Source organism: Salvelinus namaycush, chromosome 18 (assembly GCF_016432855.1).
Source record: "Salvelinus namaycush isolate Seneca chromosome 18, SaNama_1.0, whole genome shotgun sequence".
NCBI classification, from domain to species: domain Eukaryota; kingdom Metazoa; phylum Chordata; class Actinopteri; order Salmoniformes; family Salmonidae; genus Salvelinus; species Salvelinus namaycush.
The window spans coordinates 10,926,760-11,070,938 of record NC_052324.1 but is presented as its reverse complement, the minus strand read 5'-3'; the positions used below and the strand labels follow the sequence as shown (position 1 = coordinate 11,070,938).

Sequence of the window (144,179 nt, the reverse complement as noted above, 5' to 3'; positions counted from 1 at the left end):
ACAGCAACCCCGGGAGAGATGCAGAGAGCACGTCCCCCAGGGAGAAAAGCTGCCTCGGGCTTCAGAAAGCCTATTTACAACAAGCTGTGCTTGTTCCTTTCATCAAAATAGAGCGCTGAGCTTTTCTTCTGCCTTGTTTTCTTCCTTTGCACTTTTGACGGAAGGTTGTTATTGTAAAGCACCAAGTCTGACTCCGTTGTGCTCAAGGTTGCGGTGAGAGCCTAGCATTCCCTTGTCTGAGGAGAGGAATTGAGGAAAGGAGAGGAGGAAGATTGGAGAGAGAGAGAGCGAGAGGATAACACCTTTTCTCTCGCTCCCCCTGTTTAATGGACCGTGGAGTGTTTTTCAAAGAAGGAGAGAAACCTGCTATGTCACTGAATTTCCCCAACCTGTGATCCTCAGCTGTACTCCATCAGGTTCAATTAGAGAGGATCGCTGGTCTCTGGCGGCCCCGTCTGTCATAATCTATCGGGTACGCCGCATTCCAAATATTGAAGGTGAGGACAGAAAATCAATAGACTGAATTGGGGCTGCCAGGCCCAGAGGGAGGTCTCCTTAGCCCTGCTCACCTGTCCAGCCTAAACTCTCTTCTCCTCCAAGGCTCTCTCTCTTCTGCTCTGTTCTTTTGTGGCTATCAAATTGAAAATGGAATTTCAGCAGTTGTTTGTTCTTCCACAGCCGCACCCCTCCAACTTCCCCTTACAACCTCCCCACCCCCCCACAGACAAATATCCACTGAGTGTACAAAACATTAGGATATTCACTCTTTCCATGAAATAGACTGGCCTGGTGAATACAGGTGAAAGCTATGACAGCTTATTGACTTCAATGAGTGTTGATGAAGGGGATGAGACAGGTTAAAGAATGATTTTTAAGCCTTGAGACAACTGAGACATGGATTGTGTATGTGTGCCATTCAGAGGATGAATGGGCAAGATAAAATATTTAAGTGCCTTTTGATCTGAGTTTTTCACTCTTAAAAGATTTGCGTGTGTATCAACAATCAAACCAAATTGTATTTGTCCCATGTACTGAATACAGCAGGTGTAGACCTTACCGTGAAATGCTTACTTACAAGCCCTTAACCAACCAATGCATTTCAAGAAATAGAGTTAAGAAAATACTTACGAGATAAACTAAAGTAAAATTTTTTAATAAAATCAGTAACAAGAAAATTACATAACAATAACGAGGCTATATACAGGGTGTACCGGTACCGAGTCAATGTGCGGGGGTACAGGTTAGTCGAGGTCATTTTGTAAAGTGACTATGCATAGATAATAAACAGTGAGTAGCAGCAGTGAAAAAACAAAGAGGGGGGGTGGCCATTTTATTAATTGTTCAACAGTTTTATGGCTTGAGGGTAGAAGCTGTTAAGGGGCCTTTTGGTCCTAGACTTGGCTCTCTGGTACCGCTTGCCGTGCAGTAGCAGAGAGAACAGTCTATGACTTGGGTGACTGGAGTCTTTGACAATTTTTTGGGCCTTCATCTGACACCCCCTAGTATATAAGTCCTTGATGTCAGGAAGCTTGGCACCAGTGATGTACTGGGCCGTATGTACTACCCTCTGTAGCGCCTTACATACAGATGCCGAGTAGTTGCCATACCAACCAGTGATGCAACCGGTTAGGATGCTCTCGATGGTGCACCAGTTTTGAGGATCTGGGGACCCATGCCAAATATTTTCAATCTCCTGAGGGGAAAAAGGTGTTGTCGTGCCCTCTTCACAACTGTCTTGGTGTGTTTGGACCATGATAGTTCATTGGGGATGTGGACACCAAGGAACTTGAAACTCTCGACCCGCTCTACTTCAGCCCTGTTGATGTTAATGGGGGCCTATTAGGCCCTCCTTTTCCTGTAGTCCACGATCAGCTGCTTTGTCTTGCTCACATTGAGGGAGAGGTTGTTGTCCTGGAACCACACTGCCAGGTCTCTGACCTCCTCCCTATAGGCTGTCTCGTTGTTGGTGATCAGGCCTACCACTGTTGTGTCGTCAGCAAACTAAATGATGGCGTTGGAGTCGTGCTTGGCCACGCAGTCGTGGGTGAACAGGGAGTACAGGAGGGGCCTAAGCACGCTCCCCTGAGGGGCCCCTGTGTTGAGGATCAGCGTGGCAGATGTGTTGTTGCCTACCCTTACCAACTGGGGGCGGCCTGTCAGGAAGTCCAGGATCCATTTGCAGAGGGAGGTGTTTAGTCCCAGGATCCTTAGCATAGTGATGAGCTTTGAGGGTACTATGGTGTTGAACGCTGAGCTGTAGTCAGTGAACAGCATTCTAACATAGGTGTTCCTTTTGTCCAGGTGGGGAAGGGCAGTGTGGAATGTGATTGAGATTGCGTCACCTGTGGATCTGTTGGGGCGGTATGCAAATTTAAGTGGGTCTAGGGTTTCCGGCATGATGGTGTTGATGTGAGCCATGACCAGCCTTTCAAAGCACTCATGGATACCGACATGACTGCTACGGGGCGGTAATCATTTAGACAAGTTACCTTCACTTTCTTGGGCACAGGGACAATGGTGGTCTGTTTGAAACATGTAGATATTACAGACTCAGTCAGGGAGAGGTTGAAAATGTCAGTGATGACTTTTGCCAGTTGGTCCGCGCATGCTTTGAGTACACGTCCTGGTAATCTGTCTGGCCCCACGGATTTGTGAATGTTGACCTGCTTAAAGGTCTTGCTCACATAGGATACGGAGAGCATGATCACACAATCATCCGGAACAGCTGTTGCTCTCCTGTGTGCTTCAGTGTTTTTTGCCTTGAGGCGAGCATAAAAGGAATTTAGCTCGTCTGGAATGCTCGGGTCCACCACCCAAAGGAAATCCAGCCAACTTCACACAACTGTGGGAAACATTGGCGTCAACGTGTGCCAGCATCCCTGTGGAACTCTTTCGACACCTTATAGAGTCCATGCCCTGACGAATTGAGGCTGTTCTGGGGGCAAAAGGGGGGGGGGTGCACTCAATATTAGGAAGGTGTAATTTTTTTGCCTAGAGGGTTTCTCCTCTTCTATGTGTCCACCATTCTTAGGTTGTCACATTATTCACTGCGATTTCTTTTTCTTTTACAGATATGACAATATTGATGACTATGGCGTGAAAATAACCTCAGAGGTGAAACCTGAGTTGATACATGTTTCTGTACCAACAATATTAGTAAATAAATGCTCTGGCTAAAGAGTAATGCAATAATAATAGCAGTAAGTAACTTTTCAAACAAAGTTAAAAGGAAAGCTCACACAATCTTAATGAAATGTCCAAAGACTAGTGTAAAGATCTACAGATGTAGGTGCTTATTTTGATAACCCTGTTGTTGCGAGAAATTTCCTGCACTGGAGGAAATGCAAACATATCATTTATTTGAGGTTTTAAAAAGGCTTCTAAAGTTTGTAATTTCCATTAACAAATTTCAGACTTGATTTGCCTTAACAAAAGAATATATCAACCCCTTCAAAAATATAATTATAATCCACACAGTATTTCACATTTCCTGTTGCTGCAGGATTCTTTTCCTGCCGTGAGAAACTGGTCAAATTCAGATCCCACATCTGTACTAAAGTGTCAACACAAGACTCCCAGGTGAAAGGGCAGATAGGAACTATGGGAGGAATCAAGGTCACATCAAGGTCAAGGTGACTCCTTAACAAACCGTTCCGTCTGTGAAGTATTATCATGGCCATTACTTGCTCACGTCAACGGCCACGTTTTTTTACTCCATCGCCATAGTAATTGATTCATTGTTTGTTGGGCCAATCATTCCTGGACGATTACCCCTTGATGATGTGATATCAGTGGGTGTGTGTCAGCAACAGTGTGTGTTTGTTTGCATGTGCTTTGCCTTACCAGGCCACCCCAAGGACACTGTCCAATCCCTCCACCACAGTAGACAAAGCAGCAGTGTTGCAGGGGATATCGATCATCCTCTTCCCATCAAGTGTATGGGGGAGCTCCATGTAGAAGAACGGTCATTTTGTGGATATGGTTTTGAAAGCCCGCATTGTCAACTCTAAAAATGGAAATAAGCGTTTCTTATCTCCAAGTAGACGCTCCCCGTTTCTGTTCAAATTCTTTCCGTTTGGTGCCAATTAACATGGCTCGAGTGTTCCCGACTTTCCCCTCTCCTCTCTTCATGTCTTCAAGTATGCAGAACAAACAATGAAAGAAATATCCCCCGAAGGAGGTGGTCCACCTCAAAATCCATAAAGTCCTCCATCAAAATCAGCTCCCCCGCTTTACGAGGACATTCATCTGCTGGCGTGGCACACTGCTCTGCTCTTCAAAGCACCTTGACAATGCCATTGTCCTTTCCTCAGCTGCTAGGGTTTCTTGTGTGCTTTGTTATGGGAAATGAGAATCTCAATAGTTTATCAAACAGACAGAGAGAGAGTGTGTGTGTGTGTGTTTGTGTGTATGTAAAAGACAGAGAGAGGAGAGTGAGAGGGGAACAAACATGGAGATGAAAAGAGAGGGGAAAGAGAGAAAGAGAGAAGAAAGAGTATTGCCTCTGAGCAACAGCCCTGCCAAAAGAAGCCCCCCAAGGAAAAACAAAATATCCCTCTAAAATAAAAGTCTTAACATCGCCTTCCAAAAATCCCTGCTACCTCCATCTATTACTCTCAAGTGTTAGATACATGTCTGGAGAGAGATGGAGGAGTCGTCCTTGTGGTTGTGCTTTCTACACACACACACACACACACACACACACACACACACACACACACACACACACACACACACACACACACACACACACACCTCCTGCACAAACACACACACACACACACACACACACACACACACACACACACACACACACACACACACACACACACACACACACACACACACACACACCTCCTGCACAATCACACACACACCTCCTGCACAATCACACACGCACCTCCTACACACACACACACACACACACACACACACTAACACACACACACCTCCTGCACAATCACACACACACACACACACCTCCTGCACAATCACACACACACACCTCCTGCACAATCACACACACACCTCTTGCACAATCACACACACACACACACCTCCTGCACAATCCCACATACAACACCTCCTGCCCAATCACACACTCCTTTGACACACACACCTCCATAGCCGACCAGGTCAGTCGAGTGAATGCTTGGCCGTCCAGGTTTCACTACCATGCTGATTTAATTGGCTGTCTGTAGACGGGGAGAGTGATGTCAGTCCAGCCAGAAAGACAGACAGAGGAGCAGGAGGGAAATAACAAAGGCCACCACAATCAGATGAATCACAGTTGCACCACTGAGGAGCCAAATTCTTAAAACAAGCGTCATTGATCGTGATAAAAGGCTCCTACGCCAAAGCCCCCCCCCTCCCCACCCACTGTCATCATCTTCATATTTATCATTGGCGGTGCTCATTTGCCTCGACCAAAGTGCGCCGTTGAGATAATTTACGGCACATTGGAAGGCCCTGCCCTCTCCTTTAACGGCCCCAGCACCGCCGCAGGGTGGATGGAGAGTGCTGCCGGGAACCTGAGCAGAGCCGACCCGGTGGCACTGCTCCCTTCCTTTAGTAAATAAATTAAGTGGGTAAATGAGGGCAGCGAGCAGCAGGAGCAGAAACCCCACTCCTGTTAATGATGCCCTTGGCTGCAGCCGAGGTACTCTGGCATACTAACAGGTGGGACCTGGGTTACTAATGGCTTCAGGTGGGCTTGTCAAGCCAAAGCAGTCCCCTCCCCATGTAGGCAACGGTGGCCAGGTGAGATGCCTGCATGGGATCGTGCAAGGCAAGAGAGCCAATCAGAAATAGGATTGGGGGAGGGCCAATCGACCACTAGTATCACTTAAAGCCCAGGAAGCACCGCCACTCAAGTCGTTTCTTTTAACGTCCTTTTTTTAAAGACGCAATTCATAATCACAGGCGAGAGACGATGCACCGCACATCAAACGAGACGAGCGACTTTGGCTTCTACACAGCCGCCTAATAAAAAAGCAAACAAGCAATAAATAAAAGAGAATTTTATAGAGGGCCGTCTGTCGAGGTGCACAGGGCGTTGCGGAGGTGTCAGGGGAACAGGGGGTGGGGGATGGGGCGACGGGGATGGGGAGAGAAGGCACGGGAGAGCTGGGGGGGAGACATCAGAGAGCACGTTGCCGTGACATTGCCTATTATAAATACAATGTGTCGCTATTTAAATGTGATGGCAGAAGCAGGTCGGCTGCGAGCAGAGCTGGTATGACAGCTCGTAATGAGATCCTTTGATGTGGCAGATGAGGGGGAACTGAGAGAGGGAGAGCGGGAGATTAAGAGAGAGGGCCCTCTGGAGGAAAGAGAGGTGAGAGGAGGCCAGCATGTCCCTCCAACAGGCACAGAGGAGAGGAGAGGAGAGAGGCTAGGAAGCAGCTCCTTAGTGGCCAAGCCAAAGCCAGGATCAAACAGATTGAAGCACTGAGAGAGAACTGCGTCAGACTAAAGGAGAAAGGTGTCCTACATGAGGCCACAGTACAATATGCTCCAGAGACTGGAATCCAAGTCAACATTAAAGCCTGAACGACCATTTAGACACACACACACACACTTATACACACATATACAGTACACGACACACGCACAAGTGCTGGCTATTTGTCTAAAGCAGGTGGCTCCTACTGACTGGGTCCCGCCCTTCTGCCACAAACAGACCTCTTCACCTGCTTCTTCAAGCCTGCAGAGCTGCATTTGGACACACACACACACACACACACACGCCTACCCTCTCTCAATTAACACACACAAATCAAGCTAAGCTGGAGTGTCCTCTGGCTTCATCCACCCTACTCTTGCCTATAAGCAGACACACACACACACACACACACACACACACACACACACACACACACACACACACACACACACACACACACACACACACACACACACACACACACACACACACACACACACACACACACACACACAGGCTCCACAAGAAAAAATGCACCATGGGTAGATCTAAAAACCAAACCCGAGGCGTTGCGTGATGTCTTTTCCTCTGAACACAGCGCAACGTGGAAGGGAGGGATGATTTGACAGAAATAGATCATGTGACAATGTGTGTATGCTGAGGCCCCGTGACATCTCCAGGTGAGGGCGAGCTATTGAAGCTTTGACGTAAGCGCAACAGAAGTCATGTTCTCTCTGATTGGAAACCAACTGGTTTCATTACCCGGGTGTCCTCACCTCATGATTCTATGGATGGGAGAACAGAGGGCAGGTGTGGCCTTGTGATTTTGGGAAGCATTAACACACACTGTGTTGTCTTGATCTGGGTCAAGCTGAGCTGATCATGCAAATGTCCTTTGTGTTGTTTTTCTCAACTTCTGGCCAAAGTTCTAGAGGCTATTGAAAAGCTGATTGGATTTGTACTGAATGTTACCAATAACTTAAATAAGAATGTACAGTATAAACTACTGCGTCATTTCAAGGAGTGCAATTGACTGAGAAGAAAATGGGAAAAGGTTGATTGGAGTGTAATGGTATACCGTCGTTTATGGGGGTTATGACACTGGATCAGATGCAATATAATTCTCACCCATTGGCAAAATCATATTGCCCACATACATATCAAATCAAATTTTATTTGTCACATACACATGGTTAGCAGATGTTATTGTGAGTGTAGCGAAATGCTTGTGCTTCTAGTTCCGAGAGTGCAGTACTGTCCAACAGTAATCTAACAATTCCACAACAACTACCTAATACACACAAATCTAAGTAAAGACATGGAATAAGAATATATACATATACATATCTGGATGAGCGATGACCGAGCGGCATAGGCAAGATGGTATAAAATACAGTATATACATATGAGATGAGTAATGCAAGATATGTAAACATTATTAAAGTGGCATTATTAAAGTGACTATTGATCCATTTATTAAAGTGGCCAATGATTTCAAGTCTGTATGTAGGCAGCGGCCTCTCTGTGTTTAGGGATGGCTGTTTAACAGTCTGATGGCCATGAGATGGACGCTGTTTTTCAGTCTCTGTCCCAGCGTTGATGCAGCTGTACTGACCTCGCCTTCATACAGAACCTACAAACCATAAGCTTTGAGATACGTAGTTGGGGAAAGTCATCCGGAACGTCAACGCCTCATCAAGAATACAAATGGACTGTCATAACACTGTCCCCCTTTCTTCTGTGGTATGGAACAACATTGTAATATTTACTGTCAACGTAGGGTGATCAAGATCAGTTCCAACTGGAGATCCATAAACCTATACGAACCTGGGTCCCATATTTACAAAGATTTGGGTTTGAAGTGCTGATCTAGGATCAGGTCCCCCTTATATATGTAATCTTATTCATTATGATCTACAAGGCAAAACTGATCCTAGATGAGCACTCTACCGCTTTATGAATACAAGCCCTGAACTCAGAGTCCCAGCAACCGCCATATCACCTGGCTGGCGGGTGAGACCTCGTGTGGCACGCCTCATTTCCTCTGTGTCTTCATGCCTGTTGGCAGTCAAATGACACGAGCACACGATCAGCCTCTACACCGGAGACTGCAAGTCATTCACGTGGAGCTGCACATATTGGAAATGACCTCTGCGAGATTAAGTTTGGCATTTGCATAAGAGAGACCTTTAGCATGAGATACTAGCAGCATTTCAATGTAATTTCAATAAAGTGGAAGAGGTAGCCTCCCGAAGAATTGGTTAGTCAGCTGATGGCCAAACCACAAAGCCCAGAGACTACATAACATCTAGAGCCTGGGTTAAGGCTAGCCAAACCGAAACGAGTGTGCTCGCATTGAAAAATGAGAAAAAAGCAGCAATAGTACCAGTTGTCCATTTTGAGACACCGTAGACAGTATAGACTTCCTCAAAATAGCCAGAATAAATCTAAGATAACTGAAGAAATCTGTCATACATTTTGACATTTTTGCCGAGGAGATCTTAGTCGCGCAATTGTACATCTAATTAAGATGTTTTTGTGCGGTATTTTTCACCGAAAAATGTGCATGAAATGAGTCGTCTCTCGTTGAATAACAACAAAGACTCTATTGAAGAATCCCTACCGTTGACCAATCACCGACGAAGGGGCGTAAACTTCGGCTCCAAACTTCGGCTTGCCTTCAGACATTTTTTGTGTGTGCCTGAACGCCCCAAAAAAACCTCACCAAAGTTCAAAACGTCACAAAATCTTGTCATAATACAGTGCCTTTGGAAAGTATTCAGACCCCTTGACTTTTTCCATATTTTGCTACGTTACAGCCTTATTCTAAAACAAATCCTAAGCAATCTACACCCAATACCCCATAATGACAAAGCGAAAACAGGTTTTCCGATATTTTTGCAAAAAAAACATACCTTATTTACATAAGTATTCAGACCCTTTGCTATGAGACTGGAAATGTATCTCAGGTGCATCCTGCTTCCATTGATCATCCTTGAGATGTTCCGACAACTTGATTGGAGTCCACCTGTGGTAAATTCAATTGATTGGACATGATTTAGAAAGGCACACACCTGTCTATACAAGGTCCCACAGTTGACAGTGCATGTCAGAGCAAAAACCAAGCCATGAGGTCGAAGGAATTGTCCGTAGAGCTCCGAGACAGGATTGTGTCGAGGCACAGATCTGTAGAATGGTACCAAAACATTAACGCAGCATTTAAGGTCCCCAAGAACATAGTGGCCTCCATCATTCTTAAATGGAACAAGTTTGGAACCACCAAGACTTCCTAGAGCTGGCCGCCCGGCCAAACTGAGCAATCGGAGGAGAAGGGCTGTCACGCCCTGACCATAGAGAGCCCTCGGGGTTCTCTATGGTGTTTTAGGTCAGGGCGTGACTAGGGGGTGTTTTAGTCTTTAATTTCTATGTTGGTGTGAGTATGGTTCCCAATTGGAGGCAGCTGATGATCGTTGCCTCTAATTGTGGTCCTTTTCCCACCTGCGTTGTGGGATATTGTTTTGTTTAGTGCCTATGTGCGCTACATACTGCACGTTCGTTAATTCTTTGTTGTTTTGAAGTTTCACTGTAATAAATGTGTGGAACTCTACTCACGCTGCGCCTTGGTCCACTCATTCTTATGACGAACGTGAAAGAATATCCCACCACTACAGGACCAAGCAGCGTGCCATGGAAGAAAAGGAGAGCTGGACATGGAAGGAAAAAATGGGTGGATGCGAGACCCTTCCTTGGCGGGAGTCGCCAAGGAGTATAGGAGGACAGCAACGAAGAGAGGGCCAGTCGGGGAGTCGATGGAGCAGTGTGAGGAGGGAGATCGGAGAGAGATGTTGGTTAGGTGTATTCTGCAGCGCATTCGCCCTGAAGAGCGCCTTCTCAGCCTGGTACGTCCTGTGCCAGCTCCCCGCACTCGCCTTGAAGAGCGTGTCATCAGTCCAGTGAAACCTGTGCCGGCTCCACGCACCAGGCCTCCAATGCGCCTTCCCAGCCCGGTACGTCCTGTTCCGGCTCCCCGCACTCGCTCTGAAGAGTGTGTCACCAGCCCTGAGTCCTCTGCGCCGGTGCCCAGTCCAGGCATGGGGTCCAGTCCCGCTCCATGGCCGGTGCCCAGTCCAGGCATGGCGTCCAGTCCCGATCCATGGCCGGAGCCTTCCTCTGCGCCGGTGCTCAGAGCCCTCGGGGTTTCTCTATGGTGTTTTAGGTCAGGGTGTGACGAGGGGGTGTTCTAGTCTTTAATTTGTGAGTATGATTCCCAATTTGGAGGATATTGTTCCACTCATTCTCACGACGAACGTGAAAAAGGCCTGGGTCAGGGAGGTGACCAAGAACCCGATGGTCACTCTGAGAATATGGGAGAACCTTCCAGAAGGAAAACCATCTCGGCAGCACTCCACCAATCAGGCCGTTATGGTAGATTGGCCAGACGGAAGCCACTCCTCAGTAAAAGGCATATGATAGCCAGCTTGGAGGTTGCCAAAAGGCACCTAAAGACTCTCAGACCTTGAGAAACAAGATTCTCTGGTCTCATGAAACCAAGATAGGCCGTCATTGTAAATAATATTTTGTTCTTAACTGACTTGCCTAGTTAAATCAAGTAAAATTGAACTCTTTGGCTTGAATGCCAAGCATCATGTCTGGAGGAAACCTGGCACCATCCCTACGGTGAAGCATGGTGGTGGCAGCATCATGCTGTGGGGATGTTTTTCAGTGGTAGGGACTGGGAGACTAGTCAGGATAGAGGGAAAGATGAACAGAGCAAAGTAAAGCGAGATCATGAAATCCTGCTCCAAAGCACTCAGGACCTCAGACTGAGGTGAAGTTTCACCTTCCAACAGGACAAAGACCCTAAGTACGCAGCCAAGACAACGTAGGAGTGGCTTTGGGACAAGTCTCTGAATGTCCTTGAGTGGCCTAGCCAGAGCCTGGACTTGAACCCGATCTAAGCTGAAAATAGCTGTCCAGCAACACTCCCCATCCAACCTGACAGAGCTAGAGAGGATCTGCAGAGAAGAATGTGAGAAACTCCCCAAATACAGGTGTGCCAAGCTTGTAGCGTCATACCCAAGAAGACTTGAGGCTATAATCGCTGCAAAATGTGCTTCAGCACAATACTGAGTAAAGGGTCTGAATACGTATGTAAATGTAATATTTCAGCTTTAGATTTGAATAAATTAGCAAAAATTTCTAAAAACCTGGTATTGCTTTGTCATGATGGGGTATTGTGTGTAGATTGCTAAGAATTTTTTAAAATATATTTTTTAGAATAAGGCTGTAACGTAGCAAAATTTGGAAAAGTCAAGGGGTCTGAAATACTTTCACAATGCACTGTATATGCACAAACTCTGCTGAACTGTTTCAGCTGGGAAGCATGCAGACGCCTTTAGAAGTACAACGTTAGTGGTTCACATGTCTCCACTGAGGGGGATTGAAGTCAACCGACTAGTTTTAAATCCCACAGCACACATCAAATAGAATGCATGGATCAAAATACGGTTCTAGGTAGAAATAAACAGCAGAGGCATTGAAAGTGTCTTGTAAAAACGTCAAAGTCAGCAGTGTACTGTTTGCTTTGCAAAAAATCTATATGGGAGCTTCGTCAGCGATGAGCGATCAAGGAGCAGACAGAACCCAACAGTGAATAACTTAACCGCTGGCCCATCAATGTTCAACATCGCTAACATTGTTTATGAAATAATTTATCGTTTTTATTTTGATATTTTCCTTCTTTGTTCACGTGCTTTGTTCTCAGCATGTGTTGTCTCTGTGTTTTATCACAGGGAAGTAAGCACCACGGTAACCTGCAGTAGGGGCCAACAAGGACACGGCAGGGGGGCTCCAACTGTGCTGTTCCATTTACCCACAGGCCACTTCTTCTGAAACGCGGCTTTTCAAGCAGGCGCTCCGCTTCCCCATCTCCACTGACAGCAGGGGAGAGAGTCCTTCCCCCTTGCCCCTTCCCACCCCAACACCTCCCTCACTCCCTACAGGAGATCAAAAGATAGGGCCATCACCCCCCCCCATGCAGAAGCCACACAGTGTAGAATGTGATACCCTACATCTGTCTGTAGGGTCAGAATCCAAAGATTTCCTGCTTGCTTTGAAAGAAACTCAAATCAAGAAGGCTCGTCAAAGGTAGCATGACTTTCACCCATATCTTTGAGGGATTCTGCAATTCTTTTATTCAACCTTTATTTAACTAGGAAAGTCAGTTTTGAACAAATTCTTATTTACAATGACAGCCAACCAAAATGCCTCCTGCTGGGACTGGATTTTGTCATTTAAAAAAATAAAATACAGGACAAAACACACTACACTACATAGAGAGACCTAAGACAACGACATAGCATGGTAGCAACATAACATGATAACAACATGGTAGAAACACAACATGGCAGCAGCACAACATGGTAGCAGCACAAAACATGGTACAAACAGTATTGGGCACAGACAATAGCATAAAGGGCAAGAAGGTAGAGACAAAAATACATCGCACAAAGCAGCCACAACTGTTAGTAAGAGTGTCCATGATTGAGTCTTTGAATGAAGAGATGGAGTTTTTTGCAGCTCGTCCCAGTCACTTGCTGCAGCGAACTGAAAAGAGGAGCGACACAGGGATCTGTGTACTTTGGGGACCTTGAACAGAATGTGTCTGGCAGAATGGGTGTTTGTATGTGGAGTTTGAGGGCTGCAATAGATATCTTAGATAGGGGGGAGTGAGGCCTAAGAGGGTTTTATAAATAAGCATCAAGCAGTGGGTCTTGCGACGGGTATACAGAGATGACCAATTTACAGAGTATAGAGTGCAGTGATGTGTCCTATAAGGAGCATTGGTGGCAAATCTGATGGTCGAATGGTAAAGAACATCTAGCCGCTCGAGAGCACCCTTACCGGCCGATCTATAAATGACATCCCCGTAATCTAGCATGGGTAGGATGGCCATCTGAATCAGGGTATGTTTGGCAGCTGGGGTGAAAGAGGAGCAATTATGATAGAGGAAACCAAGTCTAGATTTAACTTTAGCCTGCAGCTCTGATATGTGCAGAGAGAAGGACAGTGTACCATCTAGCCATACTCCCAAGTACTAGTATGAGGTGACTACCTCAAGCTCGAAACCCTCAGAGGTAGTAATCAAACCAGTGGGGAGAGGGGCATTCTTCTTACCAAACCACATGACATTTGTTTTGGAGGTGTTCAGAGCAAGGTTAAGGGCAGAGAAAGCTTGTTGGACATTAAGAAAGCTTTGTTGTAGAGCGATTAACATAACATCTGGAGAGGGGCCAGTTAAGTATAAGACTGTATCATCTGCATATAATTGGATGAGAGAGCTTCCTACTGCCTGAGCTATGTTGCTGTTGTAAATTGAGAAGAGTGTGGGGCATAGGATCGAGCCTTGGGGTACTCCCTTGGTGACAGACAGTGGCTGAGCAAGCGTCTATGACAAATCAGGACAGGTCGTTTCACTGAGCAGCCATTACGAATACAGGCTGTAAAACAGTGATCACTAAGATCCTTATAGAAAACACCAGACTGATACCTATCAGGATTGTTTGTGAGAATAACATCAAGGTGAGTAGCCTTTTCTGGGTGTTTGGAGTCATATCTTGTGGGATTGGTAATAATCTGAGAAAGATTTAGGGAGTCCCATTGCTGTAGGACTTGGTCAGGTGGTTTAAGCATGTTCCAGTTCAGGTCACCTAGCAGGACAAATTCAGACTTAGTGTAAGGGGCCAGGAGAGAGCTTAGGGCATTTGGGGTACAGGCCGGTGCTGATGGTGGACAATAACACCCAGCAACAGTCAATTTGCTTAAAACCAGCTAATCAAATACTTTGGGGACAGACTTGGTGGAGACAACCGAGCACTGAAGGTGTTCCTTGGTAAAGAGTGCCACTCCCCCACCTTTGGAAGATCTGTCTTGTCGAAAAAGGTTATAACCAGAAAGGTTAACATCAGTGTTCAAAACACTCTTTCTTAATGACCAACACATATGGATTGGATCTGTGAACCCATACTTTCAATTGAACCGTTTTAGGTAATAAGCTTCTAGTGTTAACGTGCAGAAAACCCAGGCTTTTACGAGAGCAGGAATCAGTGAAGCAGATATCAGAGCACAAGTCAGAATTGGGGCTAGCAACAGTAGATGGGTTAGGGTGTACGTGCACATTTCAAGATATCATTAGCAGTAATACAATCCAGACACGGCAGTGGACAGTGAGAGCTCTGCACTGTTGATTTTTTTATGACATTTGACGGCACACAGGGCTCTGTAAGTCATTACTAATCAGACTTCAGAAACCAAATGAAATAGGCTGGAATCAATGGAATCCAATCGATCTGGTCTAATGGATAGCTGATTTACCTCAGAGAGCACTGGAATTCCAACGTCAATTGTATAGAATGCGATGGATCTGTTTCCACTTTATAGCCGCGGCTGTCAGACACAATTCCGGTCAATCTCAGACCTCTGCATCTGAGCGGTGGCTCGCTCGTGCCTAACTAAAACAAAAGCTGGGAGTGCAGAAGGAATATTGGGAAGTAACCGGTCTAATGGAATCGCGCTGACTGAACAGATAAGATTCCCTCTTTCTCTCCCTGGAAGTTGACGTTCCCGATGTTCCCGACGTTCCCATCTCTCCTACAGATGGGAGACAGATGGCTCCCGGTTCATTGATGGTGGATTTCCATTTCTTTAAGGTCAGACAAAGAAAATGTTTTGACCAATAGACAGTGAAAACAGTACACACAAATGACCATCATAGTCATGTCAGGGTAAGGTAGAACATTTAAAAATGATGCTTGAATGATGTCATGGTGTTTTGAATCGACCCGTAGAATAACTTGTCCATCTGTTTGAAAAAGCGCTTCATTTATCGTCACTGACTATGGAAACAGTGATACCACATTCCTTCTACTGTAGCAGTAGATCAATTGGGCAACAAATTCAAGACCGGAGTGAATCAAGTCTGAGTCAAGACCATGAAGGTAATTACCATGAAGGTAATTCTGTCAAATTGCCATGATGATAAAAGTTCAAAACGTCCAGTATTTCTGTGTTTATATTTCAGAAGAACATATGAATATTTTAGACATTCATTATGGTGAAAAAAATGCATGCTAAGGAAAAAGTTGTTAATAACCCAAACAAGTTGGGGAACAATAAGGCCTTCTACGAAGAAGAAGAAGATGTTCTATGATGTTCTAATTGAATCTCTTCAGCTTTTGTTGGAAAGGAAAGTTTCTCGGATTTACGTACAGAATAATATGAAACGCTCTAAGACCAGGTTGTGTAAGCACTGTGGTTGTTGGTAGCATTATCAGTGTGGGTGCTATCTCTGTGCGAGTGGCAGCCCAAAGCTCGGCTCAGCCTCCAGCCTGTTTGATTCAGTTGGGCGCATTAAGTGATGCTATTTTTGTTATTTTTCTTGATTTTTGAGTTTGGTACAACTTTTGAGTTTTTTACCCACAGCCGCGGGAAGTAGGGGTGCTGCAGCACCCCCTGAAACATAATAATGAAGAAAAAAAATCACTCATTATCTCCACTTTGGCAAAAAAGGTAGTTGTATAATTAAGAACAGTATCTTGCAGTATTCAATAATTGGAATTGTAAGAGGTGTTGCCCTGTCCCTTTCTCTTTCTCTTTCTCTGCGATTGTCATTCTAATGGAATCCAGAAAGAAAGAAAAAACCTCTCCTCAAACATTTACATCAAAAGGGGCAAAGTTATGGGCAAAGACACAAAACATCCACATCAAATGAAATATATTTCTTGATCAAATAACATGGAAAACAACAACTTCTTGTGCAATGTTAATTTTACCATCCTTAGAAACTACTTAATGTAAATGTGCATTACTGCATTGTACATAGGCTGATCCTCTAGATTTGTACCTGTAGACTTTCCATCACCATGAAGAAAAACAATTGGTTTGTGATGATGTGATGATGCGGCTCAGTTGGTAGAGCATGGTGCTTGCAATGCCAGGGTTGTGGGTTTGAGTCCCATGGGGGACCAGTACACAAATGTATGAACACTACTGTAAGTTGCTCTGGATAAGAGCATCTACTGAAAAGGAATGTCTTCACATAGAAATAAGTTGCATTTGCAAAGTATTTCAAGAAACTGGAAAACAAATATCAAGCAAGTATTTTTATTTCCCAGAAGTATTATCAGATTAACTATTTTGTACAGATAATTATCATACTCAAGTTACAAATGCTGGTAAACATTCAAATACATTAAGTTAAAATGTTTTTCACAAAAGTAGTCCACTGGGCCTTTACTCATCCTGTCGACGATATAGACATCTTCAGAGTGGGCAAAAAAATCGCAGCCCCCTCACCCCCAAACTCCTGCGGCTATGCCCACTGAAGGTCCTATAGCCACAATTCGCCACTGCTCAAACATGTCTATAATAGATATAAAGACTGTTACAATTCAGCCTCGGGCTCCCCTTATTACACTGAACTAAAATATGTATGCAACAATTTCAATGATTGTACGTCATTATAGTTCATATAAGGGAATCAGTCAATTGAAATACATTCATTAGGCCCTAAGGAGAAATGCTCACTATCAGGACAGGGATGTAAACAAATATGTGCACAAAATATGAGAGAGAAAAGCTTTTTGTGCGCATGGGAAAACTCTGAGATCTTTTATTTCAGCTCATGAAACATGGAACCAACAGTTTATATGTTGTGTTTATATTTTTGTTCAGTATAATAGTAACGCACAACTTTCAAATAATTCCTCCCACTCTTCCCAACCAGAAAATTGTGATGAGGATTTGAGGATATTTTTCAACTAAAGTAAAGAATAGTAATGTTACGAGTAAAGTAGGAGGCCCGGGTTTCAATAGGCGATAAGATATGAATGTTTCATAAAAGGAGTGTATATATTTGGCCTGGCGAAGCGGTTTTATGCTCTGACTGAATGGAACCTGATAATTACTATATGAGTTTTTTACTCCTCTGGCCTTGGCTGGTCTCTGGAAGAAATGACAAGTGCTCACTGTCTGAGACCGAGTCAAGAACCGAGTAAAAATGTATCAGACACTGAGACAAGACCAAGACACTAATGGTCTCCAGTCCGGACTTGTCTCGAGTACTACAATACTTATCAACATTACAAAATAACAAAATAGTGAAAAGTTTTAATCATTAATCTTATATCAATACTGTGTGCACTTGTGCTTTGAATATTTACTCTAAAAGGCGGTTGTAAATTCCACAAATGTTCGTCTTGTTAGATGCTTACAATTATGGTACAGAACCCTGAAGCCTACGAGTCCACAAACCCAGCCTGAAAGAGAGGAGAAATCTCCCATCATATCAAGGGAAATTACTCTGAGCTTTTCTCAGCCTATTCCGATAAGATATAGATCAGCAGAATAGATTGGCTTTTTTCATTATCTGTTTGGAGATCTTGGAACGTGTTGGGTAGATAATTTGCTATTGTTTCCTGTGACCTCCCCCAGATTTAAATTATCTTTGGCTACGTGTCAACCCAATCCTCATATTTAGCAGAGAGTATACACTTCTCAGCACTGTGTACATTTTAGGACATCCTCAGCTTTAAGTCTCACCCCTACTTGAGTCCACTGTGCGAGGCTTGAGGCTGAGGATGTCCTAAAATATACACCATATACCGGAGCCATTCAGAGCAACATACATTGTTACTGTCCTATATTTATTTGTTGTTATATGAGACTGTAAGAAGAGGTCTGTATTCCACATGAAGGGTATAAATTGAGCAGGTAGAGTGACCTATAGACCTTGTGGGTGTTTGGTAGAGGGGCGGACAGAGAACCAGTGTGATGTGTGAGGAGGAGGAGGAGAAGGAGGAGGAGGATGATAAAGGGGAGGAGATGGGGGAGGAGGTGGAGGAGGATAAGGGAATGATAATGAATCATAGAAAGTGGAAATTCCCTTTCAGCTGAGTGAAATGTCATGGCAAATTATTCAAAACTCAATTCACACTTTAAAGACAAACAGAACGCAATAAAAGCAATTTCTCCTTTTGAAAACGGCCTCCGTGGCATCGATAATGAGTCAGAAACATTCATTCGAGTGTCAAAATAAAGTCAGTCTCATCCAAAACAGAGATTTGCGACATTGCATGCCACGGAATGAAGGGTAGGTAGCGTAACAATTTTCCTTAGGTTGGGCTCATTTCTAGTATTATTTGTCACATGCACAAGCACAGTGAAATGCTTAACTTGCAAACCCCTTCCCAACAGTGCAATATTCAATATCAAAAAAAGTATAACAAATAAAAAAATAAAAACGGAGAAATAAGAAATAAGAGGCAGCTTTTTACAGGGTCAGTGCCAGTACCATATGTATAATGTTCAGGGATGCTGCAGTATTTGAGGTAGATATGTACATGTAGACAGGATTAGGAGAAAGTGACTGGTAGCAGGATAAATAATCATAAACAGTGTGGCAGCAACATAAGTGGTGGGTGTGTGTATGTAAGTGTAAGAGTGTTAGTGTGAGTGTGTATGTGCTAATTGGCGCAGCGGCCGGCTGAAGCTAATAGGCGAAAGAACTTGGCTAGTAGTCGAGGCTACAACCAGACACAAGACCTTTTTCAAGTTATCTAGAAGGATGAGTGGCTGTGACTGTGCACTGTTTTGGCAGAGTGAAAGTACAAACGCTTCCCACGTTCGAACACACACACACACACACACACAACACACAACACACAACACACACACACACACACACACACACACACACACACACACACACACACAAAAGAGAAACCAACATCAAAGCACACCTCCAAAACCCAAATCTTGTTCTCAGTCGCATTTCCTAATGAAGAGAACTTAAACCTAGGCTAAATCAGGAAGAAATTACTCTGATTGTTAGCGTTTTTTAAGTAAGGTGCACATTTTATCCGTTTTATTAGTTCAATGTAATAGGCTCTTTTGATTTGGGAATATACGGAAAGGAAAAATATATGTTTTAATTTAAAAACTGTTATATAGTTCTCTTTATTTAGATTAATACATCATGTTGCCATTTCTTTCCTCATTAGACTTTCTTGGGTTTTTCTGCAACATACAACCATTTAGGCTGAACTAACTTTGATTATGCAATTAAACTGTTCATTGTTTTCAAACAAGGGAGCACAAGACAAATAAATCCACAAAGACTGATCTGTTTCTGGTCAGGCGCTGTTATGTGTGATTAATTCACCTTTCATCTAAGTAAGGTTTAGGCAGCTTTAATAAACAGCGAGAGGCAGTCAGTGACATGTCTGATACATACTGTCAAATCAATCATGGCGGCAAAAGATATTCATATTAACAAGAGATTTGTCAACTTTCTCTCTGACATAACACCTGATATCACAATATAGCATTTACTTTGCCCCTTAATTAAAGCCACAGTAAGTGTTTGATGAAGAGATTACATTTCAATACAATTCTATGTTTAACATATTCGTAAAACACATTTACCTGAGGCCTTGATTGTAGTGGGGCTCCTGAGTGGCACAGCGGTCTAAGGTACACCATCTCAGCGTAAGAACCAGTCCCTGTTTCGAATCCAGGCTGTATCAATCTGGCTGTGAATTGGGAGTCCCATAGGGTGGCGCACAATTGGCCCAGCGTCGTCCAGCTTTGACCGGGCTAGGCCGTCATTGTAAATAGGAATTTGTTCTTAACTGACTTGCCTAGTTCAATAAAGGTTACAATTCAAAAATTGTAACTCCCCTGATTGAGTTGGCATAACCCTGTTATTTCTTGGTCCGAGAGGAGACTGCTGGGATGGTCGCAGGAGTGTCAGGGGAGGTGTCTCGCGGTGTCTGTCAACACCACTACGGTGGAAAGTCCAGACCACGCCCCTCAAGTGAATTTACCGGAGGAATACCAGGATCTGCACCGGATTTTCTCTAAGACCCAGGCTACACGCCTGCCTCCTCATCGCCCCTGGGACTCTGCCATTGACCTGCTGTATGACGCAGCCCTCCTGAGAGAACACGTCTTTCCCCTCTCCTACTCGGAGATCAAGGCCATGGAGACCTATGTACATGAGAGCTTCCGGCAGGGTTTTATCCGCCCCTCTACATCACCAGCCTCCTCAAGCTTCTTTTTTGTTAAGAGGAAAGATGGGGGACTGCGCCCCTGCATTGATTATCGAACACTGAGTAAACCCCTCATCCCAAACATCATCAAACAAATGCACGGGGCGCAGTACTTCACGAAACTGGACTTGAGGAGTGCCTACAATCTGGTGCGCATTCGTGCAGGCAACGAATGAAAAGCGGCCTTTTCCACGACCACGGACCATTACGAGTATCTCATAATGCCCTTTGGCCTGTCTAATGCTCCTTCAGTCTTCCATGCCTTTGTTAACGAAGTGTTCCGGGACATGCTGGAATGGGACGTAGTGGTTAATATTGATGACATTTTGGTCTATTCTGCTGACCGCGCCCAGCATGTCTCGATAGTCAGGTCTGTGCTGGGAAGACTGTTGGAGCATGATCTATATGTTAAATAAGATAAATGTTTATTTTCCAGTGGTCCGTGTCCTTTATGGGCTACCTCATATCCACGGAGGGAGTGGAGATAGAGGAGCAACGCGTCAGCGCACTCAGGTCATGGCCCATCCCCAACTCCGTGAAAGCAGTCCAGCGATTCCTGGGGTTCGCCAACTATTTCCAGAGGTTCAACCGGGGCTTCAGCACGGCGGTCGCGCCTCTTACCTCCCTACTGAGAGGATGTCCCCAGTGGCTTCGTTGGACGGCGGAGGCGGAGAAGGCGTTCGAGACACTGAAGGCATGCTTCACCACTGCTCCCGTGCTGGCACATCCCGACCCCTCACACCCCTTCATTGTCGAGGTGGATACCTCCGAAGTAGGAGTCGGGGCAGTGCTGTCCCAGCGCACTGGAACCCCTCCAAAGCTCCGGCCCTGCACCTTCTACTCCATGCAGCTGAGCCCCGCCGAAAGGAATTATGACGTAGGGGACCAGGAACTCTTTGTGGTCAAGAAGGCTCTGAAGGCATGGAGGCACTGGCTGGAGGGGTCCAAACACACTTTCCTGGTGTGGACAGACCACCTCAACCTGGAGTACATCAGGGCAGCAAAGAGGCTAAACCCGAGACAGGCCAGGTGGGCTCTATTCTTCGGCAGGTTACAATTCACACTTTCCTATAGGCCAGGCTCGAAGAATGTGAAGGTGGACGCCCTGTCTCGCCTCTATGACGCTGATGAGAGACCCCCATCATCCCTCCGTCCCGTATCATTGTGCCAGTGGTGTGGGACGTGGACGCCGACATACGGCAGGCCCTGCGCACGAAACCTGCACCTGCACAGTGCCCGGAGAACCGTCCCTACGTGCCCATGGGTGTGCGGGACCGCCTCCTTACCTGGGCGCCTGTGTCGGGTTATCCTGGGATAAGCCGTACCATCGCCTGCCTGACTGAGGAGTACTGGTGGCCCACCTTGGCTCTTCCTGCTCCATCTGTGCCAAGTCAAAGACACCCAGACACCTCCCTTATGGAAAGCTCCTTCCTCTGCCGGTTTCACAATGACCCTGGTCTCACCTCTCAGTGGACTTTGTCACTGACCTTCTCCCCTCCCAGGGGTACACCACCGTTCTCGTTGTTGTGGACCGGTTTCCCAAAGCTTGTCGCCTCCTTCCTCTGCCTGGGCTCCCGTCGGCCATGCAAACCACAGAGGCACTTTTTACACACGTCTTCCGGGCACTACGAGATCCCAGAGGACATTGTGTCAGATCGTGGCCCTCAGTTCACCTCACGCGTATGAAAAGTGCTCATGGAACGCCTGGTGGTCATGGTCAGTCTCACCTCCGGGTACCATCCTGAAGCTAATGGGCAGGTGGAGAGGGTCAATCAGGAAGTGGGCAGGTTCCTGAGGTGTTACTGTCAAGACCGGCCGGGGGAGTGGCCGGATTTTCTACCTTGGGCCCAGAGGATCGGTGCTGGGTTCCTGCGATGGACATCCTGGACACTTCGCTGACCAGTGATTTTCACCGTCGGCGCCCTGACCTGAGGCCGGTGTCGTCCCGCTGCTAGTGCAGCTCCGGAAGTCTACGTCACCGGCCTTCTAGGCGTCACTGAATTGGATTCATTACCACCAACCCCGGACTGTCTTGTCTCATTACGGACACATGGTTCCCATTCCCCCTGATTAGTATGTGTATATATGTGCCCTCTGTATCCCATTGTCCTTGTCGATTATTGTCCCATGTCCGTTGGTCTTGTGAGTACCTGTGCTCTGTTGTATTGGCTTTCGTGCTACGTGTTATTGTGCACTTTTTATTACGAGTCTCGTCCCGTGTATTATATGCAGGTTTACACCTCACTCTTTTGTTTGGGTTACATCCCTGTGTTATATATATATATATGCACACGTGTTTGTTTCTGGGCTTCATCCCCGTCGTTTTCATTACATACTTTATTTTGGGTGGAGAAATAAAAATAAGAAATAAAAAGCTCCTTGGTCTTGCTGACATTGAGGGAGAGGTAGTTGTCCTGGCATCACACTGCCAGGTCTATGACCTCCTCCCTGTAGGCTGTCTCATCGCCGTTGGTGATTAGGCCTACCGCTGTCTTGTCATCAGCAAACTTGATGACCGATTTGGAGTCGTGCGTGGCCACACAGTTGTTGGTGAACAGGGCGTACAGGAGGGTATTTGGTATTTTATTAGGATCCCCATTAGCTGTTGCGAAAGCCGTAGCTACTCTTCCCGGGGTTCTACACAGAACATGAAACATGACATAATACAGAATATTAACAGACAAGAACAGCTCAAGGACAGAACTACTGTACATTTAAAAACGGCACACATAGCCTACACATCAATACATACACACAAAATATCTAGGTCAACTAGGGGCGAGGCGTTGTGCGTGTTTCTTTATCTGTTTTTTGAAACCAGGTTTTCTGTTCATTTGAGCAATATGAGATGAAACGGAGTTCCATGCAATAATGGCTCTGTATAATACTGTACGCTTTCTTGAATTTGTTCTGGATTTCGGGACTATGAAAAACTCACCTGTCGGCATGTCTGGTGGGGTAATTGTGTGTGTCAGATGTGTGGGTAAGTTGACTATGCAAACAATTTGGAATTCACTGCACATTCATGTTTCTTATAAAAAGAAGACGTGATGCAGTCAGTCTCTCCTCAACTCTTAGCCAAGAGAGACTGGCATGCATAGTATTTATATTAGCACACTGATTACAATGAAGAGCAAGATGTGAAGCTTAACTAGGCCTTTCTTAGCAGCACTTAACCACATGGCTGGACAATAAGATAAGACAAAACTAGAGCCTGCAGACCTCTCGCCATCTGTACAACCATTGAATCTATATGTTTTCACCATGACAGTTTACAATCTAAGGTAACACCAAGTAATTTAGTCACCTCAACTTGTTCCACAGCCACACCATTCATTACCATATTCAGCTGAGGTTTAGAGCTTGGGGAATGATTTGTACCAAATACAATGCTCTCACAATTATATAAGTATTCAGACCCTATACTCAGTACTTTGTTGAAGCACCTTTGGCAGCAATTACAGCCTCAAGTCTTCTTGGGTATGGCGCTACAAGCTTGGCACACCTGTATTTGGGGAATTTCTTCCATTCTTTTCTGTATATCCTCTCAAGCTCCGTCAGGTTGGGAAGGGAGCTTCGCTGCACAGATATTTCCAGGTCTCTCCAGACATTTTCGATCGGGTTCAAGTCTGGTTACTGGCTAGGCCATTCAAGGACATTCAGAGACTTGTCCCGAAGCCACTCCTGCGTTGTCTTGGCTGTGTGCTTAGGGTCGTTGTCCTGTTGGAAGGTCAACCTTCACACCAGTCTGAGGTCCTGAGTGCTCTGGAGCAGGTTTTCATTAAGGATCTCTCTGTACTTTACTCCATTCATCTTTCCCTTGATCCTGACTAGTCTCCCAATCCCTGCCCCTGAAAAACATTCCCACAGCATGATGCTGCCACCATCATGCTTCACCGTAGGGATGGTGCCAGGTTTCCTCCAGATGTGACGCTTGGCATTCAGGCCAAAGACTTCAATCTTGGTTTCATCCGACCAGGGAATCTTGTTTTTCATGGTCTGAGAGTCTTTAGGTGCCTTTTGGCAAAGTCCAAGCAAACTTTCATGTGTGATTTATTGAGGAGTGGCTTCCGTCTGGCCACTATACCATAAAGGCCTGATTGGTGGAGTACTGCAGAGATGTTTGTCCTTCTGGAAGGTTCTCCCATCTCCACAGAGGAACTCTGGAGCTGTCAGAGTGACTATCAGGTTCTTGGTCACCTCCCTGACCAAGGCCCTTCTCCTCCGACAGTTTGTCCGGGCAGCCTGCTCTAGGAAGAGTCTTGGTGGTTCCAAACTTCTTCCATTTAAGAATGATGGAGGCCACTGTGTTCTTGGGGAACTTCAATGCTGCAGAAATGTTTTGGTGCCCTTCCCCAGATCTGTGTCTTGACACAATCCTGCCTCGGAGCTCTACGGACAATTCCTTCAACCTCATGGCTTTGTTTTTGCTCTGACATGCACTGTCAACTGTGGGACCTTATATAGACAGGTATGTGCCTTTCCAAGACATGTCCAGTCAATTGCATTTTCCACAGGTGGAGTGGAACAACGTTCCACAGGCCACAATCAAGAACCTGATCAACTCTATGCAAAGGAGATGTGTCGCGCTGCATGAGGCAAATGGTGGTCACACCAGATACTGACTGGTTTTCTGAACCACGCCTCTGACTTTTTTTTAAAGACATCTGTGACCAACAGATGCATATCTGTATTCCCAGTCATGTGAAATCCATAGATTAGGGCCTAATGAATATATTTCAATTGACTGATTTCCTTATATGAACTGTAACTCAGTAAAATCTTTGAAATTGTTGCATGTTATGTTTATATTTTTGTTCAGAATATATTCAATATGCAGTTTATTGGGTGGTTGAAATTTAGTCACATTTTTTATTTGAAAGGGACATTTTATTTGACCTTGTTTCAATGTTGATAGTGGCATGTTTGAATCAACGTCATTGTTTCAACATCAACCGAAATAAAAAGCTATATTGAAATAAAATGTGAAACCACAGTCCAACAATTTCTGCCTGAACTCCTTCTGGAATAGGAGGGGTAATGCACTTCAGTGAGAACAAGTCTACCATCCAAATGCCTACCTCTATGTACCCTGCTTAGCTTTGGACACAAGCTGTGTTTGTTTCAGCTGAGCTATCATGTCAACACATTTAAACATTGATCAGCTTCCATACTCAGTTGCGTAGACTACGTGAATAACATTGAATAGTTGAAAGTAACTCCTCTAACTTTTCTTACACAAGCTGTATGTGAAAGTCAATTCAGAGTGGGATTGGGTTTATGTAGGCTACAATGACATCTGATTTGCCCAACAAAGGACACCATCATTTTAACGTGTAGTTAGGTATACTATCATTCATCAATGGTTGATTGGATCTTTGGAAGTTTAGTTACCCGTAGCCCTATAAATAGGATGCCAAATTCATGATATCAATAATACACTTTTACCTTTGGATATTGTCTATTCCTTACATTGTTTGTCAACTATTGCTTTAGACTGCCTACTATTTCACAGTTATTCTGCAATATCGTAGCGAGAGTTGCTGAAAAAATAACTAGCTAATGTTTGCAATGATGAGAAAATAAAAGCTATTTTGACTGCCTGTGTGTGTCACGTTCTGACCTTAGTTCCTTTTTTATGTCTTTATTTTAGTTTGGTCAGGGCGTGAGTTGGGGTGGGCATTCTATGTTGTTTTTCTATGTTTTGTTCTGTATGGTATATTTCTATGTGTTTGGCCTAGTATGGTTCTCAATCAGAGGCAGGTGTCAGTCGTTGTCAATGATTGGGAGCCATATTTAGGTAGCTTGTTTTTCATTGTGTTTTGTGGGTGATTGTTTCCTGTGTTTCCATTTCAGTGTTTGCACCATTCGGGACTGTATCGGTTTTCATTTGATTCTCTTGTTCTATTTTTGTATTCATTCTCGATTAAACATTTGTTATGGATACGTACCACGCTGCATTTTGGTCCTCCTCTCCTTCCACCAATGAAAGCCGTTACAGTGTGTGTCTTGCTTGTGTTCAATCTGCTTGCCTAAATGTACTGTTACAACAGACAACAAAGAGTGAATGAACATGTCAATGTCTTTTGTGTAGGCTACATGCTTGAGGCATGGAATGCATAGTTCGAACATGTCGACCATATCTTTAGTGTACAACAAAGTTTCCCCCTCCATGTCAATGAGAGGGAAGTGGCAGAGGAGCAGTGGGAGCGCTGAGCAGAAGTAGGCATCATCTACGGTTAAAAAAAATCCTGCACATGCCAGAAATCTCTGTGTCAATAGCCACGTCAAGTCGGGATCCAGAAAATTGGGAACGGCACGGAAACCACTAAAAAGGGCCCGACATTGACAGCCAAAACTTGGGGGACTTGTAATACACCGAAAGAGAATAGGCACATTTACCAAAGAAACGAGGGCAACTGCCATTTCATCCGGCAATCATAGTTTTTCTAGACGGTGCTCAAATGTTCATTTAGCCCAGCGCCATCCCCCACTACACCCCCTACCCCCAGAGTTATTAAATCAGCAGGAAGCAGTGCAGCTCTGTCACACGCCGTATTAGAATGCCAACCCCCTCCCATTACCAGGTGCAGTGCCTGTGATTTAAATTCTTTGATTCTGTTCAAATGACAACAAAGGTGAGCCCAGCGCTGACGCTCCCAATTCATCATTTCCTGCTTGACAAGAGTGGGGATTAATGCGTCTAATGCGGCGGGCGCAGGCAGTCATCCATTCTAGCCCAGAGAGGGTCCCTGGAGGAGGCTGGTAAAAAGGGAGAACACGTGAAACACCAAGCTGGCGGAGTGTAGAGTCAGGCTGTGAAATGGCATCCTATTTCCTATAATGTGCACAACTTTAGACCACTTCCCGCTTAGTGGACATTTCAGACACAACCTCAGAGCGGGGCTGTGCCAAGGGAAGGCAGGCTTGACCAAAAACATATACAATTTATCTTTGGACACTGTGTTTCACAATTGAAAGTATCTCTCCAGAGAAAGCATCTGATCAAACAAAACCGCGCCCCTCTGTCTCTATGTGTAGGCCATCTATCTATGGACCGGACAGTCGGAAACATTAACTTGCTTGACCATGCTGTAGGTCATGTAACTGTTCTTCACCGGACAGAGGTTGCTCTCCGGTTTTGTGATTAAACAAAGGTGTGGTTAAATGTATTATGCCACTGTGTTTTCTTATTGTCTCTGCCTTTAGGCCTATATATCACAGTCACAAGGCATATGAACGAACAAGTTATAGAGCAACGCAATTATCGTAACACATAGGTAATCTTACCCACGCACCGCTACTGCTCTCACTAACTCAGTCTCAGAGCCTGCTCGCCCTCCCAGCTCCCTGGCATGCATGGTGGCGTCCTCCTCCAGAGGGCCAGCGCTCTTCTTGCTTCCCTGCCCCGTGGCCCTTCCTTGGCCACCATCCCAGGAGCAGATGGTCAGGGGCCTGGGGTGAGGTTTGACCTAAAATTATGAAAACGCTAAATTCAACCAGCACATGATCACCCCACAAACATACACAAACCCTCTCCCTCACCAGGACTCCTCTCTGAGGGTTGAAAGCAGTTTGTGGAGTAACCACTTTAGTTGGCCATGTGGCTTTTCTCCCCCTTCCCCCGTCCTTAACAGTTCATTATGCATTCACTCCACATTTAATTTAACATATCCTGTCTCCCTCCACGCCCTTCTCTACTCCATCTAACTTGTGCAAACGCATCAGCGATGGCATGAGATTTATCCATTATCCACATGTGCCTGAGCAGAGCGAGCTGACTGTCCCAGCTGTTTCTCCCTGTCGCTCTGAGCTTCACGTTATTACGCACTGAACCGTCTCCAAACACGCTACTCTCCAGCATGATGAGATGGCAACTGTTGAATTGACAAAAATAGACTGGGTGCAGCCTGCAATTGTCTGCCACCCCCCTTTCTTCTCCCTGCCCCGCTCTGCTCCCATTGTGCCAATGAGAATATCACCTAATTGCATTACTGCAGAGAGCAATGAAGGGGATTGGTTTAAGCAGAGTCCGTCTGAGTGCCCACGTACATTATCAACGGAATCTGTGAGTCCCAATATAATTCTCACAGACGCCTTAGTGGAACGTTCATGTACACACAGAGTGTGGTGGCATCATCGTCTAATAGTGCTGCTTTAATGAGGCTGCGGAAACAATGGAGTGTTAATGACAAACTGGGTTAGCGTTATGCTCCTCAAATGTGCTATTCCACTAAAGCCCATTTTAGAGCTCGCATGAATTGTTTCATAATGACAAAGCAGAACAGGGGGAAATGGTGAGAAATAATGTACATTAATGATGCAACAAGAAAGAAACTAGTGTCATGGAACAAATGGGAAGAGATATTAAAAATGCCCATTAAGCAGTACAGTATTGTTTTTGAAGGTCTGCTTATAAACTGCTTATAAACATTATGACAATTTGTTAACAATTAAATTAGGTATATACATGTACATGGCATCCTGCTCATTATTCATATTTGAGAACAGGTCCCATCAGCTAAAGATGTCTGTTTTTTTTGTTGCATTGGCTGCGTCTCAATCCACCGCATCTGTCAGTGTCGGCCTTCCACATCTGTAGTGGAAGGTGCCCGAGCTAGAGCGGTCTTTGTCAGACCAGGAGACATGCCGAAAATCACTCTTCTGACGAAAACATCCGTAGCGTCCGAAAGGTTTGGTGTTCTCAGTTTTGCTCTACGACCCCCACAAAATCGGTACCGCCGATGTGCCAACTTCTATCTGTAGCGTCCAAACAGGTTGGGTTACACACTAATATGACCCTACCATCGAAAAAGTAAGACTCTCAATGACACCTACGTCGGTTGTTTTGCTCTACAGCCTGAATTTAAAATTGAATAAATATTTTGGGGGGGGCACTGGCCTACACACAATACCCCATAACGTCAAAGTGGAATTATGTTTTTCAAATTTTTTACAAATGACTTAAAAATTCAAAACTGAAATATCTTGAGTCAATAAGTATTCAACCCCTTTGTTATGGAAAGCCAAAATAAGTTCAAGAGTAAAAATGTGCTTAAGAAATGTCATGGAATATTTCTGATTCACTTTCTCATTTCTTCAAACAATCATCCTTCTTTACAATAATGAAGCTGGTCGATCACACTCACACTCTGAAGTGTGATGCAGAGAGCTCAACAAGCAGATTTGAGCCACAGAATTTTATAGCGAAGTACATCCTCCTGAATGTTAATGACAAACAAGAGATGTATATACGAAGGTACATTGTGCTATCAAGCAACAGACAGCCAGATTTACATTGCGCCAGGTTTCTGTCTCTAGGTCATTTACTGCTTTTTTATACAGGGTTATCTTCTCAGTTTCGCTCCCCTTAACACAGAGATACTAGCCATTCAATGGAATGCAGGCTGTATCACCAAGGCATCGTAAATCAATTGCCAGCGCCAAGCAACCAAAGTCCCAACTCAGTCCCACATGAGAGAGTACTCATCAAAGCTATTCAATGCATAAACAGTATTAAAATATAATCTTGTAATTTGTCTACCATAATCCCCCATTTTGAGACTTGTCTCAACTAAAATATAATTACAAGTTTCAAAAAGACAATACAAAATGTAGAAAAACACGAGGCATCAATCTGACCCAGGACAAGCATCATGATCCCACTATTTACAAGGGCATCGCCTATGGACTCTGTGTCATTAGCACAAACCCGCTATAGTTCCTAAGTATTATCATTATCATTAAAAGGTCATTTGGTAATGAATATAAGTCAAATAAATTAGGATCAATTTCACTCTCAGGATCAGAGGGTTCCCCCTCTCCACTCAGCAGGGCATGGTGAGAACAATGTCAACAGCTTTAGTAAAACTTCTTAGCACACGTCACAATTAGCGTAACAACAATCAAAACAATCAATCCATAAAACATTCATTGCTCCAGTCATATCGTTATTAACATACTAAAAACGTACTCAAATCAGTCAGTTTACAAAAAATCTTTCAGTTTCCAAATCATAATTAAAACCCAATTAATTATCCAACCCAAATTTAGAATGACAATGCTTAGTGATTCACGTTAGTTCTATCACTCAAAGTTAAAACCCTCAACTTAACACACATCAACACAGGCAGAATGTACATTTATATTAACATACAAGATGATATATTGTTGTGACGTGACTTTCATTAATCTGATGATTGTTATTTATTCAATCCACTAACTATGTTTAATTGTTACCCGATTAAATTAATCATGCAACAATGAACTCATTAGGAATTTGGGGCACCACGGAACAAGTTATTTAACGAGTTACCATCTCCCGAATTAAACTCAAGAAGATTTATATTATTTATATATCGATAACAGTCACTTATTAATCATTACCTCATATCAATTCTCATTCTGAACAGTCGTAACCTTCTTGGATCCGCAAGAACCCGAGCGCCAAGAACCCCTTTGCTGATTATTCAGTACTACACAAATTGGCTTAATAATTAATTTACTAACCAACTAAATAATAACACAGAATACACATACACACTTACAGTTGAAGTCGGAAGTTTACATACACCTTAGCCAAATACATTTAAACTCAGTTTTTCACAATTCCTGACATTTTGTTGTCACGTTCATTGAAAGGATCGGACCAAGGCGCAGCCTGCGGAGAGTTCCACATTCTTTAATAGTGAAACTTACAAGAAAACAACAAAGAATCTAACAAACGTGCAGTATTGCAGTGCACAAGGCAACTACACATAAACAAGATCCCACAACACAAATTAGGAAAATGGCTACCTAAATATGATCCCCAATCAGAGACAACAATAAACAGCTGTCTCTGATTGGGAACCATATCAGGCCAACATAGACATACAAAACCCCCTAGACATACAAAAACCCTAGACATACAAAAACTAGCGTACCTACCCTTATTCACACCCTAACCTAACCAAAATATATAGAAAAACAGAGATATCTAAGGTCAGGGCGTGACATTAATCCTAGTAAAAATTCCCTGTCTTAGGTCAGTTAGGATCACCACTTTATTTTAAGAATGTGAAATGTCAGAATAATAGTAGAGAGAAAGATTTATTTCAGCTTTTATTTCTTTCATCACATTCCCAGTGGGTCAGAAGTTTACATACACTCAATTAGTATTTGGTAGCATTGCCTATAAATTGTTTAACTTGGTTCAAACATGTTGGTTAGCCTTCCACAAGCTTCCCACAATAATTTGGGTGAATTTTGGCCCATTCCTACTGACAGAGCTGGTGTAACTGAGTCAGGTTTGTAGGCCTCCTTGCTCGCACACACTTTTTCAGTACTGCCCACAAATTTGTTATGGGATTGAGGTCAGGGCTTTGTGATGGCCACTCCAGTACCTTGACTTTGTTGTCCTTAAGCCATTTTGCCACAACTTTGGAAGTATGCTTGGGGTCATTGTCCATTTGGAAGACACATTTGCGACCAAGCTTTAACTTCATGACTGATGTTGCTTCAATATATCCACATAATTTTCCGTCCTCGTGATGCCATCTATTTTTTGAAGTGCACCAGTCCCTCCTGCAGAAAAGCACCCCCACAACAAGAAGCTGCCATCACCGTGCTTCATGGTTGGGGTGGTGTTCTTCGGCTTGCAAGCCTCACCCATTTTTCCTCCAAACATAACGACGGTCATTATGGCCAAACAGTTCTATTTTTGTTTCATCAGACCAGAGGACATTTCTCCAAAAAGTACGATCTTTGTCCCCATGTGCAGTTGCAAACCGTAGTCTGGCTTTTTTCTGGCTGTTTTGGAGCAGTGGCTTCTTCCTTGCTGAGCGGCCTTTCAGGTTATGTCAATATAGGACTCGTTTTACTGTGGATATAGATACTTTTGTACCTGTTTCCTCCAGCATCTTCACAAGGTCCTTTGCTGTTGTTTTGGGATTGATTTGCACTTTTCGCGCCAAAGTACGTTCATCTCTAGGAGACAGAACTCATCTCCTTCCTGAGCGGTATGACGGCTGCGTGGTCCCATGGTGTTTATACTTGCGTACTATTGTTTGTATTGGCTGATTTCTTTTGATTTTCCCATGATGTCAAGCAAAGAGGCACTGAGTTTGAAGGTAGGCCTTGAAATACATCCACAGTTACACCTCCAATTGACTCAAATTATGTCAATTAGCCTATCAGAAGCTTCTAAAGCCATGACATAATTTTCTGGAATTTTCCAAGCTGTTTAAAGGCACAGTCAACTTAGTGTATGTAAACTTCTGACACACCGGAATTGTGATACAGTGAATTATTAAGTGAAATAATCTGTCTGTAAACAATTGTTGGAAAAATTACTTGTCCTAACCGACTTGCCAAAACTATAGTTTGTTAATAAGAAATTTGTGGAGCGGTTGAAAAACGAGTTTTAATGACTCCCATTTCTCCTTCTCCCAAATCCAGTCAGCTGATGTTCTGAAAGAGCTGCAAAATCTGGACCCCTACAAATCAGCCGGGCTAGACAATCTGGACCCTTTCTTTCTAAAATTATCTGCCGAAATTGCTGCAACCCCTATTACTAGCCTGTTCAACCTCTCTTTCGTGTCGTCTGAGATTCCCAAAGATTGGAAAGCAGCTGCGGTCATCCCCCTCTTCAAAGGGGGGGACACTCTTGACCCAAACTGCTACAGACCTATATCTATCCTACCCTGCCTTTCTAAGGTCTTCGAAAGTCAAGACAACAAACAGATTACCGACCATTTTGAATCCCACCGCACCTTCTCCGCTATGCAATCTGGTTTCAGAGCTGGTCATGGGTGCACCTCAGCCACGCTCAAGGTCCTAAACGATATCTTAACCGCCATCGATAAGAAACAATACTGTGCAGCCGTATTCATTGACCTGGCCTCATCGGCAGACTCGAAAGCCTTGGTTTCTCAAATGATTGCCTCGCCTGGTTCACCAACTACTTCTATGATAGAGTTCAGTGTGTCAAATCGGAGGGCCTGTTGTCCGGGCCTCTGGCAGTCTCTATGGGGGTGCCACAGGGTTCAATTCTCGGGCCGACTCTCTTCTCTGTATACATCAATGATGTCGCTCTTGCTGCTGGTGAGTCTCTGATCCACCTCTACGCAGACGACACCATTCTGTATAATTCTGGCCCTTCTTTGGAAACTGTGTTAACAACCCTCCAGACGAGCTTCAATGCCATACAACCCTCCTTCCGTGGCCTCCAACTGCTCTTAAATACAAGTAAAACTAAATGCATGCTATTCAACCGATCGCTGCCTGCACCTGCCCGCTCGTCCAGCATCACTACTCTGGACGGTTCTGACTTAGAATATGTGGACAACTACAAATACCTAGGTGTCTGGTTAGACTGTAAACTGACCTTCCAGACTCACATTAAGCATCTCCAATCCAAAATTAAATCTTCCTATTTCGCAACAAAGCATCTTTCACTCATGCTGCCAAACATACCCTCGTAAAACTGACCATCCTACCGATCCTCGACTTTGGCGATGTCATTTACAAAATAGCCTCCAATACCCTACTCAATAAATTGGATGCAGTCTATCACATTGCCATCAGTTTTGTCACCAAAGCCCCATATACTACCCACCACTGCGACCTGTACGCTCTCGTTGGCTGGCCCTCGCTTCATACTTGTCGCCAAACCCACTGGCTCCAGGTCATCTACAAGACCCTGCTAGGTAAAGTCCCCCCTTATCTCAGCTCGCTGGTCACCATAGCAGCACCCACCTGTAGCACGTGCTCCAGCAGGTATTTCTCTCTGGTCACCCCCAAAACCAATTCCTCCTTTGGCTGCCTCTCCTTCCAGTTCTCTGCTGCCAATGACTGGAACGAAATGTAAAAATCACTGATACTGGAAACACTTATCTCCCTCACTAGCTTTAAGCACCAGCTGTCAGAGCAGCTCACAGATTACTGCACCTGTACATAACCCATCTATAATTTAGCCCAAACAACTACCTCTTCCCCTACTGTATTTATTTATTTATTTATTTTGCTCCTTTGCACCCCATTATTTATATTTCTACATTGCACATTCTTCCACTGCAAATCTACCATTCCAGTGTTTAACTTGCTATATTGTATTTATTTCGCCACCATTGCCTTTTTTTGCCTTTACCTCCCTTATCTCACCTCATTTGCTCACATTGTATATAGACTTATTTTTCTACTGTATTATTGACTGTATGTTTGTTTTACTCCATGTGTAACTCTGTGTTGTTGTATGTGTCGAACTGCTTTGCTTTATCTTGGCCAGGTCACAGTTGTAAATGAGAACTTGTTCTCAACTAGCCAACCTGGTTAAATAAAGGTGAAATTAAAAGTATGTAAACTTTCGACTTCAACTGTACATGAGACAAAAGTCCTAAAAAGTCCCTGAATTGACAAGATATGACGCTTGTTACAACATAAATGGAGGGGGGACAGGAAGAGGGATAGAGAGGAAGAAAAAGGGACATTTATCGTGGATACATTCTCACATTAATCATATACCTTGCACATGAACCGCTGCTCGTTTGGGTAAGAAAATAACAACACATTCTGTTGAAACCATTTTTTCAAATTGGCTTATACTCCCCTATCATACTGTTGACCTCATCACAGAGTCACAGGGTCAGGAAGTTAGAGGGCTAATCCTTAAGGAGAAATCCCGATCATCCAGCAGACCCAATCTGGTGAGATTTGTATCGAAACAAAATGGAAACAGAACAAACAACACAACAATACACGCCTTCATATATCACTCGAGGTGTGTAATCTTCAATCCAAAAAAACCTCAGAGGACTGGTAATTCTCCCATTTTGACACAACTCACAACAAATCAAATTAGAATTACTACCCTTAATAATAACTACATAAGGAAATAATTGTATCCCAATATATATAGGTCATAATAAAATAGACTAGAGACAGGTCTGTCCTTCTTGTGGTCCGAATCACACATAGAACTATTAATTATAAACTTCTTCGTAATTATGAGTATTTACATATTACATATAAATCTTAGCCAATGTTTCTGGGCTCTCTAGTGAAGGTGATCAGGCATCACCAGAAAGTCAGAACAGAGTTCAGAGGTCATTCAACCCCTTCAAGTGAGTGTTTCTCTCCCTGTCCTGTCTCTGTACCTCAGACAAATTATTTTAAAACATGTCAAACATTTCATACATTTTGTGTACCAGGTTTACATAGTTTTTTTTCAGTACATTCCTTATCAAAATCATTCAAGTGTTAGACAATAGAAACTAAAGAAAATGTAATTTGTGTGCCCCTTAAGGTGCATCCTTTCTAACTGTCACGGCTGTTGAAGGAGGAGGACCAAGGTGCAGCGTGGTAAGCGTACATTTTCTTTTATTTATAAAAATGACGCCAAACAAAACAATAAACATTACAAAAACAAACTGTGAAGCTAAAGGCTATGTGCCCTAAACAAAGTCAACTTCCCACAAAGACAGGTGGAAAAAAGGGCTAGCTAAGTATGGTTCTCAATCAGAGACAACGATAGACAGCTGCCTCTGATTGAGAACCACACCCGGCCAAACACAAAGAAATAGAAAACATAGAAATAAAGAAACTAGAATGCCCACCCTAGTCACACCCTGGCCTAACCAAAATAGAGAATAAAAGCCTCTATGGCCAGGGCGTGACACTAACCTGTGAAAAACCTACTAAAACCAAATAGAAAGACCCCACACAATAAATCAAATACGGTATTAACACCACTAACAAATATTCATAATGTAGGGTAAAACTAGAACAATTCGGCCAGGCCTTATTTAATTTGGGAGCTCCCTTAACATACATACTGTAGTGGACTTCCATCAGTCCTGAAGAAAGAATCTTACTCAAGACACATCAGATAATACAATGTTCCATTAAGTGGAATAGACACCTTCTAAAGTAAACAATCCCAGAGCCCCTTTCTGGTAATCTTATCATTTTAACCTGTTGCATTAATTCAGGCAAAATATAAAACCTGTTTTAACAAATCTAGGACCTTCAAAAAGTTGGCACCGTCAGCTCAATATTCATCAGCTCAATATTCAATACTAAAACACTCACTTTAAATACTGTTCCACGTAATGGAAACAGATTATCGTTTTAAATGACATTACATTCCTCCTCAAATTCTCTGGTGTTACCTAAACTACAAAACCGTGCAACAATAATCAGAAACTGTCAAAGAACGTTTCCGATTCAACTATTCAGACCTCTACTCCAAATGTCCCACTGCTTCCCCTACAGCCTGATGTAGCCCAGCGAGCATGACTCGCTTTCACCCACGGACTAAAACATGGCATTATTAGAGTCCATCCAAAAAACACTAATAACTAATAACATATTTCCATTCACATTATTAGAAGGCATTGATTTCATTTCAGTCTACCCAAACAATAATACTCTATATTTTTATACCAACCTCTGTTGGATATTCCCTTTCTGCTTCACACTTATTAAACATCTATTACTTTAAGATTAACATGCAATGCGCCAAATGTATAAAATACATCAGCCAATTCTTAAGGGAAAAGACACATTTCAGTGTGAGCTAAAATAGTTCACAATACTACAGCCTCTTACTACCCACAACTTCAATCCATTGGTGATGTAGCCTTGTTTTATCATAATCATGGTTACAGCTCTATCACAATTGCCAATCAGCAGTTATTAGAATGAATTAGATTTAGGTAACAGTCCCTTCTGATTAGACTACAGGTAATAAAACAAACACTTGCTATTGTTGACAAGCATATATACAGTTCATATCCATATTATTCATTTTGATTCAGTGATTTAAATGATGACACCCTTCTCGGTAGCCCATCCTATCAGGTGATTAGGCAACACAAAAACATATTACCTTGAAACCACCTCGCTATTCATGTTGAATAAATTCGCTTTTCAATTTGAATTAAGCAAGCTGCTAAATTGTTAAGTTTACATCTTAAAACAAACACTGTCTGCTGTATCTAGCTAAGAAAACCATGGCAATAGTTGAACTACAATTACAAACCCAGATTTCAGTCAGTAACATAGACCCAATGCTATTGAAGTTACCAGTAAATCCCGCAAATAGTGCACCTTACTGTAGATTCTATCACCAAGGCATCGTAAATCAATTGCCAGCCCCAAGCCCCAGAGGCCCAACTCAGTCCCACAGACACAGATGAGAGAGTACTCATCAAAGCTATTCGATGCATTAAATCAATCTTGTAATTTTTCTACCATAGAAGTCACATAAAAAGCTGCATGGACTCACTCGGTGTGCAATAATAGTCTTTAACATGATTTTTGAATGCCTCGCAAAGAAGGGCACCTATTTGTAGATGGGCAAAAATAAAAAATAGCAAAATTTGTACAATCCAGGTAGTCAAAACTCTTTGAGACTTACCCAGAAAGACTCACAGCTGTAATTGCTGCCAAAGGGAATTCTAACATGTATTGACTCAGTCATGTGAATACTTATGTAAATTAGATATTTCTGTATTCCATTTTAAATACATTTGCTAACATTGCTAAAAACATGTTTTCACTTTTTTTATTATGGTTTATTGTGTGTAGATGGGTGAGAAAAAAATATATTCAATCTGAATTCAGGCTGAAAACAACAAAATGCAGAATAAATCAAGGGGTATGAATACTTTTTGAAGCCACTGTAAGTCAAAACTGTAACTCGGCCACTCAGGAACATTCACTGTCTTCTTGGTAAGCAACTCCAGTGTAGATTTGGCCTTGTGTTTTCGGTTATTGTCCTGCTGAAAGGTGAATTAATCTCCAAGTGTCAGGTGGAAAGCAGACTAAATTTTGCCTGTGCTTAGCTCCATTCCATTTATTTTTTATCCTGAAAAACTCCTTACCGATTACAAGCATACCCACAACATGAAGCAGCCACCACTATGCTTAAAAATATGGATAGTGGTAATCAGTGATGTGTTGTATTGGATTTGCCCCAAACATAACACTTTGTATTCAGGACAAAGTTAATTGCTTTGCCACTTGTTTTGCAGTATTACTTTAATGTCTTGTTGCAAACAGGATGCATGTTTTGGAATTTTTTAAATTCTGTACAGGTTTCCTTCTTTTCATTCTGTCATTTAGGTTAGTATTGTGAAGTAACTACAATGTTGTTGATCCATCCTCAGTTTTCTCCTATCACAGCCATTCAACTGTTTTAAAGTCCCCATTAGCCTCATGGTGAAATCACTGAGCGGTTTCCTTCCTCTCCTGAAACCGAGTTAGGAAGGACGCCTGTATCCTTGTAGTGACTGGGTCATCATCCTGGATACACCATCCAAAGTGCAATTAATAAATTCACCATGCTCAAAAGGATATTCAATGTCTGCTTTTTTATTTTTACCCATCTACCAATAGGTTCCCTTCTTTGGGAGGCATTGAAACACCTCCCTGGTCTTTGTGGTTGAATCTGTGTTTGAAATTCACTGCTTGACTGAGGGACCTTACAGATAATTGTATGTGTGGGGTACAGAGATGAAGGTAGTCACTCAGAGCTGCAGGGGCAGTATTGAGTAGCTTGGATGAAAGGTGCACAGAGGTGCCCATAGTAAACTGCCTGCTCCTCAGTCCCAGTTGCTAATATATGCATATTATTATTCGTATTGGATAGAAAACACTCTGAAGTTTCTAAAACTGTTTGAATGATGTCTGTGAGTATAACAGAACTCATAAAACCTGAGAAATCCAAACAGGAAGTGGGAATTCTGAGGTTGGTAGATTTTCAACACAGCTCCTATTGAACAAACAGTGGGATATGGATGAGTTTGCACTTCCTACGGCTTCCACTAGATGTCAACAGTCTGTAGAACCTTGTCTGATGCCTCTACTGTGAAGTGGGGCCGAAGGAGACAGGAAATAGTCACGTCTACCATGACCTGACCATGCTCTGACCATGCGCGTTCACATGAGAGGGAGCTCTGTTCCATCGCATATCTGAAGTCAATGTAATTCTCCGGTTGGAACTTTACTGAAGATTTATGTTAAAAACATTCTAAAGATTGATTCAATACATCGTTTGACATGTTTCTACTGACTGTTACGGAACTGTTTGACATTTCGTCAGCTTTTAGTGAACGCGCTTTCTGACTTTGGATTTGTTTACCAAACATGCTAACAAAAATAGCTATTTGGACATAAATGATGGACATTACCGAACAAAACAAACATTTCTTGTGGAAGTGGGAGTCCTGGGAGTGCATTCCGACGAAGATCAGCAAAGGTAAGTGAAGATTTATAATGCTTTTTATGAGTTTTGTTGACTGCACAATTTGGCGGGTAACTGTATGGCTTCCTTTTGTGGCTGAACGCTGTTCTCAGATTATTGAATATTGTGCTTTTGCCGTAAAGCTTTTTGAAATCTGACACAGCGGTTGCATTAAGAACAAGTGTATCTTTAATTCTATGTAAAACATGTATCTTTCATCAAAGTTTATGATGAGTATTTATTTTATTATTATTATTATCTTTATTTTTTTAATTTTACCCCCTTTTCTCCCCAATTTTCGTGGTATCCAATTGTTAGTATTTACTATCTTGTCTCATCGCTACAACTCCCGTACGGGCTCGGGAGAGACGAAGGTCGAAAGCCATGCGTCCTCCGAAACACAACCCAACCAAGCCGCACTGCTTCTTAACACAGTGCGCCTCCAACCCGGAAGCCAGCCGCACCAATGTGTCAGAGGAAACACCGTGCACCTAGGTTAGCCGTGCACCTGCCTTGGTTAGCATCGCACTGCGCCCGGCCCGCCACAGGGGTCGGTGGTGCGTGATGAGACAAGGATATCCCTACCGGCCATACCCTCCCGGTCGCGGCCGACTGCGTCAGAGCCTGGGCGCGAACCCAGAGTCTCTGGTTGCACAGCTAGCGCTGCGATGCAGTGCCCTAGACCACTGCGCCACCCGGGAGGCTCTTTATGATGAGTATTTATTTATTTATTTTGGAGGCATTTCTGATCATGGCGCCAGTGTAAACTGAGGTTTTTGGATATAAATATGAGCTTTATCGAACAAAACATATATGTATTGTGTAACATGAAGTCCTATGAGTGTCATCTGATGAAGATCATCAAAGGTTAGTGATTCATTTTATCTCTATTTCTGCTTTTTGTGACTCCTGTCTTTGGCTGGAAAAATGACTGTGTTTTTCTGTGATTTTGCGGTGACCTAACATAATCGTTTGTGGTGCTTTCGCTGTAAAGCCTATTTGAAATCGGACACTTTGGTGGGATTAACAACAAGATTACCTTAAAAATGTATGTTTGAGGAATTTTAATTATGAGATTTCTGTTGTTTGAATTTGGCGCCCTGCACTTTCACTGGCTGTTGTCATATCATCCCGTTAACGGAATTGCAGCCATAAGAAGTTAAACACTATTAGTCCATACAACTTCCTATGTGATTTGTTACGCACATTATTTTTACTCCTGAACTTATTTAGGTTTTTCAATAACAAAGGGGCTGAATACTGATTGACTCAAGACATTTCAGCTTTTCATTTATTTGTAAAGATGTTTTAAAACATAATTCCACTTTGACATTATGGGGTATTGTGTGTAGGTCAGTGACAAAGAAAAGCTCTATTTAATCAATTTTAAATGTGGAAAAGGTCAAGGGGTGTGAATACTTTCTGAAGGCACTGTGCACACTACACATATAGTACAACATATCTGAATAATTCAAAAATAAACCTATTAGATGAAACAGGAATGATATCCAGCAAATTTGTCTGCAAATATTTCAATTTAATACTAGGAGTGAAACAGCGCAACTAAAGCCACACCGTAGCTACACACACCCTCCTCCTCCCCCCTCCTCTGCAGGACAAGCATTTCCCCCTAACTATCATTTCCCTCTGCTCTAAACACACTATTGGATTAGAATGTGGAAATTGGAGGGAAGGGTAGGGTGGGGGTGAGTTTAGCCTACAGGGACCAGGTTGTGTTCTGTTCTGGTACTCTGTGGGCTTTGGGGGATGCCTATTGTCTACTCTACACCATTCCTCTGACTTACCCCTCATTGTCATTTATGGTATTGGCCTCTGTGTAAACCAACCAGGGATGTGTTTCACCTTATTTCTCTCGACCACCAGGCCCCCACCCAGCCGCGAGACAGTAACAATATTAAAAATCTTCCGTGATTGAACAAACAACGTTCGTCAAACGAAGCACGTCGTTGAAAGAAGTAAGGTAGCACATTACTGTTGCTACAAAGTTTTGGGGAAAATTCCCTGGTCTCCCTACATACAGAAATGTCTTACTACTTCTATTTTGGGGTAGTTTACATAGGATGAGGCTTGATCATGGAAATCATCACATGAAGATCCTAATCAATTCTAAAGCAGTGGGTATGTTAGTTCACAGTTCCTCCAAAGAGCTGGGAAAGATATGTGGTTCAAACTAGGGCAGGGAATTGCAGGGACCTCATGATACAACATTATCACGATACTTCGGTGCCAATACAACATGTATTGCGATACTCACGATTCTATATGTATTGCGATTCGATACTATGATTGTCATTGTGATTCGATGCGCCAAACATATTGCTCAACATACGTCTGCTGCAGAGGAACAAGAGAGAGCATCGAGAAAACCCGTTTTGATCAGTCAAATAAAAGTGCCGAAAACAAATGTAAAAAGAAGATTGTGAACAAGCGATGAAGGAGAAATACTGGAAAACATTGCGACATTGTCAAAATGATACGATATGTCGATTTTTACCCCTCATCTCTAGTTAAAACGAATGTTTTTATATGGATGTGGGTGATCTGAGTATGCACTCCTTCAGTTCCCCCACAGCCCATAGTGGCTCGCTCATGCTGCTCAAGCTGGAAAATCAGAATGAGTTTCCTACTCATCTTGCTTCGCATGCACTCCAAAGCTTTTCATTTGAATCGTACTGGGTTCATTTCAGGAGCCACTGCAGTAATAATAATACAATATGCTGTTCATGGGTTCTGGCGGAAATGTACAGTGTGTGTATATGTCTGTGGGCATCAGTGTAGGTGTGCATGTGAGTGTTTCATGTGCCTGCTTCCACCTCCCAGGACAGCTGACCTCTCAGTGGCCCCAATCCAACACAGACGCCGTTGGATCGTTCACAAACTAAGGAGATCCAACAATAAGACAGGAGGTTTCATCCCAAAGTCAGGTTAACATCTCAGTCCATCCTTCCTACCTATCTTTAGTGGACGTTGAAATGATGTAGAATTGGTCTTCCTATTTGTGTAAAGCATTAGTAAATCCAGTTATTCTCTGTGGTGCTTGTTTCCACTCACAAACCCCCTCTAAATTACCGCTGCCCCAATTCCCTGTCATCTAGTCTCTGTTCTTCTTTGTAATGTATTTTCAAGTGGTTTTGCAACATACAGTAAATATAAAATGTATCGTATAGTGTAGCAGACGTTGTGAGCATCAGACAATACTCCGTGGGTTAGGATAGGTCGTTGCATGGGAACTGGGTCAGCATCCAAGCCCACCGAGATATGTCTACTGTTTCGAGTGACTATTGATTTTCTGACGAAAGCAATGGCTCCATTAATCTCAGCATTAGTCAGCCATCTGACACTGATGGCTGGGGGTGGAGGGGGGGGGGGGGGGCATGCAGACAATAACATATTGGACTCAAAGATTTTATTAAATGTATTAAATCCAACAGACATCGTACAGTGTCATGCACATAAGATTTAGAATGGCTCTCAGGCTGATATCCTCTTCTGATGCAGAACGGTGTTCAAAAAGAAATCTGCCCAAAAACGATGTCGACTAAGCAGAGCCAAAAAGGAGATTTGCTCAATAAACAGAACCTAAAACCCATAACGTAAAAAAACAATGTCAACATTACCCCTGCCTTAGCATGCACAAGCATAAACAGACGTTAGCCTCAAATTCTCCTTCAATCTCAACTTAATCTGTGAAAGATGAGAGAAGAATCAACAGATCGCTTTTCGGCGGGCTTTCAAAACAAAAAAAAGACAACGAAAGAAAGATTATTTTCCCTTTAAATCCGGGGGGCACCAGTTTAGCAAAAACAAAAGCACGACCATGGGAACGCACTGAGGAATGAGACGGATCACTCTATACACCGCTCTCAGCTCTCCAGCAAACCACAAAAGAAGAACAAAGAGAGAGGGAGAGAGAAGAGAGAGAGAGAGAGAGGGGAAAGGGGATTTGAGATTCATATTAAAACTGCAAATAGCTGTGAAAGATTAGTGACAGGCAGAATGAGGTGACAGCAATGGGACATGTGAGACGCGGATTGTCACTCGTTTTTTGATAGCAGTAGAATTGGCACGCATCAACTTGAGTGTAAATATGCGACGCACACTGAAAAGCCTTGACAAGTTTCTTTGAGGCGTGTACGGATTTTTGGGTGACTGAATAGAACACTAATCGGGATTATGAATTACATAGCGCTGCTCAAACAGCTGGCATTGGGAGCTGATGTATATTTTGGCAAGATACTTCAAGGATGGATGTCTCTGTGTGTGTCTATGTAATTACTGAGATCTGTGCCTTTGGAAAATCACTATTTGCTTAAAGCATAAAAGCTTGGTCAGATGTTTTGCTTTTGTTTTTAGTTTATATTCCAGTGACTGACTATATAGTGAAACTCTAAAATGAATCACTAATTACGTCTAGTTCATCACTCTATCATTACAACGTAGGATTTTGTACCAGTTCAAAATAAACATCTCAATTTCCCTTTGTATTTTCAGCCTAGCAAATGCGAAGCCGAAGCATCCTGAGATTTGCGTGGGTGAGTGTACGTCCTGTGCCTTACACTTGTTGAAACTGATCACCATGGTCATCACAGTCTGTGCAGTTTGCTCTGTTGTCAGAGAGGCGTTTCTCTCTGCAGCATTTGTCAGGATTAGACAGGGGTAATCCCCAACCAAACTCTAGAGGATGTAATTTGGAGATATGCGCTGGCAACGAAACTGTGTCGGCTTACCCCCCAAAAAACCCATCTTCCATCCCATCTCAGTTTAGATCCATGCCCCTTGCCAGGCCTAAAACATGTCAGTCATGAAAATAAAAACATTGAAAAAGATGTCACAAGTGGAACTGTCAACTGCCCTTCAACCCACTCTCTCATCCCTCTTTCAATGTCTCCCTCCCACCCAACCCCACCCCATACACTCCCTCCTCCAGGCAGGCGGGAAGGAGAGACGGAAGGGGGGGGGGGGTGCGAGAGGCCCCGTCGCTGACATCCATTCCAATAATCCTCAACACTTCACCGCATCACCACCCGACATTAAGTCCATCGCATGTGTTCCACATAGGGGCCGCTCACAGGTCCCTGCCCCTCTCCCAGACATCCCTGTACCTTCATCACACCCCAGCCCCTCTGTGACAGACAGTGCTGATCTCCCCAGCAGCACTCCTCTCTCCTCTCTCGCTCTGCCAGTAAAAGGACAGCCAGTGGAAGAAAGCCCCCCCCCAGGGCCAACTGAGGATGGGCTCATGATTCAAACATGTGCCTGAAGCCTCCACTCTTATCGCCAAGGTCAGTGCAGGCATTAATACGCCGCGGCTCGGGGGAGGTACCTACTGTGACCTCCCCGGGCTTCCCCCGTGCAGAAGGGCCCAGTCCTCAAGAGCCGGAGTCAGCCCGTGAGAGTGCCTCCCTCCACCACAGTCACTTCACATTACATCCACACAGTGAGAGTGGGAGGGAGAGGGACAGAGAGGAGAGAGACACACACAGAGAGAGTGGGAGGTAGAGGGACAGAGAGAGAGGAGAGAGAGAGGAGGAAGAATATACAGAAAAACCGAAAGAAAAGGAGAAGCAAAAGCAACTAAAAAAGTCCTGCTCAGTCCAGGTTAGCAGGCAGGCAGTAACGCATGGGTAAAATCGACTGTACACAGACTCTTTCAAACATCACCAATCTTCATCGGCCAAACGGGAGGTGATATATGTGACTGTCTGCCAGCGTAAATTAGACAGTCCAGCCCGCTGTGTTGTAAAGCATGACGGGGCCGGATAGTGCACTAGCACCGGCGGCCGGTGCCATGCGCGCCGGCTCCACCCGGTGCCTTTTCCCGGCCTGCCATAAATCACCGGCCGGGTGAAATGAATCGGCGGCCATCAGTGCTGGATGCCCCAGCTGGCACTGCCATCACCTGACCAGCAGGAAGCCTGTGCAGAGAAAGAAAAATGAAGCGAGGAGGCCGAAGGAGCCGAGCCTCTGTTCTCGCTCTCATTAGTCTACTCTGGGCCTCCTCCTCCTCCTTCTCGTCCTTGTTGAGGAGAAACTTGGGCCGCTCGCCACTCAGTCTTCCTCCAACAAAAGGGCACCCAGATTGTATTTCAGAGTCACTCGAGGGAAGGAGGAAAACCTCCAGGAATGATCACCCCTGTGCTCCTCAGTCTTCTATTTGGAGAGGCCTGTCTGCTGCAAGACAGCATTCACACGTCTTAAGTCAGAATTCTGGAGTCTGGGAGACAGCAGGCTAGGGGGACATGGCCTTCAAGGGGGGAGGCCTTCATTGTATTCACAATGATTCTATTTGGGTTATTTTACATACAGTAACGACTCGACCCTTCTGGGGATTCCACTCTGCATTCAGATGAACATGTTAATGAATAGATTTTTTTTCGCTTCGCAATATTGCTGGTGGAGACACCACTTATATGCTGACCACTGCGATTATGAGGAGCCGAGTGGGCGTCAGAAGCGAGGCACTCATCAGGAAATTACATCAATATACAGCCCTACAGAGAAAGTAGCAGAACCCTGAAACAACACTAACTTTAACCTATTTGATGGATGACGATGCCAAGTCTGTACCCAGGAAAGAAACCCAAATGATCAGAGAAGACAAACACCATTATCTATTCCTCTGCTTCGGGGAGATGACTTGCAATAGAACTGGGTTTAAAAACATTTCTTTCAATAAGTCAGTTAGCCACAGGCGTCTAAAATGGTCAGGTTGGCATTTATTGTCATGAATCTTGCCCTGGAGGCAGAACTGAATGATTTTCGCTAGATGGGCTAGCTACAAAGTCAAAATTGTCTATATTGTAAAATGCCATTGAAAACAAAAATTTGCTTTTTGGTCTTAATTTAAGGTTAGAAGTGTGGTTAAAGTTAGGTTTAAAATAAGATGTTATGACTTTCTGGCTGTGCTAGCTAGTGACCACTCTGCAGAGTTGCCTCCAGGTCAAGATTCACAACGATAAATGCCAACCAGCCTAAAATGGCCACTGTACGTTACTCACTGTGACTGACACAGCCAATTTCCTGTGGTCCCCACCACACAGCACCAGCAGTTTTAACCTATTTTTTCCCCCTACTGTCCTCTGGAGCACCCAGTCTATCACTGTCTGGATGAGAGGATTAGCTAGCCTAGTCCCCTCTCTTTTCCCAACCTGGACTTGGAGGTAGAAGTAACACAGTTAACATACATTTGCACCCTCTATTTAGTATGCTTAGTACGTTACCTTTCGTATGGTATGTATTAATTTGTGGATGTCCATCACCCATTTTGTATGACATGTTACGAATTACAATTCATACAATATGCTACGAATTTTCAATACGTATGATACAGTGCATTCAGAAAATATTCACACCCTTGACTTTTTCCACATTTGTTACGTTACAGCCTTATTCTGAAATTTATTAAATCGTTTTTTCCCCCTCATCAATCTACAACAATACCCCATAATGACAAAGCGAAAACAGGTTTCTAGAAATGTTTGCAAATGTATAAAATATATATATATGACATTTTCATAAGTATTCAGAACTTTGTCTGAAGCACTTTTAGCAGCAATAACCGCCTCGAGTCTTCTTGGGTATGACGCCACCAGCTTGGCACACCTGTATTTGGGGAGTTTCTCACATTCTTCTCTTCAGATCCTCTCAAGCTCTGTCAGGTTGGATTGGGAGTGATGCTGCACAGCTATTTTCAGGTCTTTCCAGAGATGTTCGATCAGGTTCAAGTCCACACTCTGGCTGAAGCCACTCCAGCATTGTCTTAGCTCTGTGCATAGGGCCACTGTCCTGTTGCCCCAGTCCTGAGCACTCTGGAGCATGTTTTCATCAAGGATCTCTGTACTTTGTTCCGTTCATCTTTGCCTTGATCCTGACTAGTCTCCATGTCCCTAATGCTGAAAAACATCCTCACAGCATGATGCTGCGACTACCATGCTTCACCGTAAGGACGGTGTCAGGTTTCCTCCAGATGTGACCCTTGGCATTCAGGTCAAAGAGTTCAAACTTGGTGTTATCAGAGAATCTTGTTTCTCATGATCTGAGAGTCCTTTAGGTGCCTTTTTGGCAAACTCCAAGTAGGCTGTCATGTGCCGATTTCTGAGGAGTGGCTTCCGTCTGGCCACTCTTCCATAACGGCCTGATTGGTGGAGTGCTGCAGAGATGGTTGTCTTTCTGGAAGGTTCACCAATCTCCATAGAGGAATTCTGGAGCTCTGTCAGAGTGACCATCGGTTCTTGGTCACCTCCATGACCAAGGCTCTCCTCCTCTTCTCCTCCGCACAGTTTGGCCAGGCGGGCTGATCTAGGAAGAGTCTTGGTGGTTCCAAACTTCTTCCATTTAAGAATGATCGAGGCCACTGTGTTCTTGGGGACCTTCAATGCTGCAGACATTTTTTGGTACCCATCCCCAGATCTGTGCCTCAACACAATCCTGTATCTGAGCATTACGGACAATTCCTTTGACCTCATGGCTTGGTTTTTGCTCTGACATGCACTCTCAACTGTGGGACCTTATACTGTATATACACAGGTTTGTGCCTTCTCAAATGATGTCCAATCAATTGAATTTACCACAGGGGGACTCCAATCAAGTTGTAGAAACTTCTCAAGGATGATCAATGGAAACAGGATGCACCTGAGCTCAATTTCGAGTCTCACAGCAAAGGGTCTGAATACTTACGTAAATCTGTTCTTTATTTGTTATACATTTGCAAAGATTTCTTAAACTGTTTTTCGTTTTGTGTGTAGATTAATGAAATAAGGCTGTAACATAACAAAATGTGGAGAAAGGGAAGGGGTTTGAATACTTTCTGAATGCACTATGTTATGAATTCCAATTTGTTGTGGCTAATGTTAGCTAGGTGGCTAACATTAGCTAGGCTAGGGGTTAAGGTTAGTGTTAGCGTTAGGGTTTAAGGTTAGGGGAAGGGTTAGCTAACATGCTAAGTAATTGCAAAGTAGCAAGTAGATGAAAAGTTACTAATTAGCTAAAATACTAAAATTGTCTGCGATGTGATGTGAACACGCAACCTTTGGGTTGCTATAAATGTGCGTTATAGCTCAGACACACCGGTAGGATTATCAAACGTTTGCCTGCCGACAGTACTTAGCAACTATGAACAGTGTCCGCAGTCAATCTCTTTCGTGTTCACACAGCAAAGACCTTGAAGTCATCAGCCACTCAGCCTTTTTAAAATACTCCAAACCAGAAGGTGGCAGTAGCGTTGTTTGTCAAAGCATGTCCGTGTGTGTTGCTTTATGGTCTAGTCAATGTTAGCTAGCTAGCTAGCGGCACTAATGTTGCTATTGTTGTAGAAAGCCTTTGTCGATAATAGCCAGATGGCCACAGCTAGATAACTAGCTAGCAAAGATGGCAAATAAATAATTGAATTCACTCTCCATAATCGCATACAGCCCAAAAGATAAATGTTAAGCAAGCTGGCTAATGTTAGCTAAATGGTTAGCATGATTCACTAGCTAGCTAGCTGTTGTAGCTAGCTAGTTACAATGCATTAGCTACAGTGGCCAGACAGCTAGTGTGGTAAAGCATTAGTGTTGTGTGTATTGTATTGCACTCACCACCCCATTCGTTTTATATGAAATGTGTGTGACTGCCTTGCTCAGTTAGCAAGCTAACGTTAGCTAGCTAGCTAGTTAAGTAATAAGCTAGTGCACATGATCAAACGTAATAAAAAAAATCCATCTTCAAGCACAAAACTACTTAGCTAGACGTAAAAGACAAAGACCAGAAAAAAATATGTATTATGCAGCTTTATTGTTTGTCAGAACAATTCTGATTAAGAGGGTGGATTAGGGGCCTCCCGAGAGGCGCAGTGGTCTACGGCACTGCATCTCAGTGCTAACTGTGCCACTAGAGATCCTGGTTCAAGTCCAGGCTCTGTTGCAGCCAGCTGCGACCGGGAGACCCATGGGGCGGTGCACAATTGGCCCAGCGTCGTCCGGGTTAGGGTAGGGTTTGGCCGGCAGGGATGTTCTTGTCCCATCGTGCACTAGCAACTCCAGTGGCGGGCCGGGTGCACTGCACACTGACACGGTCGCCAGGTGTACGGTGTTTCCTCCGACACATTGGTGCGGGTGGCTTCCGGGTTAAGCGGGCGTTGTGTCAAGAAGCAGTGCAGCTTGGCTGGGTTGTGTTTCGGAGGACGCACGGCTCTCGACCTTCTCCTCTCCCAAGTCCGTACGGGGGTGGCAGCGATGGGACAATTGGATACCACGAAATTGGGGGAAAAAGGGGGTTACATTTTTTAATTTTTTTATTTAAGAAGAGGGTGGATTAGACTGGAAAAAGTGCCCTTCCTTTTTCTTGTCACTCCTGTCGGCTCCCCCATGTGAAGGTTTGTGCTTTCTGATTGGCTCAAAGTCAAGTTGTCAGCCACTGCCAAGCATTGCGATTCTACAAGTAGAAACAGCAGGTTTGTCGGTACCAGGTCGGTACAAAGCATGTATTTTGTTCTAGCAAGAGAAGGAATGACCTCCTACTGTGATAAGTACCTTTCATGCTTTATACGCCCACCCATCTTCCCCCGACCAACCTCCCTCCTTTCCTTTTTGGCTTAAGTAACCTCTGTCTTATGTAACCATACAAAACGTAACATATTTGACTAATTTTAGGGTCACAAATTTATGTTTACTATGTTACGTCTAGTCTTTGAGGCAAGGCTGCTCTTCCTGCTCAAATTAATTTGCCTGTCATGGCCAACTGATGATGAATGGTAGGAAATGTGAGGTAATAGGCCTCTGGAATCAGTTGGGGTGGCAAGGTGAAGTCCGGCCTGGCAGATTGCCAGTCTTCCACCTCACCTCTTCATCCACCCACGCCACTGGCCCAGGCAGTGACCCCCTGTGGGGTTTCCAGGTGCACATCTAATACACACACCTGCAGCCCGTCAGCACGCCAGTCAGCCAGCGAGCCAGCCAACCTACATCATCAGCCGGGCGTCTGTTTTGACAAGGTGTCCAATTTGATCATCACGTCTCAGGGACCTTGCTTGGACACAGCAGATATCGTAAGTCTAGTGTCTATTGCTCTCCCATCCATATCAAAGGTAGTCAGACCTAACAGGAAGTATCCTGCACCTGCCTGAAAAGCAATGCACATGATCTTATATTGCCTTTATTTCATCACACTAAAATATATATTATATGAAACCTCACATCTGTCTTTAAGGAAGCTACAGTACAAATGAATAGAAACAGTAGCTTAAATACAGTATTATCTAGACCACGTGTTTTCAAAGTGGGGTCCCCAGGGGTCCGCAGCCAGATCTCAAAATGTATAAAGTAATATATATATGAGAGAGAGCTGTATTTACATTTCACTTTTTTTAAATGAATATTACTAAGAACAGATTAAACGACTTTTGGCTAAGGGTTCTGTGAAATAAGTTTATAGTGTGTAATACAATACAATGTAATGTAATGAATACAATGTATTCATCTACATATTATGTTCTTAACCCTGGGCAACATGGGCCTGGGAGGCTTACAGGGATTTTGGTATCCACAGAACTCAACCTATAATTGTTTAATTCCCCCAAAAATTATATATATTTTTTTTACATAAATGCATTGTAATTTATTAAGCTTTGAAACGGTTTCTCTCTGACACATGGCAAAATGGGTGGATATGGATGATTTTAGCTTTAAAGCTGCAACAACAACAAAAATCTCTCTGCCCCATGACAAAATGTGTAGAATTGCAGGAAATTAGCTTGGAAACGGCATCATTTTCTCTCTAATACCAAGAGATGAGCCTTTAACATTTTCATTCCCAGGACCCCGAGACTCTGTTCGTCCTGCCATGCACTGCCGAAGTCAGTAAAACTCCTTATATGCTATTTGTATCTCACTCGAGTTGTATTCTGATTATGAAGGGTTCCTGATGAATTTGCCATCACAAAAGGGGTCCCCAAAAAGTTTGAGAACCCCTGATCTAGTTGCTCAAAAAAGGTCCAAAGGCCAAATCGCCCTCTTCTTCACCTCCAATAAAATCACAAATTACTGCCATGCCTGGTCAACTGCAGCAGGCTGATCCATTTTTGACCTGCACTGTTGGAGCTCGGAGCATGAGAATTTCACTGTACCCTGTGATTACATCTGCAACCCTGTGCATGTGAATAATAAACTAATCTAATCTAAGGAAAGGTCATTGATTTTATCCAGAGAGGAAGAGGCAAAAATAAGCCCAATGCAGTTTTATGGATTTATTTAGAACCTAAGCGTGTCACCTGCCTTCCTGCCTTTGGGACAACGACTCCCATTGTTAAGGCAGAGACATGAGAATCTCGTTATTATACACAGATCTCCGTTTTATCACCTACAACCGTGTATGAACATCATATCAATCTGAAGTTTTACCCACGCTATACGGAATGCAATAATATTTCATGTGAGTTTACTAGGTAGACAATATAGGATTTGAATCCAAGATGGCGTAGCAGTCAGACGTCTTTGTCCTTTGTCTTGTCGTGTCCCGTGTATATATCTGATTATATATTTTTCTTCGCATATCTTTTTTTATATTTTTCTAAACCTCAACTTCAAAATACTCTCCTGCAACCCACCTCACCCAATGTGGTGTGGATTTGTTTTTTCTAAAGTATTTTTATTTACCTCGGAACCGGAAACCCCCAACAGAAGCTAGCCAGCTCACTAACTACCACTGCTAGAGGTCATCAGCTAACCTTTAGCTCGGAAAGCTCTCGCCAGTTTGTACAACGCGACTCAAACCAGAGTTTTCTCTCCATATCCCCGGATTCGTACCGCAAGCTCTGAACCTTTTCAACTGGATCATCGCAGCTAGCTGCAATCCGAGTGACTACTCCTGGCTAACGTCTGTCCCGAAGCAAGCACCAATTAGCCTGGAGCTAGCCCATGCTAGGCCCATTCTCCCGGCTAGCTGAAGAGGCCCATCAGCCACTCCTGGGCTAATATACCCGGACCCCTTCTACTGCCGGTACGGGGCACGGAACCCCGCCGATCCTTCACGACTGGACTACCGACGTAATCTGCCGCGGCCCGCTAGCTGTCTAGAGCATATTGGACTGTTAGCTGAATAGATCCATCGGCCAATTTCTTGGGCCACTATACCTATTTTGCCAATTGGACTTGGACCCCTCTGCTACTCGGAACCCTACTAATCCATCACGACTGGTCTATCGACGTCACCGCATGCGGAGGCTAAAATAGACTTTCCTCTGTCGTGACGTTCCTCTAAGGCCCTTCTGCTAGCTTGCTAGACCCGGCCTGCTAGCTGTCTGAATCGCCGTGTCTCCAGCCAGCCCAACCACTCACTGGACCCCTATGATCACTCGGCTACGCATGCCTCTCCCTAATATCAATCTGCCTTGTCCATTACTGTCCTGGTTAGTGATTATTGTCTTACTTCACCGTAGAGCCTCTAGCCCTGCTCAATGTGCCTTAACCTACCATTTAGTTACACCTCCCACATATGCGGTGACATCACCTGGTTTAAACGTCTCTAGAAACAATGTCTCTCTCATCATTACTCAATGCCTAGGTTTACCTCCAATGTACTCACATCCTACCATACCTTTGTCTGTACATTATGCCTTGAATCTATTCTATCGCGCCCAGAAACCTGCTCCTTTTACTCTCTGTTCCGAATGTACTAGACGACCAGTTCTGATAACCTTTAGCCGTACCCTTATCCTACTCCTCCTCTGTTCCTCTGGTGATGTAGAGGTTAATCCAGGCCCTGCAGTGCCTAGCTCCACTCCTACTCCCCAGGTGCTCTCATTTTAACCAACCATTTAGTTCCACCTCCCACATATGTGGTGACTTAGGGGGATAGATATCATAGATATCATCCTAACCAACTTGCCCTCCAAATACACCTCTGCTGTTTTCAACCAAGATCTCAGCGATCACTGCCTCATTGCCTGCATCCGTAATGGGTCTGAGGTCAAACGATCACCCCTCATCACTGTCAAACGCTCCCTAAAACACTTCAGCGAGCAGGCCTTTCTAATCGACCTGGCCCGGGTATACTGGAAGGATATTGACCTCCTCCCGTCGTAGAGGATGCCTGGTTATTCTTTAAAAGTGCCTTCCTCACCATCTTAAATAAGCATGCCCCATTCAAAAAATGTAGAACCAGGAACAGATATAGCCCTTGGTTCTCTCCAGACCTGACTGCCCTTGACCGGCACAAAAACATCCTGTGGCGTTCTGCATTAGCATCGGATAGCCCCCGTGATATGCAACTTTTCAGGGAGGTTAGGAACCGGTATATACAGGCAGTTAGGAAAGCTAAGGCTAGCTTTTTCAAACAGAAATTCGCATCCTGTAGCGCAAACTCAAAAAAGTTCTGGGACACTGTAAAGTCCATGGAGAACAAGAACACCTCCTCCCAGCTGCCCACTGCACTGAGGCTAGGTAACACTGTCATCACTGATAAATCCACTATAATTGAGAATTTCAATTAGCATTTTTCTACGGCTGGCCATGCTTTCCCCCTGGCTACCCCTACCCCGATCAACAGCCCTGCACCCCCCACAGCAACTCGCCCAAGCCTCCCCCATTTCTCCTCCACCCAAATCCAGAGAGCTGATGTTCTGAAAGAGCTGAAACATCTGGACCCCTACAAATCAGCCGGGCTAGACAATCTGGACCCTCTCTTTCTAAAATTATCTGCCGAAATTGTTGCAACCCTTATTACTGGCCTGTTCAACCTCTCTTTTGTATCATCTGAGATTCCCAAAGATTGGAAAGCTGCCACGGTCATCCCCCTCTTCAAAGGGGGAGACACTCTAGACCCAAACTGCTACAGACCTATATCTATCCTACCCTGCCTTTCTAAAGTCTTCGAAAGCCAAGTTAACAAACAGATTACTGACCATTTCGAATCGCACCGTACCTTCTCCGCTATGCAATCTGGTTTCAGAGCTGGTCATGGGTGCACCTCATCCACACTCAAGGTCCTAAACGATATCATAACTGCCATCGATAAGAGACATTACTGTGCAGCCGTATTCATCGACCTGGCCAAGGCTTTCGACTCTGTCAATCACCACATTCTTATCGGCAGACTCAACAGCCTTTGTTTCTCAAATGATTGCCTCGCCTGGTTCACCAACTACTTCTCTGATAGAGTTCAGTGCGTCAAATCGGAGGGCCTGTTGTCCGGATCTCTGGCAGTTTCTATGGGGGTGCCACATGGTTCAATTCTCGGGCCGACTCTTTTCTCTGTATACATCAATGATGTCGCTCTTGCTGCTGGTGATTCTCTGATCAACCTCTACGCAGACGACACCATTCTGTATACCTCTGGCCCTTCTTTGGAAACTGTGTTAACTAACCTCCAGACGAGCTTCAATGCCATACAACTCTCTTTCCGTGGCCTCCAATTGCTCTTAAATACAAGTAAAACTAAATGCATGCTCTTCAACCGATCGCTGCCCGCACCTGCCCGCTCGTCCAGCATCACTACTCTGGATGGTTCTGACTTAGAATATGTGGACAACTACAAATACCTAGGTGCCTGGTTAGACTGTAAACTGTCCTTCCAGACTCACATTAAGCATCTCCAATCCAAAATTAAATCTTCCTATTTCGCAACAAAGCATCTTTCACTCATGCTGCCAAACATACCCTCGTAAAACTGACCATCCTACCGATCCTCGACTTCGGTGATGTCATTTACAAAATAGCCTCCAACACTCTACTCAACAAATTGGATGCAGTCTATCACAGTGCCATCCGTTTTGTCACCAAAGCCCCATATACTACCCACCACTGCGACCTGTACGCTCTCGTTGGCTGGCCCTCGCTTCATACTTGTCGCCAAACCCACTGGCTCCAGGTCATCTACAACTCTCTGCTAGGTAAAGCCCCGCCTTATCTCAGCTCACTGGTCACCAAAGCAGCACCCACCCATAGCACGCGCTCCATCAGGTATATCTCACTGGTCACCCCCAAAGCCAATTCTTCCTTTGGCCGCCTTTCCTTCCAGTTCTCTGCTGCCAATGACTGGAACGAACTGCGCAAAAAACACTGAAGCTGGAGACTCATATCTTCCTCACTAGCTTTAAGCACCAGCTGTCAGAGCAGCTCACAGATCACTGCAACTGTACATAGCCCATCTGTAAATAGCCCATCCAACTACCTCATCCCCATACTGTATTTATTTATTTATCTTGCTCCTTTGCACCCCAGTATCTCTACTTGTACATTCATCTTCTGCACATCTACCATTCCAGTGTTTAATTGCTATATTGTAATTACTTCTCCACTATGGCCTATTTATTGCCTTACCTCCCTTATCTTACCTCATTTGCACACATTGTATATAGACTTTTTCTGCTGTATTATTGACTGTATGTTTGTTTATTCCATGTGTAACTCTGTGTTGTTGTATGTGTCGAACTGCTTTGCTTTATCTTGGCCAGGTCGAAGTTGTAAATGAGAACTTGTTCTCAACTAGCCTACCTGGTTAAATATAGGTTAAATAAAATGTTAAAAAAATAAAACAGTGCGTTTTTACAGTGATTGTATAATTCTATATAGTCTTTATTTAGTGTATTTTAATTCCATTACTCGTATTACGGGAGGTACAGAAGAGGTGGATTTGGCAACTTTGCACCTGGTCAAAACAATATGTTGATTCTTTCCAAACAAAGCATTTCTTCGGTTGCATCTAACTTTTTATTTAGACTTTTTTTGGAAGTACATACTGGCCGGGACGGCAGTAATGGAGATAGTTGCTCAGCGAATCTCGATTCTTTGGTATGTACCGAACGTATCTTCACATTATTAAGCTTGAATAGCTGGTGAATTGCAAGTTGAATGGCTGCTTCCTGGGCTTAAAGGATAATCACCATATTCAAAGTCTGGTTCTGGTTCACTCCACTCTCTTCTTCCCCTCTCATCTTGCCTGTAGTAGCAGCGACCAAAAAAACAGCTCTAATTTCCTGTGGGTCTCTGGTCTCTGCAGCTGTTGCAGTCACTCCCTCCCCCTTCCATTTCAACTGTAATCATGTAGCCATGCAAATGTTGTGCGGTGAGAGGTTTGTGTTCCCCTCTCGGGGACATTATTCCCAGCTGCCGGAGCCCTTGACTTGACCACCCAGGGGAGGGGAGAACGGGAAGTCATCAGCACTATCACAGCCCAAGCGGGTGCACTCTTCATACCGCCAGGCAGCCGCTCCAACTCATAAAGTCCTTGACAACTTGACTAAAACATCTCATTTGCAGTCAGACCCCATTTGGAAATGACAAATAGAAATCAATCAAGATTTTTTTTATATATACAGTATATGCTTGTTTGGCCGACCGAAATGGTACCGGAGAAAAGGGAACCTTTTTCTCCCATTGCGCTGCTATTCTACCCACAACATCAAGGATATTCATCATCTGTCATGTTGGTGGGGCTGGCTGGAATTAGCAACTCCTGGGAGCTGGCGCTAATATGTCGGTGGGCACGCTAGCACGCGCACCCCAGCAGGGGGGGTAGGGGGTGGGGGGGGCCTTTCACACTCCTAATGTGTAATTAGGAGCCATTTTGGAGCACTGCCTTCCACCACCGAAATTAGCTGCCTTTTATTAATCAGGCAGGCCAGCACAATGGCACGCTGGGTCCCCCTATAATCTAACACCAAATGTTGTTCTTAATTACAGGGCTGGGGGAGAGGCAGCAAGGAAAGGCCTGGAGCTCTTATGTATGCCCCCCTCCATATATTCTGCTTCCCAACGCTATGCAGAACACACAAACATCAGACTGAACACACACACAAAGAAAGCAAATGTAGCCTCGCATGCGTTGAATGGCAGCTCCACTTGTGAATGAGATCTTCATATAGTCAGGTCCATAATTATTGGCACCCTTCATAATGATGAGCAAAAAATACTACAAAATAAATAATACCGAGCTATATTTCATGCTACACAAAAATGGGGAAATGTTCAGAGAAAGAGATTTTGTTTACCAAGTAATATACACTACTGTTCAAAAGTTTGGGGTCACACCATTTCCTTGTTTTCCATGAAAACATACATGAAATGAGTTGCAAAATGAATGGGAAATATAGTCAAGACGTTGACAAGGTTATAAATAATGATATTAATTGAAATAATAATTGTCCTTCCTACTTTGCTTTGAATCCTCCATTTGCAGCAATTACAGCCTTGCAGACCTTCGGCATTCTAGTTGTCAATTTGTTGAGGTAATCTGAAGAGATTTCACCCCATGCTTCCTGAAGCACCTCCCGCAAGTTGGATTGGCTTGATGGGCACTTCTTACATACCACGGTCAAGCTGATCCCACAACAGCTCAATAGGGTTGAGATCCGGTGACTGTGCTGGCCACTCCATTATAGACAGAATACCAGCTGACTGCTTCTTCCCTAAATAGTTATTGCATAGTATGGAGCTGTGCTTTGGGTCATTGTCCTGTTGTAGGAGGAAATTGGCTCCAATTAAGCGCCGTCCACTTGGTATGGCATGGCAAAATGGAGTGATAGCCTTCCTTCTTCATGATAACTTTTACCCTGTACAAATATCCCACTTTACCACCACCAAAGCTCCCCCAGACCATCACATTGCCTCCATGCTTGACAGATGGCGTCAAGCACTCCTCCAGCATCTTTTCAAATTTTCTGCATCTCACGAATGTTCTTCTTTGTGATCCGAACACCTCAAACTTAGATTAGTCTGTCCATAACACTTTTTTTTCCAATCTTCCTCTGTCCAGTGTCTGTGTTCTTTTGCCCATCTTAATATTTTATTTGTATTGGCCAGTCTGAGATATGGCTTTTTCTTTGCAACTCTGCCAAGAAGGCCAGCATCCAGGAGTTGCCTCTTCACTGTTGACGTTGAGACTGGTGTTTTGCGGGTACTATTTAATGAAGCTGCCAGTTGAGGACTTGTGAGGCGTCTCTTTCTCAAACTAGACACTCTAATGTACTTGTCCTCTTGCTCAGTTGTGCACCGGGGCCTCCCACTCCCCTTTCTATTCTGGTTAGAGCCAGTTTGCGCTGTTCTGTGACGGGAGTAGTACACAGCGTTGTACAAGATCTTCAGTTTATTGGCAATTTCTCGCATGTAATAGCCTTAATTTCTCAGAACAAGAATAGACTGACGAGTTTCAGAAGAAAGTTATTTGTTTCTGGCCATTTTGAGCCTGTAATCAAACCCACAAATACTGATGCTCTAGATACTCAACTAGTCTAAAGAAGGACAGTTGTATTGCTTCTTTAATCAGAACAACAGTTTTCAGCTGTGCTAACATAATTGCAGAAGGGTTTTCTAATGATTAATTAGCATTTTAAAATGATAAACTTGGATTAGCTAACACAATGTGCCATTGGAACACAGGAGTGATGGTTGCTGATAATGGGCCTCTGTACGCCTAAGTAGATATTCCATTAAAAATCTGCCCTTTCCAGCTACAATAGTCATTTACAACATTAACAATGTCTAAACTGTATTTCTGATCAATTTTACGTTTTTTTAAAGGACCAAAAAAATTGCTTTTCTTTCAAAAACAAGGCCATTTCTAAGTGACCCCAAACTTTTGAACGGTAGTGTATATATATTAAAGATAGGGGTCAAAATGATTTGCACCCGCTCCAGCATCCTACTCTTGTGAGAATAACGTTTTTCTAAAATGCGTGTGTGGCCAAAGAGCTATATTTTCATGTCATCTGACCATAGCACTACCTGGAGTTTGACTTGGACTGGAACCGGTGCTATGGTCAGATGACATGGAAGACAGAGCTCTCTGGTCATGCATACTACTTGTGGTTTGGCTGTTGAAAAACGGAAGCATATGCAGAAAAGTACCTAATACCTACGGTAAAATATGGTGGTGGATCTTTGAGGTTATGGTGCCATTTTGCTTCCACTGCTCCTGGGGCCCTTGTTAAGGTCAACGGCATTATGATTTATTTATTTTATAGGTCTGTTTTTCTCATCTTTATCAAGGCCACCAATAATTATGGACCTGACTGTATATGTGATGTGATTACAAGTACTGGCCATCCATGTTTAGTGTAAGTGCTGTGACCCTGAGTAGTGTGATGCTGATGCACTCATGACTAGTGATGAGTGCAAACATGTGTGTGTCTTCTAGGCTCATGTGGGATACATAGAGTATATTCCTGTAGCAATGGGGCCCAGTGAATAATTAATGGACATGGCAAAACATTACCATTCAAGAAGTTAGAGAGAAATTCATTCATAGGGGTAAAGTTAGGTCAATGTTGGAATCTCAAATTCTGTCATATGCAGGGCATTCGGAAAGTATTCGGACCCCTTGAATTTTTCCAACATTTTGTTACATTACAGCCTTATTCAAAAATTGATTACATTGTTTTTCCCCCCTCGTCAATCTACACACAATACCCCATAATGACAAAGAAAAAACAGGTTTTTATAAATGTTTGCTAATTTATTAAAAACATGACATTTAAATATGACATTTACATAAGTATTCAGACCCTTTACTCAGTACTTTGTTGAAGCACCTTTGGCAGCGATTACAGCCTCGAGTCTTCTTTGGTGTGACGCTACAAGCTTGGCACACCTGTATTTGGAGAGTTTCTCTCATTCTTCTCTGCAGATCCTCTCAAGCTCTGACAGGTTGGATGGATGGGGAGAGTCGCTGCACAGCTATTTTCAGGTCTCTCAAGAGATGTTTGTTCGGGTTCAAGTCCGGGCCACTCAAGGACATTCAGAGACTTGCCCCGAAGCCACTCTTGCGTTGTGTGCTTAGGGTCATTGTCCTATTGGTAGGTGAACCTTCGCCCCAGTCTGTGGTACTGAGCACTCTGGAACAGGTTCTCATCAAGGATCTCTCTGTACTTTGCTCCGTTCATCTTTCCCTCGATCCTGACTAGTCGCCCAGTCCCTGCCGCTGAAAAACATCCCCACAGCATGATGTTGCCAGCACCATGCTTCACTGTACAGATGGTGCCAGGTTTCCTCCAGATGTGACGCTTGGCATTCAGGCCAAAAAGTTCAAACTTGGTGTCATCAGACCAGAGAATCTTGTTTCTCATGGTCTGAGAGTCTTTAGGTACCTTCTGGCAAACTCCTACCGGGCTGTCATGTGCCTTTTACTGAGGAGTGGCTTCCGTCTGGCCACTCTATCATAAAGACCTGATTGGTGGAGTGCTGCAGAGATGGTTGTCCTTCTGGAACGTTCTCCAATCTCCACAGAGGAACTCTGGAGCTATGTCAGAGTGACCATCGGGTTCTTGTTCATCTCCCTGACCAAGGCCCTTCTCCCCTGATTGCTCAGTTTTGCCGGGCGGCCAGCTCTAGGAAGAATCTTGGTGGTTCCAAACTTCTTCCATTTAAGAGTGATGGAGGCCACTGTGATCTTGGGGAACTTCAATGCTGCAGAAATGTTTTTGTACTCTTCCCCAGATCTGTGCCTCGACACAATCCTGTCTCTGAGCTCTACGGACAATTCCTTTGACCTCATGGCATGGTTTTTGCTCTGACATGCACTGTCAACTGTGGGACCTTATATAGACAGGTGTGTGTGCCTTTCCAAACCATGTCCATTGAATTTACCACAGGTGGACTCCAGTCAATTTGTAGAAACATTTCAAGAATGATCCATGGAAACAGAATGCCCCTGAGCTAAATGTGAAGTCACATAGCAAAGAGTCTGAATACTTACGTAAATAATGTATTTCTGTTTTTCAAAAATTCTAAATTTGCTACAATTTCTAAAAACCTGTTTTCGCTTTGTCATTATAGGGTATTGTGTGTAGATTGATGATAACAAATGTGTCATTCTCTCTTTTATCCATTTTAGAATAAGGCTGTAACGCAACAAAATGTGGGTCCTGAATACTATCCCGAATGCACTGTACGTAGATAGTGACATACAGTGCTTATTCTGAATCGCTACCACCTACATAAAAAACTCCCTCCAAACCTCTCCCAAATGCCCTTCGCTGCACGGCAGAAGAAAAACACCATCCTCTCTTCCATCCCGAGAAGAGCATCTGATTGCTTTCAACAGGCGATCAGTGGATGACACTGGCCCTTCCTTTGCCCGCTAGCCGCACTGCAGTGGGACTTGTCACAACGCCGAGGTCAATAATTCCTGTAAAACCTATAGTCTGCATCTCAAATGGCACCATATATAGTGCACCATATAGGGAATAGGGTTTGATTTGGGACACACCCATAGTCTGCTTTTGGGATTCATTAGACAGCACACGTGACAAGAGAGCCTGTCACTCAAAGCGTTATTGACTGGGTGTGTACTAGTGGACAGAAAAAGAAGTGGGAGCAGCGTGTCAATGAGGGCCAGAGGTGTCTGTGGTGTTATGACCACAATGCAGTGCCAATGGCGCAGCTGCAATCACAGAGAGCATAGGGACTAGGAGGATACTGGTGTATAAGGACATTGTACACTAATCATATTCAGGTATAGAAAGACCAAACTGTAACATAATAAATACAACAAATATAAAATAAAAGACCTGGGTCCATATTCACAAAAAGTTTCAGAGTAGGAGTGTTGATATAGGATCAGATTTCCCTTTTAGATCATGATGAATACAATTATATGGACAAATGGACCTGATCCTAGATCAGCACACCTACTTTGCGACACTTTGTGAAGACTGCTTTCCCCTCACCAAGAAAGAAAAAAAGAGACTTTATAACAAAGTTACTTTCTAAATTGTTCAGAACCCATAGTTTATAAGCATGTTGCGTAGGTCTATATAGATTTGCAAAAACGTTGTTGCAGTGATCAGGGTAGATTTTCCAGCAAGTTTTAATATTGCATCGACTGTCGTGCTTCCAAGTGTGCCCCCATATTGTCACCCGCCTCGGGTCTCCTCGGGGTTTCCTGGCAGGGGAGGTGGGGGCCTGGCAAGGCAGGTAAGGGAGAAAAAGGGCTGTGCTGTCTCTCTGACTGTGAGCCACTGGGAATCGCAGGCAAGCTATGCGACCGAAGGTGCACTGAAGCCTGAGTGTGGCACCTGGGCTGTCTGTCACAGGGCTACAAACACAGACTTATGTGGCACATGACAGGACAGCAGTTGAGGCTGCAGCACTAGAAATAAAGACCCGGGTGACAGCGTGGAGGAGGTGCACACGGCTAAACAACCCTCCATCGACCACTGGAATCCCAGCCTGTGTCTCTCGCCTTCCCTCTCTCTTAAAACATGTCAGGTTCCTACTGGGTTCAGGTCCACAGCCATAGGCGTCTGAAGGGACTGCCTGTGAAGTGTGACTGGCTCAGAGGAGGGGAGCCGGTGTGCTGTAGTCAGACAGAGCTGCATGAGGAAACTGAGACGAACGGGCTCTTAAGATGAATTTCCCTCTCCGCATTACTAAACTAAACTGATATCCAATTATGTTCACCACATTGACAGGCTAACCGAGCAGTGGCGAGGCGCTTCAGCTCTGCAGCCGGCACAGCGTTGGCCCGGAGTGTCAGAATTGGCCAGGCGCGAGGCAGGACCTTGAAACCCCCAGGACCTTGAAGGAGATGTCACGAGGAGGCCGGAGTAAGTCCGCCAATTGACTGAGCGATGGTCCACACACTTGTCTGAAAGAATGACATTGCCGAAGGGGGAAAGACACAATTTTATCATTCAGTACCATTCACACCCTCTCTCCCTGTCAAGCATGCCATATGTCCCCATCACAGGTTGCCCTGCTGGCTTATCGAGTGTGACAGGGCTATTCACACAATGCTCCCAATCAGACAGAATCGTCTGCAGAAAGAAAGGGGGGGGTAACAAAAACGCTGCCACCATGGCACAGTGATGGGCTGTCAGACAGAGGGCACCAACCTCCACAGGGCTCTGGCTGAGGACCTGCCAGCTGAGGGAGAGGGGCAAAGGTCAGGGGTCAAGATTTGAAGACACAAGGTACACAACCACACGCACACACACAGTCCAGTCACTGTTTAATGTAGTGAAAGGACAACTGGGTTCATGCGTGTGCGTGTGTAACAATGGCAGTCTAGTCACCAGTCCATTTTCCTAACCCCCGGACCATACCAGCCCTTTAATATGCTTCATGCCAATCTTTCTACGTGCTGGGACAACTAAAAGTCAAACATCAAGGAGGGAAACTTAAAGGATTGTAATCAGGAGGCTATCTTCCTTTTCCTGGGTTGTGGGAAATGTTTACTTTGATATTAAAACATCCCTGCGGTGCTTAGCCACTCAGACCCAGACACAACACTGCAGATTAACATATTCCCCCCGATGATAATATGCATGGGCAAACAAATCAGAGCAGAGCAAGAGGGAAAATAGAAGAGAGACAGCCGGTGGAGAGACAGTATCACCTGATCTGTCGTATCTTAAAAAGAGGAGGGATGCCTCACCTCAAGCCGTAAAAAAAAAAGAGAGAGAGAGAGAGATCGAAACTTCCTGGCACATTTTGATATGAAAGGTTTCTGAGAAATGATTGCTAATCTATGCAAAAAAGCAATCAGCGACTCATTCATAATGCATGAAAAAAAAGAGATACCAATTTTGCAAACGCTTTCAGATTTGAGATGTTATCGTGAATGCAGCGGATGAAATATGAACACTCCTACCTGTCCCATAGTAATTACATGAGCCCGAGTGGCCTAAACAGGCAGTGGGAGAGAGAGAAGAACTGGTGAGAAATAGATGGGGGGGGAGTAATTGTGTGTGTGTGTGTGTGTGGCCCCCAGTGGAGCACAGAACAGCAGGATATAGGGATGTGGACACAGAGCTTGTAATGGGGATGAATGTGTTTCCCCTATCTATGGATCCCGTTTTTCCCCTGCTTGATTTCTTAATTTTAAAAGGCACAGTGCAGTCAAAATGCTGTTTTTCCTGTGTTTAATATCATATTGTACAATAGCTGATGAACATAACACTGTAAAAGTGTGAACACATATGATCAGTGTTATTTCCTGATAGTTGCAGGTTGAAAAATAAAATCTACACAGGACCTTTCAAATCAGCAGGTTTGCATGGGCAGGAGTTTCAGTTTTCCACAGTGACATCACCATGCAGTAAATTGATTAATAGACCAATAAAGAGAGGTCCAAACCTCTCTGCCAATAACAGCTAGTTTTCAGTTTTCCTCTCCCCACCCCACTTATTGCATGAAAAGGTTTTGGCTAAAAAGCTATTTTTACACATTTCAATGGAAATCTATTACTGTAAGGTACTTAATTGTGTAATAATTTTATATTGATATAAAAATGTCTCCCATTAGACCTTTAATGCTGTCTTTTAAGTATGACCGGTTGACATAGGGTTTTTATTGTCCATCAAATTACTGTGGCGGCACGTGGTTAAATACAAAGACCGACATCTACCTCTCACAACCTCGGAGACAGACACAGCAGGATTCAATGAATTGGCAACTATTCCAGGGGAAATGAGTGTATTTTCAACTCAAAAGGCAGTTCAAAGGATGCATGTTAGAGTAAGCGGTCTCTTATTAAATGCACGCTAATAACATTTCTGCTCGGATATTTTGGTTCTTTAGAGAGCCAAATGTAATTACATTGAGTTCTTCTCAGCGCGGGGTGGTAGCATGACGAAAGAATTGGCATCAGATTTTGCGTCGCTGCATTTAGAATACTAGACGCAACGAATTGTGCATATTTCCGATTGAAGCGCAAGAACAGAGATCAAGATAAATCACTTCAATTGATGTAATAATATCTCAAGTGAGCAAGTTCAATATTCACTTTAAATATTCACCCAAATTCTAAAGTAGATACCGTTCATTCCACAGAAGACAACCACACAACCTGAGTAATCATTATTGCCAACGTTTTTTGGGGGGGGGTTGACTTTCTACAGGGTCTGTTCATTTAACCATGACAACAGGAGCGTAGCTGCTTTAGAGTTGAGTTGAACTTGGCTCGTTCAGTAGAAGCCTTTAATATATGTATTTTTTTAACCGAGCCTTGAGCGGCCCCTTCTACAACACAGACGGGGGAATAAAATACAGCTTCAGTACATCCTCTCACTCTTTTTAAAAAGCAGAGGAGACAGATTTTTCTAAACTTTAATGTCAAGATGACACCTGAAAGCCTGTGTGAAGAGGGGGGGAAAAAACGCTGCCAGATTTCATGTTTCAACATTCCCGGCAACTTTGCCATAAGGGATTTGCTCTTAAAACAAGGAGAGCATGGATGAGGGGTGGTATAGAAATCAATGAGGCTCTTCAAAAGGCAACAAGAAAAAGAGAGGCCTTAGCCGGCAATTAAAGAAGAGAGCTGCCGGCACTAAGGGGATGACATACTATTGTGCAGGTGTCCTTCACTACTTCACAAAATCCATTACCCGATCGATGCAATGACATGATACTATTCCATGATGGAATATGGCATGTGGAGTGGAAACCAGTCATGCACTGTGGTGGATCAACATTCTCTATGTTAATGTGGTTCTGGTAGCTCTGTCCAGGTTGAACTCGGATTAACTCGTGATAGTCACAAGAGTGACCCATTGCTTTTCCACAAAGTGGCACCAGCGTTTCAGAACTCTTTAAACGAATCGTAGGGAATTCTGTCACAGATTCCACCACACCCCGCTGGCCTTAATTGGGTCAGCAGCCCTCTACTTTCACCACAGTCAGTCGCCCCCTGCCCCCCTCCGCCGCTGTCACTTCCCCCAAAAGGGCAACCTCCCCGCAGGAGGGTCACAGAGCACGTAATGAGTGAGAGGGGTCGCAGGCTAGACCTGCGAGGGCTTTCAGAGGCTGATGTCTGTCAGCCCTGTTTGTCGGTCCGTGCGTCTGTCTGGAGGCTTGGAGGGGGTGGGAGAGGATGGCCATGGGGCCGGCTGGCACACACACACTATCACCTCTCACCCTGACATATAGATCTACTCTACATATACACACACCATCACCTCTCACCCTGACATATAGATCTACTCTACATATACACACACTATCACCTCTCAACCTGACATATAGATCTCCTCGTATACTGTATTAAACAAAATACACGTATAAACATATGCATGTAAATGACCACATACTGCTCTCAAAATCTCCAACTGACATTCTGAACAAAAATATAAAAACACAACATGCAACAATTTCATTGATTTTACTGAGTTACATATTCATATGAGGAAATCAGTCAATTGAAATAAATTCATTCGGCCTTAATCTATGGATTTCACATGACTGGGAATACAGATATGCATCTGTTAGTCACAGATACCTTTAAAAAAAAAATGGGCCTTAAAATGGGCCTCAGGATATCGTTACAGTATTTTTGTGCATTCAAATTGCCATTGATAAAATTAAATTATGTTTGTTGTCTGTAGTTTATGCCTGGCCATACCATAACCCCACCATGGGGCACTCTGTTCACAACATTGATATCAGCAAACTGCTCGCCCACATGACGGCATACACGTGGTCTGCGGTTGATGCAGGTTGGACGTACTGCCAAATTCTCTAAAACGTTGGAGGTGGCTTATGGTAGAGAAATTAATATTACATTCTCTGGCAACAGCTCTGGTAGACATTCCTACAGTCAGCTTGCCAATTGCACACTCCCTCAAAACTTGAGACATCTGTGGCATTGTGTTGTGTGACAAAACTGAACATTTTTGAGTGGCCTTTTATTGTCCCCAGCACAAGGTGCACCTGTGTAATGATCATGCTGTTTAATCAGCAACTTGATATGCCACACCTGTCAAGTGGATCGATTATTTTGGCAAAGGAGAAATGCTCACTAACAGGGATGTAAACAAATGTGTGCACAACATTTGAGAGAAATACATGTTTTGTGGGTATGGAACATTTCTGGGATTTATATTTCAGCTCATGAAACATGGGACCAACACTTTACATGTTGTGTTTATATTTTTGTTCAGGGTAAATACCAATATAATGAACTGCAAGGAAAAACATGCATACGCAAATATTAGTCAAGAACTATGTGACATCTTGTCAGTCAGTTCCAATTGTGTGTTGAAAGTGAATGGCTCCTGGGCGGAGCAGTGGTCTAAGGCTTCTGGGTTCAAGCCCAGGCTCGCAGCCGGCCGCGACCGGGACCGAGCACAATTGGCCCAGCATCGTCCAGGTTAGGGAGGGTTTGGTCGGCAGGGATATCCTTGTCTCATCGTGCACTAGCGACTCCTGTGGTGGGCTGGGCACAGTGCACGCTGACTAGGTCGCCAGGTGTACGGTGTTTCCTCCGACACATTGGTGCGGCTGGCTTCCGGGTTGGATGTGCATTGTGTCAAGAAGCAGTGCGGCTTGGTTTGGATGTGTTTTGGAGGACGCGTGGCTCTCGACCTTCGCCTCTCCCGAGTCCGTACGGGAGTTGCAGCGATGAGACAAGACTGTAACTACTACCAATTGGATACCACAAAATCGGGGAGAAAAAAGGGGTTAAAAAATTTAATTAAAATAAGAAAGTGAAAGTGAAAGACATTTCACCAACTTGTTGAGACCAGAGGCATGATTCATGACCACTAAAATTAACACACAAAATGAACCATCGCATTACTCTTGCATGAGCAGTAAGACTTCTGCATTTCTTATTACTCTCCCACAATGATTCAAACTGCACACCGTGAAAACAAACCACCCACAAAAATTACCATTTTACATCTCTCTTATCTCCTGGGACAAGTCTTTTAGGCTTGGGTAGTGTTCTCATTTCATCTCCAGTGTTGACATTCTCCCTCTATCCTTGACCCCCTTTCCGTGCTCCCTCTGTTATCTGAAATAATGTCAGGGTCTCCTTAGAATCTATTCATCAGAGCAGAAAGAAGCGGGCGCTGACATTGATAAAAGAAAACATCTGTGCCACAGGGGTAAAAGGGAGAGAGAGAGAGCTAAGAAAGAGGGTCTTCAAATGAAACGGGCGTGACTGGGCAAGCTTTCTCCCTCTTCTCCCCCCTTGTCAATGCCATTTCAATTGAAAAGCGCAGTGGTAATTAAATTGCAGCAGGGGTTAGGGGCGACTGTGCCGAGCAGTGACGGGGGCTGCCCTGACATATAGATGACACAATTCAGGGGGATGGAAGGGGCGACAGGCGGAAAGGGGTGGTGGGGGAATGTGACAAATGGTGTTCATTCATATACAATGCCAGGTCCACACTACTCAATCTTCATGACATTTAAAATTAGATAAAATGGAAATTCAAGACTCAGATATCCCCAACTGACCTTTTCCAAAATGAGAGGTTTTCTATATTAGGCTAATCCACATTTTACTGTATACGCAGCATAGGCAGAAAATTCTGTTATGCTTAGGGGATGAGCAGTTAAGTAAAACGATTGGAACAAATTTGTCAGAACAAATGTAAGCGTGAGTCTCTGCACGCCACAGAGCTGTTTATCCACATTAGAGGGACGCTATTCCAGAGGCTCCCTGAAAAGCCTTTACCGATCCAGCCTCCACTTCCTCATGTCCTACACCACTTTTCTCACGAAACATTAAAAAATGATCAAAAACAAACTAAGATCAATGACTTTCCTAACTTTGAAAAGACATCACGAGAAACATGGGATGCATATACATTTAGCAATTCAAGATGAACTTTTCCCCCTATGACTATTACAGTGGGTATCATAAGTATTAACCCCCCTTGGATTGTTCACATTTTATTGTGTTATAAAGTGGGATTAAAATGTATTTAATTGCTCTTTCTTGTCAATGTCTACACAAAACACTAATGCCAAAGTGGAAGAAAAATATAAAATGTTTTTTAAAGATGAATGAAAAATCACCACCAAGTCAATACACCTTTGGCAGCGATTAAAGCTGTTAGTCTTCTTGGCCTCTAAGAACTTTACACACCTGGATTGTGCAATATTTGCCCATTATTCTTTTCAACATTCTTCAAGCTCTGTCAAGAGATCATGACTAGACAACAATTTTCAAGCCTTGCCAGAGATTTTCAAGCAGATTGAAGTCAAAACTATCTTGGCCAGGAACATTCACTGTCTTCATGGTAAGCAACTCCATTGTAGATTTGGCCTTGTGTTGTATGTTATTTTCCTGCTGAAAGTTGAACTCCTCTCCCACATGTGGTGTAACGCAGGTTTTCCTCTATAATTTTTCCTGTGCTTAGCTCCATCTCCCATCACAGCCATTGAACTCCGTAGTAGAGGTCGACCGATTATGATTATTCAACGCCGATACCGATACCGATTATTGGAGGTCCAAAATAAGCCGATACCGATTAATCGGCCGTTTTTTATTATTTATTTGTAATAATGACAATTACAACAATACTGAATGAATACTTATTTTAACATAATATAATACATCAATAAAATCCATTTAGCCTCAAATAATGAAACATGTTCAATTTGGTTTAAATAATGCAAAAACAAAGTGTTGGAGAAGAAAGTAAAAGTGCAATATGTGCCATGTAAAAAAGCTAACGTTTAAGTTCCTTGCTCAGAACATGAGAACATATGAAAGCTGGTTGTTCCTTTTAACATGAGTCTTCAATATCCCCAGGTAAGAAGTTTTAGGTTGTAGTTGTTATAGGAATTATAGGACTATTTCTCTCTATACCATTTGTATTTCATATACCTTTGACTATTGGATGTTCATATAGGCACTTTAGTATTGCCAGTGTAACAGTATAGCTTCCGTCCCTCTCCTCGCCCCTACCTGGGCTCGAACCAGGAACACATCGACAACAGCCATCCTCGAAGCATCTTTACCCATCGCTCCACAAAAGCCGCGGCCCTTGCAGAGCAAGGGGAACAACTACTCTAAGTCTCAGAGCGAGTGACGTCACCGATTGAAACGCTATTAGCGTGCACCCCGCTAACTAGCTAGCCATTTCACATCGGTTACACCAGCCTAATCTTGGGAGTTGATAGGCTTGAAGTCATAAACAGCTCAATGCTTGAAGCAATGCGAAGAGCTGCTGGCATAATGCATAAACGTGCTGTTTGAATGAATGCGTACGAGCCTGCTGCTGCCTACCATCGCTCAGTCAGACTGCTCTATCAAATATCAAATCATACACTTAATTATAACATAATAACACACAGAAATACGAGCCTTTGGTCATTAATATGGTCGAATCCGGAAACTATCATTTCGAAAACAAAACATGTATTCTTTCAGTGAAATACGGAACCGTTCCGTATTTTATCTAACGGATGGCATCCCTAAGTCTAAATATTGCTGTTACATTGTACAACCTTCAATGTTATGTCATAATTATGTACAATTCTGGCAAATTAATTACGGTCTTTGTTAGGAATAAATGGACTTCACACAGTTCGCAACGAGCCAGGCGGCCCAAACTGCTGCATATACCCTGACTGCTTGCACGGAACGCAAGAGAAGTGACACAATTTCCCTAATTATAAGAAATTCATGATAGCAGGCAATATTAACTAAATATGCAGGTTTAAAAATATATACTTGTGTATTGATTTTAAAGAAAGGCATTGATATTTATGGTTAGGTTTGGTGCAAGGACAGTGCTAAATCATCACCCGTTTGGCGAAGTAGGCTGTGATTCGATGAGAAATGAACAGGCACCGGATCGATTATATGCAACGCAGGACACGCTAGATAAACTAGTAATATCATCAACCATGTGTAGTTAACTAGTGATTATGTGAAGATTGATTGTGTTTTATAAGTTTAAAACTAGCTAGCAACTTACCTTGGCTTCTTGCTGCCCTCACGTAACAGGTAGTCAGCCTGCCACGTAGGCTCCTCGTGGAGTGCAATGTAATGCAGGTGGTTAGAGCGTTGGACTAGTAACCGGAAGGTTGCAAAAACGAATCCCCGAGCTGACAAGGTAAACATTTTCCAAAAAGTCTGCCAAATCGGTGTCCAAAAATACAGATTTCCGATTGCAAAGTTTTCAAAACAAATCGGCCCTAATTAATCGGCCATTCCGATTAATCGGTCGACCTCTACTCCTTAAAGTTCTAAAATCACGATGGTGACATCCCTGAGCAGTTTCCTTACTGTCATGCAGCTCAGTTCAGAAGGACAACTATATTTGCTGTGTCTGGGTAGTGTAATAAATCATCCACAGCATAATTATTAACTTGACCATGCTTGAAGTGATATTCAATATCTGATTTGTTATTGTTACCCATCTACCAATCACTGCCCTTCTTTATGAGGCTCCCTGGTCTTTGTAGTTGAATCTGGACTTAACATTCTATTCTTGACTGGAGGGACCATGTAACTTTGTGATTTGTTAAGTCAAATTTGACCCCTGAACTAATTTATGCTTGCCCAAACGAAAGGGGTCAATACTTATGTAACGACTATATTTTAGTTGTTTTGTTTTCATTCATTTGTAGATTTTTTTTGTTGATTTTAGACTATTTTCTGTAGAACAATGACAATTTTTTTGTTTATATCCATTTCAATCCCAGCATATCATGGTTCATATACACTCAGTGGCCAGTTTATTAGGTACACCCATTTAGTACCAGGTCGGACACCACTGTGCCTCCAGAAAAGCCTGAATTCTTTGGGGCATGGAAACGTTGCTCAACCGCCACCAGCCTGTACCGTTGACACCAATCAGGATGGGACCCATGGACTTATGCTGCTTAAGCCAAATCCTGACTCTACCAATCAGCGTTACGCAACAGGAAACAGGTTTCATCGAACCAGGCAGTGTTGGTGATCGCGTGCCCACTAGAGCCTTTTCTTCTTGTTTTTAGCTGATAGGAGTAGAACCCAGTGTGGTCGTCTGCTGCAATAGCCCTTCCGTGACAAGGACCGACGAGTTGTGCTTTCCGAGATGCCATTCTGCACACTGTTGTGCTGCGCCATTATTTGCTTGTTTGTGGCCCACCTGTTAGCTTGCACAATTCTTGCCATTCTCCTTTCGACCTTTCATCAACAAGCTGTTTTCGCCCACCAAACTGCCACTGACTGGATGTTTTTTTGTTTGTCACATCCTTCTCGGTAAACCCTAGACACTGCCGTGCATGAAAAGCCCAGGAAGGCGGCCGTTTCTTAGATACTGGAACTGGCGCGAATGGCACCGATTATCATACCATGCTCAGAGTCGCTTAGGTCACTCATTTTGCCCATTCTAACATTCAATCGAACAGTAACTGAATGTCTCGATGTCTGAATGTCTGCCTACTTTATATAGCAAGCCACGGCCACACGTGGACTCACTGTCTGTAGGAGCGAACCATTTTCGTGAACAGAGTGGAGTACCTAATAAACTGGCCACTGAGTGTATGTTACAACCGTGAACACCAATGTGAAAGGCGGAGGCAGAGAGGTAGCCTACCTACCAATAGTTATTTTTAAAGGCCTTGCAATTCTTGGTCTGTGGCGTGATGTGTCAGACATATTTGATGACCAAAGAAATCAGAGAAATGCTGTCATTTTCAAGTTCATACTCATCTCTTGGAAAGAAGAGCTTGAGGGGCTGTCTTCAAAAGATGGTCTCTTGCCACCAAAAATATGGAGGAATTACATTTTTGCTTTGGACCTTGAGAAAACAATTACCCTTATGTGACACAGAAAATGATGCACATTTTATTTTCAGTTTTAAAAGGTTTGTATACCTAGGAATGCATCTGCTTTGGCATTGTATTAACACCTGAAGCAAAAACTGAATGACAATCTCTTCGCTATGATTTGCTCATGTCAGTTATGCGAGGTTAGTTAATTCTTACATTTTGCTGCCATCTATATGAGAAATGGCTCACCGCACCCTCATTTAAAACGAAGAACAAGTCAACCAAGGTATTGATATTCAAAAACAAGTGTAAACTGCAACCTGATTAAAAAAAATAATAATCAGGTGACCAACTTTGAGTTTGATGCAATGCTAATATTAAAAAGAAAAACAAATATGCACTGGAGTCAAGGTTGTCTTTTTTCACTACATTTTTTACTCGTTTTTAAATACTAGCTGTTCCTGCCAAAACCAGCACCTAGACACACTGCTATGCACTGGGTTTATTTTGCTTTTTTGCAGCATCTTCTTTTGAAGTTTCATGGTAAGCTCATGCTAAACCTAAAACAGTTTAAATTCACATTAGTAAACAATCATTTCAAGCCAGGGGAAAGGGAGGGCTACAGTGCATACCAAATACTGAAAACTAGAACACCACTTGTTTCAAAGGGAGGTGTGATCACCTGCCTAGTGCCCCTACAATCTTAGTTCCATGACCTCATGAAATGGCAGAAAAATATACGATGAGTGGGTGATTAGCAATTGTCCTCCCCTGAAAACAAAGAGTCTGTCTTGACGGTTGGTCGTTAGAGAAGCGCTATTAGCATTTATGCATGTCCCATGCTGTATTGTGCTGTAGCCAACTCTTCTGTTGGTAGTTGTCAGGCCTTGACAATAGAAGACTTGGTAGGCCAAAGTAATGGAGCAAAGCGTCACCTGTTCACCCATAGGAAGGGCAGACCCATGGCCAGTGGGTCTCAGTAGCGTGCTAAAACCTCCAGGGCCTCCTCTTTGACGGCGAGGGGAGAGTGCTGCTGCACGCCTTCTGCACCTATACTGGTCTCCCAGCAGTCATAGCCACAGTCTCTCAAGTCCTGGATAGTGTTCTGGACCACCGAGCACTCCGTTTCTACCAGAGGAAATCACAAAGAAAAACAAAATCACATACAGTGAGCTTCATTCAAAACACACAACTCGACAGTGTTTGCCCCTCCGTTCGTGCCTACTGTGCAAGAGGATTAGTTTACATCTGCGTAGGTTTTAACCTAATTCATCTCTGAGAATGACTTAGGCTGCCACACAATTGGCACCCTATGCCCTGGATGCACCCTAGAGCTCTGTGCTGGGAGTCTGATGGCCACTGTGAGAGCTGCTCACAAAGCCCGCTCCAGCAAACAGCAGAAGGGCGCACACCAGCGGTGCCAAATAAATGGGACAAAACAAATAACTGGATTAAAAAAAATGTGTAAAACAGGCTAGGGGTAAAAAAAACAACACTTAGGGTGTGAATGTGTCAAATAAGGGAGCTATTCCCGAAAGGAAAGTGCGGAGAGCCTCTCGTCATGCAGCAAAGGAAATGTTTGCATGACCAGGGCTTTGAGAAACTGACCTTGAGGGAATTTAACCTGAACCGCCTCAGGATATCTGTGGTCATGTGTGGCTAATGCTGGGCATACGCTACATGACTTGTAAAATCTTCACTACTTGGACGTGCTCACATTTCCCGATTCCCTTGTCCCAAATCTTTCATTCCGTCCATCCTCAATCCCAGAACGTAGGTGCTCACATTACACAATGATCCCCTGGTTGATCGTGCCCTGCGTTTTGTCATAGGGAAAACACGCAAACAGCGATCTGCTTTATAAGTTATTATGTGCTGTAATATCAAAAACAGACGTGTAGAATATAGACCTGCAAATGGTTCGGCAGACGTGGACAATATTACCTATATTTTGCAGAGGGAATTGGAGGTGAAAACGTTTAATGTTGAAAAGACAGCCGCATTTTATCCACAGCTCCACCAATCTATCATAATTCTGGCCTTTCTAGCTCAAAAATGTATCTTCTTAAAATATGATTTTAAACCTAACCGCTCTGCTAACATTATGCCTAACCTTAACCCTCAGTCTAGAGTCTAAGTCCTGTCTAAGCCAGGGGAGCGGGGGTTCTAAATTAACATGTGGAGTTGTTTACAGATGGTCATACCAAGGATCCTTAAGGTATCAAAAAAGTACAGAAAAAAAATGATTGGATGAAACATTGAATTTGGCCTTACTGCTATTAGCCCATACAAACGCATTGAATAACAGATTCACTACACGGAACAGATAGTCCCCATAAAAAAAATCTAAAGGAATTTTGTTCTGAAGTGTCTGTCCTATATCTGAGACATATAAGAAAGATCAGGAAACTATTATATACACTGCTCAAAAAAATTAAGGGAACACTTAAACAACACAATGTAACTCCAAGTCAATCACACTTCTGTGAAATCAAACTGTCCACTTAGGAAGCAACACTGATTGACAATAAATTTCACATGCTGTTGTGCAAATGGAATAGACAACAGGTGGAAATTATAGGCAATTAGCAAGACACCGCCAATAAAGGAGTGGTTCTGCAGGTGGTGACCACAGACCACTTCTCAGTTCCTATGCTTCCTGGCTGATGTTTTGGTCACTTTTGAATGCTGGCGGTGCTTTCACTCTAGTGGTAGCATGAGACGGAGTCTACAACCCACACAAGTGGCTCAGGTAGTGCAGTTCATCCAGGATGACACATCAATGCGAGCTGTGGCAAAAAGGTTTGCTGTGTCTGTCAGCGTAGTGTCCAGAGCATGGAGGCGCTACCAGGAGACAGGCCAGTACATCAGGAGACGTGGAGGAGGCCGTAGGAGGGCAACAACCCAGCAGCAGGACCGCTACCTCCGCCTTTGTGCAAGGAGGAGCACTGCCAGAGCCCTGCAAAATGACCTCCAGCAGGCCACAAATGTGCATGTGTCTGCTCAAACGGTCAGAAACAGACTCCATGAGGGTGGTATGAGGGCCCGACGTCCAGAGGTGGGGGTTGTGCTTACAGGACGTTTGGCATTTGCCAGAGAACACCAAGATTGGCAAATTCGCCACTGGCGCCCTGTGCTCTTCACAGATGAAAGCAGGTTCACACTGAGCACGTGACAGACGTGACAGAGTCTGGAGACGCCGTGGAGAACGTTCTGCTGCCTGCAACATCCTCCAGCATGACCGGTTTGGCGGTGGGTCAGTCATGGTGTGGGGTGGCATTTCTTTGGGGGGCCGCACAGCCCTCCATGTGCTCGCCAGAGGTAGCCTGACTGCCATTAGGTACCGAGATGAGATCCTCAGACCCCTTGTGAGACCATATGCTGGTGCGGTTGGCCCTGGGTTCCTCCTAATGCAAGACAATGCTAGACCTCATGTGGCTGGAGTGTGTCAGCAGTTCCTGCAAGAGGAAGGCATTGATGCTATGGACCGCCCGTTCCCCAGACCTGAATCCAATTGAGCACATCTGGGACATCATGTCTCGCTCCATCCACCAACGCCACGTTGCACCACAGACTGTCCAGGAGTTGGCGGATGCTTTAGTCCAGGTCTGGGAGGAGATCCCTCAGGAGACCATCCGCCACCTCATCAGGAGCATGCCCAGGCGTTGTAGGGAGGTCATACAGGCATGTGGAGGCCACACACACTACTGGGCCTCATTTTGACTTGTTTTAAGGACATTACATCAAAGTTGGATCAGCCTGTAGTGTGGTTTTCCACTTTAATTTTGAGTGTGACTCCAAATCCAGACCTCCATGGGTTGATAAATTTGATTTCCATTGATCATTTTTGTGTGATTTTGTTGTCAGCACATTCAACTATGTAAAGAAAAAAGTATTTAATAAGAATATTTCATTCATTCAGATCTAGGATGTGTTATTTTAGTGTTCCCTTTATTTTTTTGAGCAGTGTATATATATATTTTACATGTATTTAGCCCTTTATTTTAGGCACTAAACTATCTCCATATATACTTCCATACATTTTTTTAAACTGGCACCAAGGACCTTCAGATGAGTCTTGTGGGCATCCTAGGGAGAACACCATGTTCGTGAGAGTCTCAGCTTTCCACAGAGGGGTCATAATAGTGTGTAGCCCAAATCGTTCGGACGCTACAGACGCTTTCGTGAGAAGACCACTGATCTGACAAACACCCCTCTAGCTCTGCCACCTTTCACCTCAGATGCAGAAGGGCGATATCGGCAGATGTGGTGGATTGAGATGGAGCCCATGAACATATCTCTTGCTTAAACAGATGGATTTTTATGGGGATTTAAAAAAAAATGTATTAGATTTCCGCGGGGGCGCGACCATTGTAGGGCAAGGGTTAAATGAAGACCAAAAAACAAAATGTTTGTTTACATGAATTTTTACAATATAGCCAATTTTGACTTTGTGGCTGTAGTAACTAGTGACAACCTGCGTGTTGTTGCTTTCCTCTTACAGGCTGACTACAACGCTCGCGTCGCCAAGGGCTAAAATAGAAGTCAGTTATATTTCTGACGCAGATCGCGCTGCAAGTCCTGCCTCTCCCTTCTCCCCATTGGTTTATAGAAGCAGGTACCCACGTGCCATCTCCTCATTGGTTATACCCACGTGGGTGACTGAAAAACGAAATAGGTCGGTGGCGGTAATGCACCTAATTTATGAAAGTTTCCAATCGCAATATAAAGTCAAGAGTAGAAAATGCCTGGAAGGATGAGAGATGACTAGAAACGATTCAGTTGACCGTTTTATGTGTGGATTAATTGGTGGAGTAGAGAACCTTGTGCATTTCAGGTAAAATAACAACTCAATGTTTATATCCCAGGACAAATTAGCTAGCAACAGCAAGCTAGCTCAATAGGACAAATTAGCTAGCAAGTTCAAGATAGCTAGCTAAATTGCCATAAATGTTTAATGCTTTTCGAACCTGTCCCCAAATTAATGTAATTGGTTCAGAGTTTGTTTTGATATTTTAACCTGCGTGTCGTGATCGCGTTTGGTGTGGGGGGACAAAATACATTTATGCACGATGGCGCACGCACGCAGCCGGTTTGGGTTCCGTGTTAGCCATCATTGTTTTGAAGTAGGGGTCTGGTCTGGTGAATCGAACAGCCATCATTGTTGAGTCCTTGATCCGCTCAAACTACACAAGTCCTGACGTACAGATACTAGCCCAAGTTCATAGGATTTCACCCCGATCATGAAAATTAGCCTGGGACAGCAAAAACGTGGCGAAACCGTGTAGTGTATGACCGGCATAAGTTGGAAATTGAGTGGCACTAGCAACGCCAGGGTTGTGGGTTCAATTCCCATTAGGGGTCAAATATACAAAAGAAATGATGCTCTCACTTGTCGCTTTGGATGAAAAGCATATACCGTATTATTAGTAATAGTAGTATTTACTTAGCTGAAGAGCCAACCGTAAGCTAAAGTACATCTCTATGTGGAGGAAAAAACATTACAATGCTCATCAGCAAAGAAATGATAAATATTTAGCATGTCACCAGACAGTGGTGGATTTGAACAAGGCAGGAGGATAGCAGGTTACTTTACTGCATGCTCTTCCCTGCTCTACCTCAAATCAAAGCCTTTAAGCCCAAAGCTGATCTGAGAGCACTGGGAGGGAAAACAGACACTTAAGTAAACTTTTTGGAAAATAGCTTCAAACCACAAAAATGTGCAACACTTGCTTGCTAGTACAACAAAGCAAATCAACATCAGTTGGGGATATATTTAGGAGATATTTAGCTGATTTAAAATTCAACGTGTTACAGGCTGCAGGCATAAACAAAGAAGGCAGTGGATTCAGACAGGTTCTCTGCCTGTTTTGTTTTTATGGAAGATAGGATCCTGTTTGTCACTCTCTTGGCGTACTGACATATCCCTACTTCTCTACGCCGTCGGTTTGAGACTACAGAGCTTTTCCCTCAAACGAGGAAGAAGATAAGGATGACTAAGGTAGAGATTTCCAGGACATACAATAATTCCAGCAGGAAAGAACCCCCCCACCCTCACATCTTTTGGCTCTCCGTCCAATCAATACAATGGAGCCAAATCTACTGAAGTAACGCCATACAATACGCCTACAGACGTCATTTCACAGATCTCTCACTTTTAAAAGGATTCATTACAAATAGAAAATGGTAACTCTCTAACCCAAAATGAAGGTGAGGACCAAAGATGATGGCGATGCAGTGTAAGAACAAATAGGGACAGACCCCCCCACACTTGATTACTGTAAGCCAGATAGGGAGGTAAGTAGATAGCGAGCTACAGTACCTGGTCTAAGCAGGGTGATACCACAGCCCCCTCCGCCGGCACCAGTCAGCTTGCTGTGTAGCCCTCTGGCCAAGGTGACCCGGCACAGGGTGTCCAGGGCCGGGTGTCCTACACCCATCACGTTCAGGTGGTGCTGGTTGATGTCAATGAGTTCCTATGGTAGACATAATAGCAGCTGTCATTTTTATTTCATCTTTTTTGTTGTGGTTGTTGTTGCATGAAAATACTATTTTGTCTTTTCATGCAGCTGTAGTCTTTACCGTGTGTAAGAGGAAGGGAATCATTCCTACGCTGTGTCACACTGGTACTATGTCTGCAGCACCAGAACACACTGTCCATAGGCAACGTGTGCATGCATTTCCATACAGTACCTCCAGGATATTGTAGTGCTCTGGTGTGGGGGTGTCGTTGGTCATCTCTGATAAGGTCTGCTCGCAGGTGCAGGAGACTGCATTCACAGATTCCAGTATAGGGTTTATAATAGAGGGAAACTGGGGGAGAACAGATAATAAACATAGAATTAATACTTTTTACAAATAATTGGGAATTGAATGTAAAGGAATTGAACAACACTAAATATACTAAAGGAAGTCAACAGTGCAGACTAAAGCAGCAAATACCCATATCTCATCTAGTGGTCATAATCATTTAAACAGTCAGATACTGTACAGCAGCAGCACAAAAAGCCAGTCACTCAGTGCTGATTGAAAAACATTGCTCTTTCCCCCCCCAATCATAACACTGCCAGTAACACCACCTATGTCGATCTAACAGAACAGAAGTGCTCACCCCTGTGGGTGTCGTCAAGGCAACGCCACACAGGGGTGCTAGCTGAGTGCTTCATCTCCATGTTTTATGAACTGGCCATTCCATATGAATTCAATCCCTTTCTGACTGCACCCCCTTAGATTTCAACAAAACCTTCCAAACATGTTTGCCCATGTTAGAAGTGGTCAGAAAGTGACTTTTCGACTGCCAAAACATTCAGGAGATTGAGCTTACAAAAAGGGTTGTCAAATAATTTTTGAATTTCTAGATACTTGTTTAAAATTTAAAATGTATGTGTGTTGTCATAAATTGAGACACGGCATTATCTTGAATGAACGGGATGTATTTCTATTTCAATTACTAACAGAAAGATGGACGCCAGTCCACCCACCGTTGAATTTCAACTTGAATGGGAATGTCTATTCTATTATCTATATTTCTATGATTTCAATAGGTTTACTGTGGAAGATTGACAGTTTATTTTAAACAATGGATATTCCTACTCAGGTCAACATTCTCTGATGTGTGGACCTCCAACTATCTTTCCAACCATTTTGAAAGTAGAAATGTAAATTGTATTGAATTTTTTTGTTCATTAATCAGCCAAAACATGACACACACCCTGTATTCAAGAGCATGCTGTCTCAACCAATGGTGGACACAACACAAACACATCTGATTATGTACAATTGTGTCTAAGCTACAACTGATACTGTATGAACCTTTAAAAAAAAAAAAAATGTATATCACATTTAGATAATTAATTTTAAAGGTAAAAAAAAGTTTTTTTGACAACCCTGTTTGTAAGCGTTCAGATTATATCACTCTCAAACATTTATCTTTTTCAGTGATGAAGACATGGTAGGGTGGTTTACGCAAAATGGGTCAAGTTTGAGCACCTCTATCTCCTGAATGTTTTGGCATTCAGGTCCAAAATGTCACCCTCTGACCACTTCTACCATGGGCAAACATGTACATGTATGGAAGGTTTTGTTGAAATCTAAAAGTTGTGCAGTCAGAAAGTGATGGAAATGACACGGAATGACCCAAAGGCACTCAATGCCAGGCCCCAGAGTGCCTTTCCCATACAAATGAAAGCACGGGCGATTACACTAATTACAGGTCTGGGGAGGTGAACACAGGGGAGACGAGATGGCAGCCATTTAGTACCTTGTTCATTTTGTCCTTCACTCCAGCAACAAGTACCTTGGTGCTGCGAGGGACCTTGGTGTTTGTGAGTAGGATCCTTAACATCGGGACCCTGCAAATGGGAAAATAAAAAAGGCAGGTTAGCAATATAATACCATATGATGCACCTGTATTTGTCCAGGTGTTGCTACTGTTATGGTTTCCCTCATACGAGTGGCAATAGTAGAGTCCACAGAGGGAGCATCGCCTTTCTTTTCCATTGATCACTTTTGTGACAGCATGGGCTACGCCGTCTTCATTCTAAAGTAGTCAATTTCAACTTCACTTGGGGATTTAAATTCCACCCGCCGTGCTGGAATGTTCGCTCAAGTGTATAATTCATTGGCTGATCCACCTCCCACTGACCTGGATGACATTCTGGGATCCCTTCCCAACCCAGTAGACTACTTTAAAATGATGTCTGCTATCACAGTCTGTAAATCTGCCAATGTAAATTAGGCCCAGCGAGCATATTCATGGAAAGGTGATTTGTTAAGCAAAACACTGTTCAGTACCTGCTTAAGGGTGTTATTTTCCCAGAATGGTATCTCAATATGCCACCTAAAAGAGTCAAAACAAAGTGAAAGAAATGGGCATCGGATGAAACTAAAGAACACAATGGAGCATACATTTTCTGACCGCAAAACAGCCCTCGCAACACACAAAGGAATAGTGCAGCTCATTTCCTCTCCGTTTACTGTAACATCCGCATAAATAACATCTGCCTTCTCACAGAGATCCTACAACAAGATAAAACCCTACAATACTGTGAGTTGTGCAGACGACAAATGTTGCCAGATTGTATCATATCATTCCGTTGTACTGTCCACATACACAGTTCATGGTATCATACATCACAATACAAAGCTGTGTGGTGTAGTGGTGTCTGTGGTGTTGCGTGCACAAGGCAGAGGGATCCGGGTCTTACCCCATGTCCCCACGGCGTTGTCCACCCCTGACGGGTTCCCATGGATGATCCTCTCCCCCTGAAACGCCCACCTGTTGATCAGCTCCATCTCCACCTCACCCCACCTATTGAAACATGATGAAATATAGTAGAGATGATTACAATGAAAATGTACACTGGGCATTCAAGCCCAATCAGCATTGCCCTGCTGTTCCTCACTCTGTGCTTGTGGTGAGCCCTACCCATACAAATGAATTACAAATGCTGGAGAAACTGCGGCCAAACGGAAGTAAATCATTCACATTGTGGGCAGGTATATATATTAGGACCTACGTTTTCATAACCCTAAAACTACAAATGAATTACAAATGCTGGAGAAACTGCGGCCAAACGGAAGTAAATCATTCACATTGTGGGCAGGTATATATATTAGGACCTACGTAAGTTACGGTGAGAGACCCATGCATTGTCTGACTGTGCATTGTCTGACTGTGCATTGTCTGACTGTGCTAGTGGTGCAAGTACTCTACATAAAACTACAGTACATGCAGACTAAGACAAATATGGCTTACATTGTTCCAGTAAACAACAATTTAAATGTTGCAATGTTATTAGATCTAGTAGACAATTTGTTGTGCGGTCATTACCTGGCTGTGCTTTCCTGGTCACTCAGTGGAGAAGGGATGGTCCCACTGGCAGAGAGCAGAGCTGCAGCCAGGCACACAGAGTAGGCAGCACTTGACCCCAGACCCGCTCCAGTTGGCAACTCTGACCACACAGACACAGTCAGGCTGGGTAACTCCCTGAGATGGAGCAAGAACCATGAACCAAATTCTCATTCTCAGCTTAGATGGACAATAGTATGATTTATTAAGACTAGGCTAGGTGGAAAAGTATATAATTATATAATTTGGGTGAAAAAAATACAATAAACACTTTCCATGAAATCACTTTAAAACGGGGCTATTGTTTGTACCTACTACTGTTTGTAAGAGGCTTTTGGGCACCCATCTCACACAAAAACTTCACACTTTGCAACAGCTCATACAGCAAAAATATCCAGAAAGCACACTTCCTGTGATCTTAATCCAACCGGCCAAAGGACCGAGGCACAGCAGTACTTTTCATTGGGAATGACTAGTGTGGTGTGCATATGTGCATGGGTGTGAGCTGAGTAGACTTGCTCCGCTGTCAATGTCCATGACAGTCAGACTCCTTTTGGGCAGACAGGAAACGCGGGTGCTCTAAACTAATTGTGGAGCTCTTCTCCCCAGGGACAAACACATCCAGACTTGTTAAGGCTGCAGCGGGGGCCCAGTGCCAGCCTCTAATTAGTGGCTGTCTGTCCTGTCAGAGCCCGTCCACTCCTTTCTCAAACACGCTAGCCTAGCGCCACCCGCGTCAGCCCCGATTAGACCTACTCTAAAGAGTAGCTCCCAGCTGCCTAAGTCTTCCTCACTAGCATGGGGTCTGTATTGTTCATTAGGGCATTAGAGGTTTGGTTCTTGGGTGTCGAGATTAGAATTACCCTATGTTAACACTCCTATATAAATTAGCTCTATCAATTTCAATTCTTACCCTGACCCAGCAAAGACAGAGAGGTAGATGTAGAGGAAGGCTAAGATGGCCATGCTGCGAGTATCCAAGGTTCCATTTGATACACCAACCAAGTCTCGCAGCCTCCTGACAAGCTCTGCATCAAGCGCATTCACATTCCCCAGCTCGACTGTAAGCAGAATTACACAAATAGACAACATTACCATAGAAGAATAAAACAAAGAAAACCAACAAATATATTTTGAGCTGTTGTGTTACAGCTTTGCCAATAGTTTTGGGGTTCAAGTCCAGTTCAGGCTCTCTCCCAAATTCGCTGCATTGGTGTCAGAAGTGGAATGGAGCTGCTGGGAGGCCATTATGTCCCATAGCACGGACACAAGGATATGACTTCCCAAGGGGATAGTGTAGCAAACTTAGTACAACACCTACTTTGTCAGGAGGTTTAAGCCTCTTGGTGTAATGGCTAAGGTGTTGGACTGAGTCACAGGGACCAGGGTTCCAATCCCACTCGGGCTACCCTTCAAATTCACTACAGTACATTTCAATCCTCCAGACAGAAAGCCTCTCTCACCTCCAGAGTCAGGAAGCAGCCGCTTCAACTCGGTCACATCCCAGCTGAGGAAAGTGTTGATGTTGGGGAGATTGATGCAGACTTTACTGGTGGATGTGGCTTGCAACCGTAGGTATGTGCGCAGGTTCAAACTCACAGCCAGAGCCACCTAGCAGGGGTTGGAGAAAAACAGACCTCTGAATTGTTGTTGTGGTTATAGTCAAATCAATTTCATTTCAACAACCAATCTTCTTTCAGTGCAAACACAGAATAGACTGTCTGTACTGGGGGTCATATGATGAACAACTCTCATGAATACATGAGTGTATAAAGGTGTTGTATTAGCCTGGGGGCAATTCCATGGTAAAGGAGTTGCACTGAGACTCAAGTTGTTCACTTAAAATGTTACCTATGCCAAAAAACAACAACATTGTTTTCAAAGTTGAACAAACCATACAACTCTACACACAATGGATACTTTCAACAATTTACACAGAAAATGTTTCAAAAGCACATGTACAATTAAAACTGGAGATCTGACACCGTTTTTTGTGACCATTTTACAAAAACTCTTAAATATCTGCTCTGAATTAAGATTCAAATATGTCTGCAGAAAATAATGAGGTGTCAGCTATGATGACACCTTGACTTAGAACAAAAATTATTTTGGTTATTGAACTACAGCAAGTGAACTGGATTTACACCCGGGAACAGAATTGCAGTAAAGAATTTCATCATGGGTTTCTGATCTATACTGCACAGAAATGCATAATTATGGTTATGAATGTCATTCTCTTCATGGTGACTATCCTAAACAGGTAGACAAAGGCAGAAATACACAATATCCTTATTTTGCATATTTGGGTATTATCCTACACACTGGCTATTATTTTAAATAAGCTCTGCCACCAAACACCAAATTTGTTTGGTCCAGGACCAAATCTGAACCAATCATAGACGTCTATATGTTCCACAAGTTTGGAGAGCACAGAAGAGCTCAGTAGAGTACAGTATAGTGTAGTGTACTCAACTCTAGTGGGATCGTTAACTTTTAGAAAAGATCCCTAACCGATAGTTTTAGTTTTTTCACAAAATTAAAATCACAGTGCATACCACTAACAGGTCCCGATCACCATCATAAAGGGGAAAAAAACGAATCAAACAAATACCCAATGCAACAATGCTATAACGTTAGGAGGAAATACGTATCTTTCAAATTATTTGCCACGGAAATAAAGCGCTCTGCTCGTCATTAACAGTTGGAGAAATGTCCGGATGAGACAGTGAAGCGACAGCAGCAAAATCCTGTATGGGAATATTTTGAGAAATTAAATGAGGTGGTGGTGAAATCTGCTAACTTTGCGAGGTGAAACTGAGCTACAGTGGCAGTACAGGTGCAACGCTGAAAGGGAGGGAACATGAGACCCAACCCGTTGCTGGCAGCAGTGCAATAAGGGACGTAGTGAGAAAAATCACAGCACTGATTACAGAAAGTATTGCAATTGATATGCAGACATTGTCAATGGTAGAGGATGACGGCTTCAATGTCCGAATGGCATATCTATAACCAGACGGAAGATGCCGAAAAAAACGTGACAGCCCAGATGGAGAAATTGTACGATTGCTCTGCAAGTAAAAAGCGCGAGCTCTCAAACACCATACGTGGCGTCAACAGATTGTTGGACATCTATTAACAAGCTGTCATGCATCACTGAAACGAGCCATCACACAGCCCATGTACTGACAACTGAGAACATGGGGGAGAGGCGCACAGCAGGAAACCTAAAACGGCATTAACTACCATTGTTGCGGAGTGTGTGGGGGACAGCAGTAAGAGTGCAGTCTGGTAGGTATCCAGGACTTCAGTAGTTTAAACTGCATTGCCAACTAGCGGTCAAACGCAGGATCATATCTGACTCACGTCATTTTAGGATTTTTCTTATGGTTAAAACTTGAACAAACTGGCTGTTTAAACGTTAAGAAAAATGGTACCTGTCACATCCCTACCACAGATTGAACAACGAGACAGATATTTCACTGGATGTACACTACTCAAAAGTTTTAGAACACCTAGTCATTCAAGAGTTTTTCAATATTTTACTATTTTCTACATTGTAGAATAATAGTGCAGACAACAACACTATGAAATAACACGTCTTAAATTAATGATGAACTGTCGTTTCTCTTTGCTTATTTGAGCTGTTCTTGCCATAATATGGACTTGGTCTTTTACCAAATAGGGCTTCTTCTGTATATCTTCTGTATACCACCCCTACCGTGTCACAACACAACAAATTTGTTGAAATTCCACACATTAACTTAAGGCACACCTGTTAATTGAAATGCATTCCATTTCACTACCCCATGAAGCTGGTTGAGAGAATGCCAAGTGTGTGCAAAGCTGTCATCAAGGCAAAGGGTGGCTATTTGAATAATCGCAAATATAAAATATTTTAATTTGTATAACACTTTTTGGTTACTACATGATTCCATGTGTTATTTCATAGTTTTAACCTCTATTATTGTACAATGTAGAAAATAGTAAAATAAAGAAAAACCCGAGTGACTAGGTGTTCTAAAACTTTTGACTGGTACTGTATAAATGTGAAGCATCAGCTTGGCATTTCCACTCACTACCAAATATGGTAGTGAGTATTCCACTCACTAGTGAGTATTCCACTCACTACCAATCACGCTAGCGCATGCTTGGCTCTGCCCACCTCCTTGCTTGTTCTGCCCACTAGGACTAATTTGTTCCCACTGGAAATGACAGGTACTGGTCTATCTTGGTTTAGTTATAAATCTACTGTGCACTGTACTGAACTCTACTTTTCTTTACTGTCACGATACCAGAATTTTGACTTAGATACCAAAGGTTTAGTATCACGATACTAAAAAAAACAACACAATACCAAGGCAAAAAAAAGAAACAGAATGATCCAGACAAACTCAGCTAACGCTCTGTTCAATTGTTGGGCTTCTTTTGAGTTCAATATCATTAAATTATACTTTTTTTACGTCAACATTTTTCAGAGGCAGCCATGAATGCATTAGTGAATCATAAAATCAATTGAACTTTGTTTTTACCAATCTAACTACATAACATAATAGTATAGTATAGTATAGTATAGTTATTATGAACAAAAATATAAACAACAATGTAACTGATTCGACTGAGTTACATTGCATATGAGGGAATCAGTGAATTGAAATAAATTCATTATGTCCTAATCTATTGATTTCACATGACTGGGTATACAGATATGTATCTTTTAGTCACAGATACCTTTTTTAAAAAATGGCCTTACAACGGGCTTCAGGATCTTTTTACGGTATTTTTGCATTCAAATTGCCGTCAATAAAATGCTTATGCCTGGCCATACTTTATAACCCCACCGTCACCATGGGACACGCTGTTTACAATGTTGACATCAGCACCCTCTCGCCCACAAGACGCTATACATGTGGTCTGCGGTTATGAGACTGGTTGGACGTACTGCTAAATTCTCTAAAATGACGGAGACGGCTTATGGTAGAGAAAAGAACATTAAATTCTCTGGCAACAGCTCTGGTGGACATTCCTGCAGTCAGCATGCCAATTACACGCTTCCTCAAAACTTGAGACATCTGTGGCATTATGTTGTGTGACAAAACTGCACATTTTAAAGTGGCCTTTTATTGTCCCCAGCACAAGGTGCCGCTTTGCATTGATCATGCTGTTTAATCAGATTTTTGATATGCCACACCTCAGGTGGATTATCTTGGCAAATGAGAAATGCTCATTAAACAGGGATGTAAACAAATTTGTGCAAGCAATTTTAGAGAAATAAGCTTTTTGTGTGCATGTTAAATTACTGGGATATTTTATTTCAGCTCATGAAACATGGGACCAACATACATGTTCCGTTCATATTTCTGTTCAGTGAATGGTAAATCTTTATTGATAAACTGGGTAAATCAAGATGTAGCCTAGGCCTATTCACTAAACATGTGAATGCATATTCAAACATGAATCACATATTCAAACATCACCCTCCCGGGTGGCGCAGTGGTCTAGGGCACTGCATCGCAGTGCTAGCTGCGCCACCAGAGTCTCTGGGTTCGCGCCCAGGCTCTGTCGCAGCCGGCCGCAACCGGGAGGTCCGTGGGGCGACGCACAATTGGCATAGCGTCGTCCGGGTTAGGCCGGTAGGGATATCCTTGTCTCAGTATGTAAAAATGTAATAAAATGTATGCACTCTACTGTAAGTCGCTCTGGATAAGAGCGTCTGCTAAATGACTAAAATGTAAATGTAAATGTATGAGTGTGTGCATGCATTACGGAGCTTGTTTTGGCTGATTTCATGGGGCTACAGATGAAACAATTTGCAACTTGTTTTATTGGAGTGATCAACATTTAAATAGAAATTAGCTTAATTTATAAAAGTGTGCGCTGTCTCTTTAACCAGTAATGGCATAGTTCAAGAGAGAACCGGGAGCCTGCCCATCAGAGCCCCATTCACACAGTCTGTTCGCTGAGGCAATAGATAATCTTTGGGAGGGACCGATTTTAAGTTAATTAATAGTTTTTGTGGGAATCAACTTTGAAATTAGCATATTTAGGGTAAAGTGACTTGCTGTATCATAATCAGTCACATTGACCCCAAAACACATGGAGTTTAATACAGTGCCGGAAAGAGGAGAACGTTAGCTTCCTTATGAGACCAACATGATCTCTCTACTCCAAATATCAAGCGAGTTACGTGCCATTCACAGGAGGTAGGTGGCACCTTCATTTGGGAGGATGGGCTCGAGGTAATGGCTGGAGCGGAATCATATCAAACACATGGTTTCTGTGCGTTTAAAGCCATTCCATTCACTCTGTTCTATCCCTTATTATGATCCATCCTCCCCATGCAGCCTCCATTAGTGCTATTACATGCGGAATATCACCAAACCATGAAATCCATTGACATGACGTGCCCGTGTTCTTCTTCTTACACACACAAAATTACATCTTGCTCTAACTAGCATCGTTGTTGTGCACAAATATGCATACACGATCACATGTATATATACACGTTTGTACACATACACGCAACAGATATATATTGGCTACATTCACTTATTTTCACACACATACACGCACATACAGTATGTATGACAGAGAAACTCATACTGCACATGTTCACAACATATGTGTGAGGACTACATGAGGTGTGCACGCGTTCGTGGTGCATGTGCACATGCATGTGCAGACAAATGCGTGCACATCCCCATCTAGTCCTCGCACATATCATGGTTGTGACCCTTATTTTTTCCATGTCAGATTACATTCGGGGAGAAGGCTTGGTAGGATAAATAATTAGCGCGTTAAATAACACCTCTTTATAAAATACATGTCGCAGAATGTGTATAGGCTATACTCAAACAAATTGTTTCAGTCTGACATGTAGTTTACTCTGTGCCCGGGGACATCTGAAGAGAGCTAAAACAGAGAAGAGGATGAGAGCTAAAAAGGGTCAGAGTAAGCTCTGGTCTCTCTAAGCAGCAACTAAAATGAGAAATGTTAAAGAAAATATGTCCACACACATCCCCAGAGAGTAAGGACTGATATTCTTTTTGGATCCAATTTGTGTGGGAGTCTTTGCCGCTGGTCCACTGGCTTGAGCTGACGAACGTTTGATACAATTCCAAGTATCAAGATTCAGGAAAACACCCAAGTTCATGCATCAATATTTTGTACTTGTGCCACACAGAGGACTTGGTCTGAAATTGTCAGTAGCACCCGGATGTCTGCCCCTTTTAAATCCAGGGATCCATCCTGGGAGCGGCATCGCGTGGACATTGGCGAAGTTGTTGACATAGTGGACGATTCGCTGAATGTCCTCGTAGTGCAGCACCTGTTTGCTGGCGAGACGACCACCACACTACTTCTTCCTTGGAACCACACCATGTTCATTGTAGAACTTTATCACTGCTGTCAGCTTATTTGTAGAAATTCTGAAACCAGAAAATAAATGACTTAAAACATGCCTTTAATATGTGCTGAAAGGAACCATGTATTCTGAGCTCTTATTTCTATTCATGATACAGCCTACTACTCATTCTTCCTTAAGTACCTCATTAACACTGTTGCAGCTCCAATAATAACAGAAAACATCAAGTTGTATTACTCTAAAGAAAACTTAAGTGTAGGAACTTGAATGTTTCTCTTCAGATTTGCTTGCCATCAAGAAAATATGATGTCCTCTGATGTTTCCTTTCTGTTTGTTTGCCCCTTTTAGAGCTGAACATTTTCTTGCAGAGGTTCTTGGAAAAAGCTACTTGTTTTTCCTCTGGAAAAGTAAGATAACAATATAATTCTTTAACATTCAGTCATCGCCATCTATTCTAGCCAATACATTTTCAAATATCAATAATTACACATAACCTGCACTCATTCAAATGCATACGTGAACACACAAACAGTACACAGTTTTACTAGTATTGATATGAAGGTATTTGATCATGTTATTGATGGCCATTTCATGCATTTATGTAACCTGTCTTTAGGACAAATATAAGCACTCACCACACACACAGGTCGAATAAGTTACTGCAAATATTTGAAGGTCTCTCTCTCGGCTTTAATATGCTAGCTAGCTAGTCAGTCTATTTGTCTCATCACACACACAGTACAAATTACTCACTCACAGCAAACTAAACTTGACTAATAGTTGAATGTCAAGCACTTACCATTGGTGAGCTCATTAAAACTGGTCACGTCTCGACCATCTCCTCGGGGGTAAAAAGCAAATAGCAGGGCCTCCCTTCATTGGACTTGCAAGTGCACCTGAACTCACGAACCTTTTCAATTTCTTGTCCAGAATCACTGACATATTACCCCTCGACCGACTGAAGCACCGTAATTGAAAGATCCAACATTAACGGGTGGTCTTCCTCGGTTGCCTCCTCAAGGGGCTTGGCCTCAACGTCGGTGAGCTCGTCTGATTCGGTGTCTGTGCTGTCTGGAGTTGCTGATGGACACACTCTCTGGCTCAGGTGTCAAAATGTAGTCTGCAATAAGTTGACAGGCCTGATCGTCTGAAACAGCTCCCAGCACAATATTACTATTTCTTGCGAATCCGTTGATGCAGTAGAAATCTAAGCTCGCTAGCTAAGGTGTAGGCAGTAGTAACAGTGTGACTATGCATGATGGTTTTTTGACAGATCTTAAGAAACAGTGTAGCCTGAGGTAAAGTTTTTGTTTTACTGCGGATAATACACTACTGTAAGAAAATAATACAATTGAATAGCCTATTGCAGCTTCATTCAAAATATATAGTGTTTTTCAATGCAGGATAATTTTTGTTGGTACCCTTCCCCAGATCGGTGCCTCGACACAATCCTGTCTCAGAGCTCTACGGACAATTCCTTCAACCTCATGGCTTGGTTTTTGCTTTGACATGCACTGTCAACTGTGGGACCTTATATAGACAGGTGTGTGCCTTTCCAAATCATGTCCAATCAATTGAATTTACTACAGGTGGAATCCAATCAAGTTGTAGAAACATCTCAGGGATGATCAATGGGAACAGGATGCACCTGAACTCAATTGAGTGTCATAGCAAAGGGTCTGAATACTTATGTAAATAAGGTATTTCTTTTTTTTTTTTACTTGCAAAAATGTCTAAACCTGTTTTCGCTTTGTCATTATGGGGTAGTATGTGTAAAAAAAAAAAATAATCATACATTTTAGAATAACATAACAAAAATGGAGTCAATACTTTCCAAATGCACTGTATGAAGGGCCTACATGTATCAACTGTCACAGTGAATGCTTTTGCTTATACGTTTTGTACGAATTAATTGAACATGCCAAATGCATCATAAAAAAAGGGCCTATTTAATGCAACCCTTGCTGTTAATAGATCGCAAAGCAGCATAAAACTGAGCTAAACAATTGGAAATGACAAGTTCACTTTCTCATTCATAGCCTAACAATGCATATCAAGTGCAAGTGCGCTGTTTAGCTCACATCTAAAGGCTGGGGGGCATTTAGGACGTCTTTTAATGCGGAACGCCAAAATATCCTAATGATTATGATCACACTTCCTCAATTCAAATATTATCGCGACACTTTCATCATAACTGTCAATTTATTGAAAAATATATATAATTACAGGGGGCAGTTTGGAAAAAAACGAATCCCGTCAGAATTGTACTTTGGAATAACTCTTGGCATTCTCTCAACCAGCTTCACCTGGAATGCTTTAAAACAGTCTTGAAGAAGTTCCCACATATGCTGAGAACTTATTGGCTGCGTTTCCTTCACTCTGCAGTCTGACTCATCCCAAACCATCTCCATTAGGTTGAGGTCGGGGGATTGAGGAGGCCAGGGCATCTAATGCAGCACTCGATCACTCTCCTTCTTGGTCAAATAGCCCTTACACAGCCTGGAGGTGTGTTGGGTCATTGTCCTGTTGAAAAACAAATGATAGTCCCACTAAGCGCAAACCAGATGGGATGGCGTATCGCAGCAGAATGCTATGGTAGCCATGCTGATTAAGTGTGCCTTGAATTCTAAATAAATCACTGACAGTGTCACCAGCAAAGCACCCCCACACCACCTCCTCCATGCTTCACGGTGGGAAATACACATGCGGAGTAGAGGTCGACCGATTAATCGGAATTGCCGATTAATCGGGGCCGATTTCAAGTTTTCGTAACAATCTGAAATCGGTATTTTTGGGCGCCGATTTGCCAAGTTTTATAATTTTTTTTACACCTTTATTTAATCTTTATTTAACTAGGCAAGTCAGTTAAGAACACATTCTTATTTTCCAATGACGGCCTAGGAAAAACGAGGCAGAACGACAGCTCGGGGGATCCAATCTTGCATTGATTACATTGCACTCCCCGAGGAGCCTGCCTGTTAGCGAATGCAGTAAGCTAAGGTAAGTTGCTAGCTAGCATTAAACTTCTCATAAAAAACAATCAATCAATGACTGTCATTGCTCCAATGTGTACTTAACCATAAACATCAATGCCTTTCTTAAAATCAATACACAAGTATATATTTTTAAACCTGCATATTTAGCTAAAACAAATCCAGGTTAGCAGGCAATATTAACCAGGTGAAATTGTGTCATTTCTCTTGCGTTCATTGCACGCAGAGTCAGGGTATATGCAACAGTTTGGGCCGCCTGGCTCTTTGCGAACTAATTTGCCAGAACTTTACGTAATTATGACAACATTGAAGGTTGTGCAATGTAACAGGAATATTTAGACTCATGGATGATGATTATTCCGTTAGATAAAATACGGAACGGAATAAACATTTTGTTTTCGAGGTGATAGTTTCCGGATTAGTCAAAGGTATATGGTTTAGAGAGAAATAGTCGACGCGTTATAATTCCTGTAATAACTTGCGGCTGAATTTGAAAGGGGTTCCTTCGTTATTTTACCGTTCATGTCTTCCATAGAGAATGTCTTGATCTACTTCAAATAAGGTCTGTGTTTCGTGCAGGCTTAAACCGCCTCGACGTTTTGATACCCGTGTCAATCTCACTAGGATAAGGTAACGTTTGTCAACATATTTTCATAAATCCACTCTACAATTTTTTTAATCTTCGCATATACACTGCTCAAAAAAATAAAGGGAACACTTAAACAACACAATGTAACTCCAAGTCAATCACACTTCTGTGAAATCAAACTGTCCACTTAGGAAGCAACACTGATTGACAATAAATTTCACATGCTGCTGTGCAAATGGAATAGACAAAAGGTGGAAATTATAGGCAATTAGCAAGACACCCCCAATAAAGGAATGGTTCTGCAGGTGGTGACCACAGACCACTTCTCAGTTCCTATGCTTCCTGGCTGATGTTTTGGTCACTTTTGAATGCTGGCGGTGCTTTCACTCTAGTGGTAGCATGAGACGGAGTCTACAACCCACACAAGTGGCTCAGGTAGTGCAGCTCATCCAGGATGGCACATCAATGCGAGCTGTGGCAAAAAGGTTTACTGTGTCTGTCAGCGTAGTGTCCAGAGCATGGAGGCGCTACCAGGAGACAGGCCAGTACATCAGGAGACGTGGAGGAGGCCGTAGGAGGGCAACAACCCAGCAGCAGGACCGCTACCTCCGCCTTTGTGCAAGGAGGAGCACTGCCAGAGCCCTGCAAAATGACCTCCAGCAGGCCACAAATGTGCATGTGTCAGCATATGGTCTCACAAGGGGTCTGAGGATCTCATTTCGGTACCTAATGGCAGTCAGGCTACCTCTGGCGAGCACATGGAGGGCTGTGCGGCCCCACAAAGAAATGCCACCCCACACCATGACTGACCCACCGCCAAACCGGTCATGCTGGAGGATGTTGCAGGCAGCAGAACGTTCTCCACGGCGTCTCCAGACTGTCACGTCTGTCACATGTGCTCAGTGTGAACCTGCTTTCATCTGTGAAGAGCACAGGGCGCCAGTGGCGAATTTGCCAATCTTGGTGTTCTCTGGTAAATGCCAAACGTCCTGCACGGTGTTGGGCTGTAAGCACAACCCCCACCTGTGGACGTCGGGCCCTCATACCACCCTCATGGAGTCTGTTTCTGACCGTTTGAGCAGACACATGCACATTTGTGGCCTGCTGGAGGTCATTTTGCAGGGCCCTGGCAGTGCACCTCCTTGCACAAAGGCAGAGGTAGCGGTCCTGCTGCTGGGTTGTTGCCCTCCTACGGCCTCCTCCACGTCTCCTGATGTACTGGCCTGTCTCCTGGTAGCGCCTCCATGCTCTGGACACTACGCTGACAGACACAGCAAACCTTTTTGCCACAGCTCGCATTGATGTGTCATCCTGGATGAACTGCACTACCTGAGCCACTTGTGTGGGTTGTAGACTCCGTCTCATGCTACCACTAGAGTGAAAGCACCGCCAGCATTCAAAAGTGACCAAAACATCAGCCAGGAAGCATAGGAACTGAGAAGTGGTCTGTGGTCACCACCTGCAGAATCACTCCTTTTTTGGGGGTGTCTTGCTAATTGCCTATAATTTCCACCTTTTGTCTATTCCATTTGCACAACAGCATGTGAAATTTATTGTCAATCAGTGTTGCTTCCTAAGAGGACGGTTTGATTTCACAGAAGTGTGATTGACTTGGAGTTACATTGTGTTGTTTAAGTGTTCCCTTAATTTTTTTGAGCAGTGTATTTAGCCAATATTGATCAGAGTTACCTTGTCCTATGGATATCTACACAGTTATAAAATTGGCACGGTGATGTAAGCCTACACGAAACACAGACCTTATTTTAAGTGAATCTAAAAATATCCTATGGAATAAAGGAAGGAACCGCTTTTCAGATTTTGCTAGGTGTCATGGGAATTATGACTCGCACTTTGGTTGTAAATTCTTACCATGCCCATTATTAAAATAGGATTTCCTGCATATAGAAATTAAAGTTTTTGTTTTCAACATTCATCACAGGTAACTTAAACTCTATTTTTATTCAAACAGTTGAGAGTATTTGTCTCCTAAGCAGACTCTTCAATATCATTGTCACTTCAGAGCTGTGTGCGTGTGTGTATTTATGTATTATATTAAGTTAAAATAAGTGTTCATTGTTCATTCAGTATTGTTGCAATTGTCATTATTACAAAAATGTGTGTGTATTTAAAAAACCTTTTTTTTATTTTTATAAATCGGCCGATTTAATCGGTATTGGCTTTTTTTGTCCTCCAATAATCGGTATCGGCATTGAAAAATCATAATCGGTCGACCTCTAATGCGGAGATCATCCGTTCACCTACTCTGCATCTCACAAAGACACAGCGGTTGAAAATGTCAAATTTCCACCAGTCTGATGATGTCCATTGCTCGTGTTTCTTGGCCAAAGCAAGTCTCTTCTTCTTATTGGTGTCCTTTAGTAGTGGTTTCTTTGCAGCAATTAAACCATGAAGGCCTGATTCACACAGTCTCCTCTGAACAGTTGATGTGCTTGTTACTTGAATTCTGTGAAGCATTTATTTGGACTGCAATCTGGCATACAGTTAACTCTAATGAATTTATCCTCTGCAGCAGAGGTAACTCTGGGTCTTCCTTTCCTGTGGCGGTCCTCATGAGAGCCAGTTTCATCATAGCGCTTGATGGTTTTTGCGAATGCACTTGAAGAAACTTTCAAAGTTGTTGACATTTTCCAGATTAAGACATGAAAGTCAGCCAAAGTAATGATGGACTGTCATTTCTCTGCTTATTTGAGCTGTTCTTGACATAATATGGACTTAGCCCTATTTGGTAAAAGACTATCTTCTGTATACCACCCCTACCTAACACAACTGATTGGAATTTCTTAATGCGTTTGAGACAATGAACTTAAGGCATACCTGTTAATTGAAATACATTCCAGGTGACTACCTCATGAAGCTGGTTTAGAGAATGCCAAGAGTGTGTAAAGTTGTCATCAAGGCAAAGGGTGCCTACTTTGAAAAATCTCCTAAAATATATTTAACACTATTGGTTACTATATAATTCCATGTTATTTCATAGTTTGTCTACACTAATATTCTACAATGTAGAAAATAGTAAAAATACATTTAAACCCTGGAATGAGTAGGTTTGTCCTAAATTTTGACTGGTACTGTACATATCCAAACCAGAAGCCATGGATTACAGGCATAATCTGCACCGAGCTAAAGGCTAGAGCGGCGGCTTTCAAGGAGCGGGACACTAGTCTGGACGCTTATAAGAAATCCCGCTATGCCCTCAGACGAACCATGAAACAGGCAAAGCGTCAATACAGGACTAAGATTGAATCATACTACACCGGCTCTGACGCTCGTCGGATGTGGCAGGGTTTACGGACTATGAAGGGAAACTCAGCCGCGAGCTGCCCAGTGATGCACGCTTACCTTTTATGCTCGCTTCAAGGCAAGCAACACTAAAGCACACATGAGAGCACCAGCTGTTCCGGATGACTGTGTGATCACGCTCGCTGTAGCCGATGTGAGCAAGACCTTTAAACAAGTCAACATTCACAAGGCCGTGGGGCCAGACGGATTACCAGGGCGTGTACTCAGTGCATGCGCGGACCAACTGGCTAGTGTCTTCACTGACGTTTTCAACCTCTCCCTGACCGAGTCTAATAACTACATGTTGCAAGCAGACCACCATAGTCCCTGTGCCAAATAATGCGAAGGTAACCTGCCTAAATGACTTCCGCCCCGTAGCACTGGGCTGGTCATGGCTCACATCAACACAATCATCCCGGAAACCTTAGACCCACTCCAATTCCCAACAGATCCACAGATGACGCAATCTCAATTGCACTCAACACTGACCTTTCCCACCTGGACAAAAGGAACACCTATGTGAGAATGCTGTTCATTGACTACAGCTCAGCGTTCAACACCATAGTGCCCACAAAGCTCCTCACTAAGCTAAGGACCCTGGGACTAAAAACCTCCCTCTGCAACTGGATCCCGGACTTCCTGACGGGCCGCCCCCATGTGTTAAGGGTAGGCAACAACACTTCTGCCACGCTGATCCTCAACACCGGGGCCCCTCAGGGGTGCATGCTTAGTCCCCTCCTGTACTCCCTGTTCACCCACGACTTCAGGGCCAAACACAACTCCAACACCATCCTTAAGTTTGCTGATGACAACAGTGGTAGGCCCGATCACCGACAACGATGAGACAGCCTATAGGTAGGAGGTCAGAGGCCTGGCATTGTGGTGCCAGGACAACAACCTCTCCCTCAATGTGAACAAGACAAAGGAGCTGATCGTGGACTACAGGAAAAGGAGGGCCGAACAGGCCCCCATTAACATCGACAGGGCTGTAGTGGAGCGGGTTGAGAGTTTCAAGTTCCTTGGTGTCCACATCACCCTCAGGAGATTGAAAAGATTTGCCATGGGTCCCCAGATCCTCAAAAAGTTCTACAGCTGCAGTATCGAGCGCATCCTGACCGGTCGAGAGCATCCTGACCGGTTGCGTCACCACCTGTTATGGTAACTGCCATCCAGGACCAATATACTAGGCGGTGTCAGAAAAAAGTATCCTAAACTAAATATAAGTGTTGATATTAGTTTGACAGGGGTCTTCAACATTCTTATGTTTATGTATTTAAAATACCTTAAAGACTTTCTGGTAGATGTTTTCTAAGAATCCTTTTCCAACTGTTTGACAAGAATGCCTTAATATTATATATATATATTTTTTTTAAATAACTCTTAGCTTTTATTTGACACCCACTTTGACATGCTCCTAGAAACTTCACGTTGGTGCTCATGGGTCCTTTTACATAGAGCCCGACCAATATATAGGTTCATCAATATTATCGGCTGATATTGGCTTTTTAGCGCTATATCGGTATTGGCCGATAATTCCACCAATGACCGATATTCAATTAATAGGAAGAAAAAGCTACACATTTTTTCCCGCGAAACTGCACATCACCATCTTCTATCTTTTGTGGCACCAATGTAAGGGTTTATGGCAGGTGAAACAGTGTTGCAGTAGTCTAGTGTGTGGTGCGGGAATAATGACAAGCGACCCTGGGGAGCTTTGCATTCACGTTGCCTTAAAGGGAACCGGACTAAGGAATTAAAGCGAACCGAACTCAGATGGTCTCCATTCGGTTCGCTTCAGGGGTTCTTTTGAGGGGTCTGAGTCCATTTGGAGTGTTCACACTGCACAAAAATGTAAGCAAACAGCACTGAGTTCACAAAAACTGTCAAAGGGACCAAGTGTGAAAACACCCTTAGGCTCAAATTGTGTTTGTTGATTCTTGCAAATAATTCTTCTTCACTGGCTAGCTGAGGGTTTCTCAACTCCGCGATGTAGTTACAACACATCAATGGAGTTGAGTGGTAGACAAGTGTGTGGACTGTATCTCCGACTACGTCGAGTCGGTGTCAGTCGATACTTCTAAAAATATTAATTCTACCTATGATTGTCCTCTGTAGCTGTGCGCCTTTGTTTGCTGAAATCTATATATTTTTTTATAAACCATTAATCAAATACAACCACCGACTGTTTCCCCATATCGACTGACAGCGACTCGATGTAGTCGGAGGTACACTCCGCCCACAGTCATTGCAACCCAACTGCAGCGAGATGTAGAGTAGAGCTCTTCACGAATCCCCCTGTATATGAATACCCGAGACCCAATCCTGGACCGGAGCGGATCCGGATCCAGAATTCTAAATAATTTCACAGGTCTGGGTTGGATTTGATATGATCGTCACGGGTCTAAGGTATGTGTAATTTTGACTGACTTGTCCGGCAGGATCCGAACGTGACTGCTGCAGTAGAGAGCAAGAGAGAAATGGTATCATTTATGCTGCTGCTCTTGCTTTTTACAAGATTGGAGCGTGTAGCTTGTTGTTGGCCAAGCCATGAGTCATCAAAGCGGCAATAGGCTATGGTCATAGAGCCTCGCTCCGTGTGTTGCAAAAGTTAGGAGATATCTAATCAATGGAAGATGGAATTAAATTGACGAAATTATAAGTTAAAGGAGAAGGATAAGCTACAATTACCAAGAGCCAACAGGTAGGCTGCTAGTTATTATTCTGAATGGAGTTATTTGTAACTCTAGGATTAGAAAGTGCATGCACTGCAGCCTCAGTTAGCCTACCTAGCTAACTTCTCACGGTTTGATCCAGTCAAGACAGATACTACGTAATCATACGGTGATAAATAATCTAGCTATGGCAGATATTAGCCTACTATAGCGCGAGTCGGCTTGGTTGGTTGCCGTCTCATCTCTCGCTTCCTCCCCCCCGTGTCACTCGCTCACAGTACGGCCCCTCCCTGCCTACTAGAGCGGCACCTCTCTCTCTCCCTCCATCCATCCTCTCCCTTTAATAAAAAATAAAACAATTCTGCTGCTTCCCTCACTCGAATCAGATCTGAACGGATCTGGATCCGACCAGGTCTAGTTGTCTTCAGGTCCATTTCGGAACGGGTCCAACTTAGAATTGTGATGAGGCATATCTGGGGAAGGGTATACAACAATATCTAGAGTGTTGAACATTTCCAAGAGCACAGTGTTCTGCATCATTGAGAAATTGAAAAAATATGTCACTACCCAGACTCTGCCTAGAGCTAGCCATCCAACCAAACTGAACAACCTGGCAAAAAGGACCTTGATCAGGGAGGTGACCAAGAACCCGACCACTCTGACAGAACTACAGAGTTCCTTGGCTGAGATGGGAGAACCTGATAGAAGGACAACAGTCTCTACAGCACTTCACCAATCTGGGCTTTATGGGAGAATGGCCAGATAGAAGTCACTCCTGAGAAAAAGGCATGACAGCACACCTAGAGTTTACAAAAAGGCATGTGAAAGACAGGGCATAAGGTAAAAGATATATACAATATACACTGCTCAAAAAAATAAAGGGAACACTTAACACAATGTAACTCCAAGTCAATCACACTTCTGTGAAATCAAACTGTCCACTTTGGAAGCAACACTGATTGACAATAAATTTCACATGCTGTTGTGCAAATGGAATAGACAAAAGGTGGAAATTATAGGCAATTAGCAAGACACCCCCAAAAAAGGAGTGATTCTGCAGGTGGTGACCACAGACCACTTCTCAGTTCCTATGCTTCCTGGCTGATGTTTTGGTCACTTTTGAATGCTGGCGGTGCTCTCACTCTAGTGGTAGCATGAGACGGAGTCTACAGCCCACACAAGTGGCTCAGGTAGTGCAGTTCATCCAGGATGGCACATCAATGCGAGCTGTGGCAAAAAGGTTTGCTGTGTCTGTCAGCGTAGTGTCCAGAGCATGGAGGCGCTACCAGGAGACAGGCCAGTACATCAGGAGACGTGGAGGAGGCCGTAGGAGGGCAACAACCCAGCAGCAGGACCGCTACCTCCGCCTTTGTGCAAGGAGGTGCACTGCCAGCGCCCTGCAAAATGACCTCCAGCAGGCCACAAATGTGCATGTGTCTGCTCAAACGGTCAGAAACAGACTCCATGAGGGTGGTATGAGGGCCCGACGTCCACAGGTGGGGGTTGTGCTTACAGCCCAACACCGTGCAGGACGTTTGGCATTTGCCAGAGAACACCAAGATTGGCAAATTCGCCACTGGCGCCCTGTGCTCTTCACAGATGAAAGCAGGTTCACACTGAGCACATGAGCACGTGACAGACGTGACAGAGTCTGGAGACGCCGTGGAGAACGTTCTGCTGCCTGCAACATCCTCCAGCATGACCGGTTTGGCGATGGGTCAGTCATGGTGTGGGGTGGCATTTCTTTGTGGGGCCGCACAGCCCTCCATGTGCTCGCCAGAGGTAGCCTGACTGCCATTAGGTACCGAGATGAGATCCTCAGACCCCTTGTGAGACCATATGCTGACACGTGCACATTTGTGGCCTGCTGGAGGTCATTTTGCAGGGCGCTGGCAGTGCACCTCCTTGCACAAAGGCGGAGGTAGCGGTCCTGCTGCTGGGTTGTTGCCCTCCTACGGCCTCCTCCACGTCTCCTGATGTACTGGCCTGTCTCCTGGTAGCGCCTCCATGCTCTGGACACTACGCTGACAGACACAGCAAACCTTTTTGCCACAGCTCGCATTGATGTGCCATCCTGGATGAACTGCACTACCTGAGCCACTTGTGTGGGCTGTAGACTCCGTCTCATGCTACCACTAGAGTGAGAGCACCGCCAGCATTCAAAAGTGACCAAAACATCAGCCAGGAAGCATAGGAACTGAGAAGTGGTCTGTGGTCACCACCTGCAGAATCACTCCTTTTTTGGGGGTGTCTTGCTAATTGCCTATAATTTCCACCTTTTGTCTATTCCATTTGCACAACAGCATGTGAAATTTATTGTCAATCAGTGTTGCTTCCAAAGTGGACAGTTTGATTTCACAGAAGTGTGATTGACTTGGAGTTACATTGTGTTGTTTAAGTGTTCCCTTTATTTTTTTGAGCAGTGTATATATGGAAGTATATATATATTTCCATATATACAAATATGGAAAATATTTACACAAGAAGCAACCTAATGTCAAACTCTTCAGTAATTTAGTCTGATGAGACAAATTTAACTCTGACCTGAATGCAAAGCCCATCTAATACCCTCCCTACCGTGAAGCACGGTGGTGGCAGCATTATGCTATGGGGATGCTTTTCTTTGTTAGGGACTGGGATAGGTAACAATGTCTGGAGCCAAATACAGGCAAATCCTTGGTGAGAAACTGCTTCTGAGTGCAAACGACCTTAGACTGGGGCAAATATGTACATTCCAACAGGGCAATGCCCCCAAGCACACAGCCAAAGCAAGGCTGGAATGGCTTCAGAACAAGAATGTGTAAATCCTTGAGAGGCCCAGCCAAAGCCCAGACTTGAATCTCACTGAAAATATGTGGAAATACTTGAAGATTGCTGTTTACGGCCACTCCCCATCTAACTTAAGAGGTTGAGAAAATGTGCAAGGAAGAATGGGAGAAAATCCCCATATCCAGATATGCAAAGCTTATACAGACATACTCAAGACGACTCAAAACTGTAACGTGCTTCTACAAAGTATTGACTCAGGGGTGTGAATACTTATTTAAATGAGATCTCTATTTCGTTCAATACATTTGCTAAAATGTCTAAACATGTTTTCACTTTGTCGTTATGGAGTATTGTGTGTAGATGGGGGAGAAATTATTTTGAATACATTTTGAATTCAGGCTGTAACACAAAGTGTGGAATAAGGCAGGCGCTAGCTAGGTGGTCCACTGATTATACTGAGCTCCAACGTTACTGTACTTACATTGCCATGCACGACAGCGTGTTCTCCGTGGAGGATAGCTTTCCCAGGTGCAGACATGATACATTCCTTGATTTGCATTCTGATAGCCGGCTACGTTTTGCTACAGCGCATTTGCTAAGTAAATTATTAGTTGTTAGCAAGGTAACTAGCTAGCTAGCCTCCAGACAATTCGCCAAGAAAACGTTCTCTAGCTATTATTAGTAATACCTCAACCACTCCGAATGATGAGGGGTCGTCTATACACAATCCCGATGTATTTTTTAAAATGGATAAAACGTCAGTATGAAGCTGTTGCCACTTAAATAGCTTGCTACCGGAATAATATTGGAAACATCATGCGACAGTGAACTGTCAACACAACGCACGCAGCCAACGGGCCATATCTCTGCTTCATGTCCAATCAGCGCTAGAGGTGAGATGTACAGATCTTTTGCTAGCCAATCAACATCCTACTCTCTCCCTCGTGCCATTGGTCGTGCGACAATATGTCCATCCCAGTCACATACGGATACCACCGATAAACAAGAGGCACAACGCGCGTTTTTATTTTATGTAAACATGGCTTCAATGATTACCAAACCATCTCACCTACGTTGTATCCTAACAAGTACTGGCAAATGTTTAGCTGTGAATTGGACAAAGACATCATTTGGATCAGAAAGAAGGTAGCTGTATGGACCATCGCTTCTTATACAAATATTTTATCTTGTTTGGTAGCTAGCTAGCTATGTGCCAAAGTTATTTGACACAGTTAGCTACACATCAGTGGAGGCTGATGGGAAGAGCTATAGGAGGACGGGTTCCATTAATGGACGGAATTGGATAAATGGAACGGAGTCAAACATGTGGTTTGCATATGTTTGATACCCTTAATTTATTCTATAACAGCCATTACAGTGAGCCTGACCTCCTATAGCTCCTCCCATCAGCCTCCTCTGCTACACATATAACGTTAGTACTAGTCACACAGGTAGTGCAAGAGAATGGGATAAGAAACGCACCTGAAATTGTTGTAGATGACGGCTAACTATGCTAGCCAATAATATTGTCCTTACAGACAGACAGCTGAAATGATCTTGCCTGTCACTGATAGCCAAGCTAGCATAAAGCTCTTGATTATATTTTTCTCCTGTAAAGTTATGTCTCCAAAACCGATGGAGAAAGCAGGATCCCCAAAATATACACTAAAACTGGTGATAAAGGTGAGTATGCAAGCAAGTCATTGCACATCATATGGTGATTTCAACAAGGAACGTTTTGTTTATCGTCTTCCTGTCATTGCCAAAGGTTTCTCTAGCACTTACACTGGAGAGAGAAGACCCAAGGAAGATCATGTGTTTGAAGCATTGGGAGCAACGGATGAGTTGTCATCAGCGATAGGGTAATGTGATTAATGTCCATTCCTTCTATTGGGTATTATGCTTGGTTCCCCCTTACTGAATTTATTCACCGTTTTGTGTTGTCTTCTACAGCTTGGCCAGAGAGTTTTGTATCGACAAAGGCCATACATTCACAGATCAGCTGGACAAGGTCTGAGTTGTAACTTTTTCAGTTCATTTTGGGAGAGTAATGATGAACGTTGTCTTTTACTCAATGTTTACCCTTCTAACCCCACACAGATTCAGTGTGTCTTACAAGATGTGGGATCCAACATTGCCACACCTCAGTCATCTGCACGAGAAATTCATATAAGTAAATGGCTTTGTGTAAATTATTTTGAAGAATCATTCCACACAGCTTACCCCAGTCAATGGTTTTATCATTGTCCTATGTTCTCTCACTCTTGCCAACAGAAAAAACAAAGTTCAGTTCCCAACCAGTGGCAGACCTTGAAAGCTGGATTGATGAGTTCACAGAGAAGCTTCCACCACTGACAAACTTCATATTACCTGTAAGCACTCACACACTGGATGAACCTTTTAGAAAACGGAAATGTTATTTATAATGTGACGTGGAATTGTGAGAGGCTTAGGGGTTCATATTCCAAATACATGAGCTAACAATACTTTCAAGGTAAAATAGCATTAGGCAGATGAGGTACTGTAATTGTATTTGTGAATCCATGTGTAAAGCAACTCAATGCATGTGTATGGACTTGTACTACAAGTGTATAAATGTACAAATGTATAAAAAAAAACAAATCACATTTACATAAGTATTCAGACCATTTAGTCAGTACTTTGTTGAAGCACCTTTGGCAGCTATTACAGCCTCGAGTCTTCTTCGGTGTGACGCTACAAGCTTCGCACACCGGGTATTTTGGGAGTTTATCCCATTCTTCTCTGCAGATCCTCTTAAGCTGCAGATCGGTGTGATGGGGAGCGTCGCTACACAACTATTTTCAGGTCTCCAGAGATGTTTCGATCGGGTTCAAGTCCGGGCTCTGGCTCGGCCACTCAAGAACATTAAGACTTGTCCCGAAGCCATTCCCGAGTTGTCTTGGCTGTGTGCTTAGGGTCGTTGTCCTGTTGCAAGGTGAACCTTCGCCCCAGTCTGAGCTCCCTGGAGCAGGTTTTCATCTGTACTTTGCTCCGTTCATATTTCCCTCGATCCTGACTAGTCTTCCAGTCCCTGTCACTGAAAAACAACCCCACAGTATGATGCTGCCACCACCATGCTTCACTGTAGGGATGATGCCAGGTTTCTTCCAGACGTGACATTTGGCATTCAGGCCAAAGAGTTCAAACTTGGTTTCGTCAGACCAGAGAATCTTGTTTCTCATGGTCTTAGTCCTTTAGGTGCCTTTGGGCAAATTCCAAGCTTGCTGTCATGTGCCTTTTGCTGAGGAGTGGCTTCCGTCTGGTCACTCTACCATAAAGGCCTAATTGGTGGAGTGTTGCATAGATGGTGGTCCTTCTGGAAGGTTCTCCCATCTCCACAGAGGAACTCTGGAGCTCGGTCAGGGTTTTTGGTCACCTCCCTGACCAAGGCCCTTCTCCCCCGATTGTTCAGTTTGACCGGGGGGCCAGCTCTAGGAAGAGTCTTGGTGGCTCCAAACTTCTTCGATTTTAAGAATGATTGAGGCCACTGTGTTCTTGGGGACCTTCAATGCTGCAGACATTTTTTGGTACCCTTCCCCAGATCTATGCCTCGACATAATCCTGTCTGAGTGCTACAGACAATTCCTTCAACCTCATAGCTTGGTTTTTGCTCTGACTTGCACTGTCAACTGTGGGACCTTATATAGACGTGTGTGCCTTTCCAAATCATGTTCAATCAATTGGGTTTACTACAGGTGGACTCCAAGTTATAGAAACATCAATGATGATTAATGGAAACAGGATGCACCTGAGCTCAAGTTTGAGTCTCATAGTGAAGGTTCTGAATACTTATGTAAATAAGGAATGTTTTTTTTATTGTAATACATTTGCAAAAATTTCAAAACCTGTTTTTGCTTCATCAGTATGGGTTATTTTGTGTAGATTGAGGAAAGAATTTCATACCTTTTAGAATAAGGCTGTAATGTAAATGTGTAAAAAGTCAAGGGGTCTGAATACTTTCCAAATGCACTGTAGTACAAGTCCATACACATGCATTGAGTTGCTTTACACATGGATTCACAAATCACAGTACCTCATCTGCCTAATGCTGTTTTACCTTGAAAGTATTGTCAAGGGGTCTGAATACTTTCTGAATGCACTGTATATATTGGTGTTATTCATAAGGTCCCTTTGTGGGTGAATACATTGTCTATGCATATTGGTTTGATGTGTTTTATCTGAACTTCTCTGTCCGGTTAGTCTGGAGGAAAGAGCAGTGCGGCCCTCCACATAGCACGGACAGTGTGTCGCCGAGCAGAACGCAGGTGAGTTCCAACGAATCATACGGTTGTTTAGACCCAACACTGTATAACATTGTGATCCTGAACAAAGCCCCAGAAACAGCCATAACACTTGTCTTATCTTTCCAGTGTTTCCCCTATTGTGCGGTCAGGTGAGGCCGATCCTGATGTTGCCAAATATTTGAACAGGTATAAATGTGCAGATGTATTATCATGCGTTTAAGGAAGTGGTGTACTCTTGTTGATAATCATTTACCTCGCGTCTTCCCATAGATTGAGCGACTACCTGTTCACAGTGGCCAGGTACACAGCCATGAAAGAAGGCAACGAGGAGACGATCTACAAGAGACCTGAGTGACACACGTCTACACGTGAAAGAACAAACCGGGGACCTTTGTGGAACAACCTTTGTTCTGCTTCTAGGTTGAATTAATCAAATCATCGGCATTGTTTTATGTGAAAGACAGTTCGATGGGTCCAAGTTTAAATACTGTATCTCGTGATGGAACTTTTCCTACATTTCAAATAAAGACTTGAATCCAAATTCGACTTCGCTAGAGGCAAAATCTAAATGTACTGACACTTTACTGTTAATGTCATGTGGTACACTTTTTAAATTGATGCAACAACCATTTTTGAACAGGATACTATAAAATTAAGTTTAAATTTGTAATGAAGCGCACAAGTTATAATCCTGTATTGTATATGAAGCACAGGTTGTATCACAAGAAGCTTTAAATACAATTTCTTTATCAAGTATTTCAAAGAACTTAATGACTAGTTTTATCACTTGGCATCAGAAAGTACACTTTTCTAATGAAAACAGATGAGACTCCATATTGAATGATCATAAACCTATGTACTTGTATAGCATTTCTACAAACGGGCTATCATCCGATACTGCAGTAAATAAATGTATTTTTTCATCACATTACCATTATCTTCTACATCTCAAATGTGAAGTGCTGAAGGTCATATTGGAGACATATTACAACTGGTCCTCAGAACTGTAGGTTCAGATATCCTCATTTCACACTGGGTTTTCCAACATCGTTTCAACAACTGTGGTGGATGTGTAACCAAGCAAGCGTAGTATAGCTCAGCCCGGTCCAGCTCAGTATTGTGAAAAGGGCTCCGTCTTCCAACACACACGGTCACTATCTGGCACCAGGCCTGGCTCTTCTGGGAAATGCTACTGGCCCAGGTCATAAGAGACAGATTGTGATCCTCATATGGTGGGTAATGCAAGTAGGTGATTGAGCAGGCATGATTTCCTGTGTGAGAAGGTATCAAAGCTGTATGGCCCATGATAGGTGCCAGTGGAGTAGGTTCCTGTCAAGTGGAGTTTTAAAAAAAGATGGGAGGATTATTGCACTCAACCCTAATTTGCTCCAGGGTCACCGTACTACTATGGCAGACCCTGTAAAACACATTTCATGTGTATGTGACAATATGTATGTATTTATTCATTTACTATGGTACTGCTTACCAGACCTTATTATGGAAGAGTAGATCAAAAGTCCAGGGTTGTGTTCAGTAGGGAGCAAATGTTTTGAAAAAAAGGGAGATACTACTTTTTTTTGTCCAATAACACATTTTGTTTTCTGCTACAAAAACATTCTGCCTTACTGAACATGACCCATGTCTCCGCACTGAGAAGAGATGAAGACCAGAGGCAGCGATCTGACCCAGACAATTCTAGAACCTACCTACTCCCCGAACAGGCAGGAACACCATCAGGCTCTGCAGAACCCTGTCATTGGAGCAGCGTATAGTATGTGTATAATCAGTGCCTTTTCTAGGAACAAGCCCCCCACTTAGTCAGTCAGGGTCTCAACTTACTGTTAGTTAAGATTAACCAGTTGAGCTGACAGCCATTTTACACTGTTTAGCTATGGGTTTAGTCATCAATCTAGCAAGACAGCAATACTTTATTAATGTCCTGTTTCCCCCCTAGAAAGCTATGACCTTTGTCTGAGAGAAAAAAACTCGCAACCCATATGATCTACTACACAATAAAATAATAAAACATAACCAATTTGATAAGATAAAACTGCCTCCACTATTCTGGGAAGGCTTTCCACTAGATGTTGGAACACTGCTGCAGGGACTTGCTTCCATTCCACCACAAGAGCATTAGTGAGGTCGGGCACTGAGGCCTGGCTCGCAGTCGGCGTTCTAATTCATCCCAAAGGTGTTCGATGGGATTGAGGTCAGGGCTCTGTGCAGGCCAGTCAATTCTTCCACACCGATCTCGACAAACCATTTCTGTATGGACCTCGCTTCGTGCACAGGGACATTGTCATGCTGTAACAGGAAAGAGCCTTCCCCAAACGGTTGCCAAAAAAATTGAAAGCACAGAATCGTGTAGAATGTAATTGTATGCTGTAGCGTTAAGATTTCCATTCACTGGAACTAAGGGGACTAGGCCGAACCATGAAAAACAGTCACAGACCATTATTCCTCCTCCACCAAACTTTAGTTGGCACTATGCATTCGGGCAGGTAGTGTTCTCCTGGCATCCGCTAAACCCAGATTCGTCCGTTGGACTGCCAGATGGTGAAATGTCAGTCATCACCCCAGTGAACATGTTTCCACTGCCGCAGAGTCCAAAGGCAGCAAGCGCATGGTGATCTTAGGCTTGTGTGCCGCTGCTCGGCCATAGAAACCCATTTCATGAGGCTCCCGATGAAGTTATTGGGCTGCCGTTGCTCGGTAGTGAATGTTGCAATGCAGGACAGACGATTTTTACACGCTTCAGCACTCGTCCGTCCCATTCTGTGAGCTTGTGTGGCCTACCACTTAGCGGCTGAACCGTTGTTTCTCCTAGATGTTGCCACTTTACAATAACAGCACTTACAGTTGACCGGGGCAGCTCTAGCAGGGAAAAAATATGACAAACTGACTTGTAAAGGTGGCATCCTATGACGGTGCCACGTTGAAAGTCAGAGCTTGGCCATTCTACTGCCAATGTTTGTCTATGGAGATTGCATGGCTGTGTGCTCGATTTTATACACCTGTCAGCAACGGGTGTGAATGAAATAGCTAAATCCACTAATTTGAAGGGGTATTCACATACATTTGTAATGAAATGTACATACATATACATACACACTGAGGGTACAAAACATTAAGAACACCTTCCTAATATTGAGTTGCACCCCTTTTGCCCTCAGAACAGCCTCAATTCGTTGGGGCATGGACTCTACAAGGTGTCGAAATCGTTCCACAGGGATGCTGTCCCATGTTGACTCCAATGCATCCCACAATTGTGTCAAGTTGGCTGGATGTCCTTTGGGTGGTTGACCATTTTTGATACACACAGGAAACTGTTGAGTGTGAAAAACTCAGCAGTGTTGCAGTTCTTGACACAAACCGGTGCCCCTGGCACCTACAACCATACCCAGTTGCCCATTCATCCTCCACACATTCTAAAAGATAAGTCTTCATGCAGGGCTCCCCCAGCCTGGTCCTGCAACACATAGACAAAAGCCAGTGTATTCTTGTGTAAACCAAACAAGTTCTGTAGTTACTGTAGTAGTCCATAACAAATCATAATTCAGTATACCTTCTGCATGTCAGGCGACCATTACCCTTGCATGCACAGCATGCTCTTGCTTTCCCACTAATGCTGTATAATGTTTACCTCTCAAACAGGTTTATATATATATATATATATAAGCCTGCTGAAAAAAAGTGTATACTAAACAGAGGACAGACCCTGGGCAGTAAGCATACCATTAAACCCCCAGTATCAGAGGGAAATGACTCCAAAATCAGGCAATGCAAGTAAATCAGTCAAAGATGTGATAAAGAAATTCAAGTTGTTCGATCCTGTCTCCTTAACTTTCAGAAAGTAATATTGATCTCAAAGATGAACAATATCCTTAAGTTTGAGAAACAAAAGTAAATCAATAAATCATTACATATTGGTAGTAATAAAGTAATTCACGTGAATTTTGACAGCGATTTTCGATGCGTCTGACTAGTTGTAATGCACTTACCTCCGCAAAGCTTTGAACCAGCATGTTGGAGAAGGACTTGGAGGGGGTACTCATGTTTTTTTTATAGATAAAATGATCGTAAAACAAACTGTTTCTGAAAAGGACGCATTGATAGTCATGCTCACAACCCAAACGTCAGAGTCGACTGACAGATTGGGGTGCTTCGGGTGTGCACAGTATAAACCAGCATGTGACACAATCAAACTTTGCAGATAGTAACGACATTAATAGAGGACTGACCATAGAGAATGATAGAGGCCTCTAGTGGCCAAAAGGCAATTTTAGCACGGGCAGCTCCATTGAGGGCTTCCACCATTTTAACGTAGTCAACTGGGTGTGACTTGCATCGTCATTGGCTGATCCCTCCTGAATACCTGGAGTCATGTCCAACCGGGTCATCAGGAAGGATCAGCCAATCGTGAAGAAGAAAATGTACTACGTTAAAATGGAGATAGCATGGGCAGCGCCATTGAGGTTGAGTCAGACGCTATAATGGCAGATAAAGTTAAGCCTCTATCTCTATGGAACTGACAGAACCCGTTCTTCACAACTGTTATATCATTATTTAATAAATAAATACCGCTCTGGGCTATACAGAACTTGTCCCGAAGTGAGAAAATAAATGGCTTGATTCCTCTAGAAATAAAACCAAGACACTCACTTCAGTTGAGAAGTAAAGTTTTTAGAATAATTATGGTTAACATAACAGTTATGTTACTGTTTTTACAGAATAAATAGTATCTTACACAAACATGTTTTACATTGAAATAGTGTTTTCAATTACCTGCATTTCACATAGTGCAACCAGTTCCAAAGACACTTAACAAATGGTGAGGGGACAGTACTTTCATAGAAGTATGTTGCACATTTCCTGGATTTATTTTTCTTCTGATTCATAAAAAGATATAGCGAGATTTCATGACATCGTTTAAAACGGAGGAGTGCCCCCATTAAAACACCAGACAGAGCTTGTGAGGAATCTTCCAGTCTTCTCTGGGACACTGACCATTTCCATTCCATGACTAATTTCTAACCCATTTCATGCTGCTGAAACAATTGATTGAAATAAATGGGTAACTGTAGTCAGACTGGCACCACTGAAGTGAAAAAGATGCAGTCAGATTGCAGTATAACTACAGTATGCTGCAAATACTGCGTCCAAAAGAACACTTTTGTTTACTGCAGTAATTTTGCAGTGTAACTGCAGTTCAAGATACCAGTCGACTGCAGTTACTGCAGTTTCAAAACGGCAATCTTTTTTTGTAAGGGAATGAGCACTGATTAGTCAGAGGCCCTTGGGAATTAAGGAAATATATCGCAGTGATTACAACAGACTGAACATTGAGGTAAGGTCTTCCCATAGAGTCACTAAGACAAGTTGTAATTTCTATTTGTCAATGAGATTGATGGCATTTATAAATGGGGGGGAAATGCCTGTACAGGTAGGTTGTACCCCCTTAATATTCCTACACACAGACAAATCGAGCACAGATTTCAGTTAGCAAAGCAATACAAAACCCATATAGAACCTTGTTTAATGCCCATAAAATGCCTGTATAATCATCAGAACTGAGTTTTTGTGTTAACTAGTGGCCAGGATATATAAGAGATAGGTATTAATGGTGCTTAAACAGGCTTGATTCCCTTTTTGTTATGACCACAACCAGAGCCATGTCTATGGTTCTGACAACAGCTCAGCGCACACATGTACACCCCTCATGAAACAGTTTTGCATAAAATACTGAATCAACAAATAGGCTATTGCTTTTAAAATCAGCCTGTTAATCTTTCACATTATTAAAACTCGGGACCCTTTGCTGCCTCGTCTGCAACCACCTTGACGTTGGAACTACACGTCACTAACAACTGCCCCAAATTGTCTCTTTTTATTTGACCCTTTGACGTTTTGCATGGTATAATTATTTCCGATCTTTAGAAAAAATGCCCCTCCCCCCTCACAAAAAGAGCAGGGTTTTATGTGCAAGAGAGATTAGGTAAGAAAGGAGAGGATAGAGAGAGACACAAAAGCAATGCTTTCAGATTCACATGATCAACCAGCCCATGACAAATAGTATGGTTTGCTCCCTGTGTATCCCTTTTTCCACGTGGCTGTCAGGTTACCAGACACAAGGGAGAATCAGTACATGCTTGACACCAAACCTTCCTGGGTTGGACGGTTCAGTGGCGGTAAAGGGAGCATGGGAATTCAATTGTCTGTAAGCAGGCTCAAGTCCTTATAAATACCTTGTCCTATGTGTTCATGGCTTGATTCCATTCCAAGAGGCATGGCCAATCCTAGTGGATATAGAGAAATGTTCATGATTGACTTCACTGTAACAGATTAGTTTGGGAGTGTCACAATTAGGGACATGTAAAGTGGAAAAAAACAATGGTTGTCAATGTTGTGTCTGCTGTAGTTACAGGACCCAGATATTTCACAGCAAAATAATATAAAAACATAGCAGGGCCACTGTATTATCCATTTTCAAACACAACAAGAAAAGAGACTCCGGAACCATGACAGAAGATAACGGGACATCTGGTACCAAATAACAGCATGGAGTTTGGTTTAAGTATTGATGGCATCACTTTGGGTCACAAATGCATTGCTGTGTAACATGAATTCTAATTTGAATACATTAGAGAACAGAGACGTACAGGCTCCAAAGCTGTTGTCAGGTGACTGACTGTAGTGTGTGTATGGGGAGAGAGACAGATCGTCAGGATTTAATTCCTTAATTAACCCATGAGGGGCAATAAACAGACATGACACAGGCGCCAACACGTGACCATATCTCCGTGGTCAGAACTTGCCGTTGAACATGAGGCAGTGATTTGTCGTCTCTTTATGAAAAAGGTGCTTTCGTCATGTTAAACAAGGTTATTAAGACTCACCGAATGACAGCGGACAGTTGCTCGGGCAACATCCTATTCCAGCAGGTAGAACAAAGCTTCCTATGATTTTGCTCTAGTGAGGAGTCTATCGCGTGTAATGGCTTGCATTGCATCTATATTGCTTTCCAGTTTCTTTGACGTGGGAGTGCTAGATCCAAGTATCATTCTGTTAAGCCTGAGAAGAAATAGTAAGACACTGAGCCATTTTAGTTCAGCAATGTGTTAGGTTAAACATTCCTCCTTGTTACGATTATTAGCATGGGTTTGGTTTTCGGGTGTGTGAGAGTAAAGAGTGACTGTTTCAATTGTGCTGTTCCCACAATTTCTTTAGCTACTTGTCTATAAAAAAGTAAAATAAACTCACATGGGCAATGACTGCCACTGGTCAGAAAATAAGTTACCATGGTTGCACAGGCAGCAAATAGGGTTGAAAGCCCTTGGGGTGGGTGGACTTTCCAGAATACAGACAGATTGGGGTAAAAGAGGATGGAGCTCTTCTGGTTTCCTAGACTGGGATAAAGGTAAGGGGGTATCCTATTTGTTTCGCCTTCAGCTTTGGTGAAGCTCCACTGACTTGACCGGCTGCCACCCTTAGCCTGGGCCAGGAGGATGCTCTTTAGTTGTTAATCCTTTAGTTTTGCTGGCAGCAGACCACGAGCAGGGGGGAGTTTATTTTAGGAGAGCTCAAAACCTGTGTTCATACTGATGGCATAGCGGAGCTTGTCACGCAGGATGCTCTTCTTGCTGTAGTTAGGCAGCTTGAGCAGGTTGAAGCAGGTGGATGAGGTGGGGAGGCGGCCGCCAGGCTCCTTCTTCCGGATGGTGAAGAAACCCCGCAGGACACTGCCCAGGGTGTCCCCCGTGTCCTAGAGAGAGACAGGTGACAGGAGCGTGCACACAAACACACGGAGAACCAAAGTAGTCTCAAGGGACTGACTTCCCAAACCTAAGTTCTTCAACTAAAATAGGCGTACTAGTTTTGTGTGCTGGGGCGGCAGGTAGCCTAGTGGTTAGAGCGTTGGGCCAGTAACCGAAAGGTTGCTCGATCGAATCCCCGAGCTGACAAGGTAAAAATCTGTCGTTCTGCCCCTGAACAAGGCAGTTAATCCACTGTTCCTAGGCCGTCATTGTAAATAAGAATTTGTTCTTAACTGACTTGCCTAGATAAATAAAGGTTAAATATATATATATATTTTTTAAACAAACATGTGACTTTCCAATGATCCAAGTGTTCTCACCTGATCATCAGACACCTCCACACAGCGAATGGAGAAAGGGGGCTTGAGGTAGGCAAAACCCAGGAGGGGTGGTCTCGAACAGCTGGTGACAAACTGTAAAAGCAGAACAACAACAACGGAGGATCACATAACAGGTCTATACAAGTGCAAGGGCGTTCTAGAGCAGGGGTCTCAAACTGACAGTCGCGCAAGCCAACATAATGCAGTTAACGCATGAACAGTAAAATAGCATTTTATACTGAACAAAAATATAAACGTAAATTGCAACAATTTTAAATATTTTACATTATTACAGTACATAGAAGGAAATCAGTCAATTGAAAATTCATTAGGCCCTTATTTATGGATTTCACATGACTGGGCAGGGGCGCAGTCAGGCCCAGCCAATCATAATGACTTTTTCCTCCACCAAAGGGCTTTATTACAGACATAAATACTCCTCAGAACCACCCTCCCCTCCTCAGACGATCACACAGGTGAAGAAGCCAGATGTGGAGATCCCGGGCTGGCGTGGTTACACGTGGTCTGCGGTTGTGAGCCTGGTTGGATATACTGCCAAATTCTATAAAACGACATTGGAGGCGGCTTATGGTAGAGAAATTAACATTCAATTCTCTGGCAACAGCTCTGGTGGAAATTCCTGCAGTCAGCATGCCAATTGAACACTCCCTAAAAACTTGAGACATCTGTGTCATTGTGTTGTGTGACAACTGCACATTTTAGAGCGGCCTTTTATTGTCCCCAGCACAAGGTGCACCTGTGTAATGATCATGTCATTTAATCAGCTTCTTGATATGCCACACCTGCCAGGTGGGTGGATTATCTTGGCAAAGGTGAAATGCTCACTAACAGGGATGTAAAGAAACATTTTTGAATAATAAGCTTTTTGTACATATGGAACATTTCTGGGATCTTTTATTTCAGCTCATGAAACATGAGACCAACACTTTACATGTTGCATTCATATTTTTGTTCAGGATAGTAACATTTGGGGATTGTTATTACCTTGAGGAACATGGCCCTTTCCTCAGATGAGAAGTCACTGGACAGGATGTCCCACAGCCAGATGATGACCCGATGGCTGCTGTGGAAACCTCCATAGTACACTGTGTGTTTCCTGACAACAGGAGAGAGAGAGGGCATGAAAGAGAGAGCGAGAGAGACCATGTCAGCAAGCACCTTCACCTCGGCTTTACAACCTTACACAGTCAACTCATTACCTGTTACCCAATCAAATGGGACATTCAAACCTAGGATTATAGGATTTCAGGATTTCCCTAAAATGTTTGGGAATTGGCAGGTCGAAGAGCTGTGTAGGAGCTGATCGAGGGTAAAGGGTGTGGAAGGTCACGCACTTGAGGTCGTCCAGGTCTATCTCGGCGTTGTCCCCGGAGACGAGGCGCTGGACCTCGGGGGTGGAGAACATGTGCAGCCACTCCGGGTTGATGATGCTGCGGAACCCTCGGATGAAAGCTGCCGTTTGCTCTTTTATCTGCGTGTGCATGCGGAAGTGCGCCATCAGGTGGATATAGCTGATCCTGCAACACGGACAAGGTCAAAGGTGAGGTTAAGTCAGACTCGGAGCACCATGGGCCTCAGGGTTCTCCCCAGCATTCTTTAACAAGGTGGTGCTGCCGAATACTGCGGGGGGAGGCCCAGGGGGGCCATTTCCTGCCAAACATTTCCTTTCCTTTTTTAAAAACATAGTGGTGCAGACAGTCTGCACGATGGCACAGCGAACCTCTTACATTCTTTGGGGAGAACCCTGGGCCTGTCTAGAAACAACCCTCTAGCCCTTCCGCCTAGGTACTTGTGGAGAACTGAAAGGTTTTGATAGGTATAATAAGCAATATGCTAGTACATCTACCTTGCCCTGTGATAGGTTTAAGCAATATGGTGCATGTCCTACCAAGCCTATCAGATCTCCACAAGTGTCAAAGGGTCGGGTGTAGGGGCAAGGGGTTGTTTCCGGACGGAACCCCACGTTATCATCCAACCCAACTTGTTATAACTACAGGGACAATAAACAAATCTTGTGTTTAGAGAACGAGGGTGTTAACATCAAATGACATCAACAAATGTAAAATCTATACGTTTGTTCTAGATACTGTATCTGCATCTTTCTCACTTGTTTTCATTGGTGACTGGCATCGTCTTTCCTCCAGGGATCAGCTCATGACAGACCAGCTGCGATATGACACGAAAACAGTATTAAGAGACGAGAGAAGAGTTCTGTTTTTCTACATTCAGAGAAAAACTATGGCTTCTACCTGTCCCATAACATCCTCGTCATACGATAGCGTCAGTCCTAGATCACCAACATCCCCGTCGTAGCGCTGGAAAAGAACAAGACGAAGATCAAAAAACTATTTTGAGTTGGCTTCCGCAACTTCGGAGTGATATTGATCACAGAAAGTAGCGACGGGTAACAGCCAAGCAAAAAACATTCTCAAATCAAAATAGCGGTCACCATAAACCAGGGTAGTGTTCATCAGGCACAAAGCAGAAACAAAACAGACTGAAACAGGGAGAAAGTACCACCTGGACTTATACAATAAGAAACACTCCCTTTCGTTTTCAGTTGCAAATTGTTTTAAAACGTTTTCCATTGCGTGCTGTAATGAACATGATCCCAGGAACTAAATGACTATCAGTGTATGTGTGTGTGGGGGGGTCTTTCTGACCTTAATGGAGGTGAGGTTCTTGTAGAACTCAGAGTCCAGGGAGGGCAGCTCGTCAATGGAGCTGTAGAAAGTGCTGTGATGGTGGCCCATGACCTGGCTGAGGAAGAAGGAGGCAAAGGGTACGTCTACCACGATACCCTGAAACACACACACACACACACACACACACGTTGATCTCATGGACTATCAGGCTTCGCGTCGATAGCTCCACCTATAAATTGTGGCATCATTTCTCCAGACCTATCCTTCAGCATTATAGCGGGAATAAGTGGTGAGTTGGGCTTGTGGCTTTAAAATGAGTCATTCTTGTTACATATATGGTCATTTCACATGAATAACATCCTCTGAGCGCAGGCACACCTCATACATGGCTTTGCCGAGCATCTTCCCCACAAACTCAAAGAGCTGCAGGTGGTTCTCGTGGATGTAGGACGTAGGGGAGGGGTAGAGCCTCTCGTTGCCACTGGTGGTCTATGGGGGGGAGACATCAGCATAAAATCAGCAGCAGTAGTAGGAGCATGGTTCACAGAAAATGGCTAAAAGTACCTTGACACAATTTGAAATCTTTCAAAAGACTATGAGCGTTAGCTTTAGCCTAACCTGGAGTACCAGGTGGACAGTGTATGCACTTTTGAGACTTGTCTATTGGTTCCAGTGCAACAGGCAAGCTCAATCAAGCACAGATACAGCACTCAAAATTATTTTTAAAAGTATTTGAAGCAAGGTCTGGAGAGCCAACCTTAAAGAGGTTGAGTGCCGGATTGAAGACTTTCTTGATGATCTCTTCCAGGAACTCCTTGAAGACGCCGTCCTGGTCGATGCCGGCCTCGTCCACACCCAGGTCGTTGACAAACTTCACGCGGATCACACCTTTGATGGAGTTGACGGGCAACCGGCGGAGCTGGTCATAACCATCCTTATGAGAGTTCAGACACAAAGAGTTTGGGGGATCAGTTTGGGTATCAGTCACAACCACCATGCCGGACTATATTTGACATCAGGCTCTGTGCCAATATGTCAAATTTGCATAACACTGTTTCGAGAATACATTCTTAGTGATATGCTAGTGTGGGGGAAAACATGCAAAAGATGGATGCATCCATTTCATACCTCTAACATCCGTGAGCGGCGAATGGTGATATGGGTGACATGCGGAGAGGCGGAGCTGGTCTCCACCAATCCCAAGGTTTCCTTCTCCTTGGTGACAATGTTTCGGAACAGCAGGACCCTCTAAAGTGGGGAGGACAACGAGTGAGACACTATGTGCATATTGGTATAGTGAAACGACAAATACGAATGCCCGGGAAGGACAAATATTATTTCTGTGCAGACTCACGTTTTTGTGTGGAATGACGTGTGGGATGTACTGAAGTAACAGCTGAGCTCTCCTCTTGCCCTTCTCCAGCTCTTGGAACAAAAGGCTCGGCTTTAGATCCCTGGACACAAGGGGTGAAAGAGTGAGTCAGTGAGTGTACCTTTTCAAATATCACCATTTTCTTCCTACAGATCAGGCCTGGGACAAATACAGTGCCTTGAGAAAGTATTCACCCCTTGACTTTTCCACATTTTATTGTGTCACAAAGTGGGATTAAAATTGATTTAATTGTCATTTTTTTGTCAACGATCAACACAAAATACTCTGTAATGTCAAAGTGGCAGAAAAATTCGGACATTTAAAAATATTTATGGATAATAAAACACTAATATATATTGATTAGATAAGTATTCAACCCCGAGTCAATACATTACAGCAGTTAGTCTTTCTGGGTAAATCTCAGAGCTTTGCACACCTGGATTGTACAATTCTTCAAGCTCTGTCAAGTCGGTTGTTGATCATTGCTAGACCGCCATTTTTAAGTCTTGACATAGATTTTCAAGCAGACTTAAGTCAAAACTGTAACTAAGCAACTAAGGAACTTGTGTTTTGGCCTTGTGTTTTGGGTAATTGTCCTGCTGAAAGGTGAATTCGTATTCCAGTGTCTGTATGAAAGCAGACCAAACTAAGTTCTACTCTAGGATTTTGCCTTTGCTTGGATCTATTCCTTTACTTTTTATCATTAAAAAAAACTCCCTAGTCCTTGCTGATGACAAGCATACCCATAACATGATGCAGCCACCACCATGCTTGAAAATATAGAGTGGTAACTCAGTGATGTGTTGTGTTTACCCCAAACATAACGCTTTGTATACAGGACAAAAACTTCATTTATTTGCCACATTTTTTGCAGTATTACTTTAGTGGCTTATTGCAAACAGGATGCATGTTTTGGAAAAATTGTATTCTGTACAGGCTTCCTTTTTTTCACTCTGTCAATTAGGTTAGTATTAGGAGCAACTACAATGTTGTTGATCCATCCTCAGTTTTTTTCTAATCACAGCCATTAAAAACTCTATAACTGTTTTAAAATCCCCTTTGGCCTCATGATGAAATCCCTGAGCAGTTTCCTTCCTCTCCAGCAACTGAGTTAGGAAGGACGCCTGTATCTTTGTAGTGACTGGCTGTATTGATACACCATCCAAAGTGTAATTAATAACTGCACCATGCTCCAAGGGACATTTAATGTCAGCTACCAATAGGTGCCCTTCTTTGCGAAGCATTGGAAAACCTCCCTAGTCTTTGTGGTTGAATCTGTGCTTGAAATTCACTGCTCGACTGAGGGACCTTACAGATAATTGTATGTGTGGGTTACAGAGATGGGGTAACACTTAAAAATCATGTCAAAAACATATTTAACACAGAGTGAGTCCACGCAACTTATTATGTGACTTGTTAAGCACATTTTTACTCTTTAATTTATTTAGGCTTGCTATAAGAATACTTATTGACTCAATACATTTCAGCTTTTCATTTTAATTAATTGGTAAAGATTTCTAAAAACATAATTCCACTGACATTATGGGTTATTGTGTGTGACACAAATTATAAATTAAATCAATTTTCAATTCAGTCAAATACTTCCAAGTACTGGAGGTGGGCCCAACATGGCTTGCGTGGAGTACTGGGTGGTCAAAGTTGGCACTAATATTCCATTGGTTCCATTGTGATGGGCAAGCTTCATCAAGCGCTCCACAAGCATTTGACCGCTACTGATCACTAGGATCACCTTAGCAGGTTTTGGGAAGTCCAGACTAACTATGGGAAGGATCAGGGATTAGGATAAGTATGTTTCCCGGAGGGGCACTTACTTGCGCAGCCAGTTGTCATCAGGGGAGAACCTCCTCCTGCAGTCCCGCTCGTAAAGCACCATCAGCCAGCCGTGAACGCTGTGGAACAGGTCCAGCTTCTCTCCCGTGGCATTCTCTGTCACAGACAACAACACATTCAATTAATGCACACACTCAACGACCCTATCCCCAAGACATTTCTCATGGTGCCGGAACCTGGGATTGACAATTCTGTCACTGTCTATCAAATCGCCTTTAAGTTTGACAAGAATTCAACAGAGGGAGGAGGAGACTCACCTAAGATACCATCCCAGACCATCTTGTAAACAAACGTGTTGAGAAACGAGGAGATGGTTACGAGCTCTTCCGTCTTAAACGAGATCTGCTCTTCGTAAACTTCAATGTCATCCAGGATCCTGTATAACACACAAAGGATGGTCAACATATAACATATACAGTCGTGGCCAAAAGTTTTGAGAATGACACAAATATTCATTTTCACAAAGTCTGCTGCCTCAGTTTGTATGATGGCAATTTGCATATACTCCAAAATGTTATGAAGAGTTAACAGATGAATTGCAATTAATTGCAAAGTCCCTCTTTGCCATGCAAATTAACTGAATCCCCAAAAAACATTTCCACTGCATTTCAGCCCTGCCACAAAAGGACCAGCTGACATCATGTCAGTGATTCTCTCGTTAACACAGGTGTGAGTGTTGACGATGACAAGGCTGGAGATCACTCTGTCATGCTGATTGAGTTCAAATAACAGACTGGAAGCTTCAAAAGGAGGGTGGTGCTTGGAATCATTGTTCTTCCTCTGTCAATCATGGTTACCTGCAAGGAAACACGTGCCGTCATCATTGCTTTGCACAAAAAGGGCTTCACAGGCAGGATATTGCTGCCAGTAAGATTGCACCTAAATCAACCATTTATCGGATCATCAAGAACTTCAAGGAGACCGGTTCAATTGTTGTGAAGAAGGCTTCAGGGCGCCCAAGAAAGTCTAGCAAGCGCCAGGACCGTCTCCTAAAGTTGATTCAGCTGCGGGATCGGGGCACCACCAGTACAGAGCTTGCTCAGGAATGGCAGCAGGCAGGTGTGAGTGCACAGTGAGGCAAAGACTTTTGGAGGATGGCCTGGTGTCAAGAAGGGCAGCAGAGAAGCCACTTCTCTCCAGGAAAAACATCAGGGACAGACTGATATTCTGCAAAAGGTACAGGGATTGGACTGCTGAGGACTGGGGTAAAGTCATTTTCTCTGATGAATCCCCTTTCCGATTGTTAGGGGCATCCGGAAAAAAGCTTGTCCGAAGAAGACAAGGTGAGCGCTGCCAACAGTAAAGCATCCTAATACCATTGATGTGTGGGGTTGCTTCTCAGCCAAGGGAGTGGGCTCACTCACAATTTTGCCTAAGAACGCAGCCATGAATAAAGAATGGTACCAACACATCCTCCGAGAGCAACTTCTCCCAACCATCCAGGAACAGTTTGGTGACGAACAATGCCTTTTCCAGCATGATGGAGCACCTTGCCATAAGGCAAAAGTGATAACTAAGTGGCTCGGGGAACAAAACATCGATATTTTGGGTCCATGGCCAGGAAACTCCCCTGACCTTAATCCCATTGAGAACTTGTGGTCAATCCTCAAGAGGCGGGTGGACAAACAAAAACCCACAAATTCTGACAAACTCCAAGCATTGATTATGCAAGAATGGGCTGCCATCAGTCAAGATGTGGCCCAGAAGTTAATTGACAGCATGCCAGGGCGGATTGCAGAGGTCTTGAAAAAGAAGGGTCAACACTGAAAATATTGACTCTTTGCATCAACTTCATGTAATTGTCAATAAAATCCTTTGACACTTATGAAATGCTTGTAATTATACTTCAGTATTCCATAGTAACATCTGAAAAAAATATCTAAAGACACTGAAGCAGCAAACTTTGTGGAAATAATATTTGTGTCATTCTCAAAACTTTTGGCCACGACTGTATAAGTAAGCACAGAGATGGGATATTGTATTTCGGGCCAGTTTCCTGGATACAGATTAGGACTGAAAGAGGTGCTTCTTAGTCTAAGACTTAATCTATACTTAGGAAACCAACCCATACTGTATAACGTGTAAGTTATGTGGTAGCATTTCATGGAGCTCACGTGATGAGGTGTCTGGAGCAGTCGCAGAACAGCATGAGCATGGCTAGCAGCTGCTTAGACTCCTCTGTGTCGTTGTTCAGGCACTCTATGAACAGCTTGAGCCCTCCTTGGGGTCCTAGTTCGCAGATGAAGGCCCACAGCTTAGGCAGCAGGTCGTCCAGGTAGGTTAGGCCTGAGGGGGACAGCACCGGACACAACGCGAGAGAACATTAATGTGCGTGTGTATGCGTGCCTGATTCAAATGTAACTAGGCAGGGACTCACCAGTGAGGATTTGCAATCGTATCTGGGTGAGCGTGGTGAGGGCTGTCTGGTACAGTACACAGATACTGCACACTTTCTTAACCTCTGCGGAGTCCACCCGTCTCCCGCCAACTGGCTTCAGGATGTTTCGCACTGAGGCAGACTTCTGAAATGCCCGCTTGAATAGACCTAAGAGAAAACCGATCCGATAAGGTTAGTTCATTGTTTTAAAACATAATTTATATTATGCACTTCTATAATATAATCTAGATCAATCGACAACAACCCAGGTAAGTGATAATAAATCTAATAATGGTGTCAAAATAAATAACCCATGACATTAAACGATTAAGTGCCTGATGCGAAAACAAAAGAGAAACTGAAATAAAAATTTGACTTACTCTTGACTGGCAGGTTGTTTTGGGACGTGGTAGGTTGTGGCGGAGGCGTGGGCTCTTGGGTCTCCAGCTTTTTGCTAAGGACGTCACTGAAGAGCGTCCGGATCACAGGCATGCCCCACAGGTACTGCAGCTGCTTCGTGACCAGTGGCATGGACTCATTCAGACTAGAGGGATGAAGTAAAGGTTGAGTGGGGCAGGAAGGGTGTGTGTGTGTGTGTGTGAGTGAGATTGAGTTGGTCCCCCCTTTGATGCTATAACAGCCTCCACTCTTCCGGTAAGGCTTTCCACTACATGTTGGAACATTGCTGCGGGGACTTCCTTCCATTCAGCCACAAGAGCATTAGTGAGGTAGGGCACTGATGCTGGGCGATTAGGCCTGACTCGCAGTCGGCGTTCCAATTCATCCTAAAGGTGTTTGATTGGGTTGAGGTCAGGTCTCTGTGCAGGCCAGTCAAGTTCTTCCACACCAATCTCAACAAACCATTTCTGTATGGACCATGCTTTGTGCAGGGGAAAGAAAGTATTGTGCATTCGGAAAGAATTCAGACCCCTTGACCTTTCCACGTTGTTACATTACAGCCTTGTTATAAAATGTATTTTTTTAATTTTTATGAAAAAACTAAATATCACATTTACATAAGTAATCAGACCCTCCCTCAGTACGTTGTTAAAGCACCTATGGCAGCGATTACAGCCGAGTCTTCTTGGGTATGACGCTACAAGCTTGGCAGACCTGTATTTGAGGAGTTTCTCCCATTCCTCTCTGCAGATCCTCTCAAGCTCTGTCAGGTTGGATGGGGAGCGTCGCTGCACAGCTATTTTCAGGTCTCTCCAGAGATGTTAGATCGTGTTCAAGTCATCCCCACAGCATGATGCTGCCACCACCATCCTTCACTATAGGGATGGCATTGGCCAGGTGGTGAGCGGTGCCAGGTTTCCTCCAGATGTGAAGCTTGGCATTCAGGCCAAAGAGTTCAATCTTGGTTTCATCAGACCAGAGAATCTTGTTTCTCATGGTCAGAGTCCTTTAGGTGCCTTTTGGCAAACTCCAGCAAAAGCACTAGCCTATGTCAATCTACGAACTCCCATAGTACAAAGGTTGACCTATTCTATTGGTCAACTTGTCCTTCTGTGCGAGAAATAAATAGTCCAAACATAGTCTGGGACAGTTGTCGAATGCGACAGATCCCAAACTACATACAACCACTAGCATCAAATTTTTTTTGAAGCAATGAGGCTGACGCAACAGGTCAGAACATTTAGCTCATTGATTGTCAACTAGATTAAGTTGTGGGCCGATATTTTCTTGAACGGAAGGTCGGGTGCCAGAACTTATTTACAAATAATTTGTAGACTGCAAATAGACCACAAGAAGCTCAAACTGATATGTTTGACTAAAACATAATCATTTCAAACCTTGCTTACATTTGTATACGATCAAGTCTCTCTATTATATGTTGGAATACTTGGGAACAGATTTCTTAAATTAAAATCACTTGGAGCTGATTTCCTGGTGTTTTTACAGTCCTTTATGTCCAACAATGAATTTAAAATGTTTTGAAAAAATGTTTTTGCTCAGAAAACCTGGGGGCACCAAATAAGACCACCCACGGGGTGACAGTTGGGCATCCCTGATCCAGCTTAAAATGTTGATAAACCATTAGGCTATTTCTTCACATTATAAGCGCAGCAATGCGCACACGGCAGTAGGCTATAAGCGTGAATATTCAAAATGCAATTAGCGGGAAAATACCATTCTCAAAAGTGACCGCAAATGCGATTATACATTTATGCTTTATTATAAAAGGCACATTTTTATGATGACGATTATCTTCCCCAAACTTGAAACTCAGACTCCGCCAGGGCCTCCCGAGTGGCGCAGTGGTCCAAGGCAGCTAGCTGTGCCACTAGAGATCCTGGTTCGAGTCCAGACTCTGTCGCAGCCGGGCCTCGACCGGGAGACCCATGGGGCGTCACACAATTGGCCCAGCGTCATCCGGGTTAGGGGAGGGTTCCAGGTTAAGTGAGCAGTGTGTCAAGAAGCAGTGCGGCTTAACTGGGTTGTGTTTCGGAGAACGCACGGCTCTTGACCTTCGCCTCTCCCGAGTCCGTACGGGAGTTGCAGTGATGGAACAAGACTAACTACCAATTGGATACCACGAAATGTTTGCCAGTTAGGCTCTACACCAGTTGTAAAGCGGATTAATGTTCTTAATTTTAAGAAGTTATTTGGCCACTTTAGTGTTGATACAAACCTTATCAAAGGGGGTTGCGACTATGATTTGAAAAAGTTGCAAAAAAAGGCATGCACTGTTTCTTGCCTCACTGCACAGAGGCTGGGCATCATTCACAAGTGATACTATATCATTCACAAGTGATGGGCTAATATTGTCACCAATCAGACTATTCTTGATTTAATCTAGTCTTTACATATACTAAATAATATGTGTGAAATTTGTTTTGATTTAGAATGGACCATTATCATGCACCTGTCTCACAACAGGGACATGAGAAAGAAATACATGTTATCAACGCACTTAAATAGGGAATGGAGGACGCTTTTCCCGTGGTTCATTTTCATATACTCCTGTTTTACTCCTGTTGTAAAAGAGACGCAATGTGCTTAATATTAGGAAAGTTGAGAAATAAATATAGTAGGTCTAGCCTATAGAGAACGGATGAGATCCTCCTCTTTTTAATAGAAGCCATCAAAACTGTTTTCTCAATTGCATAGCCTATAGAAATGTTGCACAACATGAGCTTAAGGGCTCTCATGAAGTATTTGATTAGATTTTAGATTACGTTTGCATTTGTCAGAGTGATTAGAGGGACAATAAAGGGCTGAGTACGAGGCAGTTAGCAAGTTTGGTAAGCTACTAATGACCATCAGCAGCATCAGAGCTTGGAGAAGACTAATTACGGTGACATGGAATTTGACTGCAGTCATGACTCGTGACCACCGGTGGCGTAATGCGGTCACCGTAAACAGCCCTAGTTTAGATCCCATTTCATAGCCCAGTCCCAGATCGGTTTGTGTTGTTCCAATGCTCCAATGGTCATTGACACTTGATTTTGGCATGACAACAACCGTAAGAGTCGGCAAGAGAGCACAAACCGATCTGTGATCAGGCTATGAGGATGTCTCACTGACCCGTAGTCTACGGTTTGGGAGAACCAGCCCAGGACAGGGTGCCAGTGGGTGAGGTTAGATTTCTTCTGGGACACGTATCTCTGGCAGTAGGACAGCATGTCCGTCAGTTCCGTCACAAAGTGGTTGGCCTCCTCCTCCAGTACTTTCTCGTTGAGGTAGCCCAGGTGAATCAGGTTGCCTACAGGACAACAGGATGAAACAGAGGCCCCGCAGAGCAGCAACCCCAAATAACTGATTCAGTATCTTTCCCACAGCACCACACAGAGAAAGACAAGAGTGAGACAAAAAAAAGGCAACTCAAACATGCACACTCACAGTAGTAGCCAATATTGCCATAGAATTGATATGAAAGTCAGTGAAAATGGCCCTACCCAGTAAGCACAGTGTGTGGCTCCCCTCCAGGCAGACACAGATGTCGACACACTGCTCCTCGCGGCTAAGGAACAGGATGAACTTCCTCAACAGGTCATGGGTCTGGATGGTGGTCATGCACTGCACAGAGACAAGCACACACTCAGAGGCTTTGTCATTGTACAAGCTATTATATGTCTATACAATAATGTCTATATGTCTGAAGTGGCACCCTACACCCTACATAGTGCACTAGGTAGAGAACTGGCTGTCATTTCTTCATTTTGAGTGTTTAGCGTTTACCTCTGGGGTGATGGTGTAGATGTGGGAGACAACTGCTGGGACAGACATGATGTGGAGAAGGAGAGACCTCAGCAAGTTGTCAGAGAAGTGAGCAGCAATGACAGGTCTGTAAAATAAAGACAAGTTACACTAATGGCTCCCGAGCCATCTTCAGCTCCAAGCATTCTAAAAAGGTAACCAAGCTTCCAGTGGCCACTCACCTTAATGCCAGCGTGAATACTGCTGTGAGTGTGCCCTTGGTAAGAGAGGGTCTGGAGCGTGCCAATCCGTTGGTGAGTAGAATCTACCAGGGAATACAAAATTGCAGAAACCACCAATAAATGTCAGCAACATCATAATAATCATTCTAAAAGCCCCGGGGAAAAGATGGAAGATGTCGTATGAGTCACTGTACCTGCAGTATTGAATAAAATCCCTTTTGATTGAGATGCCCCATGATGTTCTCACAGATCCGGGTCAATGCTGGTCTGAGGGCCTCGCCTACCACAGAGGGGGGAAAAAAATGGAGGATTCCACTTTGTCTTTTTCCTTTCAACATCAAGACACTTATATAGAGGATGTGTGTGTACTGCAGCAGTGGTTTGACCTGAGACCGACCTTTCCCTCTCACTATCTTCCAGGTTGATGTGTCTGTGAAGGTCACCAGCATGGTGAGGTACAGAGTCACCAGCTTATTGTCCTGCATGATGTCAGGCTACAAGAGACAGAAGGAAGGAGGGGTGTAAAGATCCAATTATAACATTTCAATATTTAAAATGGTACACCTGTTTTCTTAAAGAAGGTTATTATCATCAAAGCATTCTGATTTACCTTTAATTTTTTCAGGAACTGACAGGAGATCCACAGGACATCTTTAATCTGCTTGATCCAAGGGATGGTGAGATCTTTAGAAAGGGCCAATGACACATACCAAACCTGATAACAAAGAACAATAAATTATTATATACCAAGTCAGAGTCAATCACACTCTGGGTTAATTCAAAATCTGTTCTCACTGACGATTCCTTCATTATAATCATACTCACTTTGGGCTCATTTTCAACATCCATGCTGCCAAGAATGGAGCGACAAAGCTTCTCAAATCTCTGTGTAGTTAAAAGCATCATAGCTTGTCAGTTATATGTACACTAAACAATCTCAAGTACTATATTGATATGTAATCATTCATTTGCCTTTCAATTAGTAAATAAGAGACATCGTCCTGTAAGAGACAATTAATAACAATGTACAAAACATACATTCAAATCAGTGAGGGTAAAGTGTAGGTGTTAAAGAACTTACCAACTTATCATCTTGGCAAAAAATGAATAGTAACTTCCGTGCAATTTTAAAAATGGATAGTGCGTTTCTTTTTGTGGTCCCGGCATCTTGGAATAAGTCATCAACTTCTTTCCTAGTAAGAAAGAGAGCATTCATACATTACTTCAAAAGGTTTATTCACAAACTAGTCTCATGAAAGATTATGTGTCCTAATGCATAACGGCACGCATTGCTTGTAAAGCGAACCTTATTTGTTTCTGGAGTCTGCAGCGACAGAGGAATCTCCTCACCAGCGCTTGAATTAGGGTGGCTGCTCTGTCCCTTGCTTTGTACCCCTTCCTCTCCTCACGCGCCTGCCTGGCTTTGTCCAGGAACTCAGACTTGGAACTCTGAGCTGCACTAAACATTGTGCACCCCTAAAGTCAGGCAAAATGGACAGACTTAGTTGGTGCTGAAACATAATGGTGATGAATATTCATGGTCAAATTAACACATCTATAGTCTCAGTGTGGAAAGGGGGGGGGGGGGAGAACCATACACTGGAATAGAATATGAATACATTCAAATTAACGTATACCTGTGTTTTCCTCTGGTCTTGCCTAGACCTTTGCAGCTCAGAATGCGCTACGCTTCTCGAATCATTTGAACATCCTCGAGATCCAAGTTTTTAGACACCCTTCGAGAGCTATAGCTAGCTGCGCTTCGGTTAGCCCAGCAAAAGCTAAAATTGTCAACTCTAGGAAAATAACTATTTAAATAACATATGTAACATTAACATGTTAGCACGTCATTACAACTTGAGACCATGTTAACTAGCTAACGTTTGCTAAATTCGCTAGCTAGCTAAATTGACGATGTTGTCTGGTCTCAAACGTTGACATTCCCAAGGCAGGTAGCTAACTAGCAACATAAACGATGATTTTATCCAATGGACAAACTGACAATGTGGTACCAATCAATTGTATCGGTTAGTTAGCTTACTACAGTAGCGTTAGGTGGATAACTAGACCCGGCAATAACTCGCTAGCTTTTGTTGCCAGTCAGCTGGCTATTATAGTTAGCTAGCTAGCTGTGTTGGTTAGCATAGCAGATTAGTTACTTCATCACCACCAATTGATTGATATACTTGTCAACGCATTTTACTAACATGAAAAACGAAGTAAAACATTACTCAATAATAACCTAACGTTCACTGGAAATGACACCCTCATTAAGTAGAGTCCGTACGCTGTTTCAAAATGTAAACAATAACAGGAGATCCGTACATTGACTGCATCCAATTCAACCATTAATCCTTGCACTGTCGCACTGAAAATATTGTGAGTGGGATGTAATTGTGTGAGAGTAGACACTTACATAATCATTTCAGTATTGATACATTGTATGTATACTGAACTATTTGCATTTATTTTGTCACAATTACTCTTGTTTGAACTGGATCTCTTCAATTAAAGCGTTTGATGCAACTTATAGGAACTATAGGTATTGCTATGGAAAGGGGGGAGCTATTATTGGTTACTCCTTTGTGGGGCGGAAGCTAATTAGTGACGTATAACAATCCAACGCTATTTATGGGCTAAAAAGAATAATTTGATGAATCTTTTTTTTATGTTTACCGTTCTCATAGCAGCAGGATATTATGCTGGCAGCACAATAGCATATTTATTTGTCTCTATATAAGAGTCCCCGTGCAAATGTAATAGTTGTGCTTCTGTCCCTCTCCTCGCCCCTACCTGGGCTCAAACCAGGGAACCTCTGCACACATCAACAACAGTCACCCACGAAGCATCGTTACCCATCGCAGAGCAAGGGGAACAACTACTTCAAGGTCTAAGAGCGAGTGATGTCACCAATTGAAACACTATCATCATTATCATCCAGAAGGCGAGGTCAGTACAGGTGCATCAAAGCTGGGATGGAGAGACTGAAAAACAGCTTCTATCTCAAGGCCAACAGACTGTTAAATAGCCATCACTAGCCGGCTACCACCCGGTTACTCAACCCTGCACCTTAGAGGCTGTTGCCTATGTACATAGACATGGAATCACTGGCCAATTTAAATGGAACAATAGTCACTTTAATAATGTTTACATACTGTTTTACTCATTTCATATGTATATACTGTACTCTACTGTATTTTAGTCAATGCCACTCAAACGTTGCTCATCCTAATATTTATATATTTCTTAATTCCATTCCTTTACTTTTAGATTTGTGTGTATTGTTGTGAATTGTTAGATACTACTGCGCTGTTGGAGCTAGGAACACAAGCATTTCGCAACACCCGCAATAAACATCTGCTAAATATGTGTATGTGACCAATAAAATGTGATTTGATTTTGATTTATATAGTGTAGGTTAAGAGGAAGAATAAACCGATATCATGATATGTCTTCCTCATATCAATATCAAACAATATATCGAGTTATCAACATTGGTGCACACTACTACATTAAATACATAACACATTTATATTTAAATATAATTTAATTATTAAGAATATATCTTCATTTCATCAGTCTGCTGTATCCTTCAAGCATAAAACCTTAACTTCTTTATTAAACAAAGTAATTTACTCTCCAATAACTCATATGGGCAACAACACATCCACTACGCCGATCCTCAACACAGGGGCCCTACAAGGGTGCGTCTCCTCCTGTACTCCCTGTTCACCCATGACTGTGTGCCCACACACGCCTCCATCTCAATCATTAAGTTTGCAGACGACACAACAGTGGTAGGCCTGAATACCAACAACATTGAGAGAGACTACAGGGAGGAGGTGAGGGCCCTTGCAGAGCGGTGCCAGTCAAATAACCCCTTCCTTGACATCAACAAAACGAAGGAGCTGATCGTGGACTTCAGGAGACAGCAGAGGGAGCATGCCACCATCCACATTGACGGGCCGCAGTGGAGAAGGTGAAAAGCTTCCTCGGGATACACATCAGTGGCAGTCTTAAATGGTCCACCCACACAGAAGAAGGAGGCTGAACAAATTTGGCTTGGCCCCTAAGACCCTCACAAACCTTTACTGATGCACCATTGAGAGCATCCTGTCGGGCTGTATCACCACCTGGTACGGCAACTGCACTGTCTGCAACTGCAGGCTCTCCAGAGGGTGGTGTGGTCTGCCCAACGCATCGCCGGAGGCACAATGCCTGCCCTCAAAGACATCTACAGCACCCTGTGTCACAAGAAGGCCAAGAAGATCATCAAGGACCTAAGCCACCGCCTGTTCACCCCATTATCATCCAGAAGGCGAGGTCAGTACAGGTGCATCATAGTTGGGACCGAGAGACTGAAAAACAGCTTCTATCTCAAGGCCATCAGCTTGTTAAATAGCCATCATTGGCCGTGTCACACCCTGATCTGTTTCACCTGTCTTTCTGCTTGTCTCTACCCCCCTCCGGGTGTCACCCATGTTCCTCATTATCTCTAGTGTATTTATACCTGTGTTCTCTGTTTGTCTGTTGCCAGTTTGTCTTGTCAAGCTTACCAGCATGTTTTCCCATGCTGCTGTTTTCCTAGTCTCTGTTTTCATAGCCCTCCCGGTTCCGACCCGTTCTGCCTGCCCTGACACTGAGCCCGCTTGCCTGACCATTCAGCCTGCCTTGACCTCGAGGCTGCCTGCCCCCACTGTACCTTTCGGACTCTGACCTGGGTTATGAATTTCTGTCTGTCCCCGAACTGCCCATTGCCTGCCCCTTGTATTTCAATAAATATCAGCGACTCAAACCATCTGCCTCCTGTGTCTGCATCTGGGTCTTGCCCTGTGTCGTTATAGGCCGACCTTCACTCAGTACCCTGTACGGAACTGTGCAGTCACTGTCACTAGCCGGATACCACCCGGTTACTCAACCTTGCACCTTAGATGCTGATGCCCTATGTACATGGAACACTGATCACTTTAATAATGTTTACATACAGTACTGTTTTACACATTTCATATGTACTGTATAGTCAAGGCCATCCTATTCAACTATTGTTATAGATATTCTATCCACAAACTGTCCATGATGTCTATACTGTACTACCCTTCACAAACACATATACTGTATATACAGTGCTTTTGGAAAGTATTCAGACCCCTTGACTTTTTCCAGATTTTTTTCAGCAATCTATACACGGTATCCCATAACGACAAGCGAAAACAGGTTTTTACCAACTTTATTTACATAAGTATTTAGACCCTTTGCTATGAGACTCGAAATTGAGCTCAGGTGCATCTTGTTTCCATTGATCATCCTTGAGATGTTTCGACAACTTGATTGGAGTCCACCTGTGGTAAACCCAATTGATTGAACATGATTTGGAAAGGCACACACGTCTCTATAAGGTCCCACAGTTGACAGTGAATATCAGAGCAAAAACCAAGCCATGAGGTCGAAAGATTTGTCCATAGAGCTCTGAGACAGGTTTGTGTCGAGGCACAGATCTGGGGAAGGGTATCAAAACATTTTTTCAGCATTGAAGGTCCCCATGAACACAGTGGTCTCCCTCATTCTTCAATGGAAGTAGTTTGGACTCTTCCTAGAGCTAGCCACCCGGTCAAACTGAGCAATCGGGGGAGAAGGGCCTTGGTCAGGGAGGTGACCAAGAACCCAACGGTCACTCTGACAGAGCTCTAGTGTTCCTCTGTGGAGATGGGAGAACCATTCAGAAGGACAACTATCTCTGCAGCACTCCATCAATCAGGCCTTTATGGTAGAGTGGCCAGACGGAAGCCACTCCTCAGAAAAAGGCACATGACAGCCCGCTTGGAGTTTGCCAAAAGGCACCTAAAGACGCTCAGACCATGAGGAACAAAATTCTCTGGTATGATGAAGCAAAGATTGAACTCTTTGGCCTGAAAGCCAAGTGTCACGTCAGGAGGAAACCTGGCACGATCCCTGCAGTGAAGCATGGTGGTGGCATATTCATGCTGTAGGGATGTTTTTCAGCGACAGGGACTGGAGGACTAGTAAGGGTCAAGGGAAAGGTGAACGGAGCAAAGTACAGAGAGATCCTTGATGAAAACCTGGTCCAGAGCGCACAGGACCTCAGACTGGAGCGAAGATTCACCTTCCAACAGGACAACGACCCTGAGCAAACAGCCAAGACAATGCAGGAGTGACTTCGAGATAAGTCTCTAAATGTCCTTGAGTGGCCCAGCCAGAGCCTGGATCGAACACCTGAAAATAGCTGTGCAGCAACGCTCCCCATCCAACCTGACAGAGCTTAAGAGGATCTGCAGAGAGGAATGGCAGAAACTGCTAAAATGCATGTGTGCCAAGCTTGTAGCGTCAAACCCAAGAAGACTCAAGGCTGTAATCGCCAGTGGCGATTTTAGCATGTAAATCTTGATGGGGCAAACAAACAAAAAATGTGGGATTTATGCCAGCAAAGCCACTACACAACACTAAACAATACATTAATTGCACTATAACGGTGACAAACAGTGCCCACAAACTGTTAGGGCCTACATAAAGCTGTCCCAACAGCAGTCCCAACACCTTATCACTGCTACACCTGGCTTTCAGCGGAGCCTTGTCTGGCAGCGAAGCAGTTTAGCAATTTAGCCTCATTTACTGCCTTTTAAAAAAACATAGCTGATATGGCTGACTTGCTTAAACAAATGTGGTTTCTACTGACAATTGAGATGTACAAACAATGGCATAAGGAGACGACAAGCGGATAAGAAGCCATCCGTAATTTCGATTAAGACATTAATGAGCGACCGACGACGGACGAAGTCAATATAACTATTTGTTCAGCACTTTTGAAATGTACAGCGACAGAATTCAGAACATGGGCCGTTCTTACAGTGTACTCCCTGTACAACAAGTCAGAACCGTAGGATTAATGAAGGGGGCATATAAACAGACAATGAAAGCTCTTGCAATATTCGATGATTGCATTTCTCTAAAACAGGTTATAGGCTACATGTGCACAACCAAGTTAGAAAAGTAAGCGAAATTAAGAGGTGAAAATAGACCAAATTATTAGGGTGAGGCACATTGAACGCCGTTTGGGTCTTTGCGTGTAAAAAAAGATACACGATATGTAACACTATTTGACACGTTAAATAAGCTTTTAATTTGACACCTCAAATAACACAATTCTATGATAGAAAGTTGTGTGTGCTGAATTTACACGTGCAAGCCAAGTGCCATCACTACGATGGTGGTGCTTTCACACACCGGCCTCGTTGAAAATAGACCAAATTATTAGGGTGAGGCACATGGGCAATTTAACATGCAATATAACATGCAGGATTAACATCCAGTAATCCATATACTGTGCTCTGTATTATTCAGTCCCCCATGAAATAACACCATACAGGATATACATTCTACTGACCCTACCGTGTATTCCCAATCACACTTTTACCTCGGCACATCAAATTTTATTTTATTTTTTCTCTGTAAGCCAATTTGTAATTTCTAGGCCTATAGTGTATTGCATTGTGACTAATGGAGTGGGTGGGGTAGAAAGTGCTGCTGGGTATTTAGACCACAGTCCCCCAATAAATAAAATCGTATATAGATTCTACAGACCCTACTGAGTAATCCCAAACCCATTTTACTTTGGCACATAGAATAATTTTTTCCCCTTCTTTTTTTAAACCAATATGTAATTTATAGCCCAACAGTGTATTGCATTGTGACCACTGAAATGGGTGGATTATAAAGTGCTGCTGGGTATAACGACCTCAGTCCCCCAAGAAATAACACCATATATAGATTCTACAGACCCTACTGAGAACCCCATGTTTACTTTGGCACATAGACTCGTTTCTTATCAACAAGCCAATTTGTAATTTATAGGTCTATGGTGTATTGCATTGGGACCAATGGAGTGGGTGGAGTAGAATGTGCTGTATTTAGACCTCAGTCCCCCATGAAATAACACCATATACAGTTCCTTTAGAAAGTATTCACACCACTTGACTTTTTCCACATTTTGTTGTGTTACAGCATGCATTTTGAAAGGATTTAATTTAGATTTTGTGTCACTGGCCCATACACAATACCCCATAATGTCAAGTAGAATTATGTTTTGATACATTTTTACAGATTAATAAAAAAAATGTAAGCTGAAATGTCTTGGGTCAGTCAGTATTCAAACCCTTTGCTATGGAGTAAAAATGTGCTTAACAAGTCACATAAATTGCATGAACTCACTGTGTGCAATAATAGTGTTTAACATAAAAAAATGTAATGGCTAACTAATTTCTGTACCCCACACATACAATTATCTGTAAGGTCCCTCAGTCGAGCAGTGAATTTCAAACACAGATTCAACCACAAAGACCAGGGAGGTTTTCCAATGCCTCACAAAGAAAGGCACCTATTGGTAGATGGGTAAAAAAAAGGGGATATTGAATATCCCTTTGAGCATGGTGAAGTTATTAATTACACTTTGGATGGTGTATCAATACACCCACTCACTACAAAGATACAGGCGTCCTTCATAACTCAGCTGCCGGAGAGGAAGGAAACCGCCCAGGGATTAAACCATGAGTTCAATGGTGACTTTAAAATAGTTATAGAGTTTAATGGCTGTGATAGGAGAAAACTGAGGAGGGGTCAGCAACATTGTTGTTACTCCACAATACTAACCTAAATGGACATAGTGAAAAGAAGGAAGCTTGTACAGAACAAAAATGTTGTTTTTTAATGCATCTTGTTTGCAATAATACAGAAGAGTATTAGGACCAAGTGAAGAGAAAAAATACATAAACTACGATGCAATATTTCTTGAATGAAGTGCCAATATTTCAAGAATAAAATCAAAATAAAATTTGGTGAATAAAGAGCCAATATTTTGAGAATAAAGTGGCAATATTTTGAGAATAAAGTGGCAACATTTCAAAAATAAAGTGTCAAAATTTAGAGAATTTAGTGGCAATATTTCGAGAATAAAGTGGCAATATTTCAACATTAAAAGGAAGTGGTTTGTGCTGTGTGCGCCACCATTGGCGCACACAGCACAAAGTTAGATGACCTGGTGAAGCAGTACTTTAGAGGGAAGTAGGGGCGCTGAGGGTGCTGCAGCACACCCTGAAAAATCTGAAAAAAATGTATATTAATAAAAAAATATACATAATTTTTTTTCTTTTGTTTTCACAAAAGTAGTGCACTGGGATTTTATGAGTCCTCTATTAGCTGTCTGATATCAACCTAATTTTCGAATGCTTTTAAAACACAGAAGCCAAGTGCAGAAACTATGGATACAACTTCTTCCATGCTCACACATTATCTTAATTCATATACACGCCACTAGAAATCCCTGCATTTAATAGCATGCTTCTGTTAGCTGATACATAATGACAAAATACACAGTAATAATTTACTCCAGTAAGACAAGGGGTGGCGGTCTGTGTATATTTGTAAACGACAGCTGGTGTACGAAATCTAACATTAAGGAATTCTCAAGGTTTTGCTCGCCTGATGTAGAGTATCTCATGATAATCTCATGGTTCCAGCGGTCACCAGAGGGTAGCAGATACCGTCGTAGAGACATTAACGACACTCAGGTGTGTCCAATTTACTCATTATGATTTCCCTGTTAAAAGAGGTGTGTTTTCTGTTGTCCTTTGCAGAAGCTTGAATTGTTATCTGTGTGTGTGTTTGTTTCTTGAGTGAGTTTTCGAGACTTACTGTTTGTTGTTTTTTCAAGTGTACTGTGATCCCGCGGCTACCGTTTCTCAGTAAAGTATTATGTTTATTCTAACCACTGATTCCTCGTATGGTCTCTTTTCTGCATCTGGGTCCAATCTTACCACGTCACAGATAAGCAGCAGACCACACTATTTACCAAGAGAGTTTTCATCTATATTTTTCATAGCTGTCTATTTACCACCACAAACCGATGCTGGCACTAAGTCCGCACTTAACGGGCTGTATAATGCCATAAGCAAACGGGAAAATGCTCATCCAGAGGCGGCGCTCCTAGTGGCCGGGGACATTAATGCAGGGAAACTTAAATCCGTTTTACATCATTTCTACCAGCATGTTAAATGAGCAACCAGAGGGAAAAAAACTCTAGACCACTATTACACCACACATAGAGACATGTACAAATCTCTCCCTTGCCCTCCATTTGGCAAATTTGACCATAATTCTATCCCTCTGATTCCTGCTTACAAGCAAAAACTAAAGCAGGAAGCACCAGTGACTCGGTCAATAAAGAAGTGGTCAGATGACATAGACGCGAAGCTACAGGACGTTTTTGCTAGCACAGACTGGAATATGTTCTGGGACTCTTCCGATGGCATTGAGGAGTAAACCACGTCAGTCACTGGCTTCATCAATAAAGTGCATCGATGACGTCCGCCCTGTCCCCCCGTATGTACATACCCCAACCAGAAGCCATGGATTACAGGCAACATCAACACTGAGCTAAAGGGTAGAGCTGACGCTTTCAAGAAGCGGGACTTTAACCCGAACGCTTATAAGAAATGCCTCAGACAAACCATCAAACAGGCAAAGCGTTAATACAGGACTAAGATTGAATCGTACTACACCGGCTCCGACGCTCATCAGATGTGGCAGGGCTTGCAAACTATTACAGACTACAAAGGGAAGCACAGCCGCGAGCTGCCCAGTGACACGAGCCTACCAGACGAGCCAAACTACTTCTATGCTCGCTTCGAGGCAAGCAACACTGAAGCATGCATGAGAACATCAGCTGTTCAGGACGATTGTGTGATCATGTTCTCCGTAGCCAATGTAAGACCTTTCAACAGGTCAACATTCAGAAGGCCGCCGGGCCAGATGGATTACCAAGACGTGTACTCCGAGCATGCGCTGACCAACTGGCAAGTGTCTTCACTGACATAACCTGTCCCTGACTGAGTCTGTACTACCAACATGTTTCAAACAGACCACCATAGTCCCTGTGCCCAAGAACACTAAGGTAACCTAAATGACTACCAACCCGTAGCACTCATGTCTGTAGCCATGAAGTGCTTTGAAATGCCGGTCATGGCTCATATGAACACCATTATCCCAGAAACCCAAGACCCACTCCAATTTGCATACCGCCCCAACAGATCCACAGATGATACAATCCCTATTGCACAATCCCTGCTGCCCTTTCCCACCTGGACAAAAGGAACACCTATGTGAAAATGCTGTTCATTGACTACAGCTCAGTGTTCAACACCATGGTGACCTCAAAGCTCATCACTAAGCTAAGGACCCTGGGACTAAACACCTCCCTCAGCAACTGGATCCTGGACTTCCTGACGGGCTGCCTCCAGGTGGTAAGGGTAGGTAACAACACATCTGCCAAGCTGATCCTCAACACGGGGGCCCTCGGGTGCGTGCTCAGTCCCCTCCTGCACTCCCTGTTCACCCATGACTGCATGGCCAGGCACGACTCCAACACCATCACTAAGTTTGCAGACGACACAGCCTGATCACTGACAACGATGAGACAGCCTATAAGGAGGAAGTCAGAGACCTGGCCGTGTGTTGCCAGGACAACAACCTTTCCCTCAACGTGATCAAGACAAAGGATATGATTGTGGACTACAGGAAAAGGAGGACCGAGCACGCCCCCATTCACATCGACGGAGCAGGTTGAGAGCTTCAAGTTCCTTGGTGTCCACATCACCAACAAACTATCATGGTCCAAACACACCAAGACAGTCGTGAAGAGGGCACGACAAAGCCTATTTCCCCTCAGGAGACTGAAAAGAGATGGCATGGGTCCTCAGATCCTCAAAAAGTTCTACAGCTGCACCATCGAGAGCATCCTGACTGATTGCATCACTGCCTGTTATGGAAACTGTTCGGCCTCCGACCGCAAGGCACTACAGAGGGTAGAGCGTACGGCCCAGTACATCACTGGGGCCAAGCTTCCTGCCATCCAGGACCTATATAATAGGCGGTGTCAGAGGAAAGCCCATTAAATTGTCAGAGACTCCAGTCACCCAAGTCATAGACTGTTTTCTCTGCTACCGCATGGCAAGCGGTACCGGAGCGCCAAGTCTAGAACCAAAAGGTTCCTCAACAGCTTCTACCCCCAAGCCATAAGACTGCTGAACAATTAATCAAATGGCCACCGGACTATTACATTTGTTTTGTACACTGCTGCTACTCGCTGTTTATTATCTATGCATAGTCACTTCACCCCTACCTACATGTACAAATTACCTCTAACCTGTACCCCCGCACACTGACTCGGTACCAGTACCCCCTGTATATAGCCTCGTTATTGTTATGTTATTGTGTTACTTTTTATAATTTTTTTCTTTAGTGTATTTGTTAAATATTTTCTTTCTTGAACTGCACTGTTGGTTAAGGGCTTGTAAGTCAGCATTACACGGTAAGGTCTACACTTGTTGTATTCGGCGCATGTGACAAATAAAGTTTGATTTGATTTTGATTTGATTGGGAGTCTCATAGGGCGGCGCACAATTCTCCCAGCGTTGTTCGAGTTTGGCCGGTGTAGGCAGTCATTGTAAATAAGAATTTGTTCTTAACTGACTTGCCTAGTTAAATTTAAAAAACAGAAAATAGTTCCATCTGGTTTGCTTAATATAAGGAATTTGAAATGATTTGTACTTTTACTTTTGATACTTAAGTATATTTATAACAAAATACCTGTAAATTGGTATAGAATCAGCTTGATCCCCTCTGTCGAAGACACTTGGACCTTATTTTTTGATATTTTCAGTTATATTATTAACAAACACACCCCAATAAAGGAAATGAGAGCTAAAAACAGGTTCAGCCCCTGGTTTGACCGTGATCTGGCAGAGTTACTCCACCTTAAGAATTGTATTTGGCGAAAGGCTCGGCACACGCATACTCAGGCTGACTGGCTCTCGTTCAGGCAAATGACAAATAAGTGCACTCAGGCTATCCGGAAGGCCAAAGTTAGTTACTTTAAGGAGCAGCTCTTTCTCTGTGTGTCAACCCCAAGATATTCTGGAAAACGGTTAAAGACCTGGAGAATAAACCCTCCTCCTCACAGCTGCCGGTGTTCCTTCATGTTGATGGTTGTTACTGACAAGAAGCACATGGCTGAGCTTTTTAATCACCACTTCATTAAGTCAGGATTCCTATTTGACTCAGCCATGCCTCCTTGCCCGTCCAACATTTCCTCATCTCCCACCCCTTCTAATGCGACTAGCCCTGATGCTCCTCCCTCTTTTTCCCCTGCCCCACTACAAAGTTTCTCACTGCAGGCGGTCACTGAGTCCGAGGTGGTTAAGGAACTCCTTAAACTTGACCCCAAAAAACATCCAGATCAGATGGTTTAGACCCATTCCTCTTTAAGGTTGCTGCACCTATAAATCACCAAGTCTATCTCCAACCTTTTTAACCTGTCTCTCCTCTCTGGGGAGGTTCCCATTGCTTGGAAGGCAGCCACGGTTCATCCTTAATTTAAAGGGGGAGATCAAGCTGATCCTAACTGCTATAGGCCTATTTCTGTTTTGCCCTGTTTATCAAAAGTGTTGGAAAAACTTAATAATCAACAATAATAATCAACTGACTGGCTTTCTTGATGTCTATAGTATTCTCTCTGTTATGCAATCTGTTTTCCGCTCAGGTTATGGATCTGTCACTGCAACCTTTAAGGTCCTCAATGATGTCACCATTGCCCTTGATTCTAAGAAATGTTTTATTGACTTGGCCAAAGCTTTTGATACGGTAGACCATTCCATTCTTGTGGGCCGGCTAAGGAGTATTGGTGTCTCTGAGGGGTCTTTGGCCTGGTTTGCTAACTACCTCTCTCAAAGAGTGCAGTGTATGAAGTCAGAACATCTGCTGTCTCAGCCACTGCCTATCACCAAGGGTGTACCCCAAGGCTCGATCCTAGGCCCCACGCTCTTCTCAATTTACATCAACAACATAGCTGTCACGCCCTGACCTTAGAGATCCTTTTTATGTCTCTATTTTGGTTTGAGCAGGGCGTGAGTTGGGGTGGGCATTCTATGTTTTGTGTTTCTATGTTTTTTTATTTCTATGTTTTGGCCGGGTATGGTTCTCAATCAGGGACAGCTGTCTATTGTTGTCTCTGATTGAGAACCATACTTAGGTAGTGTTTGTGGGAAGTTGACTTTGTTTAGGGCACATAGCCTTTGAGCTTCACGGTTTGTTTGTAGTGTTTATTGTTTTGTTCGGCGTCTTGTTTAATAAAGGAACATGTACGCCCACCACGCTGCACCTTGGTCCTCTTTTTTCAACGGCCGTGACAATAGCTCAGGCAGTAGGAAGCTCTCTCATCCATTTATATGCAGATTATACAGTTTTATACTCAGCTGGCCCCTCCCCGGATTTTGTGTTGAACGCTCTACAACAAAGCTTTCTTAGTGTCCAACAAGCTTTCTCTACCCTTAACCTTGTTCTGAACGCCTCCAAAACAAAAGTAATGTGGTATGGTAAGAAGAATGCCCCTCTTCCCACAGGTGTGATTATTACCTCTGAGGGTTTAGAGCTTGAGGTAGTCACCTCATACAAGTACTTGGGAGTATGGCTAGACGGTACACTGTCCTTCTCTCAGCACATATCAGAGCTGCAGGCTAAAGTTAAATCTAGACTTGATTTCCTCTATTGTAATCGCTCCTCTTCAACCCAGCTGCCAAACTAACCCTGATTCAGATGACCATCCTACCCATGCTAGATTACAGAGATGTAATTTATAGATCAGCAGGTAAGGGTGCTCTCGAGCGGCTAGATGTTCTTTACCATTTGGCCATCAGATGCTCCTTATAGGACACATCACTGCACTCTATACTCTTCTGTAAACTGGTCATCTCTGTATACCCATTCGCAAGACCCACTGGTTGATGCTTATTTATAAAACCCTCTTAGGCCTCACTCCCCCGTCTCTGAGATATCTACTGCAGCCCTCATCCTCCACATACAACACCCGTTCTGCCAGTCACATTCTGTTAAAGGTCGCCAAAGCACACACATCCCTGTGTCACTCATCTTTTCAGTTCACTGCAGCTAGTGACTGGAACGAGCTGCAACAAACACTCAAACTCGACAGTTTTATCTCAATTTCTTCATTCAAAGACTCAATCATGGACACTCTTACTGACAGTTGTGGCTGCTTTGCATGATGTATTGTTGTCTCTACCTTCTTGCCCTTTGTGCTGTTGTCTATGCCCAATAATGATTGTACCCTGTTTTGTGCTGCTACCATGCTGTGCTGCTGCCATGTTGTGTTGCTACCATGTTGTTGTCATGTTGTGTTGCTACCAAATCAAATCAAAGTTTATTTGTCACATGCACTGAATACAACAGTGAAATGCTTACTTACAGGCTCTAACCAATAGTGCAAAAAGGTATTAGGTGAACAATAGGTAGGTAAAGAAATAAAACAACACTTAAAAGACAGGCTATATGATGAACAGAAAGTAGCAGTAGCGTACCATGCTGTATTGTTGTCTTAGGTCTCTCTTTATGTAGTGTTGTGTTGTCTCTCTTGTCGTGATGTGTGTTTTGTACTATATTTTTATTTTATTTATTTAATTTTTAAACCCAGCCTCCGGCCCCGGGGGATAACTTTTGCCTTTTGGTAGACCGTCATTGTAAATAAGACTTTGTTCTTTACTGACTTGCCTAGTTAAATAAAGGTTAAATAAAAACAATATAGACTTTTACTCAAGTAGTATTTTACTGGGTGACTTTCACTTTTGCTTGAGTAATTTTCTATTAAGGTATCTTTACTTTTACTCAAGTATGATAATTGGGTACTTTTTCCACCACTGGTATTATCTTTTGAATGGGGTTTCCTTATTACCATACTAAACTGACGTCATAATTTGTTCTCCTGGCAAATGTCAGGAGACGTGCAGTATTATCATAAGGATACATTTACTTGGAATACAGAGGAGGAATGGAGGGAAAATGAGAGGCAGAAAAGGTCTGAGAGAGGGAGGAAGAGGGTGGCTTGAATCGGTAAAAATTGCAGGAAAAGGAGATGATAAAGAATGGTAGAAAGTGTAAGCAGAGTGAGCTGAAGACAGGAGGAGAAATGGAAGTGAATGAGGGCAAAGAGTTGAAAGGTGTGGTGAAGTTCTCGCAGCCCGAGGCTCTCTCATTTGTGGTTTCAGGGTGGGTGAAAACAGAGTTGGATGCCGTGGAATCGGTGAGGGTAACCAGAAGTGGTCTTGTGATAATTGGTTGTGTTTCTGCTGGTCAGAGGGCGAAGGCGCTCAACGTTAAACGAATGGGGGCAAGAAATGTGAATTGTTTTGCTCGCAAGAAAAGGGCGCTATTGAAAGGAGTGATTACTGGGGTAGCAGTAAATGTAAAAGTTGACCAACTGAAGGGGAAGATTCCCGGTGTTTGTGATGCTCGTCGTTTAGTGCGACACAGACAG

General features: G+C 43.4%; 3 protein-coding genes across 4 annotated transcripts; 1 reads left to right on the top strand and 2 right to left on the bottom strand.

The window, feature by feature from the left end:
• Positions 1 to 73,259: 73,259 nt before the first annotated feature.
• On the bottom strand, positions 73,260 to 103,582 carry LOC120063075 (mevalonate kinase-like). Its single transcript, XM_039013208.1, has 10 exons — positions 103,221 to 103,582; positions 84,520 to 84,667; positions 83,970 to 84,117; positions 83,039 to 83,194; positions 82,413 to 82,516; positions 82,000 to 82,045; positions 81,467 to 81,557; positions 79,900 to 80,019; positions 79,529 to 79,682; positions 73,260 to 74,334 (listed from the first exon to the last, which is right to left on the bottom strand). The coding sequence occupies exons 1-10, from the start codon at positions 103,296 to 103,298 to the stop codon at positions 74,183 to 74,185; spliced, it is 1,197 nt and encodes a 398-aa protein (XP_038869136.1). The 5' UTR covers positions 103,299 to 103,582; the 3' UTR covers positions 73,260 to 74,182.
• Positions 103,583 to 103,730: 148 nt separating this feature from the next.
• On the top strand, positions 103,731 to 107,935 carry LOC120063074 (corrinoid adenosyltransferase-like). 2 transcript variants are annotated; one of them, XM_039013207.1, is made up of 9 exons: positions 103,731 to 103,885; positions 104,358 to 104,422; positions 104,508 to 104,601; positions 104,693 to 104,750; positions 104,840 to 104,912; positions 105,014 to 105,111; positions 106,961 to 107,025; positions 107,131 to 107,153; positions 107,275 to 107,935. In XM_039013207.1, exons 1-9 carry the CDS (start codon positions 103,779 to 103,781, stop codon positions 107,277 to 107,279), a joined length of 588 nt encoding a protein of 195 aa, XP_038869135.1. In that variant the 5' UTR covers positions 103,731 to 103,778; the 3' UTR covers positions 107,280 to 107,935. The 2 variants fall into 2 exon arrangements, with proteins under 2 accessions (XP_038869135.1, XP_038869134.1); XM_039013206.1 differs by having other exon boundaries at positions 107,131 to 107,190.
• Positions 107,936 to 111,865: 3,930 nt separating this feature from the next.
• On the bottom strand, positions 111,866 to 130,133 carry LOC120063073 (ubiquitin-protein ligase E3B-like). The gene is made up of 27 exons (XM_039013205.1): positions 129,427 to 130,133; positions 129,096 to 129,265; positions 128,871 to 128,982; positions 128,615 to 128,674; positions 128,400 to 128,504; positions 128,187 to 128,283; positions 127,984 to 128,069; positions 127,790 to 127,872; positions 127,590 to 127,695; positions 127,307 to 127,427; positions 126,936 to 127,113; positions 123,785 to 123,948; positions 123,405 to 123,572; positions 123,142 to 123,313; positions 121,285 to 121,403; positions 121,009 to 121,123; positions 119,159 to 119,258; positions 118,933 to 119,052; positions 118,562 to 118,738; positions 118,183 to 118,293; positions 117,823 to 117,960; positions 117,409 to 117,474; positions 117,267 to 117,325; positions 116,494 to 116,676; positions 116,144 to 116,255; positions 115,139 to 115,231; positions 111,866 to 114,766 (listed from the first exon to the last, which is right to left on the bottom strand). Exons 2-27 carry the CDS (start codon positions 129,254 to 129,256, stop codon positions 114,575 to 114,577), a joined length of 3,198 nt encoding a protein of 1,065 aa, XP_038869133.1. The 5' UTR covers positions 129,257 to 129,265; positions 129,427 to 130,133; the 3' UTR covers positions 111,866 to 114,574.
• Positions 130,134 to 144,179: the final 14,046 nt, after the last annotated feature.

What these genes read in the sequence shown, in the direction of transcription:
- LOC120063075 (XM_039013208.1), bottom strand. Translation starts at nt 103,298, where the DNA reads ATGCAAATCAAGGAATGTATCATGTCTGCACCTGGGAAAGCTATCCTC. An exon ending in ACGCTGTCGTGCATGGCAAT is followed by an intron (nt 84,668 to 103,220) that starts GTAAGTACAGTA and finishes AACCCCTGCTAG; the next exon opens with GTGGCTCTGGCTGTGAGTTT. An exon ending in GACCAGGAAAGCACAGCCAG is followed by an intron (nt 82,517 to 83,038) that starts GTAATGACCGCA and finishes ATGTTTCAATAG; the next exon opens with GTGGGGTGAGGTGGAGATGG.
- LOC120063074 (XM_039013206.1), top strand. Translation starts at nt 103,779, where the DNA reads ATGGCTTCAATGATTACCAAACCATCTCACCTACGTTGTATCCTAACA. An exon ending in TGACAAACTTCATATTACCT is followed by an intron (nt 105,112 to 106,960) that starts GTAAGCACTCAC and finishes CTGTCCGGTTAG; the next exon opens with TCTGGAGGAAAGAGCAGTGC. An exon ending in GTTGCCAAATATTTGAACAG is followed by an intron (nt 107,191 to 107,274) that starts GTATAAATGTGC and finishes GTCTTCCCATAG; the next exon opens with ATTGAGCGACTACCTGTTCA.
- LOC120063073 (XM_039013205.1), bottom strand. Translation starts at nt 129,256, where the DNA reads ATGTTTAGTGCAGCTCAGAGTTCCAAGTCTGAGTTCCTGGACAAAGCC. An exon ending in AGTTCCTGAAAAAATTAAAG is followed by an intron (nt 128,284 to 128,399) that starts GTAAATCAGAAT and finishes TGTCTCTTGTAG; the next exon opens with CCTGACATCATGCAGGACAA. An exon ending in AAACAACCTGCCAGTCAAGA is followed by an intron (nt 123,573 to 123,784) that starts GTAAGTCAAATT and finishes GTTTTCTCTTAG; the next exon opens with GTCTATTCAAGCGGGCATTT.